The sequence below is a fragment of the Mustelus asterias genome, chromosome 23 (assembly GCF_964213995.1).
Source record: "Mustelus asterias chromosome 23, sMusAst1.hap1.1, whole genome shotgun sequence".
Lineage (NCBI taxonomy): Eukaryota > Metazoa > Chordata > Chondrichthyes > Carcharhiniformes > Triakidae > Mustelus > Mustelus asterias.
Window position 1 is genome coordinate 11,372,531 of NC_135823.1, and position 106,515 is coordinate 11,479,045.

Consider the following 106,515-nt stretch of genomic DNA (forward strand, 5'->3'; position numbering starts at 1 on the left):
GTGATCCAAGCCAGGAATCGAATCCAGGTCCTGGCGCTGTGAGGCAGCAGTCTTAGCCGCTGTGCCACCTTACCGCCCATCACCAGCATGTTCACACTGTGGAGTGGCCGTTCACCTGCATTCGGTGTGGGAAGAGATGCACTCAGTCATCTGACCTGCGGACATAACTGCGAGTTCACACTGGGGTGAGGCCATTCATCTGCTCTGTATGTGGGAAGGGATTCACTGACTTATCCAGCCTGCAGAAATACCAGCAAGCTCACTCTGGGGAGAGGCCATTCACCTGCTCTCAGTGTGGGAATGGATTTAGAGTTTCATCCCAGCTGCTGAGACACCAGCAAGTTCACGAGTGCTTCCAGGGATTGGATTCTGCTGTTATTGTTTCTGCTCTCAATTACATCCAGGACTGTATTTTGTTGATTCGCACAGTTGGTCAATGGGGAGGGTCAGAGGGTTTCTTTCTGCTGGACTGGCCAATATCACAACTTTGCCTCCAGTGGGCTGATGCTCTTTGAGTCTTGTTGTGAATACCTGGTTTTAAATTTCACAAGGATCACAGAATGACAGGGTGTTAGGAAGTTCAGAGATATTTAGTCAGCATTTCTGTTTGGAACCCCCCAAATGCCCATCCAATTTCCTTTGTAATTGTTTATTGTCTCCACTTCCTCCACCCTCGGAGGCAGCGAGTTCCAGGTCATTACCATTCGCTGCATCAAAATATTTTTCCTCACATCCCCCACATCTCTGACCCAAACCTTAAATCTGCGTCCCCTCATCCTTGTCCCATCAGCTAATGGGAACAGCTTTTCTTTGTCCACCTTATCTAAACCTGTCAGAATCTTGTCCACCTCTATCAAATCTCCCCTCAATCTCCTCTGCTCCAAAGGGAACAACCCCAGCCTGACATTGACAATAAAGAACAAACTAACAGAATATGTTAATAGCTGAAGTCAAATGGGAATGTTTAATTTCTGTTTTAAAGATATTGTGAATATATTGCCCTGGACAATAAAGGAATTGGAATAACTCACCTTGGGTGTGGTTGAATGGGATCAATCCACATTCATTCTAGTGAAAGTCTGGAATGTGTTGATGAGATGAATAAGTTGATCACTTACTCTTGGAGATATTTACATCCTTGTCCATGAACTTTGTTTTAAAGAAATCCACATTTGAAAGCCCGGCCACTCCATGAAATATCAGCACCATAACAGGGGAGGTCAGAAAGAAAAACTCACTTTGATCTTTTCATTAACACATCTGAAAGTTAAGAATGTGTGACATGATTTTGGGATACCGGAGTGATTGTGCAGATGTGATTTGTTACATGTGAAAAATAACAAGTCTAAATTCATGGTGAGATGGAGTGAAGAGCGGGTCCCAAACACACACAGCTACTTGAGACACAGCAGGAGATGAAATGGTTAATGTGGCCAGGGGATTGAGACAACATTGTGACATCATCAAGGCATTGACACACATTCCAGAGAGAAACTGAGTTCAAAACAATCAGGATCCAATTAAACACACTGCACATGCTCACAAGGTGAGGAAAATTAAAGTAAAGTGTGTAATGTTATAGTCAAGGACAAGTAAGTGCTCGTGAGAAATAATACTGAGTAAGAACTGTCCACAAGTTAGACAGGGGTAAAGAGAGAGCTGGAGAATCTTTTACATCCATGCTTGATCTGTTGCTTGAAGCATCTGTCCTTATGTACGAGTAACCCAGAACTCACGGTGCTCCTTCAGGAGAAGAAAAGATCGAGTAGATGTTACCCCAGGCGGGGCCAGAACAGAACTGGAAAATAACGGAGTGAAATTGAGTGAGGAGTCAGAGAGAGAGTTCTCCTCCCCCTCAAGGTGTGGACTGTAAGAATCCTGGAGGACCCCTACTTGGGGTGTTTTTACTAATTAGTGAACGTTAAATTAAATTCTATGACTGGCTGTGCATTGATTTTGAATTTGATTGTTTCACTTCTCCTGTTTTTATTCCTGTTGTGATTATGCTCTGGGTAAGGATGGTTGCCATGATGTGGAGATGCCGGCGTTGGACTAGGGTAAACACAGTAAGAAGTCTCACAACACAAGGTTAAAGTCCAACAGGTTTATTTGGTAGCACAAGCCACTAGCCAAGCCAATAGCCAAGTTCCGCACACATGAGGACGGCCTCAACCGGGATCTTGAGTTCTTGTCGCATTATCTGTTACCCCCACGACTCGCCTGGGCTTGCAAAATCTCACTAACTGTCCTGGCTAGAGACAATACACACCTCTTTAACCTGTAATTAACCCTCTCTCCACTCACATTGTCTGTACCTTTAAGACTTGATTACCTGTAAAGACTCGCATTCCAACCATTATTTTGTAAATTGAGTTTGTGTCTTTATATGCCCTGTTTGTGAACAGAACTCCCACTCACCTGATGAAGGAGCAGCGCTCCGAAAGCTTGTGGCTTGTACTACCAAATAAACCTGTTGGGCTTTAACCTGGTGTTGTGTGACTTCTTACTTAAGATGGTTGACAGGTGACAAGATGGGAAATTGTGGTTTGAATCTTCATTGACCAAATGTTTTATTGACCTGAAAGGTGTAAAAGAGGCCAAACTTCGGTAGAAATCTAGCAGAGCTGAGAACAATCAACTTGCTGTGTGGGAACAGGGAGATAAACAGCACCTAGAGGACAGAAGGAACAGGAGCCCCCTGAATCCTAGACGACACCTGGCTGTCAAGACCACCATGTTTTCACTGCTTGGCATTGGAATGCTGACTCCCTGTACCAGGGACGAAGTGTGGGGAGACAATTGTTTGAGAGTTTGACGTGGCTTGGGCAGATGGTTCAATACAGTAAGAAGTCTCACAACACCTTCCTTTGGAGTCATGGTGAGCAATCACTGAAACAACTATATGATGACATCAACAAGTTCCATCCCACCATCAGACTCACCATGGACTACTCTCCGGAATCGGTTGCATTCTTGGACACACGCATCTCCATTAAGGACGGTCACCTCAGCACCTCACTGTACCGCAAGCCCACGGATAACCTCATGATGCTCCACTTCTCCAGCTTCCACCCTAAACACGTAAAAGAAGCCATCCCCTACGGACAAGCCCTCCGAATACACAGGATCTGCTCGGCTGAGGAGGATCGCAACAGACACCTCCAGACGCTGAAAGATGCCCTCATAAGAACAGGATATGGCGCTCGACCCATCGATCAACAGTTCCGACGCGCCACAGCGAAAAACCGCACTAACCTCCTCAGAAGACAAACACGGGACACGGTGGACAGAGTACCCTTCGTCGTCCAGTACTGCCCCGGAGCGGAGAAGCTACGGCATCTCCTCCGGAGCCTTCAACATGTCATTGATGAAGACGAACATCTCGCCAAGGCCATCCCCATACCCCCACTTCTTGCCTTCAAACAACCACGCAACCTCAAACAGACCATTGTCCGCAGCAAACTACCCAGCCTTCAGGAGAACAGTGACCACGACACCACACAACCCTGCCACAGCAACCTCTGCAAGACGTGCCGGATCATCGACACGGATGCCATCATCTCACGTGAGAACACCATCTACCAGGTACACGGTACCTACTATTGCAACTCGGCCAACGTTGTCTACCTGATACGCTGCAGGAAAGGATGTCCCGAGGCATGGTACATTGGGGAAACCATGCAGACGCTACGACAACGGATGAATGAACACCGCTCGACAATCACCAGGCAAGACTGTTCTCTTCCTGTGGGGGAGCACTTCAGCAGTCACGGGCATTCAACCTTGGATCTTCAGGTAAGCGTTCTCCAAGGCGGCCTTCACGACACACGACAGCGCAGAGTCGCTGAGCAGAAACTGATAGCCAAGTTCCGCACACATGAGGATGGCCTAAACCGGGATGTTGGATTTATGTTACATTATCAGTAACCCCCACAGCTTTCCCCCTGATCTTGCAGAATCTCACTAGCTGTTCTGTCTGGAGACAATACACATCTCTTTAACCTGTGTTGAATGCTCCCTCCACCCACATTGTCTGTACCTTTAAGACCTGGCTGGCTGTAGAGATTTGCATTCTAATTAGTATTCTGTAACTTGATTTCTGTGTCTGTGCACTGTTGGAGAACAGATATCCACTCCATCTGACGAAGGAGCTGTGCTCCAAAAGCTTATGGTATTTGCTACCAAATAAACCTGTTGGACTTTAACCTGTGTTGTGAGACTTCTTACTGTGCTTACCCCAGTCCAACGCCGGCATCTCCACATCAGATGGTTCAATGACAGGTTTTGTAATTGGTCCATTCAAACATTAGCTCAGCAATGATTGGGTTAAATCAGTCTCCATAGACTTTGTGATATAAAAAGTATAAGAAGGGATTCCCCGAGCACAGAGATTTGTCGAGGTTTTACATGTTGCATTGACTGGTGCCATGGCATCTGGGGCAGAGCAGGGAGCATTTCCATGGGGATGGTGTTTCTACCCAGAGTGTAATGGTAATGCTGCTGCACTTTGATACCACTGCTCAGACATTAGCCTGTGTCAGCTCTTATTGATACTGAATAAAATCTAACCACTGTCACCAATAAGGGTTATCACTGGGAATCATTTCAGAGTTTGGGAAAAGGGGAGAAAGGATTAATTGGCTCCCTGAAACCCATCGTCTAACATCAGTGTGTCAAAAATAAAATCTCATGTCCCCCTCTGGCTCCTTTGTCAATGACCTTAGAGGGACTCACTTTCTGTTCAAGAGCCTGCCAACCCCTCTCACCCACTCAAAGTGTATCAATCTAATCAAGAAAAGTCCAGAAAAATCAAATATTTTTACTGATAAAAGTTTATTAATGAAACACAACATAGTTAAAAAACAAACATAAAATGACTTGAAGATCAAAGTCAACCAGAATGAAAGGATGTTCACAATGTTCTGGATACAAATGCTTTCTCTTCAGCTCCTCTGTACCTGTTCCCGTGACTCCGGCTTTGGACACGGTGACACTGAACCCTGGGGGTCACATCACCATCAGCCCCCTCCCGTGCCCTGAATAGTTGGAGGTCCATTTCCCAGTGAGTCCTCCAGCAGCTTGCTGTCTCTATTAGTGCAACGCCCATTCCATTTTCTGAATCATGGATTGTAACTTCTTGTGTCACACCTTTCCCAATCCTCTGTCAAAATCTAAACACAATATATACATAATTGTTGTTTTAAAACTTGGGGTCCATATCCACAGATCTCTAAAGGTTGCCACTCAAGTGGATAGAGCTGTGAAAAAGGCCTATCGTGTGTTAGCTTTTATTAACAGGGGGTTGGAGTTTAAGAGCCGTGGGGTTATGCTGCAACTGTACAGGACCTTGGTGAGACCACATTTGGAATATTGTGTGCAGTTCTGGTCACCTCACTATAAGAAGGATGTGGAAGCGCTGGAAAGAGTGCAGAGGAGATTTACCAGGATGCTGCCTGGTTTGCAGGATAAGTCTTATGAGGAAAGGTTGAGGGAGCTCGGGCTGTTCTCTCTGGAGCAGAGGAGGCTGAGGGGAGACTTAATAGAGGTTTATAAAATGATGAAGGGGATAGATAGAGTGAACGTTCAAAGACTATTTCCTCGGGTAGATGGAGCTATTACAAGGGGGCATAACTATAGGGTTCATGGTGGGAGATACAGGAAGGATAAAGGGCGGCACGGTAGCACAGTGGTTAGCACTGCTGCTTCACAGCTCCGGGGACCTGGGTTCAATTCCCGGCTTGGGTCACTGTCTGTGTGGAGTTTGCACATTCTCCTCGTGGCTGCGTGGGTTTCCTCCGGGTGCTCCGGTTTCCTCCCACAGTCCAAAGATATGTGGGTTAGCTTGATTGGCCATGCTAAAATTGCTCCTTAGTGTCCTGGGATGCGTAGATTAGAGGGATTAGCGGGTAAAATATGTAGGGATATGGGGGTAGGGCCTGGGTGGGATTGTGGTCGGTGCAGACTCGATGGGCCGAATGGCCTTTCTGCACTGTAGGGTTTCTATGATTTCTATGATGTCCGAGATAGGTTCTTTACTCAGAGAGTGGTTGGGGTGTGGAATGGACTGCCTGCAGGGATAGTGGAGTCAGACACTTTAGGAACATTTAAGCAGCTATTGGATAGGCACATGGAGCACACCAGGATGACAGGGTGTGGGATCATAGAAATCATAGAAACCCTACAGTGCAGAAGGAGGCCATTCGGCCCATCGAGTCTGCACCGACCACAGTCCCACCCAGGCCCTACCCCCACATATTTACCCGCTAAACCCTCTAACGTACACATCCCAGGACACTAAGGGGCAATTTTTTACCTTGCCAATCAACCTAACCCGCACATCTTTGGACTGTGGGAGGAAACCGGAGCACCCGGAGGAAACCCACGCAGACACGAGGAGAATGTGCAAACTCCACACAGACAGTGACCCGAGCCGGGAATCGAACCCAGGACCCTGGAGCTGTGAAGCAGCAGTGCTAACCACTGTGCTACCGTGCCGCCCGGATAGCTTGATCTTGGTTTCAGATAAAGCTCGGCACAACATCGTGGGCCGAAGGGCCTGTTCTGTGCTGTTCTATGTTCTATGTAAAGACATAGCAAGTTGTTGTGATTTAGAATTCACGGTCTGAAAACCTGCTGGAAGCAAATTCAACCGAATCTTTCAAAAGGGAATTGGACGGATTTTTGATAAGAAAATTGCAGTGCGATGGGATTAATTGGATAGCTCTTTCAGTGAGCTAGGATCAGAATGATGGGCTGAATGGCCTCTTGTGCTCTCATCAGCCTTGTGTGCATTTAAAGGGAGAGGATCATCTTTGATAGTGGGAGATATATTAAACAAAGCAGTGTCTCCTCTGTATTTAGTTTCACACTTAAATCTCCTCTTAACATTCTCTGAAGTGGCAGATGAATTTGAATATAGAGAAGTGTAAGGGGATGTGACTGGGCAGAAAGGACAGGGAGAGGCAATATAGACTGAATGGCATAGTTCTACAGAATGAGCGGGGAGAGGGGGATCTGGGGATCAGAAGGTGGCAGGACAGAGGGAGAGAGGAATTAGCAAAGCAAATGGCATCTTGGGCTTCAGAAATAGAGGGATTGAGAACAAAAGCAGGAAAGTGATGCTGAATCTTTCCAAAGCTCTGGTTAAGCCACAACTAGAGTACTGAGTCCAATTCCAGGTCACCACACTTTCGGAAGGATGTGAGGCTCCTTGAGAGGATGTCGAGAAGATTTCCCAGAATGGTTCCAAGAATGAGGGATTTTAATGACAAGGTTAGGTTTGAGAAGCTCGGGTTCTTCCCCTTGGAGCAAAGGAGGTTGAGGGGAGATTTCATAGAGGTGGACACGATTCTGACAGGTTTAGATAAGGTGGACAAAGAAAAGCTGTTCCCATTAGCTGGTTGGACAAGGATGAGGGGGATGCAAATTTCAGGTTTTGGGAAAGAGATGTGGGGGGGATGTGAAGAAAAATATGTTTATGCAGCGAATGGTAATGACCTGGAACTCGCTGCCTACGAGGGTGGAGGAAGTGGAGACAATAACCTATTACAAAGGAAATTGGATGGGCATTTTGAGGGTTTCAAACAGAAATGCTGACTAAATATCACTTAACTTCCTAATACCCTGTCACTCTGTGATCCTTGTGAAATTTGAAACCAGATATTCGTAACAAGGCTCAAAGAGCATCAGCCCACTGGAGGCAAAGTTGAAAGACCAGCCAGTCCAACTGAAAGAAACCCTCTGACCCTCCCCATTGACCAACTGTGAGAATGAACAAAATGCAGTCCTGGATGTAATTGAGAGCAGAAACAATAACAGCAGAATCCAACCCCTGGAATCACTTGTGAACTCACTAATGTCTCAGCAGGTGGGATGAATAACAAAATCCCTTCCTGCACTCAGAGCAGGAAACAGCCTCATCCCAGTGTGAACTCGCTGATGTGTCTGCAGGTAGGGTAACCGAGTGTATCCCTTCCCGCATTGAGAGCAGGTGAATGGTCTCTCCCCTGTGTGAACTCGCTGGTGTCTCTGCAGGGTAGATGAATCACTGAATGCCTTCCTACACTGAGAGCAAGTAAATGGCTTCTCCCCAGTGTGAACCAGCTGGTGTGTCTGCATAGAGGATGAGTCACGAAATCCCTTCCCACACTTAGAGCAGGTGAATGGCCTCTCCCCAGTGTGAACTCGCTGGTGTCTCCGCAGGTTGGATGCATCACTGAATCCCTTCCCACACTGAGAGCAGATGAATGGTCTCTCTCCAGTGTGTACTCGCTGGTGTGTCTGCAGGTGAGATAACTGAATGAATCCCTTCCCACATTGAGGGCAGTTGAACGGTCTCTCCACAGTGTGAATTTGCTGGTGCCTCTGCAGGGTCGATGAATCACTGAATCCCTTTCCACACTGAGAGCAGGTGAATGGCCTCTCACCAGAGTGGATACGTCGATGAGCTTCCAGCAGAGATGGGGATCTGTATCCCTTCCCACAGTCCCCACATTTCCATGGTTTCTCCATGCTTTATGTCTCTTTTTATCTCTCCAGGTTTAACAGTCAGTGAAGCCTTGACCACACATAGAACAAGTGTACAGTCTCTCCCCACTGTGAATGGTGCAATGTTTATTCAGGCTGCGTAACTGGTTAAAATCAGTGCACTGGAACACTCTTACTCGGGTGTGTGTGCCTTGGTTCTTTTCCATTCACACTGGTTAAAATGTTCTGAAGCTGGCAGATGAGACAACCATTCCTCCTAAATTCAAAGGCCAGCCATATTCAGGTTGCAAGGAATCAGATCTAGACGTGACCTTTGAGATTTTTGTCTGTAATTTCTCCTCTTCTGATATTCTGTAAAACAATTTACCACAAACACCAGTCAGTACAGATTGAAATTCAGAAGACAATTCTAGTTTCTATGGAACATTCTTTCCTCTCTCATTCCCCAGAAGCTCCATCCCTCACACTCTCCCTCCATTCTCACTCTGCTGTATCTAATATTCACCCTCCCAATTCTCCTGAAGGTGCTGATCCAGGCTGATTGACAGATTTGTGCAAATCTTTCCAGAGTCTGCACACCCCCTGGATTCACTTTCTTTCCTTTCAGTTGCTGCAAGTGGGTGGCACGGTAGCACAGTGGTTAGCACTGCTGCTTCACAGCTCCAGGGACCTGGGTTTGATTCCCGGCTTGGGTCACTGTCTGTGTGGAGTTTGCACATTCTCCTCGTGTCTGCATGGGTTTCCTCCGGGTGCTCCGGTTTCCTCTCACAGTCCAAAGATGTGCGGGTTAGGTTGATTGGCCATGCTAAAATTGCCCCTTAGTGTCCTGAGATGTGTAGGTTATAGGGATTAGCGGGTAAATATGTAGGGATATGGGGGTAGGGCCTGGGTGGAATTGTGGTTGGTGCAGACTCGATGGGCCAAATGGCCTCTTTCTGCACTGCAGGGTTTCTATGAATTCTATAAGTCCGTAATTTCCTCCAGAATGAGAAAATAAATGAAAAGAGGGGAAAAGATAGTGTTTCACTCACAGATGTTGGCCTCTTTTAAGGTTGGCGACAGGAGGAAGCTTTAGTCTTGTCTGAATCTCAATTTTCATTCACACAAAGCCCTCGCTCTGATTGGATGGAGGACCAAAATCCTTCCGGTCCTCCAATTCCTCTCATTGGTCAAAACAGCCTGAAAATCGGGGCGGGCTCTTCCACGCACATGCGCAGCTTCCCCTGTGCCTTAGACATGCGCAGTCCCGGGGAGAGGGAAATCACCGAGCGGCTTCTCGCTCTGGCCGGAGACGTCAGACGGTTGCCTGGAAACCTTGGCTCGAGGAGGTGTCGGGGGAGGAGATCAATGAGTGGGGGCGGGGCTCCCGTGTCTTCGCGCCGGACCTGCGCACTGGAACCCGGAGACATCCCGCGGAGCAGAGTGATTGCTATTGGCTGATTCAGGCAGGTCTCCATTGTGACATCAGTGCGGAAGTTGGCCAATGAGCTTCAGAGTAAAACTTCCTCCTCTGTGAGGAAATCAATGTTTCCCCCTTTCCATTTCTTTTCTCATTCTGGGGGAATTGGGGACTTGCAGCAACTGAAGGGAAAGGAAGTGAATGCAGTCTGTATCTTCCACACATTTGTACTTCAGTTATATAGACATCACAGAATCATAGAATCCCTAGAGGGAGGCCATTTAGCCCATCGGGTCTGCACCAACCACAATCCCACCCTGGCCCTATCCCCGTAACCCCACATATTTACCCTGCTAATCCCCCTGACACTGGGGTCAATTTAGCATAGCCAATCAAACGAACCCGCACATCTTCGGACTGTGGGAGGAAACCGGAGCACCCGGAGGAAACCCACGCAGACGCAGGGAGAATGTGCAAACTCCACACAGACAGTGACCTGAGGCTGGAATCAAACCTGGGACTCTGGCACTGTGAGGCAGCAGTGCTAACCACTGTGCCACCATGGCAGCTCGCATGGAGATTTTCAGCTCTGTGTCCAGGACAGGAGCATGTATCTGTCGGTCAGCCTGAATCACAGCGCCTTCAGGAGAATTGAGAAGGTGAATATTAGATACAGCAGAATAAGAATGGAGGGAGAGTGCGTGGGATGGAGATTTACAGCTTTTGGAAATGAAGGAGGAAAGAACGTTGCATTGAAACTGGAATGGTCTGTTCTGAATTTCTGTCCTGTACTGGCTGTGATGACTTTTGTAAATTCCCTTTACAGGAGGTGAGGATTTGCAGGCAGAAATCTCAAACCAAATGTCACATCAAGATCTGGCAGATTCACTTGGTTCATTGGGACCTGAATATTATTGGCTTTGAATCTAGAAGAAGAAACATTTCTCTGTTTTGCCTGCTTCAGAAGACTTTAAACATCAGTTTGGCTGGAAAAGTACCGAGAGGTGCACATACCTGAATGAGAGTGTTCCTGTGCACTGACTGTGGAAAGAGCTTTAAACAGTTACACAGCCTGAAAAAAAAACATTGCAACATTCACAGCGGGGAGAGACCATGCAAGTGTTCTGTGTGTGTCTTAACTGATTGTTTAACCTGGAGTGATACAACAGCACCTGCACCATGGAAAAACCTTTGAAACGTGGCAACTGTGGGAAGGGATTCAGCCAGCCATCTCAGTTGGAAATTCATCAATGTAGTCAAACTTGGGAGAGACTATTCACCTGCTCTCTGTGTGGGAAAGGATTCGCTCAGTTATACAATCAGCTGAGATACCAACGAGTTCACACTAGGAAGAGACTATTCACCTGCTCTCTGTGTGGGAAAGGATTCGCTCAGTTATACAATCAGCTGAGATACCAACGAGTTCACACTAGGAAGAGACTATTCACCTGCTCTCTGTGTGGGAAAGGATTCGCTCAGTTATACAATCTGCTGAGATACCAACGAGTTCACACTAGGAAGAGACTATTCACCTGCTCTAAGTGTGAGAAAGGATTCAGTGATTCCTCAAACCTGCAGAGACACCAGCGAATTCACATTCAGGTGGGATTGTTCACCTGCTCTCAGTGTGGGAAAGGATTCACTCAGTTATCTGAATTGTAGAGCCACCAGCAACTTCACATTAGGGAGAGACCATTCACCTGCTCTGTGTGTGGAACGGGATTCACTCACTCATCAGCCTACTGAGACACAATGTCACTCGAACTCAGGAGAGACCCTTTAAATGCTCTGACTGCAGGAGTGGTTTCAAAAGCTCTCGGGTACTGATGGTCCACCAGCGCATTCATACTGAGGAGTTCAGCTGCTCTCACTGCACAAAGAGATTTAGAACGTCATCCACCCTGCAGACACACCAGCGAGTTCACACCGGGGAGAGGCCGTTCACCAGCACCATGTGTGGGAAGAAATTCAGTCAGTTATTCCACCTGCTGAAACACCAGTAGGGCAGCACTGCTGCCTCACAGCGCCAAGGATCCGGGTTTGATTCCTGGCTTGGGTCACTGTCTGTGTGGAGTTTGCACTTTCTCCCATGTCTGCGTGGGTTTCCTCCGGGTGCTCCGATTTCCTCCCACAATCTGAAAGACATGCTGGTTAGGTGCATGGACCCGAACAGGCGCCGGAGTGTGGCGACAATGGGAATTCACAGTAACTTCATTGCAGTGTTAATATAAGCCTTACTTGTGACTAATAAATAAACTTTAACTTTACTTCACAAATTATAGAGTCATACTGTACTGAACTGGCCCTTCGCTCATTGAGAATGCACTGATAAAACTAAAATTGACACTAATATTATTTTCCAGCACTTGGTCCATAGCCTTGAATGTTTTGATATTTTAAGTGTTCATCCATGTGATTTTTAAAGGTTGTGAGGTTTCCCGCCTCTATTCCCACCTCCCAGGCAGTGCATTCCAGACGCCCACCACCCTCTGGGTGAAAACCTTTCCTCTCCAAACCCCCCAAAACCTCCTGCCCCACACCTCAAAATTATGCCGCCTCATTATTGACCTGTCATCTCAAGGAAATAGCTGCTTCCTATCCACCCTGTCCATAGCCCTCACAATCTTATACACCTCAATCAGCTCTCCACTCAGCCTTCTCTGCTCTAAAGAAAACAATCCAAGCTTATTCAGCTTCTCTTCATAGCTCAACTGCTCCACCCCAGGCAACATCTTGGTGAACCTCCTCTGCACCCCCTCTAGTGCAATCACATTCTTCCTGTAGTGAGATGACCAGCACGATTACAAACGGGTCAAGCAGGGCAGCATCATTGCACCAACGTTCATCTCCACCTTCCCCACAGCAACACTTCACCCCATCACCATGAAGCTCCCCGCTGGAGTCGAGCTTACCTAGGAACAAGTGGGAAACTTTCAATGTCCGACCCCTCCAGGCCAGAACCAAGACCAGCCCAACCTCAGTCATCGGGCTGAAGTATGCAGACTCCAGAGGGGAGGCGATGGCTTAGTGGTATTATTGCTAGACCATTAATCCAGAAACTCAGCTAATGCTCTGGGGACCCGGGTTCGAATCCCGCCGCGGCAGATGGTGGAATTTGAATTCAATAAAAAAAATTAATGATCTTCTCTTGACCATGAAACCATTGTCCATTGTCGGAAAAACCCATCTGGTTCACTAATGCCCTTTAGGGAAGGAAATCTGCCGTCCTTACCTGGTCTGGCCTACATGTGACTCCAGAACCACAGTGATGTGGTTAACTCTCAAGTACCCTCAGGCAACTAGAGATGGGCAATAAATGCTGGCCAGCCAGCAACACCCATGTCCCATAAATGAATGAAAGAAATGCCAGTCTGTGCGCACCCTCAGAGACTGATCTACAAACTATCATCACTGAGGCATATGAGAGAATGGGTCTCAGAATAAACATCCGGAAAACAAAGGTTCTCTTCTGGTCTACTCCTGCCCCCCTTACCATCAAGATCCATGGTGAGCCCCTGGACAGTGTGGAGCATCTCCCACACCTCACAACCCTCCTCTCGGCACGGGCAGACATCAAAAATGAAATCCAGCATCAACTCCAATGTGTCAGTGCAGGCTTCGGACACCTGAGAAACAGAGAGTTCGAGGCCCGAGATCTCAAATCCAGCACTAGGCTCCTGGCCTGCAGAGCATCCGTGGTCCCTGCCCTCCTGTATGCATCAGAAACATGGACAATGTAGAGCATACACCTCAAATCCTTGGAGAGATGTCACCAATGTTACCTCCGCAAACTCCTGCAAATCCACTGGCAGGATAGGTGTACCAATGTGAGTGTCCTCACCCAGGCCAATATCCCCTGTATCAAGGCACTGGTCACACTCGACCAGCTGCGATGGGCTACATTGTCTGCAAGCCCCACACAAGACTCCCGAAACAAATGGTGTACTCCGAACTCCGCAATGGCAAGCGATCACTGGGAGGGCAGAGGAAACGCTACAAGGGCATTCTGAAAACCTCCCAAAGTAAATGCAACATCCCCATCGACACATGGGAATCACTTGCTTTAGAACGCACAAACTGGAAAAGAAGCATCCGTGAAGGTGAGAATCACCTCGAGGGTCACCGGACGGAATATGTGAAGGCCAAGTGTAAACAGCAGAAAGAGAGAGCAGAATCCAGAACGTCCCACCCACCACCTCATCAAACAGTCCCTGCCAAACCTGTGGCAAAGTCTGCAGCTCCAGGATTGGACTATTCAGCCACCGCAGAACACACCTCTCCGGAGTGGAAGCAAGTCAGCCCCGACTTGCTGAAAGGGGAGGGCGAACAGCCAGAGGTCGTGGTACACATTGATACTAACAACACAGGCAAGGAGAGTCACAAGGTCCTGCAAGGGGAGTTCAGGGAGTTGGGCAGTAAGTTGAAAAAGAGGACCTCTAGGCTTGTAATCTCAGGATTACTTACTGTGCCATGTGCCAGTGAGGTTAGGAATAGGAATATATCCTGGCAGGTAGAGTTGCTAGGGTCACTTGGGAGGGTTTAAACTAGTATGGCAGGGTGGTGGGAACCAGAGCAGTAGGTCAGCAGGAGAAATAACTGAAGGAGAGCTACAGACTAAGGCCAGTAAGATTAAGAGGAAGAGCAGGTAGGAAGTTGTTGTCGAACACAGCAGAACTGGTGGTCTGAAGTGCATTTGCAAGGAGCATAACTGCTAAAACAGATGAACTTAGAGCTTAGATAGGGCGGCACGGTAGCACAGTGTTTAGCACTGCTGCTTCACAGCTCCAGGGACCTGGGTTCGATTCCCGGTTTGGGTCACTGTCTGTGTGGAGTTTGCACATTCTCCTCGTGTCTGCGTGGGTTTCCTCCGGGTACTCCGGTTTCCTCCCACAGTCTAAAGATGTGCAGGTTAGGTTGATTGGCCATGCTAAAATTGCCCTTAATGTCCTGGAATGCGTAGGTTAGAGGGATTAGTGGGTAAAATATGTAGGGATATGGGGGTAGGGCCTGGATGGGATTGTGGTCAGTGCAGAGTCGATGGGCCGAATGGCCTCTTTCTGTGCTGTAGGGTTTCTAAGATTTCTAAGATAAGTACTTGGAGCTATGATGTTGTTGCTACTACAGAGACTTGAAAGATGGACAGGATTGGCAGCTAAACATTCCAGGATTTAGAGACTTCAGGCAGGATAGAGGGGGATGTAAAAGGGGTGGGGGAGTTGCATTACTGGTTAAGTAGAATATCACAGCTGTACTGGGGGAGGACACCTCGGAGGGTTCAGGCAGCAAGGCAATATCGGTAGAGCTCAGGAACAGGAAGGGTGCAGTCACAATGTTGGGGGTTTAATTACAGGCCTCCCAACAGTCAGTGGAAGATAGAGGAGTAGATATGCAGACTGATTTTGGAAAGATGCAAAAACAACAGCGTTGTTGTGGTGGGTGATTTTAACTTTCCCTATATTGACTGGGAGTCACTTACTGCTAGGAGCTTGGATGGGGCAGAATTTGTAAGGAGCATCCAGGAGGGTTTCTTGAAACAGTATGTAAATATCCCAACTCGGGAAGGAGCCATATTAGACAAGGTATTGGGGAATTAGCTCGGCCAGGTGATTGAAGTTTCAGTAGGAGAGCGTTTTGGGAGCAGTGATCATAATTCCATCAGTTTTAAGGTGCTTGTGGATAAGGACAAGAGTGGTTCTTGCACAAAGATGTTAAATTGGGGGAAGACTAACTACAACAACATTAGGCAGGATCTGATAATGTAGATTGGGGGAGGCTGTTTGAGGGTAAATCAACATCCGACGTGGGAGTCTTTCAAATGTCAGTTGATTTGAACTCAGGACTGGCATGTACCTGTGAGGATGAAGGATAAGTGTGGCAAGTATCGGGAACCCTGGATAACGAGGGATGTTATGAGCCTTGTCAAAAAGAAAAAGGAAGCATTCATAAGGTGCGGCACGGTAGCATAGTGGTTAGCACTGCTGCTTCACAGCTCCAGGGACCTGGGTTCAAATCCCGGCTCAGGTCGCTGTCTGTGTGGAGTTTGCACATTCTCCCTGTGTCTGCGTGGGTTTCCTCCGGGTGCTCCGGTTTCCTCCCACAGTCCAAAGATGTGCGAGCTAGGTTGATTGGCCATTCTAAATTGCCCCTTAGTGTCCCGGGATGCATAGGTTAGAGGGGTTAGTGGGTAAATATGTAGGGATATGTGGATTGGGCCTGGGTGGGATTGTGTTTGGTGCAGACTCGATGGGCCGAATGGCCTCTTTCTGCACTGTAGGATTCTATGATTTTTAAAAAAGGTCTAAAAGGTTTAGGACAGATGAAGCCCTTGAAGAATATAAAGAACGTAGGAAAGAATTTAAGGAAGAAGTCAGGAGGGCTAAAAGGGGTCATAAAAAGTTCTTGGCAAACACATTAAGGAAAATCCTGAGGCATTTTATATGTATGTAAAGAACAAGAGGTTAGCCAAGGAAAGGGTTGGTCCACTCAAGGATAGTGGAGGAAATCTGTGCATGGAATTAGAGGAAATGGGTGAGTTATTAAATGAATACGTTGCCTCAGTATTCACCAAAGAGAGGGACATGATGGATGAGGAGCCTGGGGTAGAGTGTAGATATTTTGGGTCATGTTGATATCAAAAAGGAGGAGGTATTGGGCGTCTTAAGAAACATTAAAGTAGATAAGTCCCCAGGGCCTGATGGGATCAACCCCAGAATACTGAGGGAGGCAAAGGTGGAAATTGCTGGGTCTTGACAGAAATCTTTGTATCCTCATTGGCCTACAGGTGAAGTTCTAGAAGACTGGAGAATAGCCAATGTTGTTCCATTGTTTAAGAAGGGCAGCCGGGATAATCCAGGAAATTATAGTCCAGTGAGCCTTACGTCAGTGGTAGGGAAATTATTGGAAAAAGTTCTTAGGGACAGGATTTACTCACGTTTGGAAACAAATGGACTTATCAGTGATAGACAGCATAATTTTGTGAAGGAGAGTTCATGCCTCACTAACTTGATCGAGTTTTTCGACGAAGTAATGAAGATGATAGATGAGGGAAAGGCAGTGAATGTTGTATACATGGACTTCAGTAAAGCCCTTGACAAGGTACCTCATGGTAGACTGGTCCGAAAGGTGAAGTCACACAGGATCAGAGGAGAGCTGGCAAGATGGATAGAGAACTGGCTTGGCCATAGAAGTCACGATGTGGAGATGCCGGCATTGGACTGGGGTAAACACAGTAAGAAGTTTCACAACGCCAGGTTAAAGTCCAACAGGTTTATTTGGTAGCAAAAGCCACACAAGCTTTCGGAGCCTTAAGCCCCTTCTTCAGGCGAGTGGGAATTCTGTTCACAAACAGGGCATATAAAGACACAACCTCAATTTACATGAATAATGGTTGGAATGCGAATACTTACAGCTAATCAAGTCTTTAAAATACAAACAATGTGAGTGGAGAGAGCATCAAGACAGGCTAAAAAGATGTGTATTGTCTCTAGACAGGACAGCCAGTGAGACTCTGCAGGTCCAGGCAAGCTGTGGGAATTACAGATAGTGTGACATGAACCCAATATCCCGGTTGAGGCCGTCCTCATGTGTGCGGAACTTGGCTATCAGTTTCTGCTCAGCGACTCTGCGCCGTCGTGTTTATCCCTGCCACAGCAACCTCTGCAAGACGTGCCGGATCATCGACACAGATGCCATCATCTCACGTGAGAACACCATCCACCAGGTACACGGTACATACTCTTGCAACTTGGCCAACGTTGTCTACCTGATACGCTGCAGGAAAGGTTGTCCCGAGGCACGGTACATTGGGGAAACCATGCAGACACTGCGACAACGGATGAATGAACACCGCTCGACAATCACCAGGCAAGACTGTTCTCTTCCTGTTGGGGAGCACTTCAGCGGTCACAGGCATTCGGCCTCTGATATTCGGGTAAGCGTTCTCCAAGGCGGCCTCCACGACACACGACAGCGCAGAGTCGCTGAGCAGAAACTGATAGCCAAGTTCCGCACACATGAGGGCGGCCTCAACCGGGATATTGGGTTCATGTCACACTATTTGTGATCCCCACAGCCTGCCTGGACCTGCAGAGTTTCACTGGCTGTCCTGTCTGGAGACAATACACATCTCTTTAACCTGTCTTGATGCTCTCTCCACTCACATTGTTTGTATCTTAAAGACTTGATTCGCTGTAAGTATTCGCATTCCAACCATTATTCATGTAAATTGAGCTTGTGTCTTTATATGCCCTGTTTGTGAACAGAATTCCCACTCATCTGAAGAAGGGACTTGGAGCTCCGAAAGCTTGTGTGGCTTTTGCTACCAAATAAACCTGTTGGTAGCAAAAGCCACACAAGCTTTCGGAGCTCCAAGTCTGTTGGACTTTAACCTGGTGTTGTTAAACTTCTTACTTGGCCATGGAAGGCAGAGGATAGCAGTAGAGGGGTACTTTTCTGAATGGATGGCTGTGACTCACAGTGTTCCACAGGGATCAGTTCTGGGACCTTTATTGTTTGTCGTATATATAAACTGGAGGAAAATGTAGCTGGTCTGATTAGTAAGTTCACAGATGACACAAAAATTGGTGGAGTTGCGGATAGTGAAGAGGATTGTCAGAGGATACAGCAAGATATAGACCGGTCGGAGACTTGAATGGAGAAATGGCAGATGGAGTTTAAGCCGGACAAGTGTGAGATAATGCATTTTGAAAGGTCCAATGCATGTACGAATTAAATTCCCGACAGTAAATGGTAGAACCCTTAGGAATATTGACAGGCAGAGAGATCGGGACTTACATGTCCACTGATCACTGAAAGTGGCAACGCCTGTGGATAACCTAAAAAAAAAGACTCGGAGTGAGAGCAGGTAGGCTTTTTTTTCTCTCTTTCGTTTCTTAGTAAGGGAAGGTAGCAGGGATGTCAGTGCAGGCAGTGCAATGTTCCTCCTGTGGGATGTTTGAGGTGAGGGACACCATTATTGTCCCAGCTGAGTACACCTGCAGGAAGTGCACCCAATTCCAGCTCCTTGACGACCGTGTCACGGATCTGGAGCTGGAACTGGATGAACTCAGGATCATTCGGGAGGCAGAGGCAGCTGTAGATAGAAGCTGCAGGGAGGTAGCTACTCCTAGAAATGATGATACGTGGGTGACGGTTAGAAGGAGTAAGAGGCAGTCAGAGCAGCGATCCCCTGGATCCCCTGTTCCTCTGTATAACAAGTATTCCATTTTGGATACTGTTGGGGGGGACGACTTACCAGGGGTAAGCCATGGGGTACAGGTCTCTGACACAGAGTCTGTCCCTGTTGCTCAGAAGGGAAAGGGGGGAGGAGTAGAGCATTAGTCATTGGGGACTCCATAGTTAGGGGGACAGATAGGAGATGCTGTGGGAATGAGAAAGACTCGCGGCTGGTGTGTTGCCTCCCAGGTGCCAGAGTCCATGATGTCTCGGATCGTGTTTTCGGGATCCTTAACGGGGAGGGGGACCAGCCCCAAGTCGTGGTCCACATTGGCACCAAAGACATAGGTAGGAAAAGGGATGGGGATGTAAGGCAGAAATTCAGCGAGTTAGGGTGGAAGCTTAGGGCTAGAACAAACAGAGTTGTTATCTCTGTTTTGTTACCCGTGCGAGGAGAGGAATAGGGAGAGAGAGCAGTTGAACACATGGCTACAGAGATGGTGCAGGAGGAAGGGATTCAGATACCTGGACAATTGGGGCTCATTCTGGGGTAGATGGGACCTCTATAAACGGGATGGTCGACACCTGAACCAGAGGGGTACCAATATCCTGGGGGGGAAATTTGCTAATGCTCTTCGGGAGGGTTTAAACTAATTCAGCAGGGGGATGGGAACCTGAATTGTAGCTCCAGTGTACAGGAGGTTGAGAGTAGTGAGGTCATGGATAAGGTTTCAACGTCGCAGGAGTGTACAGGCAGGCAGGAAGGTGGTTTGAAGTGTGTTTACTTCAACGCTAGGAGCATCTGGAATAAGGTTGCTGAACTTGCAGCATGGGTTGGTACCTGGGACTTCGATGTTGTGGCCATCTCAGAGACATGGATAGAGCAGGGACAGGAATGGTGTTGTTGAAGGTTCCGGGGTTTAGATGTTTCAGTAAGAGCAGGGAAGATGGTAAAAGAGGTGGAGGTGTGGCATTGTTAGTCAAGATATGGAGATGCCGGCATTGGACTTGGTTAAACACAGTAAGAGTTTTAACAACACCAGGTTAAAGTCCAACAGGTTTATTTGGTAGTACTTCCCCGGAGCGGAGAAGCTACGACATCTCCTCTGGAGCCTTCAACATGTCATTGATGAAGACGAACATCTCGCCAAGGCCATCCCCACACCCCCACTTCTTGCCTTCAAACAACCGCACAACCTCAAACAGACCATTGTCCGCAGCAAACTACCCAGCCTTCAGGAGAACATTGACCACGACACCACACAACCCTGCCACAGCAACCTCTGCAAGACGTGCCGGATCATCGACACGGATGCCATCATCTCACGTGAGAACACCATCTATCAGGTACATGGTACCTACTATTGCAACTCGGCCAACGTTGTCTACCTGATACGCTGCAGGAAAGGATATCCCGAGGCATGGTACATTGGGGAAACCATGCAGACGCTACGACAACGGATGAATGAACACCGCTCGACAATCACCAGGCAAGACTGTTCTCTTCCTGTGGAGGGGCACTTCAGCGGTCACGGGCATTCAGCCTCTGATCTTCGGGTAAGCGTTCTCCGAGGCAGCCTTCACGACACATGACAGCGCAGAGTCGCTGAGCAGAAACTGATAGCCAAGTTCCGCACACATGAGAACGGCCTAAACCGGGATGTTGGGTTTATGTCACACTATCAGTAACCCCCACAGCTTGCCTCCTGGACTTGCAGAATCTCACTGGCTGTCCTGTCTGGAGACAATACACATCTCTTTAACCTGTGCTTAATGCTCCCTCCACTCACATTGTCTGTATCTTTGAGACCTGGTCGGCTGTAGAGATTCGCATTCTAATCAGTATTCTGTAACTTGATTTTGTGTCTCTGTATGCCCTGTTTGAGAGCAGATATCCACTCCATCTGACGAAGGAGCAGCGCTCCGAAAGCTAATGGCATTTGCTACCAAATAAACCTGTTGGACTTTAACCTGGTGTTGTTAAAACTCTTACATTGTTAGTCAAGGACAGTATTACGGTGGCAGAAAGGACGTTTGATGAGGACTCGTCTACTGAGGTAGTATGGGCTGAGGTTAGAAACAGGAAAGGAGAGGTCACCCTGTTGGGAGATTTCTATAGGCCTCCGAAAAGTTCCAGAGATGTAGAGGAAAGGATTGCAAAGATGATTCTGGATAGGAGCGAAAGTAACAGGGTAGTTGTTATGGGGGACTTTAACTTTACAAATATTGCCTGGAAAAGCTATAGTTCGAGTACTTCCAAGGGGTCAGTTTTTGTCCAATGTGTGCAGGAGGGTTTCCTGACACAGTATGTAGATAGGCCAACAAGAGGCGAGGCCACATTGGATTTGGTACTGGGTAATGAACCAGACCAGGTGTTAGATTTGGAGGTAGGTGAGCACTTTGGTGATAGTGACCACAATTCGGTTACGTTTACTTTAGCGATGGAAAGGGATAGGTATATACCGCAGGGCGAGAGCTATAGCTGGGGGAAAGGAAATTATGATGCGATTAGGCGAGATTTAGGATGCATAGGTTGGGGTAGGAAACTGCAGGGGATGGGCACAATTGAAATTTGGAGCTTGTTCAAGGAACAGCCACTGCGTGTCCTTGATAAGTATGTACCTGTCAGGCAGGGAGGAAGTGGTCGAGCGAGGTAACCGTGGTTTACTAAAGAAGTTGAATCTCTTGTGAAGAGGAAGAAGGAGACTTATGTAAAGATGAGATGTGAAGGCTCAGTTAGGGCGCTTGAGAGTTACAAGTTAGCCAGAAAGGACCTAAAGAGAGAGTTAAGAAGAGCCAGGAGGGGACATGAGAAGTCTTTGGTAGGTAGGATCAAGGAAAACCCTAAAGCTTTCTATAGGTATGTCATGAATAAAAGAATGACTCGGGTAAGATTAGGGCCAGTCAAGGACAGCAGTGGGAAGTTGTGCGTGGAGTCTGAAGAGATAGGAGAAGCGCTAAATGAATATTTTTTGTCAGTATTCACGCAGGAAAAAGACAATGTTGTCGAGGAGAATACTGAGATACAGGCTGTTGGACTAGACGGGATTGAGGTTAATAAGGAGGAGGTGTTAGCAATTCTGGAAAGTGTGAAAATAGATAAGTCCCCTCAGCCGGATGGGATTTATCCTAGGATTCTCTGGGAGGCTAGGGAGGAGATTGCAGAGCCTTTGGCTTTGATCTTTATGTCATCATTGTCTACAGGAATAGTGCCAGAAGACTGGAGGATTGCAAATGTTGTCCCCTTGTTCAAGAAAGGGAGTAGAGACAACCCTGGTAATTATAGACCAGTGAGCCTTACTTCTGTTGTGGGCAAAGTTTTGGAAAGGATTATAAGAGATAGGATTTATAATCATCTAGAAAGGAATAATTTGATTAGGGATAGTCAACACGGTTTTGTGAAGGGTAGGTCGTGCCTCACAAACCTTATTGAGTTCTTTGAGAAGGTGGCCAAAGAGGTGGATGACGGTAAAGCAGTTGATGTGGTGTATATGGATTTCAGTAAAGTGTTTGATAAGGTTCCCCATGGTAAGCTATTGCAGAAAATACGGACGCATGGGATTGAGGGTGATTTAGCGGTTTGGATCAGGAATTGGCTCGCTGTAAGAATGATGTGGAGATGCCGGCGTTGGACTGGGGTGAACACGGTAAGAAGTCTCACAACACCAGGTTAAAGTCCAACAGGTTTATTTGGTAGCAAATACCATAAGCTTTCGGAGCACTGCTCCTTCGTCAGATGGAGTGGAAATGTGCTCTCAAACAGTGCAAACAGACAAAATCAAGTTGCAGAATACTGATTAGAATGCGAATCCTACAGCCAGCTCGGTCTTAAAGGTACAGTCAATGTGGCTGGAGGGAACATTAAACACAGGTTAAAGAAATGTGTATTGTCTCCAGACAGAACAGCTAGTGAGATTCTACAAGCCCAGGAGGCAAGCTGTGGGGGTTACTGATAATGTGACATAAATCCAACATCCCGGTTTAGGCCGTCCTCATGTGTGCGGAACTTGGCTATCAGTTTCTGCTCAGATCTGTAAGAAGACAGAGGGTGGTGGTTGATGGGAAATGTTCATCCTGGAGTTCAGTTACCAGTGGTGTACCGCAAGGATCTGTTTTGGGGCCACTGCTGTTTGTCATTTTTATAAATGGCCTGGATGAGGGCATAGAAGGATGGGTTAGTACATTTGCGGATGACACTAAAGTCGGTGGAGTTGTGGACAGTGCGGAAGGTTGTTGCAGGTTACAGAGGGACATAGATAAGCTGCAGAACTGGGCTGAGAGGTGGCAAATGGAGTTTAATGCGGAAAAGTGTGAGGTGATTCACTTTGGAAGGAGTAACAGGATTACAGAGTACTGGGCTAATGGTAAGATACTTGGTAGTGTGGATGAACAGAGAGATCCCGGTGTCCATGTGCATAGATCCCTGAATGTTGGCACCCAGGTTGATAGGGTTGTTAAGAAGGCGTACGGAGTGTTAGCTTTTATTGGTAGAGGGATTGAGTTTCGGAGCCAGGAGGTCATGTTGCAGCTGTACAAAACTCTGGTGCAGCCGCACTTGGAGTATTGCGTACAGTTCTGGTCGCCGCATTATAGTAAGGATGTGGAAGCATTGGAAAGGGTGCAGAGGAGATTGACTAGGATGTTGCCTGGTATGGTGGGAAGGTCTTATGAGGAAAGGCTGAGGGACTTGAGGTTGTTTTCGTTGGAGAGAAGAAGGTTAAGAGGTGACTTAATAGAGGCATACAAGATGATCAGAGGATTAGATAGGGTGGATAGTGAGAGCCTTTTTCCTTGGATGGTGATAGCTAGCACGAGGGGCGGCACGATAGCACAGTGGTTAGCACTGCTGCTTCACAGGTCCAGGGACCTGGGTTCGATTCCCGGCTTGGGTCACTGCCTGTGTGGAGTTTGCACATTCTCCTCGTGTCTGCGTGGGTTTCCTCCGGGTGCTCCGGTTTCCTCCCACAATCCAAATATGTGCGGGTTAGGTTGGTTGGCCATGCTAAAATTGTCCCTTAGTGTCCTGAGATGCGTAGATTAGAGAGATTAGCGGGTAAAATATGTCGGGATATGGGGGTAGGGCCTGGGTGGGATTGTGGTCAGTGCAGACTCGATGGGCCAAATGGCCTCTTTCTGCACTGTAGGGTTTCTATGATTTCTATGATAGCTTTAAATTGAGGGGTGGTAGATATAGGACAGATGTCAGAGGTAGGTTCTTCACTCAGAGAGTAGTAAGGGCGTGGAATGCCCTGCCTGCAGCAGTAGTGGACTCGCCAACATTAAGGGCATTTAAATAGTCATTGGATAAACATATGGATTATATTGGAATAGTGTAGGTTAGATGGGCTTTAGATTGGTTTCACTGGTCGGCGCAACATCGAGGGCCGAAGGGCCTGTACTGCGCTGTAATGTTCTATGTTCTAAGGTAGTCAAGAAAACATATGGAATGCTTGCCTTCATCAGTTGGGGTATTGAGTATAATAATTAGCAGGTCATGCTGCAGCTGTACAGAACCTGAGTTAGGCCTCATTTAGACTATTGTGTACAATTCTGGTCGCCACACGACCAGAAGGATGTGGATGCTTTGGAGAGGGTATGGAAGAGGTTTTCCAGGATGTTGTCTGGTCTGAAGGTTATTAGTTGTGAGGAGAGGTTGGGTAAACTCAGTTTGTTCTCACTGGAAAGACAGAGGTTGAGGGGCGACGTGATAGAGGTCTACAATATCATGATTGGCATGGACAGAGTGGAAAGTCAGATGCTCTTTCCTAGGGTAGAAAAGTCAAGTACAAGGGGACATAGGTTTAAGGTGGGGAAAAGTTTAGAGGAGATGTGCGAGGCAAGTTTTTTACCCAGAGGGTGGTGAATGTCTGGAACGCGCTGCCTGGGGAGATGGTGGGAGCAGGTATGATTGCGGCATTTAAGGGGCAACTAGACAAATACATGAATGGGATGGGAATGGAAGGATACGGACTCCATAAGTGCATACGATTTTAGTTTAGGCAGGCATCATGATCGGCACAGGCTTGGAGGGCCAAAGGGCCCGTTCCTGTGCTGCACTTTTCTTTGTTCTTGTTCTTTGATTCTGAGCAACTGCCAAAGAAGAAAAAATAGGGTTGGGCAATAAACATTGGCCCAGCAACATTCACAAAATAAAAAATGAGTACGGAGCCTTCATTGAGTTACAATTAATGAATCAACAATAAATCAATAGTTGAGTTTTATTTACTGTATAAATGTAAAAGCTTAATTGTGTATGTAAAGAATGTGTAATGAAGATAAATGTACTGGCAAGAGAGACCTTCAAGCTCTGATTAGCCTCAATATTTGAAACTGTGAGAATAAGGGATTGTACAGAATCAGATAAAGGGATCGTATGAAACAGTTCGATTGTATTCCTGTCTAAGAAAATGAGAGAAGATGGTGTAAGTAATTGGGGATCCAATTAAATTAATCTAGTGACCAAATTGACCAATTGTCATGTTACAACAGGCCCAACTCTGACTTGAGGTAATGATCACTTTGGGGATAAAAGTCGAAGTTCCAAAGGTCTTCCTTGCTAACCGAGTACTGAAGACTCCCGAGGCTGAGTTCCAAGGAAATTATCGTCAAAGAAGGACCAAGACTCCTGAGGCTGAATTCCACAAGAATTCCTGTCAAAGAAGGAGTCAGAGAGGGTTACGCTTCTACAGACTGATCACCCACATGAAGTTGTAAAAGTCAATGTCTTAAAGTTGTTCAATCAACCTTTTCCATTTAATAAACTTTTTAAATTTACTATCCAGAGAATTCTGCCATTGCCTTAATTGGTTTAAGTCTTGCCTGAACCAAAGTGAATTTATTAAATGGTAAGTTGGGGGTGGCTGAAATCAATTCATTTCCAGATAACAAGATCAGAGAACAGAAATCTTCAATTTGAACACTTGCATTTCCATAGCGCCTTTCACAACCAGAGGATGTCTCAAAGTGCTTTACAGCAAATGAAGTGTAGTCACTGTTGTCGGAAACGCAGCAGCCAATTTACACACAGCAAGATCCCACACACAGCAATGTGATGATGAGCAGATGATGTGTTTTTAGTGATGTTGATTGAGGGATACTTATTTGCCAAGACACTGGGGTAACTCTCCTGCTCTTCTTCCAAATAGTAGCTGTGGGATCTTTTACATCCACCTGAGAGGGGCCAACAGGGCCTCAATTTAACATCTTATTTGAGGGAAGGCTGTTCTGAAAGTGCAGCAGTCCCTCAGTGCCGGGTGAGGAATGTTGGATTTGATTTTTGTCCTCAGGTTACTGGACTTGGGGCGGCACGGTAGCACAGTGGTTAGCACTGCTGCTTCACAGCTCCAGGGTCCTGGGTTCGATTCCCGGCTCGGGTCACTGTCTGTGTGGAGTTTGCACGTTCTCCTCATGTCTGCGTGGGTTTCCTCCGGGTGCTCCGGTTTCCTCCCACAGTCCAAAGATGTGCGGGTTAGGTTGATTGGCCAGGTTAAAAATTGCCCCTTAGAGTTCTGAGATGCGTAGGTTAGCGGGATTAGTGGGTAAATATGTGGGGGTAGGGCCTGGGTGGGATTGTGGTCGGTGCAGACTCGATGGGCCGAATGGCCTCCTTCTGCACTGTAGGGTTTCTATGATTCTATGATCTATGACTTGGATTTGAACCCACAACCTTCTGACTCAAAGGTGAGAATGCTCCCCACTGAGCCACGGCTGACACTATAGACAGTACAAAGTTAAAAAGAGAAAGTTATCCTTTGTTATCCCCTTCACAAAAAAGTTACACTTTGCCTCCAGTGCAAAAATCTACTAATAAAAACCCCAGTATAAATAATATGGATTTGACTTACAAATGTTGAAGTGTTGGTTTAAGCCACAAGTTTCGACTTCCCATTTGAGCCTGGGGCACCTTTCTGTCTCTCTATTGCTTGTGTCAATGACAGCCAGGCGACGGCGCTGAGGGCTGCATTTAGCTGAGAATAACGGGGCCTGTGTCCCAGTTGGGAAACTGCCATGGGTGTCGCACTAATAGAGAGACAGGAAGATGCTGGAGGACTGACTGGGAAATGGGCCTCCAACCAATTGTTATATTGGTCACTCAGAGCTGAAGAGAAACCCGTCTCTCTAAATACATATCCAGCGAAGAGGCTGCAATGAAATCTGACCCTTTTAACCTGTGCAACAGCAGGAGGCTGAGGAAGACAGGCTGCAGGAGGAGTCCATTCACCTCATTGTGCCCCTGCTATCTCTCTGAAAGGGCTCTCTGATTCATCCAGCTGCTCTGCTCTTTCCCCACAGCCCTGCAAATTCTTCCCTTTCAAGTCTTTACCCTTTAGAAAGATTCTATTGAATTTGCTTTCAGGCAAATCAGAACAACTCGCTGTGTCAAAAAATAAAATTTCATCTCCCCCTCTGGTTCCTTTGTCAATGACCTTAGAGGGACTCACTTTCTGTTAAAGAGCCTGCCCTCACACCCACACCCCTAAAGTGCATTAATATAATGAAAAGTCCAGAACAATTAAATATTTTTACTGATAAAAGTTTATGAATGAAACAGAACTTGATTAAAAACAAACAGAAAATGACTTGAGGATCAAAGACAACCAGAGTAAAAGGATGTTCACAATGTTCTGGACACAAATGGTTTCTCTTTAATTCATCTTTAGCCTGTTCCCTGCATTCCTTGTGGAACACCTCCGCTCAGTCCACAAGCACCACCCTGACCTTCCGCTTGCTTGCCATTAGAATTCACCACGGTGCTCTCATGCTCACATTTCTGTCCTCGGCCTGCTGGAATGTTCCGGAGAAGCCCAACACAAATTACAAATGGTCCAGCAGAAAGAGCTGTTCAAACTCTGAAGGAGGAATTGAACAGAATGGCAGGTGATACTTTAAGAACAAAACTCTCAAGATTTTTGTTCCAGTATAGCATCACGCCACAATCCACAACCGGACTCTCTCCTGTGGAATTTTTAGGTAGAAGGCTGAATTCTCATCTGGATCTGCTTCATCCAGTTCTCAGAGCAAAAGGGAGCAGGAGACAAGAGAAGCAGAAAGAGGGACATGACTACCACGCCAAAGAGAAGCAGTCCAAACCGGATGACCAGGTTTACATCAGAAACTTTGGGAGTAACCAATCGTGAGATTGCAAAACTTGCTTGCAGTGTGACCCCGAGTCAGGAGAAGTTTCAGAGTCAGTAACCATTACTGAGAACATGGCAGAGGAGTCATGCTGCTGTGGACGTTAACCAGGAAGTGGTTCCCGTGTTTCCAGGTTTGCCAGTTGACTCTGCTAAGGGAGTGGAAGAGGAATGTTCACCACCTTGCTCTCATGCTCACATTTCTGTGCTGCTGCAATGTTCCAGGGAAGCCCAACACAAACTGGACGAACAGCCCCTCATCTTCCGATGAGTCCAGCCTTCTGGACTTGACATTGAGTTCAACAACTTCACACCCTGAACTCTCTCCTCCATTTTGATTTGTTTTTTTGCCGAGTGCCAGTCTCCATCTTGCTTTCATGTTTTTTTGCTCCCAGACTTACTCTGGATCAATGCTTTGTTTCTTTACTACAACCATTACCTCTCCCTTTGCCTTTTGTTGCAGGACATTTTTGTCATTTAATCTCACTGCCCTCTAACCAATCCCTGACTTTCTCTTTTGTTCTATCTGACCACACCCCTCCTCCCCTCCCATCAGCATCAAACCCATCACATTTCTCCCTCTCTTTAATTCTGAAGTAAAGTCACATTCGACGTGAAACATTAACTCTGTTTCTTTCTCCACAGATGCTGCCAGACCAGCTGTGGTTTTGCAGTTCCTTTTGTGTTTATTTTAGATCTATCTGTAGTGGTAGGGAAAACACTATTTACTATCCAGGATAAAATAAATGTCCTTCGTCAGCTTTTCTGGATCATTTCAGTGGAAATGTGCTCGCCGAGTCTCAAAGAGCATCAGCCCACTGGAGGCAAAGCTGTGAGATTGGCCACTCCAGCAGAAAGAAGCCCTCCGACCCGCCCCATTGACCAACTGTCAGAGTTGTCAAAATGCAGTCCTGGATGTAATTGAGCAGAAACAACAACAGCAGAATCCAACCCCTAGAATCACTTGTGAACTCGCTGGTGTCTCTGCAGGTTGGATAACCAAGTGAATCTTTTCCCACACACAGAGCAGGTGAACTGTTTCTCCATGGTGTGAACTCGCTGGTGACTCAGCAGGAAGGATGAATCACTGAATCCCTTCCCACATTCAGACCAGGTGAATGGTCCGTCCCCAGTGTGAACTCGCTGGTGTACCCGCCAATGCGAAGATGTTCTAAACCTCTTTGTGCAGTGAGAGCAACTGAACGGTCTCTCCTCAGTGTGAATGCGCTGGTGGACCCTCAGATCCGAAGCACGTTTGAAGCTCCTCCCATTGTCAGAGCATTTAAAGGGTCTCTCATTGCTGTGAGTGCCTTTGTGTCTCAGCAGATTACATGAAACACTGAATCCCATCCCACACACAGAGCAGGTAAACGGCCTTTCCCCGGTGTGAACTCGCTGGTGTATCTGCAGGTGGGATGACCTTGTAAATCTCTTTGTGCAGTGAGAGCAGCTGAATGGTCTCTCCTCAGTGCGATTGCGCTGGTGGATTATAAATTCTCCAGAGATTTTGAATCCGCTCCCGCAGTCAGAGCATTTAAAGGGTCTCTCATTGGTATCAGTGAAATTGTGACTCAGGCTAGATAACTGAGTGAATCCTTTCCCACACTCAGAGCAAGTGAATGATCTCTCTCCAGTGTGAACTCGCTGGTGTCTCTGCAGATTAGGGAAGTGAGTGAATTCCTTCCCACACACAGAGCAGGTGAATGGCCATTCTGGTCTCTCCCCAGTTTGACTGTGTCGATGAGTTTCCAGTTCAGATGGGAACCTGAATCCCTTCCCACAGTCCCCACATTTCCACAGTTTCTCCATGGTGCGGGTGTCCTTGTGACTCTCCAGGTTAAACAATCAGTTAAATCTCACACAGAACACAGGTACAGTCTCTCCCCGCTGTAAATGCTGCGATGTATTTTCAGGCTGTGTAACTGGTTAAAGCTCTTTCCACACAGTGCACTGGAACACTCTCACTCGGGTATGTGTTTGTCTCGGTGCTTTTCCAGTCACACTGATGTTTAAAATTTACCGAAGCAGAATGAACAGACAAACATTCCTCCTGCAAACGTCGATATATTCAGGTCCCGACGAATTGAGTGACTCTGTCAGATGTTGATGTGGCAGCTGGTTTGAGATTTCTGTCTGTAAATCCTCACCTTCTGATAACCTGTCAACAAGTTTAAAACATTCATCACAGTCAGTACAGGATAGAAATTCAGAAAACATTTTCTCCTCCCTCATTCCCCAAAAGGTGTAAATCTCCATCCCACACACTCTCCCTCCATTCTCACTCTGCTGTATCTAATATTCACCCTCCCAATTCTCCTGAAGGTGCTGATTCAGATTGACTGTCAGATCCATGCTCACTGCTTCCTGTTGTGGACACAGAGAACTGAAAATCTCCATGCAGGATGCCAGCCTAACAGAAATATGGCTATATTCTTCAACTAAAAATGTTTTAAATGGATAAAAGCAAATTACAGTGGATGCTGTAATCTGAAACCAAAAGAGAAAATGCTGGAAAATCTCAGCAGGTCTGGCAGCATCTATAAGGAGAGAGAAGAGATGATCTTTCGAGTCCAGATGACCCTTTGTCAAAGCTTTGTCAAAAATGTTTTAAATGGATTGTTTCAGTTTGTGAAGATAGAGGGGGTTATGATTGGTGATCTTGAACTTGCTGCCTATGAGGGTGGTCATAGAGCTTTACAGCATGGAAAGAGGCCCTTCAGCCCATCGTGTTCACACTGGCCGTCAAGCAACTTTCTATTCCCATTTTCCACACTTAGTGCATAACCTTCTATGCTATGGCATTTCAAGAGCTTGTCTAAATAGTTCTTAAATGTTGTGAAGGTTCCTGTCTCCACCACCCTTTCAGGCAGTGAGTTCCAGATTCCCACCACCCTCTGGGTGAAAAGGTTTTTCCTCACATCTCCTATAAACCTCCTGCCCCTGAACTTAAATCCATGCCCCTGGTTACTGACCACTCTTCGAAAGAGAAAAGTTCCTTCCTATCCCCCCTATTTGTGCCCCTCAGAATTTTATGCATCTCAGTCAGGTCCCCCTCACCCTTCTCTGCTCCAAGAAAAACAATGCCAGCCTATCCAGTCTCTCTTGATAGCTGAAACACTCCAGCACAGGCAATATCCTAGGGAATTACCTCTGTGCCTTCCCTCTCCAGTGTAATTACATTCTTACATCTTGTGGTGATTAGAACTGCACACAGTACTCCAGCTGTGGCCTAACCAGCGTTTTAGACAGCTCCATCATAGCCTCCCTGCCCTTATATTCAATAAGAGTTTTAACAACACCTGGTTAAAGTCCAACAGGTTTATTTCGTAGCAAATGCCATTAGCTTTCGGAGCACTGCTCCTTCGTCAGATGGAGTGGAAATCTGCTCTCAAACGGCACAGAGACACAAAATCAAGTTACAGAATACTGATTAGAATGCGAATCTCTACAGCCGACCAGGTCTCAAAGATAAAGACAATGTGAGTGGAGGGAGCATTAAGCACAGGTTAAAGAGATGTGTATTGTCTCCAGACAGGACAGCCAGTGAGATTCTGCAAGTCCAGGAGGCAAGCTGTGGGGGTTACTGATAGTATGACATAAACCCAACATCCCGGTTTAGGCCGTTCTCATGTGTGCGGAACTTGGCTATCAGCTTCTGCTCAGCGACTCTGCGCTGTCATGTGTCGTGAAGGCCGCCTTGGAGAACGCTTACCCAAAGATCAGAGGCTGAATGCCCGTGACTGCTGAAGTGCTCCCCCACAGGAAGAGAACAGTCTTGCCTGGTGATTGTCGAGCGGTGTTCATTCATCCGTTGTCATAGCGTCTGCATGGTTTCCCCAATGTACCATGCTTCGGGACATCCTTTCCTGCAGCGTATCAGGTAGACAACATTGGCCGAGTTGCAAGTGTATGTACCGTGTACCTGGTGGATGGTGTTCTCACGTGAGATGATGGCACCCATGTCGATGATCCGGCACATCTTGCAGAGGTTGCTGTGGCAGGGTTGTGTGGTGTCGTGGTCACTGTTCTCCTGAAGGCTGGGTAGTTTGCTGCGGACAATGGTCTGTTTGAGGTTGTGCGGTTTTTTTGAAGGCAAAAAGTGGGGGTATGGGGATGGCCTTGGCAAGATGTTCGTCTTCATCAATCACTTATACTCAATGCCTCAGTTAATAAAGGCAAGTATCCCATGTGCCTTCTGAACCACCTGGTGTACTTGCCCTGCTGTCTTCAGAGATCTATTGACATGCACACCAAGGTCCCTCTGATCCTCTGTGCTTCCTAGGATCTGACCATTCATTGTACATTCTGTTAGTCCTCCCAAAATGCAATATCTCAAACTTCTCAGGACTGAATTCCATTTGCCACTGTTCTGCCCCTCTAGCTAAAGTTTTAAAATTTATTTATTAGCATCACAAGTCGGCTTGCATTAACACTGCAATGAAGTTATTGTGAAAATCCACACGTCGCCACACTCTCGCACCTATTTGGGTACACTGAGGGAGAATTTAGCATGGCAAATGCACCTAACCAGCATGTTTTTCAGACTGTGGGAGGAAACCAGAGTACCCAGAGTAAACCCATGCAGACATGGGGAGAACATGCACCTCCGCACAAACAGTGCTCCAAGCCGGAGATCGAACTTGGGTCCCTCGCTCTGTGAGGCAGCAGGGGTACCATGCCACCCTGTCAACATTGTCCTATAATCTAAGGCTTTGCTCCTCGGTTTTTACCAATTCACCAATTTTTGTGTCATCTGCAAACTTACTTATCATATCTCCTATGTTCACATCCAGATCATTAACATACACTACAAACAACAAGGGACCCAGCACGGATACCTGCGGAACACAATTGGACACAGACATCCAGTTACAAAAACAACCTTTGACCATCACCCTCTGCCACTAAGCCAATTCTGCATCCAGTTTGGCAAAATTGCACTGGATCCCATGTGCTCTTACTTTCTTCATTAGCCTCCCATGTGGGACCTTGTCAAAAGACTTATTGAAGTTCTTGGAGACTACATCAACTATACTACCCTCACCTACACTGGCTCAAAAATTCGATCAAGTTTGTAAGACCTGGTCTTCCTTTGCCAAAACCATGCTGCCTATCCCTGATTAATCCTTCCCTCCCCAAGTAAAGATTAACTCTGTTCCTCAGAATTTTTTGCAATAGTTTCCCCACTGCTGAAGTTAGACTTAGTGGCCTGTAATTTGCTGGTTTTTCCCTATTTCCTGTCTTGACTAAATGGCACCACATTAGCTCTCCTTCAGTCCTCTGGCACCCCTCCTGTGGCCAGAGAAGATTTGAAAATTATTCTGAGAATCGTTGCAATCTCCTCCCTGGCCTCCCACAGCAGCCTGGGATACATCCCCCATCTGGAGTTGGGAACTCATACAATTATAGGCTCGTTAATACCTCCTCGCTCTCAATGTTACGTTGTTGAAGTGAATCACAATGCCACACCCCCCCGCCTCCCCCCCCCCCCCCCCCCCCAGCGGTTTCTATACTAACATCTTCCTTCCCCACAGTGAATACAGATGCAGAGTATTAATTTAAAACAAAGAACAAAGAACAGTACAGCACAGGAAACAGGCCCTTCGGCCCTCCAAGCCTGTGCCGCTCCTTGGTCCAGCTAGACCAATCGTTTGTATCCCTCCATTCCCAGGCTGCTCATGTGACTATCCAGGTAAGTCTTAAACAATGTCAGCGTGCCTGCCTCCACCACCCTACTTGGCAGCGCATTCCAGGCCCCCACCACCCTCTGTGTAAAAGACATCCCTCTGATATCTGAGTTATACTTCGCCCCTCTCACCTTGAGCCCGTGACCCCTCGTGATCGTCACCTCCAACCTGGGAAAAAGCTTCCCACTGTTCACCCTATCTATCCCCTTCATAATCTTGTACACCTCTATTAGATCTCCCCTCATTCTCCATCTTTCCAGGGAGAACAACCCCAGTTTACCCAATCTCTCCTCATAGCTAAGACCCTCCATACCAGGAACATCCTGGTAAACCTTCTCTGCACTCTCTCTAACGCCTCCACGTCCTTCTGGTAGTGCGGCGACCAGAACTGGACACAGTACTCCAAATGTGGCCTAACCAGCGTTCTATACAGCTGCATCATCAGACTCCAGCTTTCATACTCTATATCCCGTCCTATAAAGGCAAGCATACCATATGCCTTCTTCACCACCTTCTCCACCTGTGTTGCCACCTTCAAGGATTTGTGGACTTGCACACCTAGGTCCCTCTGTGTTTCTATATTCCTGATGACTCTGCCATTTATTGTATAACTCCTCCCTACATTATTTCTTCCAAAATGCATCACTTCGCATTTATCCGGACTAAACATCTGCCACCTCTCCGCCCAATTTTCCAGCCTATCTATATCCTGCTGTATTGCCCGACAATGCTCTTCGCTATCCGCAAGTCCAGCCATCTTCGTGTCATCCGCAAACTTGCTGATTACACCAGTTACACCTTCTTCCAAATCATTTATATATATCACAAATAGCAGAGGTCCCAGTACAGAGCCCTGCGGAACACCACTGGTCACAGACCTCCAGCCGGAAAAAGACCCTTCGACCACTACCCTCTGTCTCCTATGGCCAAGCCAGTTCTCCACCCATCTAGCCACTTCTCCTTGTATCCCATGAGCCTTAACCTTCTTAACCAACCTGCCATGTGGGACTTTGTCAAATGCCTTACTGAAATCCATATAGACGACATCCACGGCCCTTCCTTCATCAACCGTTTTTGTCACTTCCTCAAAGAACTTCACCAAATTTGTAAGGCACGACCTCCCTCTTACAAAACCATGCTGTCTGTCACTAATGAGACCTCATCAATGTCTCCCAGCTCCATACACAAATTATCATATTGATCCCTAATGGACCCAGTTCTTTCCCTGGTCACCTCCTTCCCTTCATATACTTGTAGACACGTTTGCATGGCCTCACAGATGTTGCACAGAGGAGGAAGTTTTAGTCCGAAGCTCATTGGCCAACTTCCGCATTCAATCAATGGGGGAGATGTGATTGATTGGAGAACCAGAGTCCTTCCGGTCCTTGAACATTTTCCATTGGTCAATACCTCAGCATGAAGGTCAGTGGGTGGGCTCTCACGCCCACATGCGCAGCTTCTTCTCTCCTTTGGACATGCGTTGTCTCGGGCCGGATGAGAGGCGGCTTTTCGCTCTGGCCAGAGCCGCCAGCTGGTTGCCTGGAAACCTTGGCTCGAAGTGGTGTAGGGGGAGGGGGACCAACGGGTGGGGACGGGGCTCACATTTCCACACACTGGGGCTGCGCACTGGAACCCGGAGACGTCACCGCGGAGCAGGTTGATTCAGGCAGGGTTGTGACGTCACAATGCGGAAGTTGGCCAATGAGTTTCAGCCTAAAACGTCCTCCTCCGTGCAACATCTGTGAGGAAATCAATGTTTCCCCTAATAAGTTTATCCAGCTTCCCCGTGCATGCATCTATATTATTCATCTCATCCACCCTGCGTGGGAGCGAATTCCACATTCTCACCACTGTCTGGCTGAAGAAAGTTATTTTCTGAAATTTCTTCTTGTCCATTCTATTTGTTGCTCAGTATCTCAATTTGACCTGCTGATCCTGAAATAGAGCAACGGACAGAGAAAGGATGAGGCAACTGAGACTTAACATCACTTCCCTGAATACCATGACTCAGTCAGTCTCAGACTCTCACCTCTGAGTCTGAATGTCACAGGTTGCAGTGCTCACTCCAGAGACGCGAGTCCTCCACAATCCGGGCTGACACTCTTTCAGTCTTCAGTTGCCAGCTTCTTATACTCTGGAATTCCCTCTCTTAACCCCACCACTTCTCCCTCCTCCTTTCACACTCTGCTTAAAATCTACCTTTACATCTTAATAACATCCAGAACTTGACAAACTAAAACACAGCTGATTTATTTGACATTGATCTAGAATATTAATCTCCAACCCGTTTACAGGGAATATTAACAGTAGCTGAACCAGACCTCAATTGTCATAATGAACATGCTCCAATCCTGGATGTGATTAACAGCAGAATCCAACCCCTACATTCAAACAGAAACTCACGAGTGTGCCAAGAGATTGTCAGAGTGTGAGTGATCCCCTTCCCACACAATCAATATTAAAGCAGCCTCTCCCTGGAGTAAACGCACTGGGATGTCAACAGACTGGAAAATTGGATGAATTTCCTCACCCAAAGGGAACTATTAAATGCCCCTCTCCAGTGTGAACTCGCTGTGGCGGGTTTGTGTGAGGGTTGGGTCAGGAACCCAAACTCCAGCACTTCGACTCAACGTATTTAATCTCGGAAGTGTCTAGAACAAGCTGCCAGAGGTAGTGGTAGAGGCGGGTACAATTTTATCTTTTAAAATAGCTTTTAGACAGTTACATGGGTACGATGAGCCAAATGCGGAAAATTGGGATTAGTTTAAGGGTTTTAAAAAAAAGGGTGGCATGGACAAGTTGGGCTGAAGGGCCTGTTTCCATGCTGTAAACCTCTATGACGGCGGCACGGTAGCACAGTGGTTAGCACTGCTGCTTCACAGCTCCAGGGTCCCGGGTTCGATTCCCGGCTCGGGTCACTGTCTGTGTGGAGTTTGCACATTCTCCTCGTGTCTGCGTGGGTTTCCTCCGGGTGCTCCGGTTTCCTCCCACAGTCCAAAGATGTGCGGGTTAGGTTGATTGGCCAGGTTAAAAAAATTGCCTCTTAGAGTCCTGCGATGCGTAGGTTAGAGGGATTAGCAAGTAAATATGTGGGGGTAGGGCTTGGGTGGGATTGTGGTCGGTGCAGACTCGATGGGCCGAATGGCCTCCTTCTGCACTGTAGGGTTTCTATGATTTCTATGACTCTATGATTCTGATTCGAAGTGAGAGGCGAAGTTGCGCATGTGCGGGGGAGAGCCCACCTCCTGAGCCTCATGCTGAGGTGTTGACCAATAGAAAGAATTGGAGGACCGGAAGGACTCTGGTCCTCCAGCCAATCAGAGCGTGGGTTTTGTGTGACTGCAGGTTAAGCTTCATGATGTGGAGATGCCGGCGTTGGACTGGGGTAAACACAGTAAGAAGTCTCACAACACCAGGTTAAAGTTCAACAGGTTTATTTGGTAGCAAAAGCCACTAGCTTTCGGAGCGCTGCTCCTTCATCAGGTGAGTGGGAGTTCTGTTCACAAACAGGGCATATAAAGACACAAACTCAATTTACAAAATAATGGTTGGAATGCGAGCCTTTACAGGTAATCAAGTCTTAAAGGTACAGACAATGTGAGTGGAGAGAGTGTTAAGCACAGATTAAAGAGGTGTGTATTGTCTCCAGACAGGACAGTTAGTGAGATTTTACAAGCCCAGACAAGTCATGGGGGTTACAGATAGTGTGACATGAACCCAAGATCCCGATTGAGGCCACCCTCATGTGTGTGGAACTTGGCTATTAGTCTCTGCTCAGCGACTCTGCTTTGTCGTGTGTCGTGAAGGCTGCCTTGGAGAACGCTTACCCGAAGATCAGAGGCCGAATGCCCGTGACCGCTGAAGTGTTCCCCAACAGGAAGAGAACACTCGACATGGATGCCATCATCTCACGTGAGAACATCATCCACCAGGTACATGGTACATCTCTTGCAACTCGGCCAACATTGTCGACCTGATACGCTGCAGGAAAGGATGTCCCGAGGCATGGTACACTGGGGAGACCATGCAGACGCTACGACAACGGATGAATGAACACCGCTCAACAATCACCAGGCAAGAGTGCATCCCAGGACACTAAGGGGCAATTTTTTAGCATAGCCAATCAACCTAACCCGCACATCTTTGGATTGTGGGAGGAAACCGGAGCTCCCGGAGGAAACCCATGCAGACACGAGGAGAATGTGCAAACTCCACACAGACAGTGACCCAAGCTGGGAATCGAACCCAGGTCCCTGGAGCTGTGAAGCAGCAGTGCTAACCACTGTGCTACCGTGCCGCCCTTTTGTGACCAAATAAACCTGTTGTACTTTAACCTGGTGTTGTGAGACTTCTTACTCTGGATTGAGCTTCAGACAGATGAAAACTTCCTCCTGTCTCCAACATCTGTGAGTAAAACACTGTCTTTTCTCCCCCTTTCCATTTCTTTTCTCATTCTGGGGCACATTTATGACTTGCAGCAACTGAAGGGAAAGGAAGTGAATCCAGTCTGTATATTCCACACATTTTTGTCCAGTCATATAGATATATATCTGTCTGGCTGCCTGCATGGAGATTTACAGCTCTATGTGTCCAGGACAGGACGCAATGAGCATGGATCTGTCAATCAGCCTGAATCAGCACCTTCAGAGAATTGGGAAGGTGAATATTAGATACAGCAGAGTGAGAATGGAGGGAGAGTGAGTGGATGGAGATTTACAGCTTTTGGGGAATGAGAGAGGAAAGAATATCCAAAGACACTAAAATTATCTGTTCTGAATTTCTATCCTGTGCTGGCTGTGATGACTTTTGTAAATTCCTTTTACAGGATATCAGACAGAAATATCAAACTAAAGGTCATATCAAGATTTCACAGGCAGTTCATCGGGACCTGAACATCATTGGCCTTTGAATCTAGAAGGAGAAATGTTCATCTGCTCTGGCTGTTTCAGAAGGCTTTAAATGCCAGCGTGACTGGAAAAGCACCGAGACGCACACGCTGTCAACTGAGAGTGTTCCAGTGCACTGAGTGTGGAAAGAGCTTTAACCAGTTACACAATGTGAAAAAAAATTTGCACCATTCACAGCGGGGAGAGACTGTACCCATGTTCTGTGTGTGGACGAGGCTTTGTGTGGAGGAGATTCACAACACAACCACACCATGGAGGAAGTGTGGAAATGTGAGGACTTTGGAAGGGATCTCAGCTGGAGACTCATCGATGCAGTCACACTGGGTCGAGGCCATTCACCTGCTCGGTGTGTGGGAAGATTCATCTGTGTGTGATTCATTGAGGCTACGGAGACACCAGCGAGCTCACACCAGGGAGAGGCCGTTCACCTGCACTGAGTGTGGGAAAGAATTTACTTTGTTATCCAATCTGCAGAAACACCAACGAGTTCACACTGGGGAGAGGCCATTCACCTGCTCTGTGTGGGGGAAGAGATTCACTCAGTCACCCCACCTGCTGCCATACCAGCAAGTTCACTCTGAGGAGAGGCCATTCACCTGCACCGTGTGTGTGGGAAGGGATTCAAACAGGCATCCACCCTGAAGGATCACCAGCGAGTTCACATGGGGGAGAAGCCGTTTACCCGCTCTGACTGTGAAAAGGGATTCACTCAGTTATCCAATCTGCAGACACACCAGCACATTCACACTGAAGAGAAACAATACAACTGCTCTCACTGCACAAAGAGTTTCAGATGGTCATCCAGCCTGCAGAGACACCAGCAAAATCACACTGAGTGTGACAAAGGATTCAGACATTCATCCAACCTAAAAAGACACCAGAGAGTCCAAACCGGGGAGAGGCCATTCACTTGCTCTGTGTGAGGGAAGGGACTCACTCAGTTATCCAAATTGCAGAGACACCAGCGAGTTCACAAGTGATGACAGAGATTAGATTTTGCAGTTATTGCTTTTGTAAATCACATCCAGGACTGAACCATATTCATTCTGACAGTTGGTGAAGTGGGAGGGTCAGAGGGTTTCTTGCTGCTGGACTGGCAGCATGGTGGCATAGTGGTTAGCACTGTGCCTCACAGCGCCAGGGAGCTGGGTTCGATTCCTTGCTTGGGTCACTGTCTGTGTGGAATCTGCACGTTCTCCCCGTGCCTGCGTGGATTTCCTCCGGGTACTCCGGTTGCCTCCCAGTCTGAAAGACCTGCTGGTTAGATGCAATGGCCATGCTAATGGAGTACATGCCTGTACTCAGACTGGTGCCGGAGTGTGGCAACTAGGGGATTTTCATGGTAACTTCATTGCAGTGTTAATGTAAGCCTGATTGTGACATTAATAAATAAACTTTAAAACTTTAAACTGTCCAGTCTCACAACTTTGCTTCCAGTGGGCTGATGCTCTTTGAGACTGGGAGAACACATTTCCACTGAAATTATCCACAAAAGCTGATGAAGGACATTTATTTAATCCTGGATAGTAAATAGTGTTTTTCCTACCACTACAGATAGATCTAAATTAATTACATTTGTCTCTGTTCTGTTGAGTCGACAGAAAGCATAGAGGATCGGAGCAGGAGGCCATTCAGCCGTTCGAGCCTGCTCTGCCATTCATCACGATCATGGCTGATCGTCCAACTCAATAGCCGAATCCAGCTTTCTCCCCTTAACTTGATCCCATTCACCCCAAGTGCTACATCCAGCCACCTCTTGAATGCATTCAATGTTTTGCAATCAACTGCTTCCTGTGGTCATAAATTCCATAAGCTCACCATTCTTTAGGTGAATAAATCTAATCTCCGTCCTAAATGGTCTACACCAAATCCTTAGACTGTGAACCGCCCCCCCTTGGTTCTGAACTCCCCCCACCATCGGGAACTTCCTCCCTGCATCTACCCTGTCTAGCCCTGTTAGAATTTTATAAGTCTCTATGAGATCCCACCTCATTCGTCTGAACTCCAACGAAAACAATCCTAACCTGGTTGATCTCTCATACATCAGTCCCGCCATCCCCGGAATCAGCCTGGTAAATCATCCCTGGTGTACCTCAGGGATCTGTTTTGGGGCCACTGCTGTTTGTAATATTTATTAATGATCTGGATGAGGGTATAGTTGGGTGGATTAGCAAATTTGCTGATGACACCAAAGTCGGTGGTGTGGTAGACAGTGAGGAAGGGTGTCGTAGTTTGCAGGAAGACTTAGACAGGTTGCAAAGTTGGGCCGAGAGGTGGCGGATGGAGTTTAATGCGGAGAAGTGTGAGGTAATTCACTTTGGTAGGAATAACAGATGTGTTGAGTATAGGGCTAACGGGAGGACTTTGAATAGTGTGGAGGAGCAGAGGGATCTAGGTGTATGTGTGCATAGATCCCTGAAAGTTGGGAATCAAGTAGATAAGGTTGTTAAGAAGGCATATGGTGTCTTGGCGTTTATTGGTAGGGGGATTGAATTTAGGAGTCGTAGCGTTATGTTGCAACTGTACACAACTCTGGTGCGGCCGCACTTGGAGTACTGTGTGCAGTTCTGGTCCCCACATTACAGGAAGGATGTGGAGGCTTTGGAGAGGGTGCAGAGGAGGTTTACCAGGATGTTGCCTGGTATGGAGGGGAGATCCTATGAGGAGAGGCTGAGGGATTTGGGATTGTTTTCGCTGGAAAGGCGGCGGCTAAGAGGGGACCTTATTGAAACATATAAGATGATTAGAGGTTTAGATAGGGTGGATAGTGATAGCCTTTTTCCTCTGATGGAGAAATCCAGCACGAGGGGGCATGGCTTTAAATTGAGGGGGGGTAGTTATAGAACCGATGTCAGGGGTAGGTTCTTTACCCAGAGGGTGGTGAGGGATTGGAATGCCCTGCCAACATCAGTAGTAAATGCGCCTAGTTTGGGGGCGTTTAAGAGATCCGTAGATAGGTTCATGGACGAAAAGAAATTGGTTTAGGTTGGAGGGTCACAGTTTTTTTTTTTAACTGGTCGGTGCAACATCGTGGGCCGAAGGGCCTGTTCTGCGCTGTAATGTTCTATGTTCTATGTTCTATAACCTTCGCTGCACTCCCTCGAGAGCAAGAACATCCTTCCACAGAAAAGGAGACCAAAACTGCACACAATATTCTCGGTGTGATCTCACCAAGGCCCTGTAATTGCAACAACACATCTCTGCTCCTGTACTCGAAACCTCTCGCAATGAAGGCCAACATGCCATTTGCCTTCTTTACTGCCTGCTGCACTTGCACACTTACATTCAGCGACTGGTGCACAAAACACCCAGGTCCCGCTGCACACTCCCCTCTCCCAATTTACAGCCATTCAGGTAGAAATCTGCCTTCTTGTTTTGCTTCCGAAGCGAATAACCTCATATTTATCCAAATGATACTGCATCTGCCATTGATTTGCCCACTCACCCAACCTGTCCAGATCATTCTGAACGATCTCTGCATCCTCGTCACAGTTCACCCTTCCACCCAACATCTGCAAACTTTGAGATGTTACATTTTGTTGCCTCCAAATTATTAATATATATTGTGAATAGCTGGGGTCTCAGCACCGATCACTGTGACACCCTTCTAGTTACTACCTGCCAATTTGAAAAACACTCATTAATTCCTATTCTTTGTTTCCTCTCTGCCAACCAGTTTTCTATCCATTCAATACACTTCCCCCAATCCCATGCGCTTTAATCTTGCATGATAATCTCTTATGCGGGACTTTGTCAAACACTTTCTGAAATTCCAAAGATACCACATTGACTGACTCCCCCTTGTCAACTCTTCTAGTTACATCTTCAAAGAATTCCAAAAGATTTGTCAAGCGTGATTTCCTTCATAAATCCATGCTGACTCTGTCTGATCCTGCCACTGCTTTCTAAATGCTTCACTATAAAATCCTTGATAATGGATTTGAGAATTTTCCCCACTACCGATGTTTAACTTACTGGTCTATAATTCCCTGTTTTCTCTCTACCTCCCTTTTTGAATATTGAATCTGCAGGGACTGTTCCAGAATCTATAGAATCCTGGAAGATGACCACCAATGCATCCACTATTTCTAGAGCCACTTCCTTAAACACTCTGGGATGTAGATTATTAGGAGATTTATCCTCCTTTGGTCCCAACAATTTTCCCAGCACCATTTCTCTACTAATATTGACCTCCTTCAGTTCTTCCCTCTCACTAAATCTTGCATTTTCCAACATTTCTGATATCTGATTTGTGTTCTCTTTCATGAAGGCGGAACAAATATATGTATTCAGTTGCTCAGCCATTTCTTTGTCCCCTATTATACATTGCCCTGTTTCTGTCTGTAGGGGACCTACATTTGGCTTCACCAACCTCTTTCTTTTCATGTATCTATAGAAACTCTTAGTGTCAGTCTTTATGTTCCCTGCAAGCTTACTTTTGTACTGTATTTTCCCCTTCTTAATCAATCCCTTAGTCCTCCTTTGCTGAATTCTAAACCGTTCCCAATCCTCAGACCTATTACTTTTCCTGGCCAATCTGTATGCTTCTTCCTTGGATCGGATACTATCTCTAATTTCCTTTGTAAGCGATACCCATTTTGCTTTTGCACCAGACAGGAATAAACAGTTGCTGTAGTTCCCCCATGTTTTCCTTGAATGTTTGCCACTGCCTATCCACTATCATCCCTTTAAGTAACTCTCCCCAATCTATCAAGGCCAATTCACGCCTCATATCTTCATAGTTTCCTTTATTAAGGTTCAGCATCCGAGTCTCCGAATCAACTATTTTCACTCTCCATCTTGATAAAAAATTCTATCATGTTATGGTCACTCATCCCCAAGGGGTCTTGTACAGCTAGATTGGCAATGATTCCCTTCTCATTACCCAGTACCCAGTCTAAGATGGTCTGCTCTCTAGTTGGTTCCTCCACATATTGATCAAGAAAACCATCCCAAATACACTCCAGGAATTCCTCCTCTACGGCATTGTGGCTAATTTGATTTGCCCAATCTATGTGCAGATTACAATCACCCATGATCACTGATATTCCCTTATCACATGCATCTCTAATTTTGTGTTTTATGCCATTCCCAATATCACCACTGCAGTTTGGGGTTTTATGTATGTGACACCCACTAATGTTTTTTGCCCCTTGGTATTTCTCAACTCTACCCATACCGACTCCACATTGTCAGAGCTAATATCCTTTCTCACTATTGTGTTAATCTCCTCTTTAACCAGCAACCACCACCTTTTCCTTTATGGCTGTCCTTCCTAAATATTGAATACTCTGGGACATTCAGTTCCCAACCCTGGTCACCCTGCAACCATGTCTCCGTAATCCCAATTATATCGTACCCGTTTACATCCATCTGCGCGATTAGTTCATCCACTTTATTGCAAACGCTCCGTGCATTAAGGCACAGAGCCTTTAAGCTTGCCTTTTTAACATTGTTTGTCTCGCTCCCAATATTTTTCTCTATAGCCCTGTTTGAATTTTGTCATTGGTTTCTCTGCCTATCATTTTTCTTATTTCCTTTCCTACCTTTTGTTTTTGTCCTTGCTCCCTCCTTCTCTGATTCCTTACATAGGTTCCCATCCCCATGGCATATGGGTTTAAACCCTCCGTGACCGCTCTTGCAAACAGTCCCCCTAGGACATCAGTCCCAGTCTTGCCCAGGTGTAACCCGTCCAATTTGTACAGGTCCCACCTCCCCCAGAACCGGTCCCAATGCCCCAAGAATCTGAAACCCTCCCCCTGACGCCATCTCTTCAGCCAAGTATTTATCTGACATATCCTGTCATTTCTACTCTGACTAGTACGTGGCACTGGTAGTAACCCACAGATCAGTACCTTTAGAGTCTGATTTCTTAACTTTCTTCCCAGCTCCCTGTATTCTGCTTTTAGGACCTCATCCCTTTTTTTACCCATGTCTTTTGTACCGATGTGTACCACGACCACTGACTTGTTCACGCCCCCCCCCCTCCCTCCAGAATGTCCTGTACCCGCTCCGAGACGTTCTTGACCCCCGCACCAGGGAGGCAACATACCATTCTGGAGTCTCATTTGTAGCCACAGACACACCTGTCTATTCTCCTTACAATTGAGTCCCCTATAACTATTGCACTGGCACACATTTTACCCCTCCCCTCTGCAGCAGAACCAACCATGGTGCAATGAGTTTGGCTGCTGCTGCTTTCCCCTGAACACTATCCAAAGTGATATATTTGTTTTGTTGGGGAATGGCACAGGAGATTCCTGCACTACCTGCCTATCTCTTTTGCTCTGTCTGACAGTCACCCATTCCCTTCCTGTCTGCGGAGTTTGAGCCTGCAGTGTGACCGCCTCTCTATATGTGCTATCCATGATACTTTCTGCCTTGTGGATGCCCCACAGTGTCCCCAGCCGCCGCTCCAGCTCTGAAACTCAAGCTTCCAGGAACTGTAGCTGGAGACGCTTCCTGCACACATGCTGACCCGGGGGACTGGAACTGTCCCCAGCCTGCCACATGGAGCAAGAGGAGGCAAACCACGGCTTGGAGCGCTCCTATCATGTTTTAGCCCTTTAAATTAAACTTTGAAAGATGTTTTGTTTCAGATTATATCCAATTCTCTAGGGCCCTTCGTTCCTGCTCCTCGTTACTACTGAATATAAACTTTACAAACTATAATCCACAGAAATTACCTCTAAGACTACTGGTGATAAAATTATTACTTACCTGACCTTTCTACTTACCAATCAGCTGTTTCACTTGTGTCATCGAGTACTGAAGCGGGGCAAGACTACACCTTGCTTTTATCTCCTCACAATGCCCTTTTTTTTGGTTAGAGGAGGGAGGGAGGGAGCGAATCAATATTGTGGCCAGGCCAGTCAACTCAATTGGTCTATCTCAATATTTATGCTCCACATGAGTCACCACCCCTCTTCCTCCCCTCTCATCAGCTTATCCTTCTATTCCTTTCTCCCTCATGTATGTATCTAGCTTCCCCTTCAATGTATTCATGCTATTCACCTCAACCACTCGCTGTGGTAGTGAGTTCCACATTCTCACCACTCGCTGAGTAAAGAGGTTTCTCCTGAAATCCCTATTGGATTACTGAACCCCTTCATAATCTTAAAGACCTCCATCAGGTGGCCCTTCAGTCTTCTCTTTTCAAGGGAAAAGCAGCCCCAGCCTTTCCTGAGGGTTAAATGCTCTCAGTTCTGGGATTATTCTTGTGAATCTTTGTTGCCCCTTCTCCAGTGTCTCTATTTTCTTTTTCTAAATGGAGATCACAAATGTTGACAGTGCTCCCAATGCAGTCTAACCCTGGGTCTAAACAAGTTGATCATAACCTCCCTGCTTTTCAATTCTATCCTTCCAGAAAGGAATCCTATATATGGGCCCCACACTTCAGGAAAGATGTGAAGTTCTGAGAGGGGGTGCAGAGGAGATTTATGAGAATGGCTCCCGGGATGAGGGACTTCAGTGAGTTGGAGAGACTGGAGCAGCTGAAATTTCTCTCTTTAGATCAGTCAGGAATTAAGGTTGGGATTGGGGCCATTTGGCTAATTGAATCCATGCCAGCTCTCCGTAGATCAAACCATTACCCCATTCCATCCCCAAATTCTTTGGGTTTATTTCCTTCAATTACCCATCCAATTTCCTTTTGGAAAGATTCCATCATCTCTGCTTCTCCCTCCCTCATAGGAATTGGGTTCTAGGTATTTGCCACTTGGTTCAAATGCAAATGAACCCAGAGAGCCCAGAAGGAGGCCATTCCACCCATTGTGCCTATGCTGGCACTTTATTCACCGAAGAGAGGAACATGGGGGATGTTGAGGTTAGGGAAGAGTGTGTGAATACTCTCAGGCAAGTCAATATAATGAAGAAGGAAGGGTTGGGTGTTTTAAAATGCATTAAGGTGGACAAGTCACCAGATTGGATCTATCCCAGGATAGATGTGGAAGGCAAGGGAGGAATTGGCTGAGAATTTAACAGATATCTGTGCATCCTCTTTCGCCACTGGCGAGATTTCAGAGGATTGGAGAATGGCCAATGTTGTTCCTTTGTTTAAGGGAAACTGAGATAATCCAGGCAATTACAGGTCAGCGGAGGGGAAGCTGTTGGAGAAGATTCTGAGACAGGATTTATTTGCATTTAGAAGTGAGTGGATTTGTTAGTGACAGGCAGCATGGTTTTGTACGGGGAAGGTCATGTCCAACCAACCCAAATTAGTTTTTTGAAGAGGTGACAAGAATGATTCATGAGGGAAAGGCTGTGGATGTTTTCTACATGGACTTTAGTAAGGCATTTGACAAGGTCCCTTATGGCAGGCTGGTACAAAAGGTAAAGTCTCATGGGATCTGGGGTGTGGTGGCTAGTTGGATACAGAACTGACTTGAACGTAGTGGTGGAAGGGTGCTTTTCAAAATGGAGATCAGTAACTACTGTGGTATTCCACAGGGATCAGTGCTGGGACCTTTGCCATTTGTAGTAGATATAAATGATCTGGAAAAAAATGGGGGGGGATCTGCTTGGTAAGTTTGCAAATGACACAAAAGATGACACAAAAATTGGCAGAGTTGCAAATAGTAACAAGGATTTTCAAAGGATACAGCAGGATATAGATAGATTGCAGACTTGGGCAGAAATATGGCAGATGGAGATTAATCCAGACAAACGCGATGTGATACATTTTCATAGAATCCTAGAATCTTTGCAGTGCGGTAGGACGCCATTCAGCCCATCGAGTCTATACCGACCACAATCCCATCCAGGCCCTCTTCCCGGAACCCCACATATTTACCCTGCTAATCCTCTGACGCTAAGTGGCAATTTAGTATTTGGCAATCAACCTAACCTGCACATCTGTGGACTGTGGAACGAAACCGGAGCACCTTGAGGAAACTCATGCAGACATGGGGAGAACGTGCAAACTCCACACAGTGACCTGAGGCCGGAATTGAACCCGGGTCCCTGTGCCACCGTGCCACCTGTCCACATTTTGGAAGATTAGATTCAGGTGTGAATTATACAGTAAACAGCACTGACATACAGAGGGATCTGGGCGTAAAGGTCCACAGATCCCTGAAAGCGGCAACACAGGTGAATAAGGTGGTCAAGAAGGCATGTGGCATGCTTGCCTTCATCGGCCAGGACATCGAGTATAAAAGTTGGCAAGTTATGTCACAGTTGTATAAAACTTAAGTTAGGCCGCATTTGGAATATTGCGTGCAGTTCTATCATCACACTACCAGAAGGACGTGGATCTTTGGAGAGAGTGCAAAGAAGGTTTACCAGGGTGTTGCCTGGTCTGGAGGGTTTTGGGTATGAGGAGAGATTGGATAAATTTGGATTGTTTTTACTGGAAAGACAGAGGATGAGGAGTGATGTTCAAAATTATGAGAGGCATAGATAAGGTGGATAGTCAGAGGCTTTCTCCTAGGATGAAAGGGTCGACTACAAGGGGACACAGGTTTAAGGTGAAAGGTGGTAAGTTTTGGGGCGACGTACAAGGTTTTTCACTCATAGAGGGTGGTGGGTGTCTGGAACGCACTGCCAGTGGAGGTGGTGGAAACAGACACATTAGCAACGTTCAAGGTGTACCTTGATAGAGGTATGAACAGGAGGCGAACAGAGGGATAGACATGTGTATTGGCACAGGCTTGGTGCGCAGAAGGGCCTGTTCCTGTGCTGTATTGTTCTTTGCACATTCTAAGTAACAAGGTCAAGGAAGACATCTTAAACTCTAATGTGACTGGAGCTTTATTTTAAAAATGAATGCTGTATTCACGTAAATGTTTGTGGAAACTGCCTAGATGGCAGAAATTGTTTAAACTAAGAATTTCTTCTGTCATTTTGATAATGCCGCACAGTCTGTTTTAACCCTTGTACGGTGGACTCAAGAATTGCAAGTAGATTTGTTGTTAGTAATATTTATTCACACACACAATGATTAATGACCCACAAATTCAACATGAAGTTATCTTACAGAATAGTACAGTTCCAGTCCAATACCAGACCTTGACTTGACTTTTGCGTGACTGGCAAGTATTGGCCTTTATCCGCGTGATATCTGGCTCTGATCTTCCTTCCTTTGGTGTGGTGGCTCTCCTCGTGCTGGTCGTTGCGGGCGATGGTCACCGTTGTTGTCGTTTGTTCGTTCATTGGGGAAAGAGAGAGATTCTTCTGTTGTGCAGCACATTTTATACCTCATTGGTTTCGCGCCTTTTTTGGTTATTGCCAATCAATCGATCAAAGTTTCATCACCCTGATCAATAAAGTCCAATCAGGTGCTGCCACACCGATCTCTGGGTGAGTATCCAACAGCTATGCCTGTAGGTGCTGGAGGCACGTAGGTCACATATCTCCCTCTCAAATAAGGGGTTAAGGCACCCCTGTGTCTGGTAAACAAGATGTGGAGATGCTGGCGTTGGACTGGGATCAGCACAGTAAGAAGTCTCACAACACCAGGTTTAAAGTCCAACAGGTTTATTTGGTAGCACGAGCTTTTGGAGCACTGCCCCTTCATCAGGTGAGTGGAGGATTGGGTTCACAAACAGGGCATATATAGACATAGACTCAATTTACAAGATAATGGTTGGAATGCGAGTCTTAACAAGTAATCAAGTCTTTATAGGTGCAGACAATGCGCGTGGAGAGAGGGTTAAGCACAGGTTAGAGAGGTGTGAATTGTTTCCAGCCAGGACAGTTAGTGAGATTTTGCAAGCCTAGGCAAGTCGTGGGGGTTACAGATAATGTGATATGAACCCAAGATCCCGGTTGAGGCCATCCTCATGCATGTGGAACTTGGCTATCAGTTTTTGCTCTGCGATTCTGCGTTGTCGTGTGTCTTGAAGGCCACCTTGGAGAACACTTACCCGAAGATTGGAGGCTGAATAGCCTCGACTGCTGAGGTGTTCCCCCCGACTGGAAGGGAACACGCCTGCTTGGTGATTGTCACCACTCGACAGGATAAAATAAATGTCTTTCATCAGCTTTTGTGGATCATTTCAGTGGAAATGTGCTCTCCGAATCTCAAAGAGCATCAGCCCACTGGAAGCAAAGTCGTGAGACCGGCCAGTCCAGCAGAAATAAACCCTCCGACCCTCCTACTTCACCAACTGCCAGAATGAACATGGTTCAGTCCTGGATGCGATCAACAGCGGCAATAACAGCAGAATCCAACCCCTGTCATCACTTGTGAACTCTCTGGTGTCTCAGAAGGTAGGATGGCCGAGTGAATCCCTGTCCACACTGAGAGCAAGTGAACGGTCTCTCCCCAGTGTGAATCCGTTCATGTACCCGCAGGTTACATGACGTTCTGAACCTCTTTGTGCAGTGAGAGCAGCTGAACGGTCTCTCCTCAGTGTGAATGCGCTGGTGGAACATCAGTTCCTGAGGTCTTTTGAAGCTGCTCCCACAGTCAGAGCATTTAAAGGGTCTCTCATTGGTGTGAGTGACTTTGTGTCTCAACAGGTTGGATAACTGAGTGAATCCCTTCCCACACACAGAGCAGGTGAATGGCCTCTCATCAGTGTGAACTTGTTGGTGTGTCCGAAGGCTGGATAACCTAATGAATCCCTCCCCACACTGAGAGCAGGTGAACGGTCTCTCTCCAGTGTGACCCCGTTGGTGTGTCCGAAGGCTGGATAACCGAGTGAATCCCTTCCCACACACAGAGCAGCTGAACGGCCTCTCCCCAGTGTGAACTGATTGATGTGTCTGAAGGTTGTATAACCGAGTGAATCCCTTCCCACACACAGAACAAGTGAACGGTCTCTCTCCAGTGTGACTGCGACGGTGAGATTCCAGCTGAGATGGGCGCACGTATCCTTTCCCACAGTCTCCACATTTCCACCGTTTTTCCATGGTGCGGGTGTCCTTGTGTCTCTCCAGATCAGACTATCAGTTCAAGCCTCACACAGAACACCTGTATGAACTATCTCCGTTGTGAAGTGAGCAATGTGTTTTTTAGGCTGGGTGCTGGATTTAAAAATTCCACAGTCAGTGCACTGGAACACTCTCACTCAGGTGTATGTGTGTGATTATCCAGTCACGCTGATGTCGAAAACTTTCTGAAGCAGACAGAACTGAAAAGCATTTATCCTTCTGGATTTAAAGGCCGATGATATTCAGGTCCCAATGAATTGAGAGACTTTATCAGATGTTGATCTGAAGTTTGGTTTCAGATTTCTGTCTGTAAAACCTCAACTTCTGATATCACCAAGACATCTTTTCAAAGCGACAGACTGGACAAATCTTTCTCCTTCTAGATTTAAAGGCCGATGACATTCAGGTCCCAAGGAATATGACTTTTGTCAGATCTAGATGTGACGTTTGAGATTTCTACTATGATCTTCTTTCAATATCCTATAAAATGAGTTTACACAAGTCATCAGTGTCAGCACAGGATAGAAATTCAGATCAGACAATTCTAGTTTCTATAGAAGATTCTTTCCTCTCTCATTCCCCAAAAGTTGTAAATCTCCATCCCACACACTCTCCCTCCATTCTCACTCTGCTGTATCTAATATTCACCCTCCCAATTCTCCTGAAGGTGCTGATTCAGGCAGATTGACACATCCATGCTCACAGCTTCATGCCCTGGACACAGAGTGCTGAAAATCTCCATGCAGGCTGCCAGATATATGTCCCTGTGACTAGATTAAAAATGTGTTTAATTGATAGGATTGTTTCAGATGGTGAAAATACAGCATAATAGAGTCATAGATTCATAGAGGTTTACAGCATGGAAACAGGCCATTTGGCCCTACTTGTCCATACTGCTCCTTTTTTTGAAGCCCCTAAGCTAGTCCCAATTGCCTGCATTTGGCCCATATCCCTCTACACACATCTTACCCATGTAACTGTCTGAATGCTTTCGTACCTGCCTCTGGCAGCTTGTTCCAGACACTCACCACCGTCTGTGTGAAAAAATTGCCCCTCTGGACCCTTTTGTATCTCTCCCCCCTCACCTTAAACCTATGCCCTCTAGTTTTAGACCCCCCTACCTTTGAGAAAAGATATTGACTTTCTCGCTGATCTCTGCCCCTCATTATTTTATAGAGCTCTACAAGATCACCCCTCAGCCTTCTACGCTCCAGAGAAAAAAGTCCCAGTCTATCAAGCCTCTCCTTACAACTCAAACCATCAAGTCCCGGTAACATCCTAATAAATCTCTTCTGCACTTTCTAGTTTAATAATATCCTTTCTATAATCATAGAAACCCTACAGTGCAGAAACAGGCCATTTGGCCCATCGAGTCTGCACCGACCACAATCCCACCCAGGCCCTACCCCCATATTCCTACATATTTACCCACTAATCCCTCTAACCTACACATCTCAGGACACTAAGGGACAATTTTAGCATGGCCAATCAACCTAACCCGCACATCTTTGGACTGTGGGAGGAAACCGGAGCACCCGGAGGAAACCCACACAGACACGAGGAGAATGTGCAAACTCCACACAGACAGTGACCCAAGCCAGGAATTTGCTAACCACTGTGCTACCGTGCCGCCCAGTGGGTGACCAGAATTGCACACAGTATTCCAAGTGTGGTCTTACCAATGTCTTGTACAACTTCAACAAGATGTCCCAGCTCCTGTATTCCAAGCATGCCGAATGCCTTCTTCATCACTCTGTCCACCTGTGACTCCACTTTCAAGGAGCTATGAACCTGTACTCCTAGATCTCTTTGTTCGTAACTCTCCCCAACGCCCTACCATTAACTGAGTATGTTCCTGCAAGTCAACAATTTTCCCCCAATATGAGAAGAAAAGGGGAGAAAAGAAAGTGTTTTACCTCAGATGTTGGCGATAGGAGGAAGTTTGATTCTGTCTGAAGCTCAATCTTCATTCAGAGACAGGAGCAGCAGCGGCTTTGTTGATAACAATGGACGAAGCTCCGTGCAACCACTGAAACAAGGCCCGGACTATGATTGGTTGGAGGACCAGCGCCCATCTGGTCGTCCACGTGTTGCTATTGGTTAATCTCCCGCATGTAGACAATGAGGGGGCGGAGCCCGGGCACACGTGGGGGGTGGGCGGGGCTTTGACTGGCAGTTGCGCTGCGCTGGTATCCAATCCGCAGTGTTTTGCTTCTGTAACCAGTGATATTGCTGCCAATAGGACGCTGTGTGCTTGGAACGCCCCTCTGAGTCATCGTGACGGCACAATGAAGCCCTGTCTGAATCAGCCAATAGCAATCACTCTGCTCCACGGTGACGTCTCCGGGTTCAGGTCGCGGACCCGGGAGCCCCGCCCCCATCCATTGTTCCCCAGTCTGTACATTCCACACATCTTTAATCCAGTCATAGAGACATATATCTGTCTGGCAGTCTGCATGGAGATTTTCAGCTCTCTGAGTCCAGGACAGGATGTGGAGATGTCGGCGTTGGAACACAGTAAGAAGTCTCAGAACACCAGGTTTAAGTCCAACAGGTTTATTTGGTAGAAGAAGCTTTCGGAATGTCGTTCCTTCTTCATGTGAGTGAAGAGTTGTGTTCACAAACAGGGCACATATAGATACAAACTCAAATTTACAAGATAATGTTTGGAATGCAGGTCTTTACAGGTAATCAAGTCTTTACAGGTACAGACAATGTGAGTGGAGAGAAGGTTAAGCACAGGTTAAAGAGGTGTGAATTGTCTCCAGCCAAGACAGTTAGTGAGATTTTGCAAGCCCAGGCAAGTCATGCGGCTTACAGATAGTGTGACATGAACCCAAGATCCCGGTTGAGGCCGCCCTCATGTGTGCGGAACTTGGCTATCAGTTTTTGCTCGGCGATTCTGCGTTTTCGTGTGTCGTGAAGGTCGCCTTGGAGAACGCTTAGCCGAAGATCAGAGGCTCACCAGTTCACCAGATTCTCTATCTCATCCCTGTACTCTGTCTCGTATTATTTGAACTCTGACCCACTATGGTGGTGTCATCAGCAAACTTGAAAATCAAGTTGGAAGGGAATTTGACCACACAGTCATACGTGTATAAGGAGTATAGTAGGGGGCTGAGAACACAGCTTTGTGGGGCACTGGTATTGAGGATGATCATGGAAGAGGTGTTGTTGCCTATGCTTGCTGATTGTGGTCTGTGGGTTAGGAAGTTCAGGATCCAGTCGCACAGGGAGAAGCCAAGGCCTAGGCCTAGTTTGGAGATGAGTTTCGTAGGAATAATGGTGTTGAAAGCTGAGCTTTAGTCAATAAATAGGAGTCTAACATAGATGTCTTTGTTATCTAGATGTTCTAGGGTTGAGTGCAGGACCAGCGAGATGGCGTCTGCTGTGAACCTTTTGCGGTGGTAGGCAAACTGTAGTGGATCCAGACAGTCCGGAAGGCTGGAATTGATTTGTGCCAGGACTAACCTTTCGAAGCACTTCATAATGATGAATGTCGGAGCCAGCAGACGATAGTCATTAAGGCATGCTGCTTGGTTTTTCTTTGGTACCGGGATGATGGTTGTCTTCTTAAAGCAGATAGGGACCTCAGATTTTTGTAGAGGTTGAAGATATGTGCGAATACCCCCGCCAGTTGATCCATGCAGGATCTGAGTGCTCATCCGGGAAATTGCTTTCCGTGGGTTGGCCTTGGAGAAAGCTGCTCTGAAATCTGCAATGGTGACCTCCGATACAGTTTAATCCGAGGCTTTCAGGGTAGAGGGCATGCTCTTGCTCAAAACAAGCATAGAATGCATTGAGCTCATCAGGGAGAGGTGCGTTGGAGCCAGCGATTGTACATGCCTTTATCTTGTAGCCTGTTATGTCTTGCAGACCTTGCCATAGTCGGCAGGGGTCGGTGTGGCCAGCCTAGACTCTAACTTGGTCCAGCACTGTCTTTTGGCATCTTTGATGGATCTCCTTAGATTGTATCTGGCTTTCTTGGATAGTAAGGAGTCTAACAACACCAGGTTAAAGTCCAACAGGTTTATTTGGTAGCAAACGCCACTAGCTTTCGGAGCGCTGCTCCTTTGTCAGGCGAGTCTGTGGGAGTTGTGGGAGCCAACTGAGGAAAAGCAGTCATCTGTCCAAAGCTTGAGAAGGCAGTGGAACCTTCACAGAGAGAAAGATGTCTGTTAAGTGCCAGTGTAAATTCTAAGTAAATTCCAGAGGGTTGTGGCATACCTTTAGGTTGGTCCCTAAAGAAAGTGAATAAACCTTCAATATTTCCTAAGATAAAGCAACTATTGGGAGATGTTAGGGATTAGAGATAGTTTTAAGTAAGTAATATGTGTCTTTGTGTGTGGTAGGAATAAGATATGGCTTTAAGGTTTTCCTTTCATTTTGTGTTTTCAGAAGGGTGAAGCTTGGATTTGGTTTCACTTTAGAGTGGGGCCTGTGGGTCTGGGCTGTTGTTCCACCACCTGCATTTTAAAGAAGGTTTTACAACACTTGTATAGAAGAGCTGGGTTATCAAAATCTGTAACAAATCCGTGTGTTTCCCAACCAGAAACCATGGATGAACAGGGATATCAGTCCAGGTCTGAGGCGTTCAAGTCAGGCGACACTAACCTATACAAGAAAGCCAGATACGCTCTAAGGAGATCCATCAAAGATGCCAAAAGACAGTACTGGACCAAGCTGGAGTCCCAGGCTGGCCACACCGACCCCTGCCGATTTATGGCAAGGTCTACAAGACATATCAGGCTACAAGATGAAGGCATGTACAATCGCCGGCTCCAACGCACCCCTCCCTGATGAGCTCAATGCATTCTACGCCTGTTTTGAGCAAGAGGTCAGCAAGAGCATGCCCTCCACCCTGAATGAACCTGTATCTGGGGTCACCATTGCAGATGTCAGAGCAGCTTTCTCCAAGGTCAACCCACGGAAAGTGACTGGCCTGGATTGGGTACCTGGACGTGCACTCAGATCCTGCGCAGACCAGCTGGCGGGGGTATTCACAGACATCTTCAGCCTCTCTTTACAACAATCTGAGGTCCCTATCTGCTTCAAGAAGACGACCATCATCCCGGTACCTAAGAAAATCCAAGCAGCGTGCCTTAATGACTATCGGCCAGTGGCTCGGACATCCATCATTATGAAGTCCTTCGAAAGGTTAGTCATGGCATGAATCAGTTCCAGCCTCCCGGACTACCTAGATCCACTACAGTTTGCCTATCGCCACAACAGGTCGACAGCAGACGCCATCTCCCTGGCCCTGCACTCAATCCTGGAACACCTATATAACAAGAACACCTTTGTCAGACTCCGAGTTATTGACTACAACTCAGCCTTCAACACTATTATTCCCATGAAACTCAACTCCAACCTCTGGCCTGGGCCTCCCTCTGCAACTGGATCCTGAACATCCTAACTCACAGACCACAATCAATAAGGATTGGCAACAACACCTCCTCCACGATCATCCTCAACACCGGTGCCCCACAAGGCTGTGTTCTCAGCCCCCTACTATACTCCTTATACACCTTTGACTGTGTGGCCAAATTCCCCTCCAATTCGATTTTCAAGTTTGCTGACAACACCACCATAGTGGGTCGGATCTCAAAAAATGACGAAACAGAGTACAGGAATGAGATAGAGAACCTGGTGCGGCAACAATAATCTCTCCCTCAATGTCAACAAAATGAAGGAGATTGTCATAGACTTCGGGAAACATAAAGGAGAACATGCCCCTGTCTACATCAATGGGAATGATGTAGAAAGGATCAAGAGTTTCAAGTTTTTAGGCGTCCAGATCACCAACAACGTGTCCTAGTCCCCCCATGCTGACACTATAGTTAAGAAAGCCCACCAACGCCTCTCAAAAGACGAAGGAAATTTGGCATTTCAGGTACGACTCTCACCAACTTTTACAGATGCACCATAGAAAGCATTCTTTCTGGTTGTATCACAGCTTGGTATGGCTCCTGCTCTGCCCAAGACCGCAAGGAACTACAAAAGATCGTAAATGTAGCCCAATCCATCACACAAACCAGCATCCCATCCATTGGCTCTGTCTACACTCCCGCTGCCTCGGCAAAGCAGCCAGCATAATTAAGGACCCCACACACCACGGACGTTCTTTCTTCCACCTTCCTTTGGAAAAAAGATACAAAAGTCTGAGGTCGCGTTCCAACCGACTCAAGAACAGCTTCTTCCCTGCTGCTGTCAGACTTTTGAATGGACTTACCTTACATTAAGGTGATCTTTCTCTACACTCTAGCTATGACTGTAACACTACATTCTGCATTCTCTCCTTTCCTTCCCTATGAATGGTATGTTTTGTATGTATAGCGCATAAAAACCAATACTTTTCACTGTATGTTAATACATGTGACAATAATAAATCAAATCAAATCAAAAGGGTTAGTTGCTTAGGGATGTTAAAGCAAAGTGGAGAAAAAAATGGTGCTGTTGCCGAGCAACAGGATGCCTGCAGCAACACAGGGAGAAACAGAACAGCAGTTTGAGTTCAGTTGATGTGAGAGACAGGATGAGGAGATCGCAGTCTAAATGTCTCTCTTTCTCTGGATGGAAATGCTATCCCATTGCTCAGGGGATAAGTTTACTGATCTTATATGTGTAGCACTGAAGTTACAGTAACAGCGAATTTAGAGGGTTCTGGATCTCAGGGAGATTCCAATTTTTCAGTGATTCTCTGGGAAAAGAAGTCTTTTTGAAACAGTATCAGCTGAACCCTGGGTGTGGAAATAGAAGCCCAGCTTCAGTGGAATTGGATCTATAGAGATTACTGCTGGGGGTGAGAGGGAAAAGGGAGTTTGAATTTTTTTTTCTCCTGATGTCTGAATTGAAAATCTTTCTAGTGTGTTGTTATCTAGTGTAGTGTAGTTACTGTTTCTTCTTCAATAAATGTTTCATCCTTTTGTTTAAACATGTAACAGTTGTTCCCCATGTATCTGTTCAGCAAATACTCTCCAACTTTCTAAACACAATAACAATAGTGATCGATCAAGCCAGGTTCCATCCTGGGATCTGCCTTGTCCAATTATAACAATAGCTGGGATTGGAACAATATGGGGGCTCTTTGCAGGATCAGGAATCCTGCAATTTCAGTGGGATCTGTGAATCCTCGACGAATTGAGTGTGTGGAGGTGGAGTTGCTGGGCACAGGAACAGGATTTACTGTGAAGTCATTACACGGGCTGGGATTTCAAAATGGCTTTGACTGTTGCTGAGACTTTTCTGGGAGGGGAAGATGATCTCTCGCTCTCCAAGGGCAGCCTGACTCTCTGATTAAAGGGACAGTGTCTTTGTTCTGTTGTGCTCCAGAATCATATTGCAAATCAGTCAGATTAGTTGAAGAACCTTAATTGAGACAATTCAGGAATAATTAATCAATAGATGCATCAGTAAGACTGGAACACCTGCAACACAAAGTTTGTAATGTTTTATGTTTTGTAATTACAAATAATTAACATTCGATTTGAAATACATGAACCAAAATCCAGAGAATTGTAAAATGGTGCCTTTCCAGCCAGAATGGGGAGATAAGGTGTGGGCTCCTCAAAGCTTTTAATACCCTGACAAGATACATCAAGTTAGTAATGAATACGGCCTCATTCAAACTGTCTGATCTTTCAGGAGGCCTTTGTTTTAAAACATCAGGAGCTGCCAGCTGGTGTCAGGAGACAGTTATAAGTCAGCAGACAGTTAAGTTAACCAATTATTGTTCGACACTTAGGCTAACTCAAGAAAAGAGTCATAGCTTAATGGAAGCATTGTCTTTTTTGTTAAGGTGAAACAAAACTAGGATGTATTAACACATTCCAAACCCAAGGGATGGATCAAGGCACACATTAGGAAGGCAAATGTAATGTTGTCATTTATCTCAAGAGGCTTGGAATACAAAAGCAGGGATGTACTTCTGAGGCTTTATAAAGCACTGGTTAGGCCCCATTTGGAGTACTGTGAGCAATTTTGGGCCCCACACCTCAGGAAGGACATACTGGCACTGGAGCGGGTCCAGCGGAGATTCACACGGATGATCCCAGGAATGGTAGGCCTGACATACGATGAACGTCTGAGGATCATGGGATTGTATTCGTTGGAGTTTAGGAGGTTGAGGGGAGATCTGATAGAAACTTACAAGATAATGAACGGCTTAGATAGGATGGACGTAGGGAAGTTGTTTCCATTAACAGGGGAGACTAGGACGCGGGGGCACAGCCTTAGAATAAAAGGGAGTCACTTTAGAACAGAGATGAGGAGAAATTTCTTCAGCCAGAGAGTGGTGGGTCTGTGGAATTCATTGCCACAGAGGGTTGTGGAGGCCGAGACGTTGAGCGTCTTCAAGACAGAAATTGATAAATTCTTGATTTCTCGAGGAATTAAGGGCTATGGGGAGAGAGCGGGTAAATGGAGTTGAAATCAACCATGATTGAATGGTGGAGTGGACTCGATGGGCCGAATGGCCTTACTTCTGCTCCTTGGTCTTATGGTCTTATTCACACTCACAAGCATGTAAGGTAGCAAGGCAGAGCAAGAATGGAAAGGAAGCACAAATTGAGTTATTTGAAAAAAAAACAAGATATTGGTATTAATTCACGTGAATAGAGCCCAGTAAGTCAATGCCCAATGAAGGTTCTTTCTGGTGGCTTTGCCTGACTGAATTCCTGGTCTTTGTCCAAAGACGTTGGCATAGTGATTAGCACTGTTGCCTCACAGCACCACGGGCCTGGGTTCAATTCCGGCCTCGGGTCACTGTGCAGAGTTTGCACATTCTCCCTGTGTCTGCATGGGTTTCCTCCAGGTGCTCCGGTTTCCTCCCACAGTCTGAAAGACATGCTGGTTAGGTGCATTGGCCATGCTAAATTCTCCCTCAGTGTACCCGAACAGGTGCCGGAGTGTGGCGACTAGGGGATTTTCACAGTAACTTCATTGCAGTGTTAATGTAAGCCTACTTGTGACAATAATAATGAACTTAAACTTTGAACTCAGTTGTAGGCTGAAGATGCAGCAAAATGTTCCTGTACTCTGGGAATTCTGTAGGTGAAATATGGGATTCTTTCTGGAGATCCAACTTTGCAAGAGGTGAAGGTCAGAGGCAGGCTGCCAGGCTGGAATCCAGTTTTCTCTTGAGGTTAAACTGCAGCTGAAGATGGAATCCAAAACCCTGAGGCTGGGAGCCCGAGGCAGCCAGTCGCAGGGTGACTAAATGGGGCCCCCTTGCTGAAATCTTTGTGGCCATTGGCATCATTATTGGAGATTGGGACTTTGCAACTAGGTGCCTTTGTTCTTAACTGGCTGGGGCAGACAGCCTGTCTGCATTGTGGCTGTGGCATTGTGTGGGCTGGGCTGGATGTTGATGCGATGCAAGGTGTGTTACACTCCAGGACATCTGAGGCGTTCGCCATTGTTCATTTTGAAACTGCTCAGAAACGTCCGGAAACCAGCATGTGACCAGTTGGAGCCAACTTGTTATCTTAGCATTTTGGAAAACATTTAAAATAAAGGCTTTATAAAATAGTCCAGCTGATGCAGATATATATTTACTTCTTCGTGTCTTGACTGTGACATAATATAAATTGAAACTTTTTTTCTTTTTAACTTGTTACCTTTCTAGCTCTTATTGGTTAACAAATCTTTTCAATTTACCAAGTGTTCATTTTGGCTGAATAGTTACATATTGCAAAACATGACTTGTTTTTCAATGGGAAATTATTGCAAACAACATTGGATAAAATAACCTATCATTTGTGAACTTGCTGGTGTTTCTGGAGGTGGGATAGCTGAGTGAATCCCTTCCCACACACAGAGCAGGTGAACGGTCTCTCCCCAGTGTGAACTCGCTCATGCTTCAACAAGTTGGATGAGTGACTGAATCCCTTCCCACACTGAGAACAGGTAAATGGCCTCTCCCCAGTGTGAACTCGCTGGTGTGACAACAGGTTGGATGAATCAGTGAATCTCTTCCCACATTGGGAACAGGTGAATGGTCTCTCCCCGATGTGAACTTGCTGGTGTGTCTGTAGGTGAGATGACTGAGTGAATCCCTTCCCACACATAGAGCAAGGGAACGGCCTCTCTCCAGTGTGAAGTCGCTGGTGTCTCAGCAGGGTAGATGAATCAGTGAAACCCTTCCTACAACTGGAGCAGGTGAATGGCCTCTCCCCAGTGTGACTGCGTCGATGTCTTTCCAGCAAAGATGGAGATCTCAATTTTTTCCCACAGTCCCTACATTTCCACGGTTTCTCCATGGTGCAGATGTCCCTGTGGATCTCCAGGTTTGATGATCAGTTGAAGCCTCGTCCACACACACAACTCAGTCTCTCCCCACTGTGAATGTTTTTTCAGACTGTGTAACTGGTTAAAGTCTTTTCCACAGTCAATACACTGGAACACTCTCACTTGGGTGTGTCTCGGTGGTTTTCCAGTCACATTGATGTTTAAAACCTTCAGAAGCAGATAGAAGAGAGAAACATTTCACCTTCTTGACACGTAGTTTGAGATTTCTGTCTATAAATCCTCACTATCTGATATCCTGTAAAAGGCATTTACAAAATTCATCACTGTTAGTACAGGATAGAAATTCAGAACAGACAATTCTAGTTTCTTTCATTTCCCAAAAGCTGTAAATCTCCATCCCACACGCTCTCCCTCCATTCTCTGCTGTATCTAATATTCACCCTCCCAATTCACCTGAAGGTGCGGATTCAGGCAGATTGACAGACTCATGCACCCCGATTCTCCACACATTTATTGCATGAACAATTAATGCAATACACTGTGAGAATCAGGGATGAGAGAAAGGTATTCTTGATATTCTTGAATCTGTCCTGATGAGTGAAGATCAAAAGCTTCAACAGCACATCCCTCTTTCAGCAATACTCAAGTTCAGTATGACCAAGTGACAAATAATATTACAACATTGGAAAGGATAATCAAAACACCTTATAGCGAACCACAAATATATCTAATCTGTATTACACCAGACATATGTCTGTCCTCTATTAAGATAAATGCAAAATACTGCAGATGCTGGAATCTGAAACAAAAACAGACAAAAGCTGGAAAATCTCAGCAGGTCTGACAACATCTGTGGAGAGAGAATAGAGCCAATGTTTCAAGTCCAGATCATCTAGACTCAAAACGGTGGCGCTGTCCTGTATTAATTTACTGTCCCCTTGAATGTCAGCCATCTCCTGGGAAAACCAGCCTTTTAATTGTGAATATTAGGAAAGAGACCATCCTTTTAGCCAGACAATTTTTTTTGTTTATATATACAATTCAATCCAATCAAAGTCCAATTCAAAGTCTCAGCAAGTGAGACATTCCCGATCCAAGCTGACAAGACAGGCCTCTCACTTCCTGTCCTGGGCTTGATCTACATGATCCAAGCTGATTGGAGCAGGCATTGCACCTTCTCCAAGGTTTGATCTCATTTGCATCTTAGCCAAAAGGCCGAGATACTGCTTTAAAAAATTGCTTCAAATGAAGCCTCAGTGTAACCTCATGACGTCAACCAAGTGCAGAAAGTGTAGAACTGGATCATTGGGACCTCTTTAGGGGCAGGTGCAACCTGTACAAAAAGGACGGGTTTCACTTAAATCCCAGGGGGACCAATATTTTGGCGGGAATTTCTGGAGGTTACTGGGGACGGTTTAAACTAGAATGGTTGGGGGGTGGGAATCAAAATGTGGTGACTGGGAGAGAGGAGGTTAGAGTAAAAATAAGTGGGGCTGGTCGGCAGTTTTTGTTTCAGATTCCAGCATCTGCAGTATTTTGCGTTTACCTTAATATAGGACAGACATGTGAGGGAGGATAGGCAGGTGAAGGGGAAGGGGAGCTCTCAGACTGAAGGATTGAGGTGTGTTTATTTTAATGCAAGGAGTATAGTGAACAAAATGGATGAGCTTAGAGCATGGATTGGATTGGATTGGATAGGTAACTGGCTGTCTGATCGAAGACAGAGGGTGGTGGTCGATGGAAAATTTTCGGATTGGAGGCAGGTTGCTAGCGGAGTGCCGCAGGGATCAGTGCTTGGTCCTCTGCTCTTTGTGATTTTTATTAATGACTTAGAGGAGGGGGCTGAAGGGTGGATCAGTAAATTTGCTGATGACACCAAGATTGGTGGAGTAGTGGATGAGGTGGAGGGCTGTTGTAGGCTGCAAAGAGACATAGATAGGATGCAAAGCTGGACTGAAAAATGGCAAATGGAGTTTAACCCTGATAAATGTGAGGTGATTCATTTTGGTAGGACTAATTTAAATGTGGATTACAGGGTCAAAGGTAGGGTTCTGAAGACTGTGGAGGAACAGAGAGATCTTGGGGTTCATATCCACAGATCTCTAAAGGTTGCCACTCAAGTGGATAGAGCTATGAAGAAGGCCTATAGTGTGTTAGCTTTTATTAACAGGGGGTTGGAGTTTAAGAGCCGTGGGGTTATGCTGCAACTGTACAGGACCTTGGTGAGACCACATTTGGAATATTGTGTGCAGTTCTGGTCACCTCACTATAAGAAGGATGTGGAAGCACTGGAAAGAGTGCAGAGGAGATTTACCAGGATGCTGCCTGGTTTGGAGGGCAGGTCTTGTGAGGAAAGGTTGAGGGAGCTACGGCTGTTCTCTCTGGAGCGGAGGAGGCTGAGGGGAGACTTAATAGAGGTTTATAAAATGATGAAAGGGATAGATAGAGTGAACGTTCAAAGACTATTTCCTCGGGTGGATGGAGCTATTACAAGGGGGCATAACTATAGGGTTCGTGGTGGGAGATACAGGAAGGATATCAGAGGTAGGTTCTTTACGCAGAGAGTGGTTGGGGTGTGGAATGGACTGCCTGCAGTGATAGTGGAGTCAGACACTTTAGGAACATTTAAGCGGTTATTGGATAGGCACATGGAGCACACCAGGATGATAGGGAGTGGGATAGCTTGATCTTGGTTTCAGATAAAGCTCGGCACAACATCGTGGGCCGAAGGGCCTGTTCTGTGCCGTACTGTTCTATGTTCTATGGATCACTGCTTGGAAGTGAGATGTGGTGGCCATTACAGAGACTTGGTTATCTCAGGGTCAGGACTGGGTACTTCAAGTGCTGGGTTTCAGATGTTTCAGGAGGGACAGGGAAGGAGGCAAAAAAGGTGGGGGAGTGGCACTGTTGATCAGGGATAGTGTCACAGCTGTAGAAAAGATGGATGCCACGGAAGGATTGTCTACGGAATCTCTGTGGGTGGAGGTTAGGAACAGGAAGGGGTTGGTAACTTTACTGGGTGTTTTCTATAGGCCGCCCAATAGTAGCAGAGATGTGGAGGAGCAGATTGGGAAGCAGATTCTGGAGAGATGTGATAATAACAGAGTGGTCGTGATGGGAGATTTTAATTTCCCAAATATCCATTGGAATATCCCTAGGGTAAGGGGTTTAGATGGAGAGGAGTTTGTTAGGTGTGTTCAGGAGAGCTTCCTGACACTGTATGTGGATAAGCTTACAAGAGGAGAGGCTGTGCTTGATTTGATATTAGGGAATGAACCTGGGCAGGTGTCAGATCTATCAGTGGGAGAGCATTTTGGAGATAGTGATCATAACTCATAGAAATCATAGAAACCCTACAATGCAGAAGGAGGCCATTCGGCCCATCGAGTCTGCACCGACCACAGTCCCACCCAGGCCCTACCCCCACATATTTACCCACTAATCCCTCTAACCTACGCATCCCAGGACTCTAAGGGGCAATTTTTAACCTGGCCAATCAACCTAACCCGCACATCTTTGGACTGTGGGAGGGGAGATCCTCTAACCTACGCAATTTTTAACCTGGCCAATCAACCTAACCCGCACATCTTTGGACTGTGGGAGGGGAGATCCTCTAACCTACGCATCCCTCCTCTAACCTACGCATCCCAGGACTCTAAGGGGCAATTTTTAACCTGGCCAATCAACCTAACCCGCACATCTTTGGACTGTGGGAGGGGAGATCCTATGAGGAGAGGCTGAGGGATTTGGGATTGTTTTCGCTGGAAAGGCGGCGGCTAAGAGGGGATCTTATTGAAACATATAAGATGATTAGAGGTTTAGATAGGGTGGATAGTGATAGCCTTTTTCCTCTGATGGAGAAATCCAGCACGAGGGGGCATGGCTTTAAATTGAGGGGGGGTAGTTATAGAACCGATGTCAGGGGTAGGTTCTTTACCCAGAGGGTGGTGAGGGATTGGAATGCCCTGCCAGCATCAGTAGTAAATGCGCCTAGTTTGGGGGCGTTTAAGAGATCCGTAGATAGGTTCATGGACGAAAAGAAATTGGTTTAGGTTGGAGGGTCACAGTTTTTTTTTTTAACTGGTCGGTGCAACATCGTGGGCCGAAGGGCCTGTTCTGCGCTGTAATGTTCTATGTTCTATGTTCTATGAAACCGGAGCACCCGGAGGAAACCCACGCAGACACGAGGAGAATGTGCAAACTCCACACAGACAGTGACCCGAGCCGGGAATCGAACCCGGGACCCTGGAGCTGTGAAGCAGCAGTGCTAACCACTGTGCTACCGTGCCGCCCACTCTATCTCCTTTACACTAGCATTGGAGAGAGATAGGATCAGCCGAGCTAGGAAAGTGTTTATCTGGAGTAAGGGCAACTATGATGCTATTAGGCAGGAAATTAGAGGCATAAATTGGAAGGAGGTTTTGTCAGGGAAATGTACGGAAGAAATGTGGCAAATTTTCAAGGAAAATTTGTCTGGAGCTCTGCACGGCAATGTTCCTGTGCGACAGGGGAATTATGGTAGGTTACAGGAACCGTGGTGCACAAAAGCTGCAACGGATTTAGTCAGGAAGAAAAGAAAAGCCGACAAAAGGTTCAGGGAGCTAGGTAATGTTAGAAATCTAGAAGAGTATACGACTAGTAGGAAGGAACTAAAGAGGGAAATTAGAAGAGCCAGGAGGGGACATGAGAAGGCCTTGGCAGACAGGATAAAGGAAAACCCCAAGGCATTCTACAAGTATGTGAAGAGCAAGAGGGTAAGATGTGAAGGAGTAGGACCTATCAAATGTGACGGTGGGAAAGTCTGTATTGAACCGGTTGAAATAGCAGAGGTACTCAATGAATACTTTGCTTCAGTATTCACAGTGGAAAAGGATCTTGGTAGTTGCAGTGCAGACTTGCAGTGGACTGAGAAGATTGAGCATGTGGGCATTAGGAAAGAGGATGTGTTGGAGCTGTTGTAAAGTATCAAGTTGTGGAATCGGCTGCCGGTAGTGGTGGTGGAAGCAGATTCGATTGAGTCTTTTAAGAGACTTTTGGATAGGTTCATGGAGGTTAGTAAGATAGAGGGTTATAGATGAGCCTGGAAGGTAAGGAAATTGTTCGGCGCAACTTGTGGGCCGAAGAGCCTGTTTGTGCTGTAGCTTTTCTATGTTCTATGTTCTAATGTTGATACTACACTTGATCTTAGCCAAAAGGCCGAGAAGCGACAGACAAATGTGTCAAGCTAATGGATGTCAATGTCTTTGAGAGAGAGAGAGAGAGACATGGGCCAACCTTTCCAGAGTCTGCACCCTCCCTGGATTCACTTCCTTTCCCTTCAGTTGCTGCAAGTCACCAGTTTCCCCCAGAATAAGAAAAGAAATCGAAAGGTGGAGAAAAGAAAGTGTTTTACTCACAGATGTGGGCGACAGGAAGAAGTTTCAGTCTGTCTGAAGCTCAACCTTCATTCACACAAAGCCCGCGCTCTGATTGGCTGGAGGACTAGAGTCCTTCCGGTCCTCCAATCATTCCTATTGGCTAACGCCTCTGCATGTTGGTCAAGGGGTGGGCTCGACCCCTGCCCCTCTTCCCCTTTCCCTTGGACATGCGCAGTCCCGGGCCGGGACGGAGGGGGAGATCACTGAGCGGCTTCTCGCTCTGGCCGGAGCCATCAGCTGGTTGCCTGGAAACCTTGGCTCGAGGAGACCCGGGGAGGGGGGAGCAGCGGGAGGGGGCGGGGCTCCTGTGTCCGGGCACCGGGCCTGCGCACTGGAACCCGGAGAGGTCACCCGGAGCAGTGTTCCTATTGGCTGATTTCGGCAGAACTCTGTTGTGACGGAAGTTAGCCAATGAGTTTCAGAGTAAAACTTCCTCCTCTGAGTATCATCTGTGAGGAAATCAGTGTTTCCCCCTTTCCATTTATTTTCTCATTCTGGGGGAAATTGGGGACTGGCAGCAACTGAAGGGAAAGGAATTGAATCCAGGGAGGGTGCAGACTCTGGAAAGGTTGGCCTGGGTCTCTCTTTTAAAGACATTGACATTCTTTTCTTCCTCAGCCTGACACATTTATTTGTCTGGCTAAAAGGATGGTATCTTTCCTAATGTTCACAATGAAAGGGCTGCTTTAACTGGGAGATGGCTGATATTTAAGCGGACAATGTAGTAAGGTAGGTGATGTCGCCATTATGACTCATGTTATGTTTTACTTCCTCGATATTAATGATTGTCTGCTAAAGTACATTTATTATTATTGATAATCTTACAGTGTCCTCCTCATTCTGCACCTGCCTGCTGGGCTGCCAGATGAGGGAATGGGTATGGGAGGTGCGGGGATGCAGGGACCTTGCAAAATGTCTTCCCATTGTTTTCTTCCAAGTCAATGCAGTTTAATTTTAAACATCACAGGTTTTGTTCTTCTCTTCACACAGGCTAAAACTTTCTCCTGTCTCCAACATCTGTGAGTACAGCGAGGATTTAAAACATCAGTGTGACTGGAATAGTTCTGAGACAAACACACCCACATGAGAGCTTTTCAATGCACTGACTATGGAAAGAGCTTTAACAAGTTACACAGCCTGAAAAATACATTGAAGTATTCACAGTGGAGAGAAACTGTACCTGTGTTCTGATTTAGCTGATTGTTTAACCTGGAGAGTCACAAGGACACCCACACCATGGAGAAACCGTGGAAATGTGGGGACTGTGGGAAGGGATACAGGTTCCCATCTCAGCTGGAAATTCATCGACGCAGTCACACTGGAGAAAGGCCATTCACCTGCTCCGTGTGTGAAAAGGGATTCAGTGAGTTATCCCACCTGCAGAAACACAGATTCATTCATACTGGGGAGAGGCCTTTCAGCTGCTCCGATTGTGGAAAGGGATTCACTCAGTTACCCACTCTGCGAAGGCACCAGCGAATTCACACTGGGGAGACACCATTTACTTGCACTGTGTGTGGCAAAGCATTCACTCAGTTACCAATTCTGCGGAGACACCAGCGAGTTCACACTGGGGAGACACCATTCACCTGTTCCGTGTGTAGGAAGGGTTTCACTCAGTTACCTGATCTATTGACACACAAAATCACTCACACGCAGGAGAGACCCTTTAAATGCTCTGACTGTGGGAGTGGCTTTAAAAGGTCTCAGGATCTGATGGCCCATCAGCGCATTCACTCTGAAGAGAGACCGTTCAGCTGCTCTCACTGCACAAAGAGATTTAAAACGTCTTCCAACCTGCGGAGACACCAGCGAGTTCATAGTCGGGAAACACTGTTCAACTGCTCTGTGTGTGGGAAGGGATTCACTCAGTTAACCAATCTGCAGACACACCAGCGAGTTCATTCTGGGGAGAGGCCGTTCACCTGCTCTGTGTGTGGGAAGGGATTCACACAGTTATCCAACCTGCAGAGACACCAGCGAGTTCACAAGTGATTGCAGGGGTTGGATTCTGCTGTTATTGCTGCAGTTAATCACATCCAGGGACTGAACCATGTTCATTCTGACAGTTGCTGAAGTGGGAGGGTCGGAGGGTTTCTTTCTGCTGGAGTGGCCGGCCTCACGACTTTGCTTCCATTGGGCTGATGCTCTTTGAACCTGGGAGAGCAAATTTCCACTGAAATGATCCACTAAAGCTGATGAAGGACATTTATTTGGTCCTGGATAGTAAATAGTGTTTTTCCTACCACGACGGGTAGATCTAAAATAAATACAGGAAGAACTGGAAAAACGCAGCAGGTCTGGCAGCATCTGTGGAGAAACAGAGTGAATGTTTCACGTCCAATGTAACCCTACTTCAGAATTAAAGAGTGGGAGAAATGTGATGGGTTTGATGCTGGTGAGAAAGGGGGGAGGGTCAGGTAGAACAAAAGGGAAAGTCAGGGATTGGTTAGAAGGCGGCTGAGATTAAATGACAAAAAATGTCCTGGAACAAAAGGCAAAGGGAGAGGTAATGGTTGTAGTAAAGAAACAAAGCAGTTTCTTCAGTAAGTGTTAATGACAGAATAAAGGACAGCTCTAAATGGAAGCAAAAAAACATGAAAACAAGATGTAGACTGGCATTTGGCAAAAAAGTTGTTGAACTCGGTGTTGAGTCCAGAAGGTTGTAAAGTGCCTCATCGGAAAATGAGGGGCTGTTCATCCAGCTTGTGTTGGACTTCTCCAGAACATTTCAGCAGGCCGAGGACATAAATGTGAGCATGAGAGCGAGGTGGTGAATTCTAATGCCAAGCAAGCGGAAGGTCAGGGTCGTGCTTGTGGACTGAGTGGAGGTGTTCCACAACTCTATCGTGACTGGGGCTTTATTTCAAAATGAACACTGTATTCACATAAATGCTTGTGGAATCTGCGTCGCTGGCAGGAATTGTTTCAACTAAGAATTTCTTCTTTCATTTTGATCAGCTAGAAGATATTATATTCTGTCAAATCTGGTTTAAGAATAAAGCTGATTGTTCAGTCGGAGTGTGAAAGAAAGACAGTAAGAAGTCTCACAACAACAGGTTAAAGTCCAACAGATTTATTTGGTAGCACAAGGTGTTATGAGACTTCTTACTGTGCCCACCCCAGTCCAACGCCGGCTTCTCCACATCACGTGAAAGAAAGATACAGGGAACGATCTTACCGGCTCGTCTCGCCGCTCGATCAGCGCAGTGAGCCGGGAAGATAGCGAGCGAGGCTAAAGGACTGCTATCTTCCCAGCCCTATTTTGCCGGTGTGAGAGGGTTTGCGCCCAGAAAGGGAGGGAAGGCTATTTGCAGAGATTGCCTACATTACAATGTGATTGGCAGGTTTGGCATGGCTGCTTTCCCCCACCACCAGTGAGACATCACACTGGTGAGAATCACTACTGGTCTTCACCAGTGGGGACCCGGCACTAGGGCCACGCCGTGGAGTGGGAATCGGAGGCCACTGAAGCCCCCGGATGGTTGGGGGCATGTCTAGGCAGTGCCTGATGGGGAGTCACACTGGCAACACCAACCTGGCACCCTGGCAGTGCCTGGGTGGGCACCATAAGTGTACCATGGGCAATGCCAAGGGGGTGGGGCCTGATGGAGGGGTATTTACAATGATGGGGGCTTATGCAAGGGGATGGCCAAAGGGGGGTGATCGGCATGGGGGGTGCTCTGTCAAGGAGGGTGGGGTGTTGTGCAGGGGTTGGCAACAGAGGGAGGCGTCATAGAACATAGAACATAGAACATAGAACATAGAACATTACAGCGCAGAACAGGCCCTTCGGCCCACGATGTTGCACCGACCAGTTAAAAAAAAAAAAAAAAAATCTGTGACCCTCCAACCTAAACCAATTTCTTTTCGTCCATGAACCTATCTACGGATCTCTTAAACGCCCCCAAACTAGGCGCATTTACTACTGATGCTGGCAGGGCATTCCAATCCCTCACCACCCTCTGGGTAAAGAACCTACCCCTGACATCGGTTCTATAACTACCCCCCCTCAATTTAAAGCCATGCCCCCTCGTGCTGGATTTCTCCATCAGAGGAAAAAGGCTATCACTATCCACCCTATCTAAACCTCTAATCATCTTATATGTTTCAATAAGATCCCCTCTTAGCCGCCGCCTTTCCAGCGAAAACAATCCCAAATCCCTCAGCCTCTCCTCATAGGATCTCCCCTCCATACCAGGCAACATCCTGGTAAACCTCCTCTGCACCCTCTCCAAAGCCTCCACATCCTTCCTGTAATGTGGGGACCAGAACTGCACACAGTACTCCAAGTGCGGCCGCACCAGAGTTGTGTACAGTTGCAACATAACGCTACGACTCCTAAATTCAATCCCCCTACCAATAAACGCCAAGACACCATATGCCTTCTTAACAACCTTATCTACTTGATTCCCAACTTTCAGGGATCTATGCACACATACACCTAGATCCCTCTGCTCCTCCACACTATTCAAAGTCCTCCCGTTAGCCCTATACTCAACACATCTGTTATTCCTACCAAAGTGAATTACCTCACACTTCTCCGCATTAAACTCCATCCGCCACCTCTCGGCCCAACTTTGCAACCTGTCTAAGTCTTCCTGCAAACTACGACACCCTTCCTCACTGTCTACCACACCACCGACTTTGGTGTCATCAGCAAATTTGCTAATCCACCCAACTACACCCTCATCCAGATCATTAATAAATATTACAAACAGCAGTGGCCCCAAAACAGATCCCTGAGGTACACCACTTGTAACCGCACTCCATGATGAATATTTACTATCAACCACCACCCTCTGTTTCCTATCCGCTAGCCAATTCCTGATCCAATTTCCTAGATCACCCCCAATCCCATACATCTGCATTTTCTGCAGAAGCCTACCATGGTGAACCTTATCAAACGCCTTACTAAAATCCATATATACCACGTCCACTGCCTTGCCCCCATCCACCTCCTTGGTCACTTTCTCAAAAAACTCAATAAGGTTAGTAAGGCACGACCTACCTGCCACAAAACCATGCTGACTATCACCTATCAATTCATTACTCTCCAAATAACTATAAATCCTATCCCTTATAATTTTTTCCAACATCTTGCCGACAACAGAAGTGAGACTCACCGGTCTATAATTCCCGGGGAAGTCTCTGTTCCCCTTCTTAAACAATGGGACAACATTCGCTAACCTCCAATCTTCTGGTACTATACCAGAGGTCAACGACGACCTGAAGATCAGAGCCAGAGGCTCTGCAATCACTTCTCTTGCCTCCCAGAGAATCCTTGGATAAATCCCATCCGGACCAGGGGATTTATCTATTTTCAGACCCTCCAGAATATCCTGCACATCCTCCTTATCAACTGTAATACTGTCTATTCTACTCCCTTGCAACCCAGTGTCCTCCTCAGCTATATTCATGTCCCCTTGCGTGAACACCGAAGAGAAATATTGGTTCAATGCTTCACCAATCTCCTCCGGTTCCACACATAACTTCCCTCTGCCATCTATAACTGGCCCTAAACTTGCCCTAACCAACCTTCTGTTCTTGACATACCTATAGAACGCCTTAGGATTCTCTTTAACCCTATCCGCCAAAGTCTTCTCATGTCCCCTTTTAGCCCTTCTAAGCTCGCTCTTCAACTCCCTCTTAGCCAATCTAAAGCTTTCTAGTGCACTACCCGAGTGCTCACGTCTCATCCGAACATAAGCCTCCTTTTTCTTTTTAACCAACAAAGAAACTTTTTTGGTGCACCACGGTTCCCTAGCCCTACCAATTCCTCCTTGCCTGACAGGGACATACCTATCACAGACTCGCAGTAGCTGCTCCTTGAAAAAACTCCACATGTCGGACGTTCCCAGTCCCTGTAATCTCCTAGTCCAACCTATGTTTCCTAATTCTCTCCTAATAGCCTCATAATTACCCTTCCCCCAGCTAAAACCACTGGCCCGAGGTTCATGCCTATCCCTTTCCATCACTAAGGTGAACGTAACCGAATTGTGGTCACTATCACCAAAATGCACACCAACTTCCAAGTCTAGCACCTGGTCTGGCTCATTTCCCAGCACCAGATCCAATATAGCCTCACCTCTAGTTGGCCTGTCTACATACTGAGTCAAAAAACCTTCCTGCACGCTTTGAACAAAAACTGACCCCTCTAACGAGCTAGAGCTATAACAATTCCAGTCAATATTAGTCAAGTTAAAATCCCCCATAACAATTGCCCTATTACTTTCACTCCTAAGCAGGATTGACTCCGCAATCCTTTCCTCAACCTCTCTAGAACTTTTAGGAGGTCTATAAAAGACTCCCAACAGGGTGACCTCTCCTCTCCTATTTCTAATCTCCGCCCATACTACCTCAACAGATAAGTCCTCATCAAACCTCCTCTCTGACACTGTGATACAATCTCTGACCAATAATGCTACCCCTCCCCCTCTTCTACCTCCTTCCCTACTTCGACTAAAACATTTGAACCCCGGGACCTGCAGCATCCATTCCTGCCCCTGCTCTATCCATGTCTCTGAAATAGCCACAACATCGAAGTCCCAGGTACTGATCCACGCTGCAAGTTCACCCACTTTATTGCGAATACTCCTGGCATTGAAGTATACACATTTCAAACCCTGCTCCACCCCACCTCTGCAATGCCGTGCATTGCAGTCCCCATCCATGCATCCCTCACTTTCAGCCCCACTACTCAGGATCCCTCCCCCCCCCCGAATCAGTTTAAACCTCCCTGCATGGCCTTAGCAAATTTACCCCCCAGGATATTGGTCCCCTTCTGATTAAGGTGTAGACCATCCTTCTCATAGAGGTCACACCTTCCCCAGTACGAGCCCCAATTGCTTAAGTACCTGAACCCCTCCCTCCTGCACCATCCCCTCAGCCATGAATTCAAACCTTCCCTCTCCCTATTCCTCTCTAAACTATCCCGTGGTACAGGCAAGAGTCCAGAGATAACCACTCTGTCAGTCTTGGCCTTTAGTTTCCACCCCAACTCCATAAATCCCTGCCTAATATCCCCTTCCCCTATCCTCCCTATGTCGTGTGTCCCCACATGTACAATAACTTGTGGTTTATCTCCCTCCCCCCTAAGAGTCCTGAATACCCTGTCAGACACATCCTGAATACCCTGTCAGACACAATACCCTGTCATGGGGGGGACTTTTGGTGGTCTGAAAGAGCATGCATCGGGGGGAGTCCTGATGCCCCGATTCCAGCCACCCATGTTGGTGTGAGGGGTAGCAATGCCGCTGATGATTGGGAGGCTGCTAATGTCCATTGAGGGGGTGGTGGGGAGGTCTCTCGGTCCACCAGCAGATCAAGACTGCGCAATGGTGCCCGAGCGCTATGAAGCCAGCTTCAGGGTGTATTTAGGCTCAACCGCCCTGCCCCACCCCCTCTCCCCCAACTTCCCCACCACTGGCACACAGCTCCCCGCTGTCAAAAACATTGACAGAATGCCGGAGGTTTGCAGTGCCGAACTAGCCCAGAAATCCAGTGTGAAACATTCCTGTTTTCAGACCTTTATGACACTTCGAATTTGTTTGTGGAAATTCCACCTATTGCCTTCGACAAAGTGTCTTTTTGAACCAGCGAATCTTGTGTTAACCAAATGTAGGAATTAAAGAATTCTCTATTAATTCACTGCCAGTCAGTAACAGGGGATTGAATAAGTAGTAAGCCTTAATTGAGTTACAATTAATGGATTAGTAATCAATCAGTAGTTACAGTAAAAGACTGAGTTTTATGTACTGTTAAAATGTAAAAACTTAATTGCTGTGTATGTAAAGAATGTGCAATAAAGATAAATGTTTTGGCAAGATCAAGCCGCCTTGGAGAACGCTTACCTGAAGATCCAAGGCAGCCTTCACGACACACAACAGCGCAGAGTCGCTGAGCAGAAACTGATAGCCAAGTTCCGCACACATGAGGACGGCCTAAACCGGGATGTTGGATTTATGTCACATTATCAGTAACCCCCACAGCTTGCCTCCTGGACTTGCAGGCTGTCCTGTCTGGAGACAATACACATCTCTTTAACCCGTGCTTAATGCTCCCTCCACCCACATTGTCTGTATCTTTAAGACCTGGCTGGATGTAGGGATTCGCATTCTAATCAGTATTCTGTAACTTGATTTTGTGTCTCTGTGCACTGTTTGAGAGCACATTTCCACTCCATCTGACGAAGGAGCAGCGCTCCGAAAGCTTATGGTATTTGCTACCAAATAAACCTGTTGGACTTTAACCCGGTGTTGTGAGACTTCTTACTGTGTTCACCCAAGTCCAACGCCGGCATCTCCACATCATTACCACAAAGAGGGCAGGGAACAGGCTGCACATGTATGAAAGAGAAACCATTTGTGTCCAGAACATTGCGAATATCCTTTTACTCTGGTTGTCTTTCATCCTCAAGTCATTTTCTGTTTGTTTTAACCATGTTCTGTTTCACTAATAAACTTTTATCAGTAAAAATATTTGATTTTTATGGACTTTTCCTGATGGGATTGATGCACTTTAGGGAAAGTGGGTGAGAGGGGTTGGCAGGCTTTTAAACAGAAAGTGAGTCCCTCTAAGGTCATTGGCAAAGGAGCCAGAGGGGGAGATGAGATTTTATTGTGTGATGCAGCGAGTTGTTCTGATCTGCCTGAAAACCGGGATGTTGGATTTAATAGTATTATAGTAATAGATTCAATAGTATCTTTCCAAAGAGTAAAAACTTGAAAGTTACTTAGAACGTTCACCTGCTCTGAGTGTTCAAATGTTCAAAGGGCCAGCATGGACACAATGGGTGGAGTGGCCTCCTTCTGTGTTCACTGAGCCTTGTTTGCATTTACATTATAGCAATGACATCCAGCTGCCATGGGACTACCTGTGCCCTGAACACAACAACCTTGTTTGTAATACTCCTCGCATTGGGGTATAAACAGTTTAACCCCGTCAATTTCCCTTGTTGGACAATTTTTAAACTTTGCTTCTGTAATTCCAAGTCGATCACCACATTTTCATGTTAATTTAATATTCTACCACCATTTTCCTGATCTGAATCTGACCTATCTGATCCTACTCCTGGGATTCCATCCCCCTGCCATACATGTTTAAATACTCCTGAGCAGAACAACTAAAAGCCCACCCCCCAATCCCCCACAAGAACATTGGTCCCAGCCCTGCCTGGGTGCAGAGTGTATGGTTTGTACAGGTCCCACCTTCCCCAGAACCGGTCCCAGTGCCTCAAGAATCTGAATCCCTCCCGGCTACACCATTTCTCCAGCCACGTGTTCATTTGGTCTATTCCCTTATTCCCGCTCTTGTTAGCGCATGGTACTGGGAGTAATCCTAGTGATTATCCCTCTCTCCACTCGCACTGTCTGTACCTGTAAAGACTTGATTACCTGTAAAGACTCACATTCCAACCATTATCTTGCAATTGTGTCTGCCTATATATATGCCATGTTTGTGAAACCTACTCTCCACTCACCTGATGAAGGAGCAGCAAACCAAATGCTTGTGATTCCAAATAAACCTGTTGGACCTTAACCTAGTGTTGTGAGATTTCTTCCTGTGCCCACCCCAGTCCAATGTTGGCATCTCCACATCATGAGGGGGCTGGACAGAGTAGCTGAGGAGAAACTGTTCCCCCTCATAAAAGGATCAAGCACAAGAGGGAAACAGATTTAAAGTGATTTCCAAAAGAAGCAAATGTGATGTGAGAAATAACTTTTTCACACAGTGAGTGGTTCAAGTTTGGAACGCACAGCCTGGAAGTGTGGTGGAGGCAGGTTCAATCGAGGCGTTCAAGAGGACATCAGATTATTATTTGAATATTCAGGGATACAGGGAAAAGGCAGGGAAATGGCACTGTCATGATGCTAGTTTGGAGAGATGGTGCAGATATGATGAGCCAAATGCCCTCAGTCTGAATCATAACAATTTTGTGATTCTGTGTGTGTTCCTAACCCACAGACTGCAATCAGTAAGGATAGACAACAACACCTCCTCCTTGATCATCCTCAACACCAGTGCCCCACAAAGCTGTGTTCTCAGCAATCTACTATACTCCTATATACCGATAACTGTGTGGCCAAATCCCCTCCAACTCGATTTTCAAGCTTGCTGATGACACCACTGTAGAGGCTCAGATCTCAAACAACGTCAAGACAGAGTACAGGAATGAGGTAGAGAATCTGGTGAACTGGTGCAGCGACAATAATCTCTCCCTCAATGTCAACAGAATGAAAGAGATTTTGATTTGATTTGATTTGAGTTATTGTCACATGAATTAGTATACAGTGAAAAGTATTGTTCTCCATTATGCATCCTAAAGTCGATGACTTTCGCTGCCTCAGAAAAGGAACATAATTAAGAATGCCATGCACCCCGGACAATCTCTCTTCCACCTTCTTGAGTCTGAGGTCACATACCAACTGACTCAAGAACAGCTTCTTCCCTGTTGCCACCAGACTTTTGAATGGACTTACCTCGCACTAAGTTGACCTTTCTCTTAGCTATGACTGCAACACTACATTCTGCACTCTCCTCTTTCCTTCTCTGTGAATGGTATGCCTTGTCTGTATAGCATGAAAAAAACAATACTTTTCACTGTATACTAATACATGTGACAATAATAAATCGAATCAAATCAACTTGAATTGAATTGTTTGCATGTTCTCCCCATGTCTGTGTGGGTTTCCTCTGGGAGCTCCGGTTCCCTCCCACACTCCAAATATGTGCGGGTTAGGTTGATTGGCCATGCTAAATTGCCTCTTAGAGTCAGGGGGATGAGCAGGGTAAATACGTGGAGTTATGAGGATAGGGCCTGGGTGACAGTACTTCCTCGTTCCTCTGGCTTTCCTGTGTGATAAGGGAATAAACACAGTAAGAAGTTTAACAACACCAGGTTAAAGTCCAACAGGTTTATTTGGTAGCAAAAGCCACACAAGCTTTCGAAGCTCTAAGCCCCTTCTTCAGGTGAGTGGGAATTCTGTTCACAAACAGAGCTTATAAAGACACAGACTCAATTTACATGAATAATGGTTGGAATGCGAATACTTACAACTAATCAAGTCTTTAAGAAACAAAACAATGGGAGTGGAGAGAGCATCAAGACAGGCTAAAAAGATGTGTATTGTCTCCAGACAAGACAGCCAGTGAAACTCTGCAGGTCCACGCAACTGTGGGAGTTACAAATAGTGTGACATGAACCCAATATCCCGGTTGAGGCCGTCCGCGTGTGTGCGGAACTTGGCTATCAGTTTCTGCTCAGCGACTCTGCGCTGTCGTGTGTCGCGAAGGCCGCCTTGGAGAACGCCTACCCGAATATCAGAGGCCGAATGCCCGTGACCGCTGAAGTGCTCCCCAACAGGAAGAGAACAGTCCTGCCTGGTGATTGTCGAGCGGTGTTCATTCATCCGTTGTCGCAGCGTCTGCATAGTTTCCCCAATGTACCATGCCTCGGGACATCCTTTCTTGCAGCGTATCAGGTAGACAACGTTGGCCGAGTTGCAAGAGTACGTACCGTGTACCTGGTGGATGGTGTTCTCACGTGAGATGATGGCATCTGTGTCGATGATCCGGCACGTCTTGCAGAGGTTGCTGTGGCAGGGTTGTGTGGTGTCTTGGTCACTGTTCTCCTGAAGGCTGGGTAGTTTGCTGCGGACAATGGTCTGTTTGAGGTTGTGCGGTTGTTTGAAGGCAAGAAGTGGGGGTGTGGGGATGGCCTTGGTGAGATGTTCGTCTTCATCAATGACATGTTGAAGGCTCCGGAGGAGATGCCGTAGCTTCTCCGCTCCGGGGAAGTACTGGACAACGAAGGGTACTCTGTCCACTGTGTCCCGTGTTTGTCTTCTGAGGAGGTCGGTGCGGTTTTTCGCTGTGGCGCGTTGGAACTGTTGATCAATGAGTCTAGCGCCATATCCTGTTCTTATGAGGGCATCTTTCAGCATCTGGAGGTGTCTGTTGCGATCCTCCTCATCCGAGCAGATCCTGTGTATACGGAGGGCTTGTCCGTAGGGGATGGCTTCTTTAACGTGTTTAGGGTGGAAGCTGGAGAAGTGGAGCATCGTGAGGTTATCCGTGGGCTTGCGGTACAGTGAGGTGCTGAGGTGACCGTCCTTAATGGAGATGCGCGTGTCCAAGAATGCAACCGATTCCGGAGAGTCGTCTATGGTGAGCCTGATGGTGGGATGGAACTTGTTGATGTCATCATAGAGTTGTTTCAGTGATTGTTCACCATGAGTCCAAAGGAAGAAAATGTCATCGATGTATCTAGTGTATAGCATCGGTTGAAGGTCCCGTGCGGTGAAGAAGTCTTGTTCGAACCTGTGCATGAAGATGTTGGCATATTGAGGTGCAAATTTGGTCCCCATGGCTGTTCCGTGTGTCTGGATGAAGAACTGGTTGTTGAAGGTGAAGATATTGTGGTCCAGGATGAAGCGGATGAGATGTAAAATTGCATCTGGAAACTGGCAGTTGTTGGCGCTGAGCACTGAGGCCGTTGCAGCAATGCTATCGTCATGGGGGATGCTGGTGTAGAGTGCCGAGACATCCATTGTGATGAGGAGCGCTCCTGGTTCAACTGCTCCATGTGTGCCGAGTTTCTGTAGGAAGTCCGTCGTGTCGCGACAAAAGCTGGGGGTTCTTTGTACAATGGGTTTCAGGATGCCCTCGACATAGCCGGAGAGGTTCTCGCACAGGGTCCCATTGCCCGATACGATGGGACGGCCGGGTGTGTTTGCCTTGTGTATCTTCGGGAGGCAGTAGAGATCTCCAACGCGGGGAGTACGTGGGATGAGAGCACGGAGGGTGTTCTGAAGGTCCGGATCAAAGGTCTTGATCAGAGTGTTGAGTTGACGGGTGTGTTCTTTGGTCGGATCTGCAGGTAACTGTCTGTAGTGTTCCTCGTTGTTGCGTCAACACCAAATTCATCAGCCGCACTCACAAGACAGCCCCGAACATCACCCAAGCACAACGTAACGCCATCCACGCTCTCAAGACCAACCGCAACATTGTCATCAAACCAGCAGACAAAGGAGGGGCCATCGTCATACTGAACAGAACAGATTACTGCAAAGAAGTGTACCAACAACTCAACAACGAGGAACACTACAGACAGTTACCTGCAGATCCGACCAAAGAACACACCCGTCAACTCAACACTCTGATCAAGACCTTTGATCCGGACCTTCAGAACACCCTCCGTGCTCTCATCCCACGTACTCCCCGCGTTGGAGATCTCTACTGCCTCCCGAAGATACACAAGGCAAACACACCTGGCCGTCCCATCGTATCGGGCAATGGGACCCTGTGCGAGAACCTCTCTGGCTATGTCGAGGGCATCCTGAAACCCATTGTACAAAAAACCCCCAGCTTTTGTCGCGACACGACGGACTTCCTACAGAAACTCGGCACACATGGAGCAGTTGAACCAGGAGCGCTCCTCGTCACAATGGATGTCTCGGCACTCTACACCAGCATCCCCCATGACGATAGCATTGCTGCAACGGCCTCAGTGCTCAGCGCCAACAACTGCCAGTTTCCAGATGCAATTTTACATCTCATCCGCTTCATCCTGGACCACAATATCTTCACCTTCAACAACCAGTTCTTCATCCAGACACACGGAACAGCCATGGGGACCAAATTTGCACCTCAATATGCCAACATCTTCATGCACAGGTTCGAACAAGACTTCTTCACCGCACGGGACCTTCAACCGATGCTATACACTAGATACATCGATGACATTTTCTTCCTTTGGACTCATGGTGAACAATCACTGAAACAACTCTATGATGACATCAACAAGTTCCATCCCACCATCAGGCTCACCATAGACGACTCTCCGGAATCGGTTGCATTCTTGGACACGCGCATCTCCATTAAGGACGGTCACCTCAGCACCTCACTGTACCGCAAGCCCACGGATAACCTCACGATGCTCCACTTCTCCAGCTTCCACCCTAAACACGTTAAAGAAGCCATCCCCTACGGACAAGCCCTCCGTATACACAGGATCTGCTCGGATGAGGAGGATCGCAACAGACACCTCCAGATGCTGAAAGATGCCCTCATAAGAACAGGATATGGCGCTAGACTCATTGATCAACAGTTCCAACGCGCCACAGCGAAAAACCGCACCGACCTCCTCAGAAGACAAACACGGGACACAGTGGACAGAGTACCCTTCGTTGTCCAGTACTTCCCCGGAGCGGAGAAGCTACGGCATCTCCTCCGGAGCCTTCAACATGTCATTGATGAAGACGAACATCTCACCAAGGCCATCCCCACACCCCCACTTCTTGCCTTCAAACAACCGCACAACCTCAAACAGACCATTGTCCGCAGCAAACTACCCAGCCTTCAGGAGAACAGTGACCAAGACACCACACAACCCTGCCACAGCAACCTCTGCAAGACGTGCCGGATCATCGACACAGATGCCATCATCTCACGTGAGAACACCATCCACCAGGTACACGGTACGTACTCTTGCAACTCGGCCAACGTTGTCTACCTGATACGCTGCAAGAAAGGATGTCCCGAGGCATGGTACATTGGGGAAACTATGCAGACGCTGCGACAACGGATGAATGAACACCGCTCGACAATCACCAGGCAGGACTGTTCTCTTCCTGTTGGGGAGCACTTCAGCGGTCACGGGCATTCGGCCTCTGATATTCGGGTAGGCGTTCTCCAAGGCGGCCTTCGCGACACACGACAGCGCAGAGTCGCTGAGCAGAAACTGATAGCCAAGTTCCGCACACACGCGGACGGCCTCAACCGGGATATTGGGTTCATGTCACACTATTTGTAACTCCCACAGTTGCGTGGACCTGCAGAGTTTCACTGGCTGTCTTGTCTGGAGACAATACACATCTTTTTAGCCTGTCTTGATGCTCTCTCCACTCCCATTGTTTTGTTTCTTAAAGACTTGATTAGTTGTAAGTATTCGCATTCCAACCATTATTCATGTAAATTGAGTCTGTGTCTTTATAAGCTCTGTTTGTGAACGGAATTCCCACTCACCTGAAGAAGGGGCTTAGAGCTTCGAAAGCTTGTGTGGCTTTTGCTACCAAATAAACCTGTTGGACTTTAACCTGGTGTTGTTAAACTTCTTACTGTGTTTACCCCAGTCCAACGCCGGCATCTCCACATCATGATAAGGGAATGTCAGTTGATAGAATACTGATGGTTGAAGATAAAAATTACTAGTATGCTTCTTTAAGTACTGTCTATGACAACAGAAATCACTCAGCAACTGTCCTCGACCCTCTCGCAAACCAGCAAGAGAATGAGTGGAGACTTGTCCAAACTCAGATAACAGAAAAATCTTGAATAGTCCCATTGTTCTACTGCATGGAACAATTGACATAAATGGTTACATCCAATAAAATTAACCTAGTAACAACAATGGTCTATCGAGTCTATCGAGATGAGGTCATGTTAATTCAAGGGGTAAAAGTAGGATTTGTGAGTGATCTTGTGCTTTGCAAGTTGTGTCTAGTTGTGGAGGTACTGAGTGCCCCTGGGCAGGATTTTGGGAAATCGCTGTTGGTCCAGGAACCTGAGGAAGATTCACATTTTTACCTGGGGTGATCACCCAATTGAGGTGGTGAAGATCATTCATGTGTTTCATCAGCTTTCCTTTTTGTTTAAGTAAACATTGATATTAATTGCTGTCTGAGACCTGTCTTGCCTGAGATTAAGCCTCTTTTAAATTAAAACCCTTCATGGAAGTTAAATTGTTCAAATTAAAGTTTCATGCTTTCTCTGTACAGTAATGGAAAATATTTATCAGCTTACAGACCTTTGAATGGGGTCAGTGTCTGTTATTCAGTATGAACAGACTAACCTTCATCTGTGTAAGCCCCATAACATTCTGTTTTTTGGCCTTCATCAGAGGATGAGCAAGATCAGAGTTTTCCATAACAAACACCAGAGGCAAGATATGGGGACATGCTATGCAAATGAAGGATTAGCAGAAAATCAGTTTTTCATCGAATAAGAAAGGGCAAAGAGCTGGGATATAATTGGTGAATATGTATGCAAATGAAGGATTAGAAAAATTGCTTTTTTCTGATTTGCTGTAATTGACTATAATTGCCAAGTTGTTTGTTTGTAACATCAGAAATACTCGCAGAGCGGCTGTGAGTCTGTTTCTCCTTGTGCACAAGTAATTAAAAACCTAATATCGATTATGCATAGTGTCTAGCGCTGCCTGTACCCAAGTTAGCTAAGAGTGCCTAAGGTTGCTGGTACCCAGGATCTCCAACACTTACAAGAGTCAATTTGGAACTGTGTAACTGGGTAACTAGGGTGGCACGGTGGCACAAGGGTTAGCACTGCTGTGTTACAGCGCTACGGACTGGGTTCAATTCCCGGCTTGGGTCACTGTCTGTGCGGAGTCTGCATGTTGTTCCCATGTCTGCAAGGGTGTGCTCCAGTTTCAAAAGACATGCTGGTTCGGTGCACTGGCCATGGTAAATTCTCCCTCAAGCAGGTGCCGGGAGATCAATATTAGTGAAGAAATGGTGCTGGGAACATTGATGGGACAGAAGGTGGATAAATCCCCAGGGCCTGATAATCTACATCCCAGAGTACTTAAGGAAGTGGCTCTCGAAATAGTGGATGCATTGGTGGTCATCTTCCAGGATTCTATAGACTCTGGAACCCTGCAGATTGGAGTGTAGCTAATGTCACTCCAATTTTCATAAAGGGAGGTAGAGAGAAAACAGGAACAAATACTGGGTGTCCTTGATAGGTATGTCCCTGTCAGGCAGGGAGGAAATGGCCGAGTGAGGGAACCATGGTTCACAAAAGAGGTGGAATGTCTTGTGAAAAGGAAGAGGAAAGCTTATGTAGTGATGAGGAAACAAGGTTCAGATGGCTCGATTGAGGGTTACAAGTTAGCAAGGAATGAGCTGAAAAAGGGGCTTAGGAGAGCTAGGAGGGGACATGAGAAGTCCTTGGCGGGTCGGATCAAGGAAAACCCCAAGGCTTTTTACTCTTATGTGAGGAATAAAAGAATGACCAGGGTGAGGTTAGGGCCGGTCAAGGACAGTAGTGGGAACTTGTGTATGGAGTCAGTAGAGATAGGCGAGGTGATGAATGAATACTTTCTTCAGTGTTCACCAAGAAGAGGGGCCATGTTTTTGAGGAAGAGAAGGTGTTACGGGCTAATAGGCTGGAGGAAATAGATGTTCGGAGGGAGGATGTACTGGCAGTTTTGAATAAACTGAAGGTCGATAAGTCCCCTGGGCCTGATGAAATGTATCCTAGGATTCTTTGGGAGGCAAGGGATGAGATTGCAGAGGCTTTGGCTTTGATCTTTGGGTCCTCACTGTCCACGGGGATGGTGCCAGAGGACTGGAGAATGGTGAATGTTGTTCCTCTGTTTAAGAAAGGGAATAGAAATGACCCTGGTAATTATAGACCGGTTAGTCTTACTTCGGTGGTTGGTAAATTGATGGAAAAGGTCCTTAGGGATGGGATTTACGACCATTTAGAAAGATGCGGATTAATCCGGGATAGCCAGCACGGATTCGTGAAGGGCAAGTCGTGCCTCACAAATTTGATAGAATTTTTTGAGGAGGTAACTAAGTGTGTTGATGAAGGTAGGGCAGTTGATGTCATATACATGGATTTTAGTAAGGCGTTTGATAAGGTTCCCCATGGTCGGCTTATGATGAAAGTAAGGAGGTGTGGGATAGAGGGAAAGTTGGTCGATTGGATAGGTAACTGGCTATCTGATCGAAGACAGAGGGTGGTGGTGGATGGAAAATTTTCGGACTGGAGGCAGGTTGCCAGCGGAGTGCCACAGGGATCAGTGCTTGGTCCTCTGCTCTTTGTGATTTTTATTAATGACTTAGAAGAGGGGGCTGAAGGGTGGATCAGTAAATTTGCTGATGACACCAAGATTGGTGGAGTAGTGGATGAGGTGGAGGGCTGTTGTAGGCTGCAAAGAGACATAGATAGGATGCAAAGCTGGGCTGAAAAATGGCAAATGGAGTTTAACCCTGATAAATGTGAGGTGATTCATTTTGGTAGGACTAATTTAAATGTGGATTACAGGGTCAAAGGTAGGGTTCTGAAGACTGTGGAGGAACAGAGAGATCTTGGGGTTCATATCCACAGATCTCTAAAGGTTGCCACTCAAGTGGATAGAGCTGTGAAGAAGGCCTATAGTGTGTTAGCTTTTATTAACAGGGGGTTGGAGTTTAAGAGCCGTGGGGTTATGCTGCAACTGTACAGGACCTTGGTGAGACCACATTTGGAATATTGTGTGCAGTTCTGGTCACCTCACTATAAGAAGGATGTGGAAGCGCTGGAAAGAGTGCAGAGGAGATTTACCAGGATGCTGCCTGGTTTGGAGGGTAGGTCTTATGAGGAAAGGTTGAGGGAGCTAGGGCTGTTCTCTCTGGAGCGGAGGAGGCTGAGGGGAGACTTAATGGAGGTTTATAAAATGATGGAGGGGATAGATAGAGTGAACGTTCAAAGACTATTTCCTCGGGTGGATGGAGCTATTACAAGGGGGCATAACTATAGGGTTCGTGGTGGGAGATATAGGAAGGATATCAGAGGTAGGTTCTTTACGCAGAGAGTGGTTGGGGTGTGGAATGGACTGCCTGCAGTGATAGTGGAGTCAGACACTTTAGGAACATTTAAGCGGTTATTGGATAGGCACATGGAGCACACCAGGATAATAGGGAGTGGGATAGATTGATCTTGGTTTCAGATAAAGCTCGGCACTCGGAGACTTGATAGAAGTTTATAAGATGATGAGGGGGATAGATAGAGTGAACGTTCAAAGACTATTTCCTCGGGTGAATGGAGTGGTAACTCGGGGGCATAACTATAGGGTTCATGGTGGGAGATATCGGAAGGATGTCCGAGGTAGGTTTTTTACTCAGAGAGTGGTTGGGGTGTGGAATGGACTGCCTGCAGGGATAGTGGAGTCAGAAACTTTAGGAACATTTAAGAAGCTATTGGATAGGTACATGGAGTATTTCGGGATGATAGGGAGGAAATAGCTTGATTTGGGTTTCAGACAAAGCTCGGCACAACATCGTGGGCCGAAGGGCCTGTTCTGTGCTGTACTGTTCTATGTTCTATGTTCTTGTAAGCATGCAGGTGCAGCAGGCAGTAAAGAAGGCAAATGGTATGTTGACCTTCATTGCGAGAGGTTTCGAGTACCGGAGCAGGGATGTAATGTTACAATTATACAGGGCCTTGCTGAGGCCACACCGAGAGTATTGTGTGCAGTTTTGGTCTCCTTTTCTGAGGAAGGATGTTCTTGCTCTCATGGGAGTGCAGCAAAGGTTTACCAGGCTGATTCTGGGGATGGTGGGACTGATGTATGAGAAGGTTGACTAGGTTAGGATTGTTTTCATTGGAGTTCAGTTGTATGAGGGGGGTGTCTCACAGTGACTTATTAAATTCTAACAGGACTCGATGGAGTAGATGCAGGAAGGATGTTCCCGATGGTGGTAGTGTCCAGAACCAGAGGTCACAATCCGAGGATTTGAGGTAGACCATTTAGGACGGAGATGAAGGGATATTTCTTCACCCAAAGAGTGTTGAGCCTGTGGAATTCATTACCACAGGAAGTAGTTGATGCCAAAACATTGAATGTATTCAAGAGGCAGCTGGATATAGCACTTGGGGAGAATGGGATCAAAGGTTATGGGGAGAAAGCAGGATTAGGCTATTGAGTTGGATGATCAGCCATGATTGTGATGAATGGTGGAGCAGACTCGAAGGATTGAATGTTTCTATGTTTCTATGAGACCATGATGTGGATTGTTCTCTTCCTGTTGGGGAACACTTCAGCAGTCACAGGCATTCAGCCTCTGATCTTCAGGGAAGCGTTCTCCAACGCGGCCTTCACGACACATGACAATGCAGAATCATTGAGCAGAAACTGACAGCCAAGTTCCGCATAAGGACGGCCTCAACTGGGATCTTGGGTTCATGTCACACTATCTGTAACCCCCATGACTTGCCTGGGCTTGCAAAATCTCATTAACTGTCCTGTCTGGAGACAATACACATCTCTTTAACCTGTGCTTAACCCTCTCTCCACTCACATTGTCTGTACCTTTAAAACTTGATTACCTGTAAAGACTCGCATTCCAACCATTATTTTGTAAATTGAGTTTGTGTCTTTATATGCCATCTATGAGACCAGCCAGACTAGCAGAAAGAAATCCTCCGACTCTCCCATTTCACCAACTGTCAGAATGAACATGGTCCTGGATGTGATTAACAGCAGCAATAAGAGCAGAGTCCAACCCCTGGAATCACTTATGAACTAGCTGGTGTCTCAGCAGGCTGTATAACCAAGTGAATCCCTTCTCACACACAGATGAAGGCCTCTCCTCAGTGTGAATTCACTTGTGTGCTACTAGGTGGGATGAATTTGTGAATCCCTTCCAACACTTGAAGCAGGCAAATGGCCTTTCCCCGGGGTGAACTCGCTGGTGTTCCAGCAGGTTCGTTGGCCATCTGAACCTTTTTGCGCAGTGTGAGAAGCTGAATTGTGTCTCCCCAGTGTGAATGCGCTGGTGTATCAGCAGTTGGAATGAATTTGGGGACCCTTTCTCACAAATAGAGCAGGTGAATGGTCTCTCCTCACTGTGAACTCACTGGTGTGTCAGCAAAACAGATAACTGAGTAAATCCCTTCCCACACTCAAAGCAGGTGAACGGTCTCTCCCCTGTGTGAATGCACTGGTGAGTCTGCAGGTTGTAGAGCTGAATGAATCCCTTCCTACATTCAGTGCAGGTGAATGGCCTCTCCCTGGTATGAACTCGCTGGTGTATCTGCAGGGTGGATGAATATTTGAAACTCTTCCTACATTTGGTGCAGGTGAATGGCCTTTCCATGGTGTGAACATACTGGCGTGTCCTCAAGTGGGATAAATGATTGAATCCCTTCCCACACACACAGCAGATAAATGGCCTCTCCCAAGTGCGACTGCATCGATGACTTTCCAATTTTCACCCTCCCAATTCTCCTGAAGGTGCTGATGAGGCTGATTAACAGATCCATACTCACTGCTTCCTGTCCGGGACACAGGGAGCTGAAAATCTCTATGCAGGCTGCCAGACAGATATATGTTTATATGACTGGATTAAAGATGTGTGGAATATGCAGAATGGATTCACTTCCTTTCCCTTCAGTTACTGCAAGTCCCCAAGAATGAGAAAAGAAATGGAAAAGGGGAGAAAAGAAAGTGTTTTACTCTCAAATGTTGGCCTCTTTTAAGGTCAAACCAAATAAACAAACTCAAATTAAGTCAGGACAAAGTAAAAGGGGCAGCTCCCCAAAAGGAGGGGGAACAGCCCGAACAAAAATCAAAGTACAAAGGAAACTTAAAAACATCAAATTAAAATGTGATTGTCAGAGTCAGTAACGCACCCCAACCCCTGCAGTGCCCAACAGGCACGGAAGGCGTCAACTGCGCCCGTGGACACCGCATGCTCCCTCTCCAGGGACACCTGGCCGCGAACGTAGCCGCGGTAGAGGGGCAGACAGTCAGGACGGACGGCCCCCTCGATCGCCCACTGCCTGGACCTGTAAATGGCGCGTTTCGCCAGGCCCAGGAGCAGGTTCACGAGGAGGTCGCCATCCCGACCCTCCCCTCTCCGCACCAGGTGTCCGTAGATCAGGAGCGTGGGACTGAAGTCCAAACAAAACATCAATAAAAGGTTTTTTAGGAAAACAAAAAGGGAGTGCAACCTAAGACACACAACATAGACATGGTCCACGGACTCCACAAGGCCGCAGAAAGGGCAGTCTTCGGAGCCCGTGAACCAGTGAATCCTACAGTTGTGCGGAACTGCTCCATGCATCACCCTCCATCCCAGGTCCCTGATGTAATTGGGGGAGATCCCTCCGTAGAGGTACCTCCACCGGGGCCATCTGCTGCCCGGCGGCAACAAGGCCCGCCAAGGTGTATCCGGGCGACAGGCGAGGAGGCGGTAGTGGAAGGTGTGCAGCAGCAGCCCGCACAGGAAACGCCTCTGCCCGGTAGAAAAAGGCACGGAGGGCATTTCCGCGAGGCGGCTCATGCTGTGGGGCACCTCACCCGAGGAGGGGGGGTTGAGGTTTTGGGCCAATGTGGAATTCCGTCCGAACGTGGGAACACTCGGGCGGGATCCCACCGCACGCCTGCGCCGCCTCGAGTTTGTGTGTAGTTTCGGGGCTGAGCACGACCGTCCTAAGGTCGAGGATGGCTTTGGCCGCGCGCCAGACGGACACCCCCGCGCGCTCAGCCAGCACGCGGGGGCTCATCTAGCCCATCCCTCCGCCATCGAGCACGTCCCTGATTCTGGTCACCCCGGTGTCCACAGCCCCCCTCTCTGCCAGTCACCTGAAGTCATGCGGCTGGAGGAGTGGATTCCTGAGCAGCGGCTCTCGCAAGAGAGCCGCTACTCCTGACGGGGGGGGGAGCTGCGTCACGAGGCGGCCGTGTTCCAGACAGTGAGGAGGTCCTGGTAAAAGACGGGCAACTCCTGCAGGGCGGTCGAAGCACGCCCCAGTTCGATATGCAGGAGCTGCACGTCATAATTGAGGCCGTGCCACTGGCAGAAGAAATACGTCGCCAGGGCACACCATCATGGAGGGGGCTCAACGTAAAGGTACCTTTGCAGGGCCTGGAGGCGGAAGGTCGCTATCTGAGTGCGAAGGCACACCAGACCTTGTCCGCCCTCCTCAAGCGGGAGATGCAGAACCGCAGCAGGGACCCAGTGCAGTCGATTGTCCCAGAAGAACCGCACGAGGGTTCTCTGGATATCGGCGATGAGAACTTCGGATCCAAGGCGTGAAGCCATAGCCTTGGCAAAGATTTTATAATCCGTGCTGAGGAGGGAGACCGGGCGCCAGTTTTTGAGGAGGCAGAGATCCCCCTTCTTGTGCAGCAGGGCAATGATGGCCCTGCGCCACGAAAGGGGCATCTCCCCGGTAGCAATGCTCTCCCCCAGGACATACCAGAACGCCCTGAAGAACTCTACTGTCAGCCCATCCAGCCCCGGGGCCTTGCCCCGACTGAGGCCATTGAGGCCTCCGGTCAGCTCGGCCATGGTGCTGGGGGCCTCAAAACTGCCGACGCCCTCCGGGCTGACCTGCGGCAGGTCCTCCCACAGAACTCTGCGGGCATCCTCGCTGGACGGATCCGGAGAGAAGAGCGAGGTGTAATATTCCCGGGCAATGTCCCGGATGCCCTCCGGATCCGAGACGGGGGAACCGTCGTCGGCCAGCAGCGTAAGGAGCTGCTGACGGTTAGCCCGCCCTTTTTTCAGCGAGTAGAACAAGGGGGAGCCGCGGTCCAGGTCCACCTGGAACTGGAGCCGCGACCTCACGTACGCACCACGAGACCTGACAAGGTGCCGGTCCCGCAGCGCGCCCTTCTTCTCCCTGTACTCCGACCGCAGGGCCGGGTCCGCGTCGGGCTGACTGAGACGTGCCTCCAGGTCGAGCACCTCCTTCTCCAACTCCTCGAGCCTGGATTTCCGTCTCTTTGTCGACCCCCTCGCGTACCCCTGACAGAAGGTACAGACGTGAGTCTTGCCCACATCCCACCAGAGCCTCAAGGAGGGGAAGCCTCCCCGCTTCCTTCTCCAACCGGCCCAGAATCGATGGAACGAGTCCAGGAAGCGCTCGTCCACCAGCAGCGTGTTGTTAATGTGCCAGTACGCGGACCCCCGCCGGACGTGAGACGGCGCAAAGTCCACCCACACCAGGCTGTGGTCCGTGCACGACACCAGCCGCATGGAGGCCGAAGACACGCCGGACACGTTCGCCCTCGAAATGTAAAGGCGGTCGAGCCTGGACGCTCCGGCTCCAGGCCTCACGTAAGTGAAAGCTCTGGAGCCAGGATGGAGATGTCTCCAGACGTCCATCAAGTTGTGGGTCCCGAGCAGGTCCCGCAACTTCACCATCGCCGGGGTGCGCAGCCAGAGGCCGGTGCGGTCTCGTGCCTCGAGGGTACAGTTGAAATCCCCCCCGAGGATAATGCATTCGCCCCCTGCGATGGTGTCGATCTCAAATGCCAGGGCTCCCGAGGGGCCGCGCCTCTTTTTGTTGTCCTGTCCTCGGGCAGGAGAGGCCCCTTGCGCTCCGTCCCTTTTCGCCTTGCCCCGCCTCCCCGTCACGTCCCCCTGAGGTGTCAGTTTTGGTTCCGCCAGCCGCGCCGGCTTGGGGTCGCCAACCCCCCCATGCCTGGACCCGGGATCCCGTGCGTCTGTGGCATCGGGCCCAGCACTAGGCCCCGGAGTACCCACGGGCCCGGCAGATGGTGGTGGAGGGGGGGGGGGGGGCGCAGGTGGAAACAGTAGCGGTCCCCGAGCCGGCCGCTGGGGCGACTGGGGTATTGGGGGCTGGAGTTCCGGTAACCCCCTTTCTTTTTTTTGGTCCCGGTATACGGGGGTCTTCTGGCCGCGCGGAGGCTCCGCTCTCCCCCTGAGGTGGCGGTTGCTGCCGGCGTGGCCTCCCCTTGTGGGGGGCCAGGTGGTGCTCGATTAGGGGGAGAGGGGGCTGCGGTGCCAGCTGCGGCCGCCCTGGGTTGTTGGTCGGCGGCCTTGGAGCATTGCAGGAGGGCGGTTCATTTCCTTTGAGAAACATAGAAAATAGGAGCAGGAGGAGGCCATTCGGCCTTTCGGCCCTGCAAGGTTAATGTGCCCATTTCAGGATAATAACCACGGCAGTCTCTATATCAATGAAGTATTTCCTTGAGAGAAACAGTCCAACATGTCAGTGCCATTATTGGGAAGAATTGAGCTGTTCCAGTGACAACAAATCTGAACAGGGTGATATTGTGAGTGAAAATTGGGTTTGTGTGACTGTGAGGGGCAGTACTTGATGTGGGGGTTGACAATGTGTGAGAGTAATTGAACATACTTACTTGGTAAGGGAGAGGCAATGATGAGGCAGGTTGCTTTCCTAGGCTATCCTATTGTACTCTGGGTGTGCTGATGCCTGTGATGTCTGCAAGTATGGGATACCCAACTGCAGAATTTGTGGTAGTGGGGATTGTGTTTGTGCTCTCCCCTGATTTACAATTCAAAATCTGAAATCACAGTTTAAAATACTGGCTGAGTGGAGGTTTTTTTTAACCTGTTAACTGACTTTGCTCCCAACGCCAGTCTTTTACCAATTATTATGCAAGCAATAGTACTGAAGACTTGTGCTCCAGAACTTGCTGCTCCCCGAGCCAAGCTCTTCCAGTACAGTTACAACACAGGCATCTACCCAGCAATGTGGAAAATTGCCCAGTTATGTCCTGTACACAAAAAGCAGAACAAATCCAACCCAGCCAATTACCACCCAATCAGTCTACTCTCGTTCATCAGTAAAGGGATGGAAGGGGTCATCGACAGTGCTATCAAGCAGCAGCTGCTCAGCAATAACCTGCTCAGTAACGCCCAGTTTGGGTTTCGCCAGGGTCACTCAGCTCCTGACCTCATTACAGCCTTGGTTCAAACACAGATAAAAGAGCTGAATTCCAGAGGTGAGATGAGAGTGACAGCCCTTGACATCAGGCTGCAGTTGACCGAGTGTGGCATCAAGGAGTCCTAACAAAACTGAAATCAATGGGTATCAGGGGGTAAACTCTCCGCTAGTTGGAGTCATACCTGGTACATAGGAAGATGGTTGTCGTTGTGGCGGGTCAGTCATCCCAGCTCCAGGATATCTCTGGGTAGTGTCCTAGGCCCAACTATCTTCAGCTGCTTTATCAATGACCTTCCCTCCGTCATATTTCAGTAAAGCGTTTGATAAGGTTTTCCATGGTAAGCTATTGCAGAAAATACGGACGCATGGGATTGAGGGTGATTTAGTGGTTTGAATCAGAAATTGGCTAGCTGTAAGAAGACAGAGGGTGGTGGTTGATGGGAAATGTTCATCCTGGAGTTCAGTTACCAGTGGTGTACCGCAAGGATCTGTTTTGGGGCCACTGCTGTTTGTCATTTTTATAAATGACCTGGATGAGGGCATAGAAGGATGGGTTAGTAAATTTGCGGATGACACTGAAGTCGGTGGAGTTGTGGACAGTGCGGAAGGATGTTGCAGGTTGCAGAGGGACATAGATGAGCTGCAGAGCTGGGCTGAGAGGTGGCAAATGGAGTTTAATGCGGAAAAGTGTGAGGTGATTCACTTTGGAAGGAGTAACAGGAATACAGAGTACTGGGCTAATGGTAAGATACTTGGTAGTGTGGATGAGCAGAGAGATCTCGGTGTCCATGTGCATAGATCCCTGAAAGTTGGCACCCAGATTGATAGGGTTGTTAAGAAGGTGTACGGTGTGTTAGCTTTTATTGGTAGAGGGATTGAGTTTCGGAGCCATGAGGTCATGATGCAGCTGTACAAAACTCTGGTGCGGCCGTACTTGGAGTATTGCGTACAGTTCTGGTCGCCGCATTATAGGAAGGATGTGGAAGCATTGGAAAGGGTGCAGAGGAGATTTACCAGGATGTTGCCTGGTATGGTGGGAAGGTCTTATGAGGAAAGGCTGAGGGACTTGAGGTTGTTTTCGTTAGAGAGAAGAAGGTTAAGAGGTGACTTAATAGAGGCATACAAGATGATCAGAGGATTAGATAGGGTGGATAGTGAGAGCCTTTTTCCTCGGATGGTGATGGCTAGCACGAGGGGACATAGCTTTAAATTGAGGGGTGAGAGATATAGGACAGATGTCAGAGGTAGGTTCTTTACTCAGAGACGAGTAAGGACATGGAACAGTAGTGGACTCGCCAACATTAAGGCCATTTAAATGTTCATTGGATAAACATATGGATGATATTGGAATAGTGTAGGTTAGATGGGCTTTAGATTGGTTTCACAGGTTGGCGCAACATCGAGGGCCGAAGGGCCTGTACTGCACTGTAATGTTCTATGTTCTATAAGGTCAGAAGTGGCGATGTTCACTGATGATTGCACATTGTTCAGCACCATTCGCGACTCCTCAGATACTGAAGCAGTCCATGTTCAATTGCAACAAGATCTGGACAATATCCAGGCTCGGGCTGATAAGTGGCAAGTAACATTCACGCCACACAAATTCCAGGCAATGACCATCACCAATAAGAGACACTCTATAAACTGCCCCTTGACATTTAATGGTGTTACCATCACTGAATCCCCCACTGTCAACATTCTTGGGGTTACCATTGACCAGAAACTAAACTGGTCACCACATAAACACAGTGGCTACAACAGCAGTTCAGAGGCTTGGAATATTGCAGCGAGTAATTCACCTCGTGACTCCCAAAGCCTATCCACCATCTACAAGGCACAAGTCAGCAGTGTGATGGAATTCTCCTCACTTGCCTGGATTGATGCAGCTCTAACAACACTCAAGATGCTTGACACCATCCAGCGCAAAGCAGCCCGCTCGATTGGCACCACATCGACAAACATTCAACCCATCCCACCACCAACGCTCAGTAGCAGCAGTGTGCACTATCTACAAGATGCACTGCAGCAATTCACCAAAAATCCTTAGACAGCACCTTCCAAACCCATGACCACTTCCATCTAGAAGGACAAGAGCAGCAGATAAATAGGGACACCACTGCCTGCAAGTTCCCCTCGAAGCCACTCACCATCCTGACTTGGAAATATATCGCCGTTGCTTCACAGTCGCTGGGTCAAAATCCTGGAATTCCCTCCCCAACGGCATTGTGAGTCAACCCACAGAACATGGACTGCAGCGATTCAAGAAGGCAGCGCACCACCACCTTGTCAAGGGCAACTAGGGATGGGCAATAAATGCTGGCCAGCCAGCGACGTCCATGTCAGACGAATGAATAAAAAAAAGGACAAATTAATTATTACCCCACCCACCAGCTTACAACACGCCTGCTCCATTGCAGTTGCAATATTATCAAAACAGCATCACAACTCTGCATCGACTTTGCAAAGTGCAGACACACAAGCTCAGTCACACTGCTGGAGTCCCAAACTCTGAAGTGACACTCTATCTCAAAAACACACACAAAGATACACCTTTCTCTCACACGTTTACACTCTCTGCTCCCACTTTCTCTTTTTCTCTCAAACACCCTTACACAGAGTCTCTCTCCATCTCTCACACATGCCCATACACACAAAATCGCTCTCCTGCTTTCTCACTTATACCCCCTTGTCTCTGTCAGACACACACAAGCACTAACCCATCTCTCTCTCACACACACACTTGCTCACACTGACTCCGCTCTCATACAAAAAAATATACAAGCTCCATTCTATTTCACTGACACATACACCATATTTCTCTTTCTCTCTTTCAGACACACACATACTGACTCCAGTCTCTCTCTCACACACATAACCAAACAATGGGGTCCATTCACTCTTTCTCACACACAAATGTACATACACACACACACACACACAAATGGACACATACACAAACTTGTCCCGTTCTCTCCCCCCCCCCCCCCTCCCCACCCCCCCTACCGCTTCCCTTGTCTTGTCTTGCAGCACGGACACCCCTAGATCCGACTCACAGCATGGGCGCTTAAGTCTTAGTTCATTGCACAGACGGCCAAAGGTCCCAGGTTGGTATGAGTTTGTGTCAGGGTAGGGTCACTGAGTGTGTGTGTCCCCCGCACCGCCCCCGCCCGCCCGCCCTCCCCCACTTTCCATTCCAGTCCCATGAGTTTGGACTCTGGGCTCTGGCTGATCAGAGCGCGGGCTTTGTGTGAATGAAGAGTGAGTTTCAGACAGACTAAGATTTCCTCCTGTCTCCAACCTCTGTGAGTTCTTTTCTTCCCCTTTCCATTTCTTTTCTCATTCTGGGGAAATTGGGGACTTGCAGCAACTGATCACAAGAAATAGAAGCAGGAGTGGCCACCAGGTGCTTCAAGCCTTTCCCGCTATTCAGTCCGATCATGGCAGGTCAATGCCGGCCTCAACTCATTTTCTGTGCCCTTTCCCCATCGCCCTCTATTCCTTGGTCTATCAAATATTTATTCACCTCCACTTTAAATACTTCTAATGATCCAACCTCCACCACCCTTTGGGGCAGAGAATTCCAGAGATTTACCATCCTCTGCCAGAAGAAATTTCTACGCACCTCAGGTTTAAATGACGAGCCCTTTATCTTGTTCGAGACTCTCCCACTTGTGAAAATATTTCACCATCTACCCTGTCAAGCCCCCTCAGGATCTTATATGTGTGAATAAGGTCACCCCTCACTCTGCTAAATGCCAAAGAATACAAACCCAGGATAAAAGCAAATTACCACGGATGCTGGAATCTGAAACCAAAAGAGGACCGGTTTTGACAGCGTTGACAAAGGGTCATGTGGACTCGAAAAGTCAGCTCTTTTCTCTCCTTACAGATGCTGCCAGACCTGCTGAGATTTTCCGGCATTTTCTCTTCTGGAATACAAACCCAGACTATTTAGTCTCTCTTGATAGGACACCCTTCTCATCCCAGGAATTAGCCTGGTGAATCTCCTTTGGACTTCCTCCAATGTTACTATATCCTCAATTACGTAAGAGGACCAAAACTGTGCAGTATTGCAGGTGAGACTTCACCAGCACCCTGTGTAGTTGTAACAAGACCTCCCAGTTTTAAACTCCAACACCTTTGAACTAAAGGGCAAAATGCTGTTTTCCTTCTTAACTACTTGTTGGACCTGCCTCCTAGCTTTTTGTGATTCATGCACGAGAACACCTAAATTTCTCTGTACTTCACTCACCAGCAGTACTTCTCCATTTCGATAACCTTTTGATTTCTACTACTGAATACAGGACACCAACTTCAAAGAACAAAGAACAATACAGCACAGGAACAGGCCCTTCGGCCCTCCAAGCCCGCGCCGCTCCCTGGTCCAAACTAGACCATTCTTTTGTATCCCTCCATTCCCACTCCGTTCATATGGCTGTCTAGATAAGTCTTAAACGTTCCCAGTGTGTCCGCCCCCACCACCCTCTGTGTAAAATATGTCTGTCTGATATCTGTGTTAAACCTCCCCCCCTTCACCTTGAACCTATGACCCCTCGTGAACGTCACCACCGACCTGGGGAAAAGCTTCCCACCGTTCACCCTATCTATGCCTTTCATAATTTTATACACCTCAATTAAGTCTCCCCTCATCCTCCGTCTTTCCAGGGAGAACAACCCCAGTTTACCCAATCTCTCCTCATAACTAAGCCCCTCCATACCAGGTAACATCCTGGTAAACCTCCTCTGTACTCTCTCCAAAGCCTCCACGTCCTTCTGGTAGTGTGGCGACCAGAGACGCAGTATTCCAGATGCGGCCGAACCAACGTTCTATACATCTGCAACATCAGAGCCCAACTTTTATACTCTATGCCCCGTCCTATAAAGGCAAGCATGCCATATGCCTTCTTCACCGCCTTCTCCACCTGTGACGTCACTTTCAAGGATCTGTGGACTTGCACACCCAGGTCCCTCTGCGTATCTACACCCTTTATGGTTCTGCCATTTATCATAGAGCTCCTCCCTACATTATTTCTACCAAAATGCATCACTTCGCATTTATCAGGATTGAACTCCATCTGCCATTTCTTTGCCCAAATTTCCAGCCTATCTATATCCTTCTGTAGCTTCTGACAATGCTCCTCACTATCTGCAAGTCCTGCCAATTTTGTGTCGTCCGCAAACTTACTGATCACCCCAGTTACATCTTCTTCCAGATCATTTATATAAATCACAAACAGCAGAGGTCCCAATACAGAGCCCTGCGGAACACCACTAGTCACAGGCCTCCAGCCGGAAAAAGACCCTTCCACTACCACCCTCTGTCTTCTGTGACCAAGCCAATTCTCCACCCATCTAGCCACCTCACCCTTTATCCCATGAGATCCAACTTCCTCACATTAAACTCCAGTTGCCAGGATTTTGTCCAGTCACCCAATCAATCTATATCCTGTTGTAGAATCACAATATCCTCATCACAACATGTCCTTCCTTCATGTCATCAGCAAATTTGGAAACCTTACATTCTGTTCCTTCCTCCAGGTCATTAATGTAAATAGTGGACAATAGTGGGCCGAGAACTGATCCCTGCGGTATTCCACTAGTTGCATCTTTCCACTCTGAAAAGGATCCATTTATTCCAATTCTCTGTTTTCTATGTGACGGCCAGTTTTCAGTCCATGCTAACACACTTCCACCAATTGCATAGGCCTTTACTTTATGCACCAGTCTATTAGGTGGCATCTTGTCAAATGCCTTTTGGAAATCTAAATACACGGCAGATCGAGGTTCCCCTCGATCTACTCTCCCCCTGTTACATTCTCAAAAAATTTGACAAAATTTGTCAAACATGATTTATGTTTCATAAAACCATGTCGACTAGGTTTGATTATATTCAACTTTCCTAAATGATTAGCTATTTCTTCTTTGGTTATTGACTCCAGCATCTTGCCAATAATAGATGTTTAACTAACTGGTCTATAGTTCCCTGCCTCCTGCCTTTCTCTCTTTTTGAACAAGGGAATCAAGTCACATTGGCTGTTTTCCAATCTTCTGATACCCTCCTGGAAGTTAGTGAGTTGTGAAAAATTTCAACTAAAGTGTCCATTATCTCTTCAGCAACCTCCATTAAAAGCCAAGCGTCTGAGTTCACACTGGGAGAGACTGTTCACTTGCTCTCAGTGTGGGAAGGGATTCACTGGGTCAAACCACCTGCTGACACACCAGCGAGTTCACACTGGGGAGCGACCGTTCACCTGCTCTGTGTTGGAAGGGATTCACTTGTTCATCCACCTGCTGAGACACCAGCAAATTCACAAGTGATGACATTCTGCTGTTATTGCTGCTGTTAATCACATCCAGGACTGAACCATGTTCATTCTGATAGTTGGTGAAGTGGGAGGGTCAGAGGGTTTGTGTCTGCTCGACTGGCCAGTCTCACGACTCTGCTTTCAGAGGGCTGATGCTTTTTGAGCCTGGGAGAGCACATTTTCACTGAAATGATCCACAAAAGTCGATGAAGAACATTTCTTTTATTCTGAAGAATAAATAGTGTTTTTCCTACCACTACAGGTAGATCTGTGTCGAGAGAAACATTTAACTTTCATGTCCAATGTAACTCTACTTTAGAACTAAAGAGAGGGAGAAATGTGATGGGTTTGATGCTGGTGAGAAAGGGGGGGAGGGTCGGGTAGAACAAAAGCTTGATATGAACAAAGCAATAGACAAGTTGCAAGAAAAAAGTTAAGGATTGGGGAGAGTGTATTTTATTTGATTTGATTTATTATTGTCAGTGAAAAGTATTGTTTCTTGCACGCTATACAGATAAAGCATACCATTCATAGAGAAGGAAAGGAGAGAGTGCAGAATGTTGTGTTACAGGCATAGGTAGGGTGTAGAGAAAGGTCAACTTAATATGAGGTAGGTCCATTCAGAAGCCTGATGGCCGCAGGGAAGAAGCTGTTTTTGAGTTGGTTGGTACGTGACCTCAGACTTTTGTATCTTTTTCCTGACGGAAAAAGGTGGAAGAGAGTACGTCCAGGGTGCGTGGGGGTCTGGATTATGCTGGCTGCTCCTCCTGAGGCAGTGGGAAGTGTAGACGGAGTCGATGGTTGGGAGGCTGGTTTGTATAATGAACTGGGCTTTGTTCGTGACCCTTTGTAGTTTTTTGCAGTCTTGGACAGAACAGGAGCCATACCAAGCTGTGACACAACCAGAAAGAATGCTTTCTATGGTGCATTTATAAAAATTGGTGAGAGTCGTAGTGGACATGCCAAATTTCCTTCGTCTCCTGAGAAAGTAGAGGCATTGGAGGGACCAGGACAGGTTGTTGGTGATCTGGACACCTAGAAACTTGAAGCTCTCAAATATTTCCACTTCGTCCCTGTTGATGTAGACAGGGGCATGTCCTCCACTATGCTTCCTGAAGTCGATGAGTATATCCTTTGTTTTGTTGACATTGAGGGTGAGATTATTGTTGCCGCACCATTCCTGCACTCTGTCTCATCATTGTTTGAGATCTGACCCACTACGGTGGTGTCATCAGCAAACATGAAAATCGAGTTGGGAGGGAATTTGGCCACACAGTCATAGGTGTATAAGGAGTATAGTAGGGGGCTGAGGATACAGCCATGTTTGGCACCAGTGTTGAGGATGATCATGGAGGAGGTGTTGTTGCCTATCTTTACTGATTGCAGTCTGAATGTTCGGAAGTCTGGGATCCAGTCACAGATGGAGGAGTTAAGTCCCATCTTAGGAGATCTTAGGAGTTAGGAGATGAGTTTTGTAGGAATAATGCAGTTAAAAGCTGAGCTGTAGTCTATGAATACGAGTCTGACATAGGTGTCTTTGTTATCTAGCTGTTCCAGATTGAGTGCAGGGCCAGGGAGATGGCATCTGCTGTGGACCTGCTGAGGCGATAGGCGAACTTAGTGGATCCAGGCAATCTGAGAGGCCGGAATTGATTTGTGCCATGACTAACTTAGTAAATTAAGGCAGGATCTGGCCAAGGTAGACTGGGAACAGTTACTTGTGGGGAAATTTACAGATGAGCACTGGGGGAAGGAAAAAGGGGTTATAGGAAGGAGTAACAAGCACCGTTTACAGTCATTCAGATGTATCCAGCGAGGTTGCTCTTGAACATTGATTGCAGTTGGAGTCTGGAGGAGAACCTGAAACGGTCCTTTCCACCGCGGTCCAAGTTTGGGCCGATCCCAGTTCTTTATTAGTACTAGATCTCCTATCTGGGGTCCAATGAAGTCGGTCTGTGGGTCAGGATCTGGCTCTGTCCACTCATTTGGTCCAAAGGCGCACTGTACCTGTGAATGCAGAAACTTAAAAGACGATGTTAGCTGGTGGAAGTACTTCTGCATTTCGTCACCTATAACGTGTAAATCTATCTGCGTGGGCGGGCTCGTATTTGCATCTCAGGGCGTTCTGCTTGGCCTACCATGGACTATTTCAGCAGCCGATAGTCCGGTGGTAGAGTGGGGTGTTATTCTCATGTGGTAGAAGGCTAAGGGTAAGACCTTTAGCCAATTTAGACTGGTTTCAGACGTTAGCTTGGCTAGCTTGGCTTTAAGGGCCCCATTAGCTCTTTCCACTATTCCTGCTCCCTGAGGGTGGTAGGCACAGTGGAACTGTTGCTGAATGTGTAGTATGTCGCACAATTCCTTATTAATTTTTCCGACAAAGTGGGGACCATTGTCCGAGCTAATCTGTTGGGGTATGCCAAATCTAGGTATAATTTCTGTCAATAATAATTTTACTACTGTAGAGGCTTTGTTATTGGTGGTGGGGAATGCCTCGATCCAATGGCTAAACACATCAATAATCACAAGACAATATTTGTAGCACTGTACACGCGGTAATTCTATAAAATCTAACTGGATGCAATCAAATGGGCCACCTGGCAAGGGGGTGCTACCTTGTGGACACCTGATACCTTGGCCGACATTATTCTGTTGACATATCAAACATGACAGAATACGGGATTGGGCTGCTTCATTCAATCGTGGGTGCCACCAGGTGCGGAGCAATATTCCACACATTCCCTCCTGCCGAGGTGCGTATCTGAGTGCAAGCAATCAAGCAATAAAGGTAATAATGCAAACTTGGCTGGCTGGAGTAACCCAGAGGCCTGTTGACGCAGAATGCGAACATCCATGCGTCTTCCAAAGGTCTTGTTCGGAAGCAGGGGCGTCCCCCTGTAAGCACCGAATAGTGGCTATATCTGGCATGCCCGGTGTGTTCAAAGGAGGCGAGCGGTTTATCGCCTGCTTATTCATGGACGGCACGACCGTAGCACCAGAGGCGGCAGCAGCCGTGGCGGCACGATCAGCCAGGGCATTACCCTTAGTGACCAATGACAAGTCCGATGTGTGGGCTGCACACTTAATAACAGCCAATTTTGCGGGGCGAAGGATAACCTGTAGTAGGTTCTGAACAAAAAGGGAGTTTTGGATTGGGGAACCCAAGGAGGGAAGAAAACCTCGCTGGGCCCATAACTGACCAAAATCATGGGTAACGCCAAAGGCGTAGCGACAATCAGTATAGGTGTCAGCAGAACGGCGAGCCGCCAGGATGCAAGCCCGAGTCAGGGCAAACAGTTCTGCTTTTTGGGCTGAAATCGGGGGATCAAAGGATGCCGATTCTAAAACCGTTGTAGTGTTTACTACGGCGTAGCCTGAGAGGGGCTTCCCTCCTGGGGAAATAGATGAGCTTCCGTCAACATAAAAGGTGAGGTCCAGTGAGGACAAAGGGACATCACTCAGGTCGGGGCGAGGGGACGTCAGGAGGCAATCATGCGGTGGATCAGGGAGCCCTTCCGGTCGGGCAGTCAGAAAAATAGCTGGATTGATGGTGGAGCAAAAGGAAAACGTCAGGAGTGGGTTGTTGAGGAGGGCTACCTCATATTGACTTAATCGTGCCTGCGTGAGATGTTGAGTTTGATGGGAGGTGAGGAGAGCAACAACTGCATGTGAGGTAACGATGGTGAAAAGTAATATTAGTGGCCGCGGTTACCAGTGAATAGATGGCAGGGAGGACCTGTGAGCATGGTGGGAGACCCAGAGCAACTGGGTCGAGGCGGGTGGAGTGATAAGCAATGGGTCGTCGATGTCATTTGTTTCGAACAACATCGGCAAGCCAGATAAGTCAGGAGGTACCTCACGTTTCTTATGCTTTCTTTGTTCGGCCTGTCTTTCTAATCCTTTTTTCTTATCTCTATCTTCCTTGTCTAACCTCTCTTGTTCTGCTCTATCTCTTTTCTGCTTCTCGTATTTTTCACATTCCCATTTCAAAATTTCCTAGAATTTGGGTTTACCCTCATTATCACATTCACTTATCCCCCTTCGACGTGCTTTGTCCTCCCAACTGGCCAGTTTTGACTTCTCAGTTAGTTCATTAGCTTTCTTTCTCCGAAGGGACATTAATACTTTCCATTTACTTCCCGCATTTCATTTCCAAATAGCCTCTTCGGCTTTAATACACCTTCCCAGATCTCAGGTTCCCCCTAACGGCCAATTTTCGTTTCCCAATTTTTTATTCAGGCAACCCGACAGCCACCTTAATTTTTTCTCCTCAGCCGGGTGCTGAAGATAGAGGGTGTATAAGGAGCTTCCGTCCCCTGACTTATCAAGGGTCTGACACATATTTTAGTTTGTTACATATAAGATTACTTCAGAGGACTCGAACCTCAATTGTGTAACCGACCTAGGGACTCGAACCCTAAGGTTAACAGGGGACTCGAACCTCCGTCATCTTACCGAATAAACCTAGGGACTCGAACCACCCGGTGTCTTACCAAATAAACCTGGGGACTCGAACCCTCAGGCCAACCGGGGGACTCGAACCGCCCGGTGTCTTACCAAATAAACCTGGGGACGCGAACCACCAGGCCAACCGGGGGACTCGAACCGCCCGGTGTCTTACCAAATAAACCTGGGGACGCGAACCACCAGGCCAACCGGGGGACTCGAACCGCCCGGTGAAGGACTAGTCAGTGTTGAAGGATGTAAGTTGGCTCCGGGTTCCGTCAATACAGAGCCTTGGGGGATGAGGGGTCAACTGAGTATTAGTTCAGTGAGAGAGACCAAGGTTAATCTTACCTTGTGGGCCCGTCCGTCTCACGTTACCGACACCCAGACGATCGCTTAGTCAGTCCACCTCGGAGGACGTCTGTATATGTTGGAGCCCTACTCGCAGCGCCAATTGTTCTGTTTGTTTTTCACAAGACTCTTCTGTCCTTGATATAAAGGCAAACACCAACCGTTGTCAGAATCAAAGTTCTTTATTTGTCCTACATATGTAGGCTGGCTAACCTTTGCTACTTAACCTCCACTCAGTGCTGGAAGTCAGTTAGTAAAAAGCGCGAGGAGTAACAAGGCTGACCCCTTTTATACAGTTTACAATCACATCAGGTAGATGTGATTTCAAAGAGACTTAAGCACACCTCATCTGATTCAATCAAAGACAAGTAGTTACAGGAATTGCTGCATGAGAAAGAACATTCTATTAAAATATGCATTTACTAGTAACAACCCCCACCAATCAGAACACAAGCATAATGTCTTTAAGAAACGCTATCTGTTAGCGCAAAAGGGAACAATATCACGTACTTAGCTAAACTCGCACCCCAGCCATGCTCAGCAAGCTGGAGCCTGTGGTTATTTTGTTTTGTCAGTTTGCTCCCATGAGCTGTTTCTCTGCCATTCTTGCAAGCCCAATAGTTCACCTTGCCCTCTTCAGAGGACATTAACTCTTTAATATCTCAAATGCACCTAACCAGCACATCTTTCAGACTGTGGGCAGAAAGCGGACCACCCGAAGGAAACCCATGCAGACACGGGGGAGAATGTGCAGAATCCACACAGACAGTGACCCAAGCTGGGAATCAAACCCGGGTCCCTGGCACTGTGAGGCAGCAGTGCTAACCACTGTGCCAATGTGTCGCTTATAAGGGGAGCAAATCATCAGAGGCATTAGTGGAGTACAGAAAATGCAGGGTGGAGGTTGAGAAAGCAATTGGGAGAGCAAAGAGGTGTAAGGGGAAAAATACAAGGGAGCACACTTTAAAATGGCAATACAAGAAAGCACACTTTAAAATGGCTGCCTGGCACATAAAGGGTTAACTGGGAAAGAAGCCAAAAGAGCAGACACAGGCTCCTGCTGTTCAGAAATCACTTTAAATTAAAACCTAACAGACAAACCATTTCCAAATCACAGACAGTGACTCATAGCAAACAAACACCTCAGGAAGCCAAGCCAAGGGTCAAAACATCTTTTAAGATAAGGAAACCCCGAAACAAAGAGCTTAGATTAACGTTTGGGAAACGCGGGAAAATATGAATGCGAGGAAACCAATTAGCACCTGAATGAGACGAAACTGACCATTGACAGATACAGACATGAGGAAATGTACCCATTCATATTATGTTAAATGTCTATATCTGCTTGTACTCACTTAAACATGAAGGAAATGTACCCATTCATAAAATGTTAAATGTCTATACCTGTTTGTAATTGCTTAAACGATGTGATAATGTTCGAATCACCGGTTTACCTATTGTGTAAAGGGTATAAAAATGAACCGCTCCTGACATTCGAGTGAGAGAAGGTTTGCTACAGACATGTGCCTTGTCTCCACAGAGCTCCGTTTAATAAATCGTATTTTCTGAATCTCGAAGTCTGACTACTAGTGGATTTTTCCCACAACAAATGGCGTAGTCGGCTAGGATCCTATTACTTGTGAGACCGATTGGCCACGGTCGCAACCGGGGTAGAGATCGCGGAATCTGTGACAGTCGGACTGGATCGGAAAATACGGTTTATAAGGGGGAAATATTTGTACTGTGTATTTGTGATAGTATTTTGTTATAGTGATAAGTACTAACTGCTGATAGTAATAAATAACTGTGATTTGTGCTGATCGACAAAAGGACAAGGTAGTGCCTGTCTCAAAACCTCTGCCTTAGACTGGCTATTAAGAGCAGAAATCTGCCACGTGAAGGTCAGGAATTGAAGTGAGTGAGAGACACCAAGGGCACTAAAGGATTGTGAAGCACAAAAGGGCAGAAGTCGGTTTAACATCAAACTCTGTAGTGGCGAATGGACGCAGAGTTGCCATCTGATTGCATGAAAGTATTGAAAAGTTGGGAACTGTACTGTCAATGTTGTGAAAAGCGGGGCGGAACAGGAGTTTGATCAACTCTGACCTAAACCGGACTCCGGTGGAGAAGCACATTGCCGAAGTGGTAATCGTGGAAGCCGTGAGTATAACTTGAAACCCTGTAACGGCAGTGAAACACGGTGTGAGAATAGCAATAGTGGCCGGGGGTAGTGAAGTCCCTACGGTAGTTAGCACACTTTACTAAAGAATAATCGTGGCCGGGGTTAGTGAAATCTGCGAAATGGCAGATAGTGAAGTTAAAAGGGGATTTGCAGGTTCCCTGATTGAAATCTACATGACAGACAGGAAGGAGTTAATAAAGAGAATGCAAAAGGATGGCTGGGATACTTCTCAAACCTTAGAGCAGCAGAGAAAGTGGATAGATAAAGAAAAAAGAAACAGAACGAAGAAAATAGGAATAATGTTAACACATCAGTTAGCAGGTCTAATTGAACAAATAGTTGCCTCTACAAGGAAATGGAGGGAGGATAAAGAAAGAATTAGAGAACTAGAATCCCAAGAGAGGGAATTGGAAAAACAAAACCAGGTTTTAGAAAGGCAAGGGGGAGGAGAAACTGATCCTCTACCTTCTTATGAGTCTACCCAGCAAGGGCCAACGGCACCCTCAGGAGAGTGGGAACAGCTGGAACACAACTTAGCGCCCATAACTAGAGGGGGGACAGCAGCGCGACCAAAGGCAAATTATAAACCCTTTACCCCAGGGGAGAGACAGCAGATAATGGCTTCCCTGGGCAAATTACAAACTAGAAGCGCGAACACAAAATTCTGGGAAGAATTAGACACAATCTGGATAGGACATCAATTACACCTAAGAGACGTACACCAGCTGGTCAGGGCAGCCTGTCCAGCGGATAAGTGGAGGCAGGTAGCAGGGGGACCCGTTGCCCCTATAGCACAGGACTATAATGGGGGACGGTAGACACATGTAATTCCCCTAACAACAGAGATAGATGCCCAACAGGCACCCTTCTTACAGTTTAAAGAAGAAATTCAGAGGGTCTTAGGGAATGCTCCCACCAACTGGAGCAGAATTACCACCACAAGGCAGCTAAAAGGAGAAGGAGCCTCTGAGTACGGGGAATGACTGTTCCGAATATACCAAGAGTGCTCAGGACAAGGGAATCCAGGGCGAGGAGATCGAGCATTCATCCAGGCTTTTAAGGATGGACTCTCTAGTTCTCACCAGGTCATCCTAAAAATGGGAGTGATTATGTCCCAAGATTATGATGAATTGGTAGAATGGGCTAGTGGCATACCTGGAGATGGATAGGAGAGATCTTACTTTTTGTATTTCAGTGTGTTTGTGAGATCTGGTAGCTTGTCGAATGTAGGTGGTTGTTGTTGTATTAGATTGAGAGCAGGGAGCTGGAGAAGCCTGTTTGTTCCTGTGGAATGTTTGTTGCAGGCAGTGGGTGCAGTGCATTGTACCTTGGTTTAGCCTCAGGGGGCTGGGAGAGTGTTAAAACTGTTAAAGATTAAAGTGATAAGATTTCTTGAATTTACTTCTGTTTTGAGTTAATTACAGTTTGGAAGAAAGAAGAATAAAAGCG

The 106,515-nt window shown here is 47.1% G+C and overlaps 4 protein-coding genes and 1 non-coding gene across 8 annotated transcripts; 3 read left to right on the forward strand and 2 right to left on the reverse strand.

Annotated features, from left to right (window-relative positions):
- Nucleotides 1–27,590: 27,590 nt before the first annotated feature.
- Nucleotides 27,591–35,398, reverse strand: LOC144510509 (uncharacterized). Of its 4 annotated transcripts, none has more exons than XM_078239992.1 (2): nucleotides 35,292–35,398; nucleotides 27,591–30,352 (listed from the first exon to the last, which is right to left on the reverse strand). In XM_078239992.1, exon 2 carries the CDS (start codon nucleotides 30,001–30,003, stop codon nucleotides 29,155–29,157), a length of 849 nt encoding a protein of 282 aa, XP_078096118.1. In that variant the 5' UTR covers nucleotides 30,004–30,352; nucleotides 35,292–35,398; the 3' UTR covers nucleotides 27,591–29,154. The 4 variants fall into 4 exon arrangements, with proteins under 4 accessions (XP_078096118.1, XP_078096116.1, XP_078096115.1 ...); XM_078239990.1 differs by lacking the exon at nucleotides 35,292–35,398 and adding an exon at nucleotides 33,033–33,046; XM_078239989.1 differs by lacking the exon at nucleotides 35,292–35,398 and adding an exon at nucleotides 31,907–32,290.
- Nucleotides 35,353–40,192, forward strand: LOC144510516 (uncharacterized). Its single transcript, XM_078240005.1, has 2 exons — nucleotides 35,353–35,622; nucleotides 38,707–40,192. The coding sequence occupies exon 2, from the start codon at nucleotides 38,984–38,986 to the stop codon at nucleotides 39,428–39,430; it is 447 nt and encodes a 148-aa protein (XP_078096131.1). The 5' UTR covers nucleotides 35,353–35,622; nucleotides 38,707–38,983; the 3' UTR covers nucleotides 39,431–40,192.
- Nucleotides 40,193–48,713: 8,521 nt separating this feature from the next.
- Nucleotides 48,714–66,354, reverse strand: LOC144510520 (uncharacterized). The gene is made up of 3 exons (XM_078240012.1): nucleotides 66,310–66,354; nucleotides 60,422–61,208; nucleotides 48,714–50,561 (listed from the first exon to the last, which is right to left on the reverse strand). Exons 2-3 carry the CDS (start codon nucleotides 60,922–60,924, stop codon nucleotides 49,970–49,972), a joined length of 1,095 nt encoding a protein of 364 aa, XP_078096138.1. The 5' UTR covers nucleotides 60,925–61,208; nucleotides 66,310–66,354; the 3' UTR covers nucleotides 48,714–49,969.
- A 1,118-nt stretch (nucleotides 66,355–67,472) lies between these two features.
- Nucleotides 67,473–68,398, forward strand: LOC144510515 (uncharacterized). The gene is made up of 2 exons (XM_078240004.1): nucleotides 67,473–68,152; nucleotides 68,323–68,398. Exons 1-2 carry the CDS (start codon nucleotides 67,567–67,569, stop codon nucleotides 68,361–68,363), a joined length of 627 nt encoding a protein of 208 aa, XP_078096130.1. The 5' UTR covers nucleotides 67,473–67,566; the 3' UTR covers nucleotides 68,364–68,398.
- A 22,828-nt stretch (nucleotides 68,399–91,226) lies between these two features.
- On the forward strand, nucleotides 91,227–91,382 carry LOC144510975 (U1 spliceosomal RNA). Its single transcript, XR_013500725.1, has one exon. It is a non-coding gene; the product is annotated as a U1 spliceosomal RNA (small nuclear RNA).
- The last annotated feature ends 15,133 nt before the right edge of the window (nucleotides 91,383–106,515 follow it).

Bases quoted from the DNA above. Each gene is read 5' to 3' on its own strand.
- LOC144510509 (XM_078239992.1), bottom strand. From the start codon at position 30,003: ATGGAGAAACTGTGGAAATGTGGGGACTGTGGGAAGGGATTCAGGTTC.
- LOC144510516 (XM_078240005.1), top strand. From the start codon at position 38,984: ATGTTCTGTGTGTGGACGAGGCTTTGTGTGGAGGAGATTCACAACACA.
- LOC144510520 (XM_078240012.1), bottom strand. From the start codon at position 60,924: ATGGAGAAACCGTGGAAATGTAGGGACTGTGGGAAAAAATTGAGATCT. The intron at 50,562-60,421 runs ATGATAGGTTAT...TCGCAGTCACAC, and splicing joins AAACACCAGCAAGTTCACAA to TGGAGAGAGACCGTTCACTT.
- LOC144510515 (XM_078240004.1), top strand. From the start codon at position 67,567: ATGGAGAAACCGTGGAAATGTGGGGACTGTGGGAAGGGATACAGGTTC. The intron at 68,153-68,322 runs GTCGGGAAACAC...CGAGTTCACAAG, and splicing joins GAGACACCAGCGAGTTCATA to TGATTGCAGGGGTTGGATTC.